Genomic DNA, 115000 nt, shown 5'->3' with positions numbered 1-115000 from the left:
TTGAGTCTGGCTCTGGAAGCCTTGAATGCTTCTCAGAGCAGTCTTGGCGTCATTTTTTTTTTTGGCCCTTTGGTGCCCCTCTCACACCGATTACCATCAAGATCTTGTAGTGGTTGGACACCGGCTTGAATCTGGGCTTGAATAATTACATGACATGCAACACCTATCACATCACAGTAAGTTTCCAGTGGTATTTGAACCAACTCCTGTAGCAAGTCCATCAGCAAGGGAAAAGTCTCTTCTCAGTACAATATCCACTGGTAAGTGTTCCACAACCCCAAAAGTTAACATTTAAGGCTGCTCATTGAACAAAACATTAAATTCTGCATTGGGGTAGGCATGTTGGTCCCCATGTACACATACAATGTCTGCTCTTCTACTGTAGTCCAACCTACTAAATGGAACATGACATCTCTTCACTAGAGACATTAAGCTACCAGTGTCTAAAAGAGCAGTAATCTCTTGGCCATTGATTGTCACAGTCTGATATTTTTGTTGTCCAATATTGTAATTAATGTCAGGAGGCTGATCACTGGTTCGGGGTGCATGCATCAGAGACTGTTGCTTTGCTCATTGGACACACATAAGCTTTGTGGCCTGGCTGCTGGCAAAAACATACAATGTCCTTACCAGACGATCTCTTGATTGGGGCTGGTCTTAGAATGGTATCTTGGGGCTCATAGCTGGTCTCCTCCCGAGCAGGCCTGGGTGCAGTGCTGGATGGACTTGTAGCTGGTCCTCCTCACCGCGCATTGATGTACTGGAGGGCTAGCTGAGTAGCTACTCCTCCATGTGGTGGCTCATGCTCCTTCACCCAGTTCCTCACCTCAAAGGGTAGAACACGGAGTAGCTGCTCTAGGATGGCAGTCTTGCCGATCTCCTCCTTGGTGTGCTGCTCCGGCGGAATCCAACGCCAGTAGAGACCTTTCTGTCAATGGAAGATCTCTGTGGGGGTCTCGTGGGGTGGTGCAGTGGTGGGCCGAAAATGCTGACAGTATGTCTCCATGTCAAACTTGGCTGGCAGGGCTCATTGGACACATAGTTATGGCTCTGTCCTCATCCATCGCTGTGTAGGCCTCCAATGCCTTTCCCAACAGCAGGGGAATGAGCCGACATGCCCACTCATCTTCTGGCCATTGCCAGGTTCTGGCAATGTGTTCAAAACGCAGCAAAATAGTTTCTCATGCCTGCACTCATCTGGAAGGATGGAATTTTGGGCTTCATTCGATACTTCAAGTCTGGGTTTGGCTGCGCTAGTCTGGGGGCCACCAACTCTGTATTACTCTGGATGTTTCTGGGAGCACAGCCCTGTTCTCTGCTTTGGAAGGCGTTTGGTCATCTTATGGCATGACATCCCAATTCTGACACCATATGTTGCAGGGTTCTGTTTCTCGGACATCAGTCCCGATATAAAAACTCATGGTTGTAGACGTGAAGTGAGTGAGAGTACAGAGAGTGATGGAGCCCCCCCCACCACACACACAATACTGCTCATTCGCTCGGAAAAGCGCTAACTCTCTGCAGCCAGCTCTAGAAATAAAAATAATGAGACCTCGATGAGAAGAACGTGATGTGATGTCTGTAAAACACGTTCATCACAGGAAATTTACGCCCAGATTTTAGACTCATACACAAACACACACAGAGACAAAAGAAAAGACCTTAATGACACCGATCTGACCAATTATCACTCTCATTAAAGTCAAACCATACATTATTTGTTGGTTAACCTACAGATCCACCCACTCAGAGTTATTTCACACAGATAATATTCAACCATGTGTGCAATGAGTGTGGTCGAATGCTAACACTCAATGACATTCATTTATTTATTATCTTTTACCACATCTCTGTCACAAGGTCACAGGGGAGCAGGGAAATTTTGAACAAATGCGGAAAGAGTGGGGATGTGGCGTGACACAAGCCCCTGGATGTGTGTGTGTGTGTGTGTGTGTGTGTGTGTGTGTGTGTGTGTGTGTGTGTGTGTATACAGGGTGTCTGAAGATCATGTGGAGCAGAAAATATAAAAATAAAGTCAAAAATAGATATGGAAAAGATAATAGATGGTTGTGGTCAGGTTTTGTGGATTTTAAAGGCTGTTTCGACCCCTCCCCCCATTCATTTAACATATAAATAAATAGATAATAAATAATACAATACTAAATAACTGTAAGATGTGAAAGGTGATGTGGAGGGTGTATTTTTTATATTTAGTTTAATTATTGTGCACAACAAAAAGTCAATTTCCTCAAAGTAGAAACAAGTTTTCTATGAGATACGACACAAAATGGTGCTACTAGTTGGCGCAAAGTGGCACTTACAAGCCAAATGCACGTGGTACAAAAATTATTCATATTCGAATGATGCCTATTAAATATTTAAGTTCTGTGATGTTAATTGGTTTGGAAAACGCTACATGGTCTTTCCAGACGAGCACAGCCTAGTATAGTGGTAATGTAAGCCTGAGTGTTGTGATGTCGGCAGAATGAAACATAATTAATCTGCATTTGTCAAAACAAGCAGTGGTGTTGCTATGTCTTATTCTCTAGTATTTCTGTGCGCGGGTTGCGTGCATGATGCTGTGTTCAAGTCACGTAGGAAATAATTGTATTTCCCGGTTCACAAAGATTTCAAGTTTGGTTGTGTACTGCGGAAAGTGATGAGGGTCATAACAATTTATCCGTTACACTTGTTTTTCTATCGCAAAACTTTTTTTTGGGGAATTACTTTTGTGAATTAATAGCTTAAGTACGGTATTTTTGGTTTGGAGCTTCAACTTCACTTTGTTTCTGTTTGTTTCCTTTGCCAGCACTCACGGACCAATCATCAGGGTGATGTAAACAATATATAAGGGAAGGGAAGGGAAGGGAAATTTAACTTTTAAAGCGGTGTTTCAACCATAACAAACCCTCGCCTCTGAGAGCGTCTCGTCCTGCTGAAACCAAACAGACCGACAGAGTGAGTGAAGTCGAGCTGTGGTGGAAAACTCTTTGCGCCATCCAAGTGGTTCGGCGGTATACTTACGACATACTATACTTATCTCAACTGCCGGGTTGAAAACCACTCATCTCCAAATTCTAAGTTACTTATGTTTAAACGATACTTGAAGGAGGACTGTAGAAGAGACCAATTTGCGGTATTTAAACTGAAAATACCTCAAGTATAAAGTAGGCAGGTAAACACGCAGTCATACATGTAATTAAATAGAGCCAGCCTCCACACACACACACACACACACACACATGCACACACACACACACACACACACACACACACACACACACACACACACACACACACACACACACACACACACACACACACACACACACACACACACACACACACACAATTAGATATCATGTCTATTTTCTATGTCTATCATCCTATCTTCATGTGTGATTGATTTAGATTCATTGTATATTGACAAATGTTTCCATTCTATCTTTTCTATTAGTTCATTTTTAGGCTTATTGCATATTGCAATTTTTTATCTATCTATCTATCTATCTGTCTATCTATCTATCTATCTGTCTATCTATCTCTCTATCTCTCTATCTCTCTATCTATCTATCTATCTATCTATCTCTATCCCTCTATCTATCTATCTATCTATCCATCTATCCATCTATCTATCTATCTATTTAATATCTTTGCACAAACAATCATACAAGTACACAAAAAAATCTGCACGCGCGCACCCACACACACACACACACACACACACACACACACACACACACATGCACAAGACTGCATTGACCTTGCCAAAAGAAAGGTAAAGACAAATAAATTGCTGCTATGCATCCAGAGCAAACTGCATCTCTGGTGCTATAGATGAACCAGTGTGAAAGTCCCAACGTTTTCCTCGGCAGGAACGCAACAGATCGCATCATGGATTAAACACGTGTGTGTCTGTGTGTGTGTGTGTGTGTGTGTGTGTGTGTGTGTGTGTGTGTGTGTGTGTGTGTGTGTGTGTGTGTGTGTGTGTGTGTCAACAAACACGCCACATGTGTGTTGGCGGTGCATCTGACCGGACAGAGGTCAGTCGGTCGGTCGGTCGGTCATGCAAGTTCACGCTCAATCCCATCCCCACAGAAACTCTGTTCTGTGTTTTCCTTCTTCCTTCTTACCCTCCTCCTCTGGGGGCTTCTCTGAACGAAGGGGGAAAGACATTATTTCACACATTTTTTCAGGATGAAGGTGAAGAGGATAATGAGGGTGACATACTTTGGACGGACACACACGAGACAAACGCAGACACGGCAAACGAGCGCCCGAGGGCACGGTTGAACTTACCCTTGTTGTCTGAAAAAATAAAGTAAAAGAAGCAAAAATCGATGTCTGACCATTCATTCCGTATTTCAACATATTTCTTTATTAAAATACCAATTTTGGGGGTGTTGGTTTTCAGGCGTTATCTGCGAGGAGAAGTAGACTGGTTGTTGTGAGGGAACTTACCAGCAGGGGCTGCTGCAGCCTTGTCACCCCCATCTTCTGCAAATTAAACAACAATTATGCAAATTAATGTTAACATCCTCATTATTGCCTACTGTATGCGAAGGCAGCGCCAACAGCAGCCCGGTGTCTGCACAGTTGCTGCCTGCAACATCTTGTGATTCTACTCTTACATAAGAAACACTTCAAGCGGGAGATACGTGTCTATTTTTCCCCCGTATGCACTCTATGTTTAGGCTTGCTCACATGTACTGGCGCGGAACACATTGGATTCATGCTGCAGAGATGATGTTTCACATCATCTTTCTTATTGTACGCCATTAAAGCGCTTTTGCACGAAATTCTAAAATAAACATTTTCATTTCAATTACATAAACACCTGTTCACAAGTAACCACACAGGGGACCAGCATCCAGACAGCCTGGCTTCCCACACCTCTTACCGATTTTCCACAGGGTTTGCCTCTGGCTTAAGAGGGAATATTGGATTTCAGCGAGGGAATAGAGTGTGATTCAAATGATGCACAGTTGAAAGAAACATCGGGGCTGAGATAAATATACAAGTACGTTGTTTTTTTTTGTTGTTTTTTTTTCCCCATTCTCAGAAATTGTGAGAAATAATTGGACCTGAAAAAGAAAAAAAGAAATTCAGAGAGGGGCGGCCGCTAGACAAAAACGCTTTTGGTAGGATAAGTACATCAATGTCCCTGAATCTTAGATCTGGGTTACTTCAGGAGCTCAAGGCTGTCTAATGGAATCCCGGAATAATGAGGAGTTTGCCGTTCTCGAGCCCGCAGCTGCACCAGAATAATCAGACTCACCACCAGTTTTTGGATTGTTTTGGCGGGGTCTGGTGGCCCTTGCGAAGTATGAACAACATTTTTAAACGAGTTTCATCGCCCCGACGTTGCCAGAAGACCAGCGCCAGCTATGGCACGCCGCAGACGGGGGAGGAAGACATATCCTGACAACCGTCCGTCTCTCCCACCGAAACCACCGACAACGAGCAGCGCCTGACATTGCACAACTGCCGTCCCATGAGTCTCCTTAACCGCGGGTCTAATATCAAGGATTGGCCTTGGCACTTGAGGCTTGGCAGGGTCCGCCTGGCATACTGACGGGGGCAGCGTGTCTATTTTAAATAAGGCTCGCTTTTCAGAGAGAAATCTGTTAACACCTCTTTGCACACATGTAACTTCGGTTCTAACCCCGTTTCCCCCCCTCACGCTCGCAGACCAAACTGGACACACCACCCTGTAAATTCCTTTTTTTGGCCCGATACTTGCTGCAGCTTGGTTGGCTTCAGACCGTCAAACCCCCGTGTCGAGGGGAAATTTGGGTCGCTCACCGAATATAGCCGGTGAGTTCCGATTTCTTATAGCTCGGTTCGGCTGGGTTTACATCACCCTCGTGCGTCTCTTGTTGACAGGGCTCTGAGAGAGATTTTCCGGCCGACTTGGCGCGGCATTGAGGAAGGACGTTCCGCAACGGATCGTTATGAAGAAACAATCCCTCCAAGAGAACGGGCGGGGGCATTAAGTAAACGTCACAAAATCACCATGGCAACAGGTTTTTTTTTTTTTTCCTTTTTCCCCTTTCTCAAAACTGTCTTTAAATATGTGTGATAAATAATAAAGGCCTTTAACCAAGATGTTCTAAAATTCAAAAGTGTGTGCTAGAAGACCGGCCCCAGTAGTGTCGAGCTCTCCCAACAGGACTATGTTTTCCTTTGAACTGGGAAGCACAGAAGATTTTGTGTGAAAGGTTCATGTTGATAAATTCTGTTTCAGCTGATTTAAACACCACATTTATGCTTTCACAGACTGAAAACAAAACCTTTGTGTTACTGTCAAATATAATACGGGAAAATAAACAAAAACAAATGCCTTTGTTGAATTATGTGGAAAGGCGGATTGTCAACCGGCCTTGACAATGCTGCCAACAGGAAAAGTGTTTTATTATGATGATACCAAGCAGTTACTACTAGTCGCGAGAAAGGGTGTTGAGCCAAGTCCAACAAAACATCTAGTCTGATTCTATTCCAAATAATTGAAAATTAACCAAAAAAGAAAACAAATGAATAAATAAATACCAAAAAAATAAAATAAAACATGAATGAATGAACAAAGAAATGAACGAACCAGCGAACAAACAACCAAAGAAGCGAACGGTCAAATGAATAAACACTAACGTAACAGCTTGAAGAAGAGGCCTTGAGACGGTAAAATAACAATGATGTGTTTCTGCCGTGGTCACTTGAAGACTTGATAAGGAAACAAAATATCATCCAGTAGATTGAATGCCAACCATTAATCACAAATGATGTTTTGTTTGAGGGAGAAGAAGAAGAAGAAGAAGAAGAAGAAGAAGAAGAAGGAGAAGAAGAAGAATCTTAACTTTGTCACAGAGCACACACACCATTGGAATATTAAGAAATGTTGGGAATAGCTACTGATCAATTCCTTTCAAATCAAATCTATATCATTTGAACCGCTTCATACGTGCCGTAGTTTCCAGCAGGGCTCGCTATGTAACGTGTTTTATTGGGACGTCCACGTGCACACATTTATCAGAATAAGGTGGATAACCAGAATAAGATGATCTTTTAAGGCGTCTACATGGCTCTTCCACGAGTTGAAATAGTCAACAGAAACAGTGGCCTAAGTACCGACGGTGCGACCGGTGCAGCTGTCCGTCCCACCTGTGCTCCGCTGTGCGTCCCTGTGCGTTTCTGTTTTAGATGTGGGCTATTTTATTTGACTCCGTTTCCTATTGAACTAAACAAAAGAAGCGCCGCGCGTGACGGGGGATATCTTGTGCAGATTGCCTCCCCGTCTACTGATGGCAAAATGGGTTTGAGAAGCAGAGAAATGTAAGTCTACATTCTTTGCCTTGCACATTTTAGTGGAAAATTTCCTGAAAATGTCCCCATTTATGTCTGTTCAGTCAGTTAAATATTCCATTGTTAGTCTGGCCAGCCACAGAGCAGAAGCACTTTGTTGAACGCCAAACTGGACATGACCATTGAACATCAGCGCTAATGCTGAAGCTATTTAGCATTAGCTAGCATTAGCTATAAAGCCCAAATTAAAATATATTGATATTGATATGGGCTACAGTGGGCGCAGGCACAATCCGTCAGGATTTTCACCGTTCTCTGCGCTTGGGGATGGTGTTGCTGGAGTATTTTGGCTATGCAGGCCGGGGATTCACTTCTGCCTGTAACTGTAGAACCCAAGAACTGTGGGAGCCATAAAATCTATCACGCTCCCCTTTCCCTTTTCATCCCCGCTTCTGTAATGCAAGTTCTCACTCTCAGCACTTTTTGGTCCCCGCACTCCTTTTGTCCTGCTTTAATCTTGAATCCTTGAACTTTCTTCTGTTGGAAGATCAATGTGTAAATCAAATTCGAAGGCTTTGCTACAAGAAAAAAAATGTATGAGAGAGAGAGAGCGAGAGAGAGCGATAGCGATATGAAGAAGGGCGAGCAAGGGCAGTGAGGGGGCGACGATGGAGGGGAGCCCCCCACAGTAAGGGTCTGAAGATCGGCTTGTTCCACTTTCTGGGGCAGAGGGGATGGGGACACCAGGTTTATCTTTAACAAATACCGCGTGAGATACTTGATGAACGAGGGTTTCGATTTCCTCACCGCTCCCTCTGGCTTCTTGCCTCCTGGCCCCATCAGAGCTATCTTTAAATGAACGCTCATCCTCCTCATTGACATAGACCGTTGCCACTGGACTTGATAGTCGAGCCTCTCAAAAATAGAAAGAAAATGTCCACCTTGTATTAGTTGCTTCTTCACCCTATTATGCAGCCTGGGAACCGGACAAATCTGCAGCTCACGTTTCATTTGCTCTGCAGAGTACGTCTGGCCACCCTCCCATTCAAACAGATTTCCACCCGACCTTGCCAAGGTCGGATCAATCACAACCGTTTATCTAATATGGGGCGAGGTTTGATACGATGACGATGCAGAGGAGCGCTGGTGACGCACCTTACCAAGATGGCTGCCACTGATGTGGAACGGTCCATCGTAGTCGCTATCGCCGTTGAGGCACTTTACCAACATGGCCGCCAATGATGCGTAACGGTCTGTTTTATCTGCTATTTATGTTAAAGCACCTTACCAAGATGGCTGCCACTGACGTGGAATGGTCCGTTGTGGTCGCTATCGCCATTTAGGCACCTTACCAAGATGGCTGCCACTGACGTGGAACAGTCTGTTGAATCCGTTTTCATGGCAGTATTAAACAAACTGAACAGAATATTTTCGATAAAAAGCTTTTGCTGGTAAGAAAGATGTCTTTGCTGTACTTAGGACAGAATTTGGCAAAAATGTAATTTACCAACTCACTCTCTCAGACCTAGATCACACATTTCGTTGCTCTGGTTGTAGGTCTATCTAATACCCTAATTGGTTGTAGGTCTATCCAATGGCATCCAGAGACATTTTGGTGTGCGCCTGTAACGTCCCTTGGAAATGGAAAGTGAAGAGAGATTCCTGACTAATACACATTTGCAAATTGGTCTGGCGATGCCAGGTTATCTGTTATGGCCTACACCAGATATTCTGGCATATAGAGTCTACAGTGTGTACATTTTTCAAGAATAACTACCATTTGTATTTTGCATTTCTTTCATTGTATTTTAATTATTTCATTTATTTTTGTATTTATTTTGTCTGACCCTCTATTGTGTCTTTTAATGCACTGCGATGCACTTTGTAACCTCTGTTTTGATAAGTACTATATAAATAAAGTTATTATTATAATTATTATAGCAATTAGTATCACATTACCTTACTAATCTCCCATTGACATTGTTTTCTCATTTACATTATTTGTAACGTTGACACAGAGAGATCAATCTAAACACACATCTCAACATCGGGGTATAATATATTGACAGAACAACAACCTATAAAGAGCTTGAAATGCACTTTCTTCTGTAATTCATATCAGTGTGCCTGCCAATAAATGCCCCTCCCCCCCTCTTTGCCTGTCTATTTCTCTTCCTTTGAGAGGGTAACCTCTGCGGAATGTTCTTAGTTAATCTCTCTTGACATTTCCATCTCTTCCTTGGCTGCGTACTTCTTTGCAGCCTGTTCGGTTGGCTGAAGGAAACAGATCAGGCCCTGCTCAAACACGTATTTCTCCTCGCAACTTAAACCTTGAAAAAAAAAATTATAATAAAATAAAAAACAATTAAGGCAAAAATAAGGCACATAGTCCGCCTATGTTAGGCGTGACTTGTTTTAAAAAAAAAAAGATCATTTAATACTAATTCATGCTGCTTGGAGAATGCGCCATTAATCAGTTTCTGTCTGAACACGATGTAGGAGGTCCGCCGTGTACATTTTAAGCACTTAGCCATGTCTGCAACTGTAAGCTATGGCAACTGCAGACGTGCAAACTAGCGCTGGAGCCAACTCGCCCCCAAGCCTGATACCACGTGGCGGTAATAGGCTGCCATGGCCCATACGGTGATGATGGTGCTGAGTCGACTTTACACTATAGCTCTCTGGTACTTTCTCACTCTGAGCTATTTATGTTACTGCTGTAAGGCCATGCATGCCCGTAGCCAGGAAGGGGGGTTCGACCCTAACCCTAAATGACAAAAGGTCAATAGAATGATGGTAAATGAGTAATGGATAATGTGCAGCCAACCGGTCATTATCGCAAAATATTTTTTTGCGATAATGACCGCCTGCCATTATCCCGCTTATTATGGAATACTGAATTAAAATGTTTTTATAGCTAGTATGCTGAGTACAGTCAGTGTTTGTAAATAATCGACTGTCTCGACGAATAATCGACTAATTGATTGTCTCCATTGACCAATCAGAATCAAGTGCTCCACGGAGCCCTGTAATAATGTGTCATCATTCTTACTTAATATTCCTCATGCGTCCCTTGCGGAGTAGTTTTAATCGACAAAGTCTCTTGACACGTCTTTGAAATGTGACTTTGGTCCTTGGATCATCTTGGATCAAAAAAGTTACTTTATTTTGTGCATTTTTATTCACGTTTCAAATTTTATATTTAATCACCCAAAGGAATTCTACGAACAGGGCCAATGCACGTGTGTATTTTCAGAAAGGGAAATTAAACTGTGAAAATCAGGTGAGATATGGACCCTTGGTCCAGAAATGGGTAAACAGTTCTTTGGTAATGTGCCAAAGGCCATAAATAATATATCCTGTAGTCACAACGAAATGGTCCGTGAAAAAAGGCCCGCTCCGCCCCCCTTACGCTACCGGCATGCAATGGTTGTACAAGGCACGCTTAAATGACTTGTTCAAGTACACATTACAGTGTTGCGAGTCCTCTTACATTAATAATATTCGCAGGGAATGATAGCAGTAGGATGTAGATTGGAGATTAATATTCAAATGCTCTATTAATAACCAGCACCGAGGATGGGTATCATTGATATTATTGGCACTTGGCTGGCGTCCACGCTGAGGGCAGAGCGTGACTGACGGGGTTTCAGCATTTTATGGCGAGGATGGAGAGGGATGCTGTCAGCAGCACCGGGGTACATTTAAGCCTCTCCTCCTCTCTATCGCTTTATCACATGGCAAGTTAATTTGACAGTACTGATGATGTGACCCATAGACAGAGCGCATAGTAAATTAAATGGCCTCACAGGGAGGACACTCTACATGCGGATTATAGCCGGTGAGCGAAAAAAAAAGCCCTCGGAGGTCAGTTACCCTGTGGTCGTATCATCGCAAAAACAGCAATTACGTCCGTGCACTCGAGGTATCACATCAAGTGCCCTTAATGGCGCCTATTTATTTAAGATTTGACACACAGTTTAATGGCAGAGTAATTTCCTCTTTACAATTTTTGTTTCAGATGTATATGTTTTGCAGGGTTTAAATGACTGTGAGAAGAAGCAGCAAATAAATGCTCTGCCAGATTCTGATTTGGTTTTTTTTTTATGCATTTACTGGGAATTTGAAGAATAATGTCCTTCACTAATCTTAACACCTGGTTCCTAAATAATTTTTCTGAACAATCCTGCTGAAAAGCTTTGCAACAAGCGACGACATTTGGACTATCCGGATGAAAGTTTGGTCTTCCTCCAAAAAAAAAAAATAAAAAATGTTTTTGACTGATTTATTCGATCTTTTTTTATTCGTTTCCTCCCCTGTCCTTCCTTATGCTTTTGGAGTAAGACTGAGTAATGACAAAGAGAAAGTTTGAAGATGTTGAAGATGCTTGCCGCCCGGACGCATCCATCAGTGAAATCGCCCCTTCATTCACTGATTAGCTCCTCAAACTTTTTAAATGAAGCGAATTTAGAGCTAATCTGGTTCTTCGAGGGCCTAAATCATTGGAGAGCTCTTTGTTTTTTTTTCTCCATTTTCTGGTTCAAGTGCTCATGTCAGTCTTGAGCTTCTTGCAGCAAACACAACAATGATGCGGTCACCCAAAGCGATTCCCGATCAAACCCAATTTTTTTACCCGTAGCTCCTCAGAAATAGCATGGCATGAACATTTTGCCTGGTTTGATGGTGGAGATAAGGCCCTTATATTTCCCTGCAGGGCTTTGAAATTATTTTTAGAACATTCTGCTTCATCAACTGATTTGAAAGATAAGAGACAGACAATGGACGAGCGTGATGAACCTCGGCGCTCTGGCCAACCAGGCTTCTTGTCAATCGATCGGTGATTTTGCTGTTTTTTTAGCAATTAAATTGAACATTAATGTACCGCGACCATTAAAGAGCCGTTAAAATCAGTAATCAAAATGATATATACATGACATTTTCTATTCCAGTATTTTGGTAAAAAACTCAACAAAATGTTTGTGTACCCTGCAGGTGTGAAGTGACAATATATAGCATGTTAAAAACCGCCGGCCCTGTAGTCTCTACTAAAGGCTTTTAGTGTTTCACTTTTTCAACTTTTTAGAATATTTTTCTAATGGTTACATACCAAACCATACATACATACCATGTCTGTCTGTACAGTGTATGCCTCGCACGCAGCTCTCGCACAAAGCTTTGAGAAGACTTTTAAGGGCGCATTGGACGGTGTATTGTGGCCGTTCGGAGGCCGCGGTTTCCCAGCATAGTATGTATGGAGGGAGCGGTTTCGGGGACGGACGTATTAGGCATCGCAAGGCCAGGGGAACAGCCACAACGGGAACGCAAGGGCTGGAAAGGAAAGGGCTGGGTACATAATACCGTTTTTTTAGGCAATGATGAAAAGAATTATAGCTTGTGTGCATTCCACTAGTAATGTCTCTCCCACCCATATTCCCTCCCTGTGTTCTCCCCGCTCCTCTTCTCTCTCGTCCACCGAGCGCAAGGATTAAAGATTTACGGACGCGTAGAGGAGAAGAATGGAAAGGATGTGGTAACGGGCCGGCAGACAGGTATATGGATCCCAAACTGAAATTTTATCGGGCTGTCGTGAAAGTCTTTTCCAGAGAAGTGAAGCCTCTTGTAAAGACAAGGCTGACAGCCCCCCCCCCCCCCCCCCCACACACACACACACACACACAAAAACTCCACACAAATGAAAGAAATGGCTGCCTCCTCAGTCAAGATGCTCCGAATCTCCAAGTCTCTCTGGTGTTTCAAAACCAAATACACTGCAGCTCTCCTTTCGCTCCCCTAGGAAGCATAAACCTCCTTTTGCATTGTCCCAGCTCGGACTCCTGCTCCGTCTCAGAGCCATGAAGAGGCTGTTAAAGGCAGGTTTACGTGACCAGATCCTGGCTCGCTTCGGACGTGTTCAAAAAGTCTCACTCCATGATTTATTGGGGCTCGGTAAACTTTTCACACTCTCATCGTATAAACTCTGTTGACGCCGTCAGTTGACTCCGCATCTGTCTGTAATCCATCAGGGGACGAGCGCATACCTGGGGGCACTTGTTGACGGCCGAGGCATGAGGTAATGCTACCCCGGGAGGGCGGCGGCCGGGTGGCGTGGTCATCGGATAAGGGTGCACCTTGTGTGTGGAGGGGGGGGGGGGGGGGGGGTGTTGTTTTTAATGTGTGTGTGTGTGTGTGGGTGCGTGACCTTTTGATAATCAAGTGTTACCTTCTCAAGACATGGAGAAGAGCTTTTCTTAGGCCGGCTCGATCAATTCGCTGCAATTGCTCCGGCCTGTGAGTTTTGGGTGTTATTTGCATAGCGCCAGCACCACACCCCCCCCCCCCCCACACACACACACACACACATACATACCCCCAAAAACTATGTGTGTCAAGGACTTCCTACACATGGTACATGGGCGGATTATAACCGACTCCATTCCGAAGAGTCCTGTGGCTCATTAAACAATACAGATCCACAAATGTTGTCAGAGGGAAGGATCTCTTTTGATATCCTGGTCCAGGACAGGCTAAATGAGCAGACACCCTGTACCCCTGCTGGGAATCCACGCTCTCTCTCTCTCTCTCTCTCTCTCTCTCTCTCTTGCGCGCTCTCTCTCTCTCCCCCGTTGGAGGCACAAGGCCATGGAGTTCTCCCCACACAGCAGTACTATTCTTACGGCTGTTTATTAGGACCCGTGTGTCTTCCAAATCCCTGCAACTCTTTGGGTAGCAGGAGTAGACGGGTCTCGGTGTCCAGACGTAGCAGGTGAGGGAGGGCAGGCGTGGTGGGGTGGGGGCTTGATCACATGAGCCATAACCAGCTGATCGACAGTGCCAGAGGGTCTCCAAAGCTGAGAGGCTGTTACTCAGTTCAAAGGAGGAGTGAGAATTTCAGATTGGTGGAAAAGAAAGTGCGAGGGGAGCGTGGACGGGCCAGCAATGTGGCGCCGGGAATACAATACACATGATGTCAGGACGCTGGAGCGCCACGCTCACATCGGGAAGACGGACAGACATGGGGGAGGGTGTGGTGGTGGGGGTGACACACCGTGAAAGGGGAAAGGGTGTAAGACCGCTAAACACCATTACAGGGAAAGGAACGAAAATAACCTGTGGATGCACTCGGTGCATAAACAGAGACCTTATTACTCAACAAAAGAATGTATGAAACAAATCAAAATGTATTGAGTTGGGCTAAAAACAATGATGATGCTTATTTCACCCCCAAGCTGGCAGTGGACTCCTGACATCCTCACCTTTGCGAAACAGAGAAACACTCCTTAAACAAGAAAGGCTACAAACTGAACCTTTAGCTCTACATTCATTCCTTCCCTTCGGGTATTTAATAAGAGTTTTTTTTACCCAAGAGAAAATCTGTACAAATGACGATAACATTTGCATGCACTGAACTGGGACGACAGAATGGTCTGCTATGGTCCCAGTGTCATCACAGATTCTCTAACCTTGGTCGTCCGGATTGGAGATTTCGGTGAGAGATTTCGGATACGTGTTGACCCGGATCTCAGAGGGCGATTTCTCTCGCTTATTGTTTAATATGTTTTCACGGTGGGTTAGATAGAAATGTTTTTACAGGAGCATCTCTCATTTGCGTTTCCTCCACGTTAATCCCTGAGGGCTCCTGTCCTTACCCTGGGCTCACACTCGAGGGCTGTCGTTCTAATTCTTATCCTGTCATTTTCGACTCGGTCTGACTTCATTCAGCTCAACCAGCTGTTGGCTTTTAGGAATGGATTTCCGAAAGAGAATTGACTTTGTCGTCGAGAGACGAGGGCCTGGATTCTACAGTAAGAAAAAAAAATCACTCCTAGGTTTGGTTTTAGGGAGAGAAGCGATGAGGAGAGAAGAATGGGAGGGAGAGAGAGAGAGAGAGAGAGAGAGAGAGAGAGAGAGAGTGCCTATCAATCCGTCCTCAGATCAGCTGCTCGACAATTACAGGGTGCGGTTGTTCGGACGGAGGCCTTGATCTGGCAGCATTAAGACTTAGCTCCGCTCTGTTCAATAAAAGAGGCCAAGCTGCGCGAGGTTTTTCCCCAAAGCATCTTAGTCCAACAGTGAGCGCTCTGTTATCTTTCTACCAGGCTTATTTTGGTATGAATGGTCTCCTGGGAGCCGGGGCTCTGATCTATTTAGACTAAGGAGAGTAATAAGAAGGATCGTCCTCGGTTCGGTTTACGATAGCGGGCCGGCCTCTTTTCATCCAAACTTTCAACACTTCAATTCACCAGTTGGCAAACGGTGAGGTTATGCATTTCATTATTCCTCAATTACAGGAAACCCATTCATGATGCGTTAAAACGTGGAATCTCTCTAAGTTAAATCACACATTTGCAGCCTCTCTCCCAGCACTCCAGCCACGCGGACGGTTTTCCGGTGGGTCAAATCCAGCCTAAAGTCCCACGGCATTTGGGGTTTGGGTTCCGCAGCGATGGCTGCTGCTGGACCCGCTTACCTGCAGGCTTCTTTGGCTCAGGCATCGTCTGCGTATGTTCCTCTCTCTCTCTCTCTCTCTCTCTCTCTATCTCTCTCGATGCGTCCTCCTCACCACTCGTCTGCGGATCTGACAGCTTTTCCCTCCTTCATCACTATTTTATCAGCCTCCCTTGCCAGTCACTTCTTGCCCCCCCCTCTCCGCCCCACAATACCTCCACCAAGGAGGGGAGGGTGATAGAACAACTGTCACTTGAAACCTAGCGCAGGGGGAGAGAATCCAAAGAGGTTGGAGGAATAAGGAAAGGGTGTGGCACAGATGCCAGAGACATGAAAGAGGTTTTTTTTTATTTTTTGTATTTATTATTGTCGCTACAATAAGTCGAGGCCCCTTGGGGGGAAAGAAAAAAAAATCTGCGCGCTGATTAACTCATTAGAAGCGGAGAACACAGGATTTAACTCCATTAACTGATTCAAGCCGTATTTGGCTTGTTTTGTTATTGTAGCACACTCTCTCTCGCTCTCGTTCTCTCAGAGAGAGAGAGAAAGCATAAAGTAAATAAAAATGGGATAAAAAAATAAAAGTAGTGTCCGCTCCTGTGATTCCAGGCTCTAATAACCTCATTTGTCCCCAGGTGGCATTTAACTGTCAGTATGAGGTGCTTTATGGGCCCACTAACCTCAGCGATGCGATGTGAGGGACAGGGCCAAAGACACAAGGGTGGGGTCGCTGACCTTAAATGTCTGGGAGCGGGACGCCTTCCACACCAACACAAAAACACACACGCACACGCACACACACACACACACCACTACGCTGTAGGCGTAGAAATAGTTACGGAGTTCATGAGTTAATGCATGATTTCACATGTGTCATTAGCTATTGTAGCTCATTATCAGGGAGTAGTAAACGAGTCGTCCAGATTATGGAGTGGAAGAATAGTGAATTTATGGCATGCAATGCACAAAGCTATAAATGTGTTTATCTGCACTGTGAGCTCTGGTCAAGCGGTCATGTAACTGAGTTAAATGTGAGGCTGGCTTTTACACTCGCTTTATACACTAGATCGACTGTAGGTTATATCTACATCTATAAAAATATACATACTGTATCTACATGTATCTATGGATATATACAGTAGATCTATCAATCTATCTATCTATCTATCTATATGTTTATATGTAATATGTATACTGGATCTTATTTTCTGTCAGCTTGGTAGTATTTCATTGGACTGTTGTTGGGTCTGATATTGTCCTGCCCTAAATTCTCATCGTGGTGCGGGAAGCCACGATCTTCGCCCACAACAAAATGGTTCCTGAAACTTAAGCGATATAAATTGCAACTTGGTATTCTGATGTTCAAGGTGAATTCAATGCCCCTGAAGAACAATTCAAAGAGATATTTTCACAGAAAAAAAAATTATCTGCAGTTTGCATCCCAGCTTAATATTGCTCCATTTTTCTTTTTATGTGTTTTTTCTTCCCAAAAGAAGCTCATTAGCACTTTTTCTCCACACAGTAGATCTGGCATTACAGGCTATAACTCAAATCGGTGCATACTGTATAACCCTTTTAGTTAATTATTGATTGCAATTATTAAGCGGCTGGCAAATGCACTATGGATGTTCTACTTGACCCAGTAATCCACAGCAGAGTGTGAGATCAGTCTTTTTGCACTTGCAGGCATCAGGCTGTCAGTGGGTTGGCCACGTTCTAAATAGAGGCACAAAACCAAACGGCCTCTCTGCATCCCGGCAGAGAATCGCTGATGAGAAATTCCCCGTCAAAATTCACAATGTGTCGTCGTTGACTTGGATAATCCTATCATCTCATCTGGGGCAAGAGTGAAAGTCATTGAAGAAAACGGAAAGGAAACGTTACCACAATAAAGTGCCAAATCCAGTGAAATGTGTGTGTGTGTGTGTGTGTGTGTGTGTGTGTGTGTGTGTGTGTGTGTGTGTGTGTGTGTGTGTGTGTGTGTGTGTGTGTGTGTGTGTGTGTGTGTGTTTCTGATAAAAAAAATTCGGAAAACTGTACCACTACTAGTGTGGGAAAACATGTCTTGGGCCTTTAAGCACTGGAGTGGTGGAGGTGGCCTAAGGAATGGCGACAGGAAGCAGAGGTCTAGTTAAACAAAATATCGCAGATTTTATTTCGAAAGGCAGAAGGGTACCAAAAGATACAACTCGATTAACAAAAAGATTATTCTGATGCTCCTTTATTATGGCTAAACATTAGTTGGAATGTGAGAGGCTTGGGCTCACCTGCTAAACGTAGCAAAATCCTAAGTCACCTCACCAGGATGAACCCCAGCTTCTGTACTGCAAGAAACTCACCTCGCTGCAACTGAGCACCTCAAACTCAAAGCTAAATGGGTTGATCAGATGTTTTCTGCATCATAGAACTGAAAAAAAAAAGAGGCGTTTCTATATTGATCAATAAAAGTATCAATAAAAGTTTCTTTCGCAATATATTTACAAAACTCTTAGAATTCTCTGACTCAGTAATCATATTGGGAGGGGACTTCTACACAGTACCGGATCCAAGTTTAGACCGATCTCAAACCAGAAATAATCACAAATCCTGGAGTTTGTCAGATACTATAAAACAATATATGAGTGATCTTGCTCTTGGCGATTGTTGACGATCAAGTAACCCACATTCTAGAGATTACAGATATTATTCACCACCCCACCAAAGTTTCTCTAGAATTGACCTTTTCTCGACCAATAACTCAGTAATGTCCAAAATCACTAATCCTGAAATCCGCCCTATTGTAATTTCTGATCATGGGCCAATTAGTTTCAACCTCATAAATGAAGCCAAATCGGAACCCTCCCGGCAGGTGGCGGTTTAACCACTCACTTTTGACAGATTAAGAATTTAACCATTTATTTTCCAGAGAATTTACTTCCTTCATTGAACTGAATGACTCCCCGGAAATATCACCATCCTTACTCTGGGAAACACCTAAGGCAGTTCTAAGAGGTAGTATTATTTCATTCTCAACTCACAAGAAAAATAAACTCCGACAAAGACTTAAGGAGTTACACTCCCAACAAGCCCACTCATCCACTGAACAAATCCTAAATGAGATCTGGACAATTACATCTCAACTTGATAATATCATCCATTTCAATGACAATGTCAGGTAAATTTCTTGCCCATCAATTGAAACGCAATAGAGAAAAAACACTTATTACAGCCATCAAAGATCCACAGGGTAGTATATCATACTAAATTTCTCAATTACTGAAGGTATCAATAACATATGTAAAGACTTTTATAAAAAGCTAGATCACTCGGATAATCAATCTAATATATCAAACATTCACTCATTCCTTGATGATATTGGTCTCCATAGACTTTCGAAAGAGCAGGCTACCACATTAGATCAACCACTTACTCTAGAAGAACTCAGGAAAGCTCTCTTCTCTATGCCCAACAATAAATCACCTGGATCAAATGGATACCCAGTGGAATTCTATAAACACTTCTGGCCACTTATATCCCCATTATTCATCAGAGTGGTTACAGAGATTAAGTCAACCTTCACCATGCCTCCGCACAAGACTACCACTCTCATTTCGGTTTTGCTCAAACCCAATAAGGACCCAACCCTCACCTTCAGTTATAGACCCATAAGCCTTATTAATTGCGACTTTTAGATTATTAGTAAAACACTAACCAACCGAATTGAAAAAGTAATTCCATTTATAATTCACCCAGACCAAGCATTTGACAGCGTTAACTGGACATATCTCTTTTCAATCCTTAACAAATTTGGCTTTGGAGAGTCATTCATTCAATTGATCAGAATCCTCTACACTTCCCCACCTGCTTCTGTCATCACCAATGGTTACACTTCACAGCGTTTCATTTTACAACACAGCACAAGACAAGGGTGTCCGCTCTCCCTTTTACTATTCGCCATCTTTATTGAACCCCTCTCAGCGGCCATCCGTCAAAACAGTAATATGGTAGGCATAGAAAACAGAAAACTCACAAAATCAGTTTGCATGCAGATGATATCTTGTTGTACGTACGGAACCCAATATGATCCCTACCGCGGGTGTTCAATCTTTTATCTTAATTCTCAGCTATCTCAGACTATTCAATAAATTGGACCTAAACCACGGCCTTACCACTCACTGGAGGGGATTGCAATGCTGCAACCATTGGTTTAATACTCTAGACTCAATAGTCAATACATTTTATTGGAAAAACAAGAAACCGAGAATTAAACTAGCAACACTATAGAAAAACAAAGACTGTGGAGGCCTAGCATCCCTGACTATTGGGTCATGGATGGCGAGACATTAAACAATCTGAATGTCAGGAGTTATCATTATCTGATCTCCCATTCCTTACTGAATCAATAAGGAAACATAATTGCTTAAAAAAAACCATTCATCGCAACCACTCTGTCAGCCTGGTGGAAATTCCTCAAACTCAGTGGTCACACTCTATCTCCAAACAAATTCACGCCAATCTGGCGCAACCCTGATTTTCTGGTTAAAAACAGAACAATAATCTTCAGGTCTTGGAAAAGACAAGGAATTACTCATCTGGAACACATTTTTAAAAACAATTTGAAATGTTGTTTTTTTTAAACATCCAGTGACCCGCACTGAGCACACTCTGCAACCTGGATTGGGACGGGACTTTTGACTTTTTGACCAGACGCCCCACCCGGCTCACGGACGGGTCTGGCGTCTGGTCGGCTGCGGTGGGGCGAGCCTCGCCCTTGCGTGGGTTGTGGGTGGGCATGGCGGTTCGGGCGGGGTGTCTGTCTGTCGGCGCAGGGCCTGGATCTGGGCCTGCGGTCCGTGCCTGGCACCCACGGTCCAGGTTCAGTGCCTGCGGCTGCGTCTTGTGCCTGCACTTGGGGGTGGGTTGTATGTGTGCACCCATTGGGTTCAGGGTCTCCTCGTTCTCCCTGGGACTGGATTATGCTCCTCGGGGCCGGGCAAGGGGGTTGCATTCTCTGGGGGCCCAGGGGTCTTCTGTGGCCGCAGGGCAGGGTGCTCGGGGCTTTCCTGCAGCCGTAGGGTGTCTACGCGGCTACGGAGCTCAGGTGGGGCTTCGGGGCCCTTTCCGCTGCATGGAGGCGCCACAACATAATACCGACCTTATACACCACAACCAAATGGGATAAGTCATGTTCACTCACCGATGGACACTTTACACACACACACACACACACACAGGTGGTCCCATCACACACACCACCACACCTGCTTGGAGTGCACCCCAGCACCCTCCTGGTTGCATTCCTCTCCTTTCCTCCCTCATTTGCTGCCATAACTAGGACAGGAAGAGGCCACGTGACCAATTGTAGTTCTAGTTTTCCTGGACCTAATTAACTGTTTTTTTAATACATGTTGTCATCCAATGTTTATGTTTTCATGTAAATGTTGTTTGTTTCTATGTTTATTTGTCCCACCCGTGGTGATTCTCCACCTCTTGGAGTAGTGATCAGTTGTTTGTAGACCCAAACATGATAAATAGTTCTCCAAAGAGGGGGGTTTGTGGTGGTTCTCTATAACCAAACTGTGCTATTGTCCTCCTACAGGTTTTATTGAGTTATTGCAGCAGTTCTTGATGATTTAAGAATGAATAAAGAGTTGCATTGCAGGTTGAGAACTTGAACTCCACTTGCAGACTAACTCTGTCCTGAATGCAATGGCACAAATACTCTGGGTTGCATGTCCAGCATGCTGACAGCACAGATTAAAAAAGAATATATAAAATAAAAAATAATAATAATAAAATATGGCGAAACATCAACAGCCTCTCGGGCAAGCTGTTTCCCCGCCTCGGCAAACAGAATGAGCTCCCCCTACTGCCCTCCCCGAAATACATGAATTTAACAATAATTTAGGATTAAAGACCTCCCTGGGTCTGTATAATGTGGCCTACTGCCTACTGCCTACTACGTAACCAAGGAACCAAAATGAATGGAAACTGGTCGACTGGAAAGTAAGAAGTTTGTAATGTGGTTTCCAGAATGATTAAGCAATAAAGTGAAGAATAAAAAAATAAATATTTTGGTCATTCTTGGGGAAATGGGGTGTAATAAATGTATAATGACATGACATGTCATATATAAATGACATGTTATATGTATAATGACATACGGGCAATAGGTCTGTAATATTCAATGTTGTTAGTGATTCAAAGCCCTAACAATAGGAGTCATTTGTACAGGGTTTTACGACCCAGGGACACGCTTGTTATACTGTATCTTTAATTGTCCCTGAAGGAGCAATAAATAAGCAGTGGTTATTTAGAGACACCGTCCGTCTTCCATTCTGTCCAGCCTGCTGAGGAGGACGCTCTATTCAAACTAGGTATTGATGGTCACCTATAACCTAGAAGACAAGACAGTACTTCATTCATGCACTGGAATGAGTGCTCCTTTACCCGTCGCCTCATTAGATCCGTTTCCATGTTAAGTTGCTGCATTTGGAGATGTACGCCTTCTGCTCAGTGCAGACTGAGACCAGTGCACTCTCTCATATGGACGGTCGCTGCCAAAGGACAAAGGATCTGCATTTTAATTCATATATGTCTATGATATGATATGATATTATATTATGATGTGATACTGTATGATATCATATGATTTGAGATGAGATTAGATTATGATATCATATCATATGATTTTATGATATATGAAATGAGATTAGATTACATCACATTAAATTATGATATGATATGATATGAGATTAGATTTAATTATGATATGATATGATAGGATATGATATGATATTAGATTAGATTAAATTAGATTACATTAGATTACATTAGATTAGATTAGGATATGATATTATGATATGGTATGATATATGATACGATATGAAATTAGATTTGATTATGATATATTATATAATATTCGATTTGATTATGATATGATATGAACATTTATTAGATTATGATATGATATGTGATTATATTATGATTGTAAGTGTTATTAGAGAAAACCTTTTCTTATTTTGACACTGTGAGTCATTGATCCAGAGGTTTATTGTTTATTGTTAACTATTAGGTTTATTGTATATTGCCATTTATTTTTGATTTGATTATGATATATGATATGATATGAGATTAGTTTACATAATTATATGAGATATAATATGATATGAGATTAGATTTGATTATGATATGGTATGATGTGATATGATATGATATGATATGATATAATATGATATGAGATTAGATTAGATTAGATTAGATTTGATTATGATATGATATGAGATATGATCTGATCTGATCTGATCTGATCTGATATGATATGATATGATATGATATGATATGATATGATATGATATGATATTAGATTAGATTTGATTTGATTATGATATGATATGAGATATGATTTGATCTGATATGATCTGATATGATGTGATATAATATGATATGATATGATATGATATTAGATTAGATTAGATTAGATTAGATTAAGTTATGATATGATAAGATATTAGATTATGATATAATATGAACTGATATTAGATGATAGGATGATATGATATGATATGTGATTAGATTGTGAGAGTTATGTACAGTTTTTATTTTATATAAGGAGGCAAACTTGAACCTTTTTCTATTTTCGCAGTGTGAATTGTTGATCCAGAGGTTTATTGTTAACCATTAGGTTTATTGTATATTGCAATTTTATTTTGTTTGTTTATTTGGTTATATTTAGGTTTATTTTATTGTCGATTGTCATTTTTTAGGTTCATGGTGTATTGCTATTTTTTCTATTTTTTGTTAATATTTAGGTTTGTCGCATGTTGCCAATTCTTGTCTATTTTTATTCTTATGAATTTATAAGTATTGCCTATTGTTTTGATGTGAACTGCTGTAACACCGACATGTCCCACTACGAATTGAAATGCATGTAAACATAAACGTTACATAAAACACACACACACACACACACACACACACACACACACATAATGAATTCACAGTAACCATATGTATTTGAGAGAGCGACGTGTTTCGAAAACCTGACTCGCAGGTGTAAACACACGCTGAACTCAGCATCAAAACATAGCACGCTGTTGTTTTTAGCCTTTTTTGATTTATTTGACAATCACTCTCCACTGTGGAGAGGACACTGACAGCATATTCGCTCACCTCAAAAGTCCCGTCCCTGCTTCATATAAATATACATGCTTGAGATTTGTCCAAAATAGTAAGGTGACACCATTGTTTAGGACGGCGACAAAGAGTAATGGGCTGTCTGAGCCACGGGGAATAGCTACTGTACAGGCCTACATAGTTTCAAAGGCGTGACCTGGGGGAGGTGTGGTCACCATATGCTCCACAGGAAAGATAAAGGACACTTTATGACCATGAGCATGTTAATGATGATAAAAAAAAAAAAAACAAGGAAAAAAAAAACAAAAAACACCCAAATCTAATTTCCAACAAAAATATTTCAACAAACAAAAGAGCTCTCACAAGCCCGATGTCATTTGCTCTATAAATGTATAAATCACTCGTACTATGCGGCTGTTTTTTGTTTTTTTTTCTTGACCATCTGGTGGCCGTGTTCTTTGTTACTGGGGGGCTGACAGGGGCTAATTGAATCTAAACAAACAACTTATTACTTTATTAGGCGCACTGAGACCAAACAGAACAACCTGGGGTCAAAGAGACCCCCCCCCCCCCCCCAAGGGAAATTGAAGGGGATACTGTAAAAAATAAAATAAAATAAAATACATTAAGATAAATAAAAATAAAAACAACCTACAATACTTTCACGACATACACTTAATTTTCTCCCTCAGAGATAAAATAGGTCTTGTGCTCGACAAAATGGGTAACAATCAGCTTCACGTTTGATAAACAGGAAGCCAAGGTAAACTGTTCAATGACCAACGGTTTGCCATACTCATCGATTTGTCTAAAACCTCTTATTTGATAACCCAAAATTAAAAGACGCCTTAATCGATAAACGTGTCCGACAACGTAAGCGTTCCCATCGTTAAAGACTCACGACTGAAGAAATGAGGATGAAGAAAATATAAGAAATATGCAACAATAGGTCCGGGACAGTCGATGGATATAGGAAAATACATTTAGGGAAATAAATATTACACAAGCCAAAGCCAGGAGGGGCGGGACTCTGCTGCAATAGCCTTTTAAATCAGTGAATTATGAAGAACTACAGTATATTTCTCGAGATGTGTGTGTGTGTGTGTGTGTGTGTGTGTGTGTGTGTGTGTGTGTGTGTGTGTGTGTGTGTGACTCAGGTTGAGCGGCCTCAGAGCGTCCTCTACTGGAGAACCCGCCATCAAAGACGCCCTGGTGCCCATCAAGTGCGCGGAAATGAACGTCACACATCCGGTCTATCCATTTCGTTTTCAAAATAAAAGCAATCTATTTGGTTTCCTTTCCGACAGCGACGCAACGAGCGTGTGTTGTGTATGTTTTCCGTTTTTATTTATTTGTATTTACCCCCTATTTTCTATTTTGTATCTGTTGCATTTATCTTTCGTTATTTCGATTTTTAATTTGTCTTTTTTTTTTTAAATATTCCTGCACTTTTGGGAAAACTTTTGTAAGTGCTCTATATATAACATTGATTTGATTTGATTATGTAACGTGTGTGTGTGTGTGTGTGTGTGTGTGTGTGTGTTTGCATGCACCAGCAAACCGTCCTTTAGACACTGTTCTCAAAAAAAAAACCCGGTGAAAATCAGGTTTAAAAATATAGAGAGAATAATATTCAGCCATAGCGAATGTATACGATGCAAACGACTTGCATTTCCAAGTGCGATTCAAGCCTCGCTACGAAGCGCTGCCGTCGCTCGTATGGTCCTCGAAATAAAAAAATAAATAAAAAACTTTAATTGTGATATACCGGAAGTGATACTTCCAAACAGGAAGCGCTACACTTACAGGCGGCGCTCGCTTCCTGCGTCTCTAAAGATGTCGCTGGCTGCTTGGGCTCCTGTGCCATCAAACATGAGGGGGATAAACATTTCAATATTTCTCTGTGTTACACTAGTGTTATGTACGCGTCTTGCATGCTGCAACAACGGCAGGCGGGTATGCAATGGCATTAACGTTCTATTACCGTTTAAGTAAACGGTAGCTGCACTTTGCGTTAGCTCACATGCTAATAACTGGCCAATGGCTAACTGTCATTTCCATTTGCAGGTCGGAGACGTAATGGACGCTGAGTTCAGTGGCTTCTCTGTGCCTCTGGAGCACTCGTTTGAAGTGGGTGAGTACATGTTGTGCTTATAGTTGAATATAGACATAGTCTGTTGGCAAGTCTTATTAGCCTAGCTAATCTGTATTTAGTAGGTAGGTAATTGCTGTTGCAGCACACATGACCAGGCAATTATAATGAAATAATAACAATTCATAAGGTTTCCGTGAGCAACACTGATCGTATAAGCAGCTGGTGCAGTCAATAGACTAACTTGTCAAAGTGATATTAACCCTGTTTAGTGCAAGTCACTTGGAACTATAGCAAGTGTCCAGTGTTTAACCTTATCTGAAACCCTAGGCTTCAATGGTTGACCAAAGGAATGACCGACCCTTAAATACGCAGCCTTCCGTTTGTTTCCGGCACTGATGTCTGTCTGTTTTCTTAGATGATGTGGCCAAGTTTCGTGTTCGTGGAGCTCTGATCCTGAAAGCGGGAAGGGAGCCCGGTGTGTCACTGTCTCAGACCCAGCTGTCCGAGGAAGACAGGGCGAAACTCAAGGTGAGACACGATATTTGGGGACTTGTCAAAGACTCTGGCAACTAGCAGGTGCAAAGGATCACAAAACTCAGGGTTCGGATTGTATTTCGGATCAGCAAAAAAAAAAAAAAGGGAGACAAATCCAGTATTGTTTTTCATTTATTCTGTACACATTCTGTAACACTTAAAGCAAGGAACTTTTGTCCATGGTCTTAAACGAAAACAACATTCAAGACGTAAAATATTCAATACTCAGTTGTTAAATTAAACTGCATCATGGGGCACGCATGATACCTTCTTCCTTTAAACATGGTAGTGAGTGAAAAAATATGATTAGATCCGCGCCCAGAAACTGAATTTAATTCCAGTAACTAACAAGTATCATGTTCAATTTCTCACGTTTATAACAATCTAAATTTCATGGAAATCAGTTCAGAATTAGGTGAGTTAACAGACAATTTTGTAGTTTGAAGTCTGCATCTGTCAATACACATTTTCTTTTTTTACTAGCAGATCTTGACTGCTCCAATATGGCCGACGAGCAGACTCTAGGGCTGCAGGAACTAAATTTGAATAGATTTCGAATATTAAAAAAAAAAAATCACTATTTGAATGCTGAAATTGCCATTCGATTGTGTGTTTATTTTTATGAATAAATATTTGATTTTAAATGTTTTGGCTAACATTAGCTAATCAATTCACATGTGATGAGCAATAAAGTTTAATAAAAGTTCATCCAGTTTGTTGCACAGTGAAAGCACATTAGAGGGAAATATTCCTGGTGTGCAAAGTCCGCGTCCTTCAAGGTTGTTTGTGTTGTAAAGTGCGCCGTACTTCTTTGACTATTTGGGTTTGAGTAGCACTTTGCAAGGACAGGTGCATTTTTCACAGGACCCCGCTTTGTGGAAGTCCCAATGAAAACGATCGGGGACCAAACTGGACCAACTTCCAGCCCGCCTCCGCCCAGTCCATCGGTGCATTTACAATACGATTTGGTGATTGAAGAATGTGATTAACTCAAATGGCTTTTATAGTATACCCAATATCTTTTGTTATATATATGTAATATTTTTTCTGATTTTTTTTGACAAGTTGACTAGTCAACTAGTCAGGGAAATCCCTATTCTGAATGTGTGGAAACAACCAGCAAGGGGACTGAACATTTTGTTAAATTGATCAGCTTCGTGAAAGCGTCATGAAAGCAGCATGACGCGAGGCTCCTAAACCCCTCGTGTTTTTTTTAGGACTCGGCTCTATTTTTCAGAATGAAAGCTTTAACTGGAGCGTAGATTCCCATAGAGGTCCATTCAAAAGATGTATTTAGTGAAAATATTTAACCAATATTTTACCAAGCCTGGTATGCGTCAACCACAGACACAGGGCTTAAAGTTCCCCAGCACTGTGCCTAATTTCCGGCGTATGGCCATTTTCGATTCACAAACTATTCTCGGGGGGGAAAAAAAAACAAAAAAAAAAACCCTCACACCCCTGGGGTGTTGTTTGGGATGCAGTTTATCCAATTATGTTCAGTGAAGCAAAGCAGTATTTCACCTATCAACAGTATGAGAGAAACGCAATTATTTTTTTATCCAGTGAACAGTGAGCTTCTTTCTATCGCTGTAGTGCTGATGTGGTGTTAGCATGCTACCAGCAGCACGGCTCAAAAATAGCAACGCAGCTTCTGAAACCTAGCGAAGATACGGCCTCGGTTTAGAAATGAGTTAAGAACAAATGGCGCTGGGCATGGATAGAGGAACTTGGTGGAGATGGGACGCCGTTTAGCACAATTAAGGGAGCTGGGCGCTTGTTTGTTCATGGCGTCCTCGAGGAGGCTACTGTACAGCACCTGTAGAAAGAAAGTGCTCATTCGTCATCAATTTGATCCCAGTCACAAAGCTGCTGCCCGCGCACTCCTGACAGGCGACCACGTTACTGAGTGACAGTTACCGCTGCCACTTCGGCATCGATGACCGACAGTGATTGCGATACGTGTGTGCAAGTTCATTGCATTGCGTTTGACCGCCCCCGTAAAGTCTCAAGAATGCTGTTTACGCAAACGTGTAGACTGAGTGAAGACTGACCCGGATTAGGTTGACGGATCGTCAAATTACGCAGCGATTTCGTGTCGCTGACGTGACGCTGACAATGTTGCTTCTGGTGTGTGTGGCCCAGGGGTAAAACTGTTCTCGTTGACTAACATTTGGTCAACCATTTGGGGGCAGCCCTAATTTTGTTATACGTTACCTCATCTCGACAACATGTTGACACATCTGCAGGGGATGCTCATTTAGATTTATTTTGCTGACCGTTAGCCAACCTTCGTTAACCGATCATGAACCGTTATCCGACAATATTCAAATATAAGGGGCATTGTCCCCCGTAGGACTTTACAAATAAGGTGAATCATAATTATATTTCACATTATTATATTATATATGATAATATATTATCATCCAATTCCACAGCTGGAGAGCCGTTCCCCCAAATAAAACAAATAAAAACAGTGTGTTTTGACTGTTTTTAGTTGTTTTATTTGGAGGGACGGGGCACAGAGGAACTTGTGTCCTTCCTTCATAGGCCTGTTTTTCTTTCCTTTTTACTTCCTTTTTTGACTGTTTAACTCATTGTTTTAATCGGTTAAAGTTCCTGTTGTCGATGAAATGGTTAATTATTTACATCCCGAACATCTCCTAGTCACTCACTTAAATAGCGTACGCATCTATGCCCTCTTAATAATTCTGGCAAATTACCTTAGGCGCAAGGCTTTCAGAAAGGGCTGAGCTGATAAAATTCTCTCCCACAAATTTGAGAAAAGGGCGTCCTTCCCTCTATTTATCTCTCATTAGACAAGCTTGTTTTATTTATTTATTTGAGAAATTTACTACATTGTGGTTTCGGATTAAAAAAAAATCTCTTCCTCATTGTGTTCCGTGTTGGGTGGTATAGCGCTGCTGCTCAGTTGTCTATTGCCATAATAAAAATCAAAACATTAACCAACAGATTGGAAATACTTATGAAGATATGATTGACTCAGAGCACTGACTCCAAGAAATGAAATGTAGAGTGTTTTTGTAGCTTTGGTGCCCCACTGCTTGATTCTTTATTCTGTTTCCATTTAGGTATTTTAGGATCATCGTAGCATTGCCTAATCTTTTTCATTTTAATAAAAATGGTCCACCAGTGCAAACTCAAATTTAAAATCCACCTTGTAATTTGAGGTTCCTCTAGTCCACTATTCTTGCAGCTTTTTTTAGAGCCCCTGGAGATTTTATGAAATATAAATCCAAAATACTGCCAAGCGAGGGAGGTGCTTCTCCTTTTCAAACCCATTTGTGTCTTGGCTGGTTTGTGTGTACTCATTGTGTAGTTGGGTTTGATGTAAACAAAGTCATTTCACACCCAAATTGAGAAGTTACAGGGTGAGGGTAAAAAGGGATAATATATAGGTCAGTGGAATATTCCCCTGTGGTAATTATAAATTTTCTTCCATTTATTTATCTACAAGCATTTGATATGGCTATAGGTTTGGACTTGGAACTAGGAACTAGGTGCCTGATTCCTGATTTCTCTCCACTCCTGTCTGACTGAGAATTAAATCATCAGCCTGATGCCTTTGATCAGTGAATTCTCTTCCCTACGTGGGCTGTGAAAATACCTCCTTCCCACGCCAGTCATCTATAATGGTGCGGGCAATCGCACAGTTCCCCCTCGTTTCACACTCTGTATCATAGCATGAAGTCCAACGCCCCGTGGGTACGACATGAAAGAGAAACAAGCGTTTTTGATCCGGCCTGTTTGAGTTCTCTGCCAGGAGGTCTTGGAATTCTCTGCTTAGTTTGACGACATTGAATATTATGGGGAATAAGATTTATTTTCATGCTTCTATCTCAGAAACCCTTTCATCTCCATGATGTCAGCTTGCTTCTTTTGTAAGCCTTACTGGAGGGATTCAACAAATGCTGTTAATTTGTGTTGTTAACAGTTAGCCATTTGCCCCCCCCCCCCCCATTTTGTTTGTTTGTAGCTTTTTTTCCACTGCACCAAAATTCTTTCCAAGGCTTTCTTAAAGAGTATTCAAGAGTAAGCATTAACAAGCTCATTGAGACCAAAGGCGTCAGCGGACACTTCAATAAATAGTGCATAAAGTCGGCCTTCTCTCTAAAGATGTATCTGTGAATCTACATTTAGCAAACGTTAATGATTTGCTTTCCTACAGCTAACTCCATTGAACATGGTAAAGTAAAGTAAACTTGAAAGCAAACAACAGAGATTCAAAGATATTATTGTAATGGGGTTTTTTTTATTATTATTATTATTATTCCACTTGGGGTGGAACAAAATTTGGGGTAAAACCGGGTCTCAGATTGAGCATTCCTTCACTAATAGGATTTGTCAAATGAACGCAATGTCATCGTCTAGAGAATTTTCCTTCGCTCTTTGACTCTTCTGCTGTGAACACGTGAACCTCCGCAGGAAGTGGCGGCGGTGGACGGGCTGTACAGGATCCGGGTGCCCCGTGTCTCCCTGCAGGCCGACAGGCAAACGGAGCGGCAGGTGGAGGGATACCTTACCGCATTTGTCAGAGCGGTATGTCATTTTGTTCATTTTATTATGTAACGCCAGTGCCTTCTGTGAAAGTCTTCCATTGATGAAATCATCACTTTTCATCATTCAATCATCACTGCCTCATTGCAACACATCTCATTAAGCAAAAAAGAAACACTAAGGAATCAATTTAAGGTTCCCCTGAGCGCAAATCTTTTGTATGCAAACACCTAAGGTCATACTTTGGTTTTTTAAGTTAATCAATGTATCCTCAACTCTGTAAGAATTACCTTAGGTTCTGTTATGCATTGCAGCAAAGCTCCTGACTTCAATTTTACCCAGGAAAATTTCAGGGAAAGGATTTATTAATTAGGAAGAAAGCACAATGGTTGTTGTTGTTTTCATACAACCAGGCTTTGTCCCGTGTGTCCTAGTGTGCCATGGTGGAGTCCCACCTCAGTGATGTCATCAGCCTCCACACGGACGTCTCCGGCTACCTCATCGGCGTCTCCATAGTGACGCTGCCCGGGGCGTGCAGGGGCAACGAGGTGGAAGATGAGGTCGACCTCGAGGCTTTTAACACCACCCTGAGTATCATGGCGCCTGTCAATGCACCGGGGTCAGTCCCAGATGATGTCCCGAAGCAGAGTCATCTGTCAACACCGTTTTTATTCAACTTTTGTCAGCAGCATTACTGTTCGTCCCATTCGTAGGACAAAGCTTCGTTCATTGCACATTTGTGACACTCGTTGTGTTAATGATTGTTTTCCACTAAACACCGTCTTTTCTTCCAGACCTGAGACGGCTCTGTTTATTGAACGCATGGAACGGGAAATTACAGTGACAGGAAAGAATCCACAAGAGCAGAAATCTTTCTTTGCTAAATATGTAAGTGCTTACAAAGAACACTGTTGATCTTTGCCTAGAGTGATTCTCGTGTCCCCCCCCCCCCTTTGTTTTTTTCCCCCTTTCTAGATGCTAGCTTATGATCGTATGAGGGGCACAGGAAAATGCTGTTATTGTTGTTCTTTTGTTGTGTTTGTTGAGCTCCTGCTTTATAACGCTTCTGCGACATTCTGTGACAGCCTACCCCACTTTCCACAAAGTACTTCCTCAGGCCGCAAATGAAGTGTTTTCCTTTAACTGCCAATAATTGTTTGATTCAATGGAGCCCTTTAACAATCACAATAACAAAGCCATCCACTGGAGATAGTTTCACACATTATTCATTCAAATACAGTCACAAAAGCGCAACCCATTTTGAGATATGCTGCATGTCCTCATGTGGGTCAAAATAGTTTCTGTCTATTCTTCATGAGAATTAGTGTTTCGAGGTTCATTCCACCGTGTGTTTTTGGGTCGTAAAGACATGGTTACTATTTAACACTGAATTGTAAGTAAACGGTTCTTCCCTGAGCTGTTCTCTACAAGCTTTTTAATATCAAGGGCCCTCAATTTAAAATGGAGTAAGCCAAAATCCCTATTTAATATGATTTTTTGCCTTTAGGACTGCGACTACATCTGAGATATGTGTTGTTATATATGATTTAATCCATACCCCTTTATACTATAGTTAGGGAGATAAAAATGTAAGTATTGTCAAAACTCATTATTGCACATTCTGTAATCGTGCTTACGTCCTGTAAATTAAATAATGGTGAAGTTAAACTATTAATCATAATGCTGGGGCCCTACTGGAACCTCTTGAAGGACCTCTGGGACGGTTAGAACCACTGCCCCAGCCCAGACTAGAGACAAAAAAAAAAAACAGGCGAAGAACAAAGAACTTTCAAATGGAAGTAAAACCACCAGCAAGCAAAAAACCTTGTGTGTTGCCTTGTTGTAATATTCCTCGGGAGCACCAGGCCTCATGCCCCATCACTAGTCTGCGCTCTCTGATCCTCTGCCTTGTGTTGTATGACTTGTGCTCAGTGACTCTGTGCTGCATCCAGTGATCTGTGTTGTCTCGGTGCTGTGTTCCAGTGGTATTTGATTCTGGGAGGTGCAATCTTCCTCATGGTCACCAGCTCGGCACAGCCCCCAGCGGGGGGAGACAGAGAGCAGAGCTGATTTCCCACCCAAGTACTGTTCTGACTTTTGGCTCGTTCTCCATCTCACTCCGGGCTGCGTGTCTGTCCTCAGCAAGTTATGTGTTTAACCCCTAAGCAGAGTTAACTAACCCAAATTCACCCCCTCGCTCTTATTTGTGGTCATCCAGGGTCAATGCTAAAGGCATTTCAGAGGTGTTGCTGATTTTAAATTTGACGTGAAACCAAATAGTTCAATTAAATGAATATACTCTTGCAATCTCTGAAAATCTGTTTTTTTGGCATTTGACCTTAAGATATTTCCCCGCTCTCACTATTCAACAGTCTTTTAACCACCTCGATTACCTTTTCTCTTCTGCTGCCGTCGTTCTGAAAATGAGTTGGACGTAATCCGGGGATAGGAGAGGGGTCGTTGCTACTGGGAATCTGGAATGGTTGGAGAGAGGGTGAAGCAGGCCGTTAATGTGCTGTCCTCAGATGATTCACAAACAAGAAAACAAAGATGTTGTCGTATTCATTTGGTAATCGCTCACAGCCCCGATCTCCCCTCTGCTTGTCTCTCCAGTGGATGTATATAGTGCCTCTTGTTCTCTTTCTGATGATGTCGGGCGCCCAGGATCAGTCTGGGGGAGGAGCCAGCGGCGGAGGAGCCAATGGAGGAGGTCGATGATTAACAACTCTTCTTTTTTTTTTTTCTTTTTTTTTTTTTCCACGGCAACAGTTGCCGTTTACGGCATAAGAATTATCAACAGTTTGCAACTGCTGTACATAATGCTATTTAAAGATGATCTAATACAAGAACAACAAAACAGCTGAGCCATTAATTGTTTGTGTCAAGGCATTTTTAATACAAATGGTAAATAAAGTATTACTACCATATCTATTCTTTTTTTTCTTCTTTTTCCTGCGAGGAATGAGGGCGAGGCAACGTAACCTGTTTCACCTTTTTGGAGACAATACGGACTCATTCAGGCAGAAATATTAAGAGCTCTGGCATACTCAGGTCAAGGTCAAGCCTGTCATGCAGCCTATTGCAAATTGATGAGTACTAATTGGAATAAAGATACTCATTTTGCCTTTTAAAATTACATTTCCCCTGCGAATACATTTTTAGGAACGAGAGCTCTATGCCGGAACAAAATGAAGCGGGGCAATAAACAACCAAAGGCATGACTTTATAAAGCAGAGATTCCTGCTAAGGCTAAAACAAGTGCAAAGGATAACGTCGGTATATATTTTTTAAACCATCTGCCTCTCAGGCCACAGATAAGGATTTTCGTTATTATTTAAGTGTAACATTAGATACGTCTAATCTTTTGTTATTGGATTTATTTTATAAAATAGCTAAGAAGTGAGCATGTGATTGTATCACTTGTAAAGAAATGATAAATGCACAGCCTTTTCAAATGATTTTGAATATAACACAGTATATCAGCCTTCACGCTGCAGATATACAGTTACAGTGCTGGAGTGTATGAGGCGTGAATGGAAGAGGGTGAGACAGGCAGGCTGTGTTGTGGATTAATGCTCAGATCTCAGATTCAACATGCTAATTATGAGAGTGTCTGGGTGTGAAGTATATAACCCCGCTGTAATATTATACTCATGAAGTGATCTTTGTCAGCCAGTTGTCACCTAGATCTGATGTTTTAATCCTTTTCGTCGCTTCATCATTCATTTCCATGTTGAAAGAACTAAACAAATCCCAAGTATCCCTCTTGTCCTTTCTAGCATCCACGGCTGACACACATGGCTCACAGGCCTTCTGTGTCTCCTGTCTGTGAGTGGGATTTCGTCCACTCTAACCCCGCAGGTATTAGTGTGTACTTTGATATGGACCCGCCGCGCTTTGCCGTTGTCCTGTCCGTTCTGCGTATTTATAAGCATGAATCTGGGACGGAGATCCCGGGTCCAAGGCAGTACAGCTCCGTAAACAAACCACCACAGATGCCCCCCCGTGTCAACATTGCCGCTCTCCCCCCGGGGGTCTGTTTTTAGTCCAGTAGTGAGGAATATCTTCTTATTTTCAGAGGCTCCGCTTCTCGAGCTTCAACACTCAAGCGGCCTTCGACCCCCCGCCATCAACAGTTTCCCGTTTCTCAGAATCTCCCGGCAGCGACACAAACAACACCGCCGTTCCGCTCCGAGACCGCCCCTCCCTCCCCGCCGTCCTCTTTCAGCCGCCCCCCCGGCCCGTGTGCTTCCCATCTGGCTCGAGAAAGGCGAGGGATGAACTGATCAGAACAGCTGAGGGCAGGACGATTGATTGCCGAGTGAGAGAGAGAGAGAGAGAGAGGCGAGCAACGTAGCCATTTGTAAAGGGATCCTCCGCCATGCCATGCGGGCAGTGGAGGCATGTTTGTCATGCGTACTGTCAACGATGCGCAGGATGCCCCACGTGCTGTGGGTCTTCACCCCCGGGCCTCGCCCCGTTTCTTCCCCAAAAAACGCCACACACCCAAAAAACGAGCACACAAATCCGGTGATGTAGCTTTGTTTTTTTTCTGCTTTTTTCTGCTTTCACAAGAGCGGTGATTCACGGGAGCTTGCGTTGTTTTGGGAGGTATGTGGCCCTACCAGGAAAAATTAAAAAAAGGTATCGGAATGGAATCCCATGTGTTTTGCTGCCACAGTGAAAAGCGGTAACATAAGAACACGTGACGCTGCCGCTGAGTGCGCGAGTCGTGAAAATGCAGAATGGGCAATATTATCATAAAAACTCGGCACAAAATGGTGCGTTTCACCTCAGTTATTATCTCATATACGATTGGTAAGCCTAATTTACGGGGCCCTAGCAGCTGAATATTCCCTCATTGTTGAGCTCTAGCCTCGCTCCTACATACCACGGCGTGATTTATACCACCAAGGGAATTATGAGTATCACTAAATGATAGCAGGTGAAACAGCAGAGCACTTGTACGGCTTATTACCACGGCGGCAGTGAGAACCATAGAGTGAATAAATGGTGAATGATGTAATAAAATAAAAATGTATAGGAGACCGGGGGGGGGGGGGGGGGGGTTGAAGAGGCAAAGATGAAACGGACGACCATCCGCATGTCGGCGGGCGAGCATAAATCTATGGGCTCACTGTCGCTCGCAGACCAAAACTGTCACCGTGACACCGTGACACCCAAGAGAGCAGCCCCGGCTGTGATTTAGGGGTGGTTATGAGGTTTGTGTTGCACTTAAACTGTGGGGGCCAGTTGACTTTGGCCCGTTGTTTTTAGCACTGTAAATCCCCAATCATCTGCGGTTTGTGGAAGACACTCAATCATGGCACATAACAAGGCAAAACCCCTGCGCCCCGTCCCCTCCCACTGACAGATGCTAAATGTCAGAACGGGATCGGAGCTATTTCCCAGTGCGGTGATGATCTCATTAGGTGGGAAATGATAATCTTATGTAGTATTAAACTATACTGTTTCCTTTTTAGCAAATATAGGTCTTTGAGCACCCTTTGGCAAATGTACAAACAGGCCACTGTTGGGACAAAGACACCGAGAAAACCGAAGGGAAGCGGAGCGGCCCGGCTTGTTAACCAGTCGGTGACGAGGCCCCCAAAAAGCGAGTCGGGTAAACGATAATTGAGATAGTCTTTCCCGGCCCCTAAGAACCATCCCGTCGGTCCTCGGGAGATTACGGCCCTTACAGTTATTGTATCCCCTGTGTCTAATCGCAGTATCCATGTCACTGTGGCGTTGCTAAGCAAGCATGTAATGAAGCTCTGTAATAGGCTATTAGATGACTGAGCCCATCAGGAGTGAAGGACGCTGCACGGCGATAGGGGCCATAATGCCCCTTCCCTCCCTCCTCACACCCAAAGGTCACGCCACAACACTATTTAAGCCTTTCCACCGGCCGCATTAAGCTGCAGGCGATGAAAAATGTGTGCGTGCCACACACTGGACGTCTCTGGGATGGAGTCCGGCGCAAAGCAGGCTGTTGTACTTCATTAAAATTCTTCCTCTCATAGCGTGCGCCGCCCCGCCCAAAACGCGGGGGGGGGGGCCCAGAGAAACACTGTTTGGTGACAGGAAGCGATTTGCAACGGGTGGCGTCGATTGAAATATGCGCCAACGAAAGGACAACCTCCTCTGTTTTCAAAGAGGGCGAACTAATAGAACTTCTGATCTAAGAAGCGCATCGGGGCGCGGGCCGAGAACGGCGCCGAATTTCAGCGCGCATTCAAACGGAATGTCCGTGTCACCTGAAAGCGGAAATCCATAAGGCCGTCTGAGTTTTTCGATTCCATTCGTTTCGCCCGTTTTGTTTTCTTTTCCTCACGTCAGCGTTGTTCACGTCCAGGTCGACGTTTTCTACTTTTATCAAATTCATTGAGTGCGTTCTTACCGGGAAAGGCGGACCCCGCCACCAACAATTGAAACAGCACATACAGGAGCACATACGCAACATAACTTCATTGAATGCCGGTTTCTCATCAAGTGTATTACAAATATCAGATCAAATATGTGATTTTATATTTTTTTTACAAATGTTAATAATCGAAATAATCTGAAGGATGACCACTTTAAAGCAAGGAAAAGCACTCAATTTAGAGGTGACGGCAGTTTGCCATCGTGATATGAAGGCAATCTCATCACATTTCATAAGATTTGACAGATTTTACGTGCAAGTGTTTGTAACGTCCTAATTTCTTGCCTCTTGTTATTGTTCTAACTCATGTCACTTATACTGCATATAACAAGTCCCAAGAATTGTAGTCATGTTGGTGTAAACACTGTAGATCGATCGATTCAAGATTCAAGAGGTTTATTCGTCACATACGTATACATACTTTCATACATATATGCAGCGAAATGTCAATGCAACGCACGATCTGAGTAACATAAGAGCTTCTAGGTCCAGGGTGTGCACCATGTGCCCTAGGGGCCACGTTGAAACGGTTTTAGATCTGATGATTTCAGAAAAATGATGTTCAAATCTAGTTGTTCTCCGTCTGTGTGACCCCCCTGTGTTTCCACTGCAGGTGCAAAAAAAAAAAAAAAACTTGCTTACAATTTGTTGCATGTTGTGTCAGGACCGCCTCGGTGTTTTTGAAAGGGTTGCCTGGTCACCGCATGTATTAATTGCGTGCGCACACCCGGGTAATAAATTATTAGGCCCACATGAAATAGGCCTTCAGTCAAATATGGCCCACACATAAAATTAAGTATGACTGGCTCACAGTCAAGCGCAAGCACACACACACACTCTTACCCAATTAATAGTTATGGCAGCGGGTTCTGGCGGCAATCTGGATTCTGTGACATGGTAACTGGACTATTTTAAAAGCAGACTGCCGCTGGTTAAACTACCGTACCAAAACAAGCATCAAATGGCCAGCGTGAGTTTGTTTTTAGTCAGATCATTAGTAGTCTCCACTTCTTCAAGTTCTTCAATCGGCCTCTGGGGCGGAATCGTAAGGCGGCGTGAATCAAAAGGGCCCGCGTTTCGAAGGGGAAACAACGATTGAACGTGTGCCCACGATGAGAATGCCCACACTGCACTTTCTAGAATGATTTAAGTGGTAAGTGGTACGGGCTTGACATCTGACCCCGCTTGGCCGCGGTCATTTGGCCGCCGCTCACTCGTACATTAATGATTAATTTGTTTGTGTTCGTCCGGGCGAACGTGCAAGCGGCGGTGGGCTGGGGCGTGCGTCACCTGCACACATGCCCGGCCCACGTGTATGGAGATGAGTTTGCATACCTGAGATATTTTGGGGTTTTGCTTGTCTCCGTCCATCCGATCCCTTGGACACCACCTGTTTAACCTGTTGCCCCCGAGCAGGCACTACACGACCACCAGAGCGCCGACCACCCGACTTAAGAACCGCTCCTTGCCCTGGGCCATAAGCACACTAAACCCCAACGAGCACTGAATGACCCCTCACCTGCAATATGATGAGTGTCTTTCTAGGGCAAACCTACTGGAACTAGTACAATAATTACATATACTGTAGTGTGATAATTATTCATATGAGTGCAAAAAAATACATTTTTTCTCGTGCAATAAGTGTATTCATATTAGTGCAATAATTGCATTTATCCTACCGCCACAAGTACACTTATTCAAGTGCAAAATGATATTGTATTTATTTAGTCTACTTGTTATTTTACAACCTGTGTTGTTGGCTGTGGTTGTTTTGTTTTTCTTTCTGTGTCTTGCAGCAGTGATTAAGGGTAGTGCTCCTAATTTTGTGGTATTCTATACACTGACAATAAAGGCTTTCTATTCTATTCTATTGTATTATGTTCTATTCTATGCTATTCATGGAAAGGATCACCAAAGTCCCAAGAGTTTCAGGTGTCATTTCCATCCCTTCGCTAACCATCCCATCCAACCAAAACCTGCTAACATTCCCTCCTCCCGAATCCGGGCCCCTTGCGGTCTGCCCCCCTCACCCCTCCCCATCCCTTTCGAAGGAAATAAGAGTGTTCTTCCAGAGGCACGAGCAGTATCCCGAGCGAAGACCTGAGCGTTCATTGCCTAACGGTGGTGCGAGCCCAAACGGAGTCATGCCTGCACCTAGGAAAGCAGGTAAGAGACTCTCTGCAAACCTGAATATATTCTGAGCAAGACTGTCCGACCTGCACTGTGTGTCATGTGAGGCAAAGCAATAACCGTATACTATAATAACCGTATTATACTGAGTGTCTATTATAATACCGACTCTGGCAATTACCTTTGTGATTTTTGAGTGTTTTTATTCTTTGGAAGGCATATTATAAGTAATTGAGTTTCATGCTCAAAGGACATTTCCAACAGGCTTGGCGTGTATATTATATGGCATTGAGATGCTGAATAATTTATGGGGTAAAATACAGGACGCCTTAGACAGCAGACGGACAATGATTCTAAACTGAACCAATGGTCCCACCCATTTGAACTGCAAATCCCATCGAGTGTATTTTTCCTGCCATCGATGAGAGCTAAAATGCCGTTTAAGGAGTTATTTATAATGCGTTTGACGCGCCAGTCATTCGAAAGCTCTTCCTCACGCATCATGCGCCCCCCCGGCTGCTGTGTTTCACATGTCTACTGTTTGAACTTGCTCCCTTGTGGGTAAAAGCCTGTTTGATATTTCTTTTTTAAAAGACTTCCTCGACAATATATCCGGTGAACATTTACTTTTATTCCACTCCGACATGTCGAAGCTTGGAACTTGCCCTCACTGCCCCCCCCCGCCGCGTCTTGTAATGCCTCTGGATAATTCCGATAGCTGCGCCTCATATGGTTCCGTAAAAGCCCCCGCTGTCTGTGCCAGACCCTCCGCCCTCACTTATCCCTCCTCTGGCATCCATACTAATGAACTGTGAAATGTTGCGCAAGTAATTTGAGTCCCGAAATGCAAATGCCCATCTCGGTTTTATTTATGGCTTTTTGATTCCGCGTTTTTGTAACATTATGCTGCACGCTCAGCCTCTGGCCTATGGGGCCGCTCCTCCGGGACATCAATTAGCACCACTTTCTCAAAGCTGTCAAAGATGATTAGATCACCGCGGCAAAAGACTGGCTAATTTATTCTAAAATTAACTAAGGGCGTTTCCACAAAACAACAGCTGAATGTATTTGCCACGGGAATTTTTACATTTCTCTGACATCTAACGGGCGGATTCCGCCTCACAATCCAGTCACATTCAGTGATTTTCAACGGGGGGGTGGGGGCTTCCTCGCCCGTCCGCCGAAAAACCTCGGAACTTCCTCGGAACGGCCTCGCGTCGCGGGGCGCGCGCACCCTCCTGACCCCGGCAGATGCTTCCCTCCCCCCCCTGTCCCCGACCGGTCGTGACACTCGGTGGGACGCCGGGAGGAAGAGTCCCCTGACATCTCCGCCCGTTTCTCTTCCTACCTCTCCCCGTCTCACTATCACCGGAGCTTCTGATCTTGCTGTCTCAGTGGGATGTGTTGAACCCGATCCGCACGGAAAGATCACACACGCCATGGGCGGTGAAGACGGTTGGGGTTGACGTGGGGGGCGATGGGGGCCAGTTGTCCACAGAATGTAGAATCCACGGTGGTCGGTTTCCAACATGGGAGATGCAAGGCAGAATGCGTTTGACAATGTTATATGGTTGTACGGATTTCACTACTTTATATGGTTCTTCTCCCTTTGTTAATAACAGATGTTATCGCATGGATCGCGTTTCAGGGACCCCCTGTCTGAAAACGTGCCCGGTCACTCCTTGGTTTTTCGGACCGCGGCGTCAACATTTTAACGCTCGCGCTGTGGTGTTCGGGCCATCAACCCTGTGGAGTGTCTGTTTATCCCTGCGCTGATCTCCGCGGGGCTTGGCTGGTGATCCGGCTGAGTGCTTACGGTCTGGATCTGGAAGGGCTTAACTTCAGAGGAGAATCCCCCGGAGCTGTCACATTCACGCTGAGCGCAACCCCCTTCACCCCACGACCCCCCCCCCCCCCGTGGCTCGCTCCAAGGTTACTCGAGGCGTTTGCGTCCTCACGCTCTTCCTTATATCGGAGCCGTTCTGATCCCGCTTTAATTCCCCCTTTTGACGCCCTGATGATCCCCGCCAACGCCGCCAGCGCCGTAGCATAAGTCTTGTAGTAAACTGTCATCGAATTTGTTTTCCTCTCTATTTACTATAGGACTATAGGACCTTCACTTTAGCGCCTCTCTTTTTTTCCTCGCCAAAAATGTCCTCCATCTGGATACACGCAACACGCTACACACATACTTGGTGTTGATTCCGCACATTGTGCTCCGTTGAGCGCGCTCTTGAGCCCCTTTGGACTCCTGGAAAGTATCCAAACCTCGAATCTCCTTTGTAATTGGATCCTGAGCCTGAGTAGTCTTCAATTAGCAGTCCCTTGTGCCCTGTCAATTAACTGATTTTGTCCTGTTGCTCGCCTCGTGTTGGCCTGCACGGCGAGAAAATATATTTGGGTTTTTAATTACGTCAAATTGTACGGTAATTTGGTGATTGAAGGTACAAGCCTGAATATCCCCCGCTCCCCCTCCTTTCAGAGAACGCCAAAGGGTTGAGAGTTGGCTCTGCGAACCGCTGGGAGCCCCACTACCTTCTCCCATCGCGTTTGCCCCGCTTAGAATAGAATCCTTGTTAAAACTCTACCATAAAAGCGCAAAGACCCCCCCCCCCCCCCGACGGGTTTTTGATCTCCTCGCCAACTCAGACAGTGGCAGATGCTGTTATTTAAAGCCCTATTTTTTTTGTTCCCTCCGATCGTCATTGTCCTGGAAATGTCGGCGGGAGGTTATAATTCCCTGTGCTTTAGGCAGGTGTCCAGGGCTGGGCTATCTCCTGTAAGGTAGCCAGGTTTTGGAGAGCCGATGCCCCCCTCTCTCTCTCTCTCTCTCTCTCTCTACAGCTGCATCATTGAGATTGATGGGGCTGTCAGCCAGAAAAAAAAAGTAATTTATATGTGTCAGTGGTTGCCACATATCTCTTATTTGGCGTGCTCCGCAGCGGCATTTGGTTGATCCTTCACAGCTTCCATCCTTACGATCTCCGAGGTCTATCATGTGTCATGCTTACAGGATATTTTCAATGCGACAAGGTTGATTGGCAGGAGGTTCGAAGAGGTTCTGACACAATTAGAAAAATTGAATGTGGCGTATCATGTAAAGCTGTATATACTGTACATTGCAGGACTGACAGCTTAGGTTTTCCATTGAAGGGAGTTAATAAAGGGTTAAAACCCACACCTACAGAGAATATGCAAATATCTCTCAACCCGACTATTATCGTCACATCCATTTCCCAATAGGAAAGAGAGGATTAGAGCCTTACATTGAATGAGAACCATTGAGGCCTTCGGTACGATATTGGTATAAACAACCACGTGCAATCACATAATGCTCTGATAGGAGAGCAGCAGGGTTTTGATTTAAATAGACGGGAGAAAAATGCGAAGGTGTAACCGGAGCGGGGGCGGCCCATGTAAGGAGCCCGATGACAGCCTGAACTATGGCGAGGCCGGACAGCATTAGATGACGCTTTTCGCTGAATGTCAGAAGACAAACAGATGAACCAGACGAAATATATATTCTTGTACTGGAGCCCTTCTGTCTGTGCCCGTTGATGCATGTGCTTAATGGAGGTGAGATCAGGCCCTTCTGTAACCTTAGGCCGGGCTGGCATGGGTAAACTACATGAATCAATGCTGAGAGACCTCATGTCATGCACATAATCCTCTGTGATCAGTGTTTCATGCGACATAGCAGAGTAAGATTTATAACAAGACCACTGAAAGAGAAGCATGACAGAGAGAGGAGAGGCTTCTAAAAAGGTATTAAGAGTGTGTCAAAGGGTTTGACTTGAGGATGTTGTTTCGAAACAAAGTGTTGTTTTGGGCCTCCGGTACCTCTGTCCCACAACTCAAACCGAGAGATTCAGGGCCAAACATTAAATGGCATATGTTGACAATACAGTTGTTATCTTTGCTATCTTGTCCTATCTCCCTGCAACACAAGACTAATGAAAACTGATGCAGAATCCCGTGAAATAACATTATTTTCCATTATTTTTTCCCTATAGGACAAAAAAAGAATGGTAACCCAGAAGGTAAGGACCATGATCACGAGCATTTTTTTTTGGTATTCAGTGTAAAATCAAGACCAAAAAAGAATCAAGGTTCCATACTGTATGTTACCTTTGACAAGTGGTGAGTATTTGAATAGCCACTTAAAATGGATAAACATCACCATTTTCATCACCGCTCCATTCCCTTCTCCCATAGTGGAGCTTCCTTCCTATGATCCCAATATACCCGAACCAACAACCAGAGCTGACTTCATGAAACGTAAGGCTCCGTGTTTATTTTATTCTCATTTTATAGCAGCATTTATAATGAAGACCTTTGTGTAAAACCTTTACGTTTTCCAATCATTACCAAGTCATCTCAACAAAATGCCTTTTTGCAAGACCCCCTCTGCTCCTGCCTTCTTTGTCACCCGTTCTCTTTTGCGGGGGCTCTCTCCGCACTCCTACTGCCCCAGTCCCTTTTCAGTGTTCTACCTCCTAAGTGTACTCTCTTCATCTCTCTTGTGTGCCTGCTATAAATAGACTGGTTGCCCCTGTCGTTGGATGACAAAACGGCCCAAAAAATGCTTTGGATCTCAGAGGGTGGGAGCAAGGTTGCCCGTACATCCGACGCAGTGTGCCCGTATCCCAACAGGCCCGAGAGATACGACCACTCACCACAGGTAGGTCCGGCCTCGAGGTTAGGCTCTGTGTAACCTCAGCCCAAAAAACACAACACCTAACGTGACCATTGTCAAAATCCTACGCGTCCCTCTCTGCTCTCCTGTGTGCAGGTTCTCTGTAAGGAGGGGCTGCTGGGCTATCGCGGGTATTGGGAGGTGGACTTCGATGGATGGGTGGTGGTCGGTGTGGTCTTGGAGAGCTCTGGACGCAAGGCCCAGGACGGGCCCTGCGGCCTTGGGGAGAACGCCAGCTCCTGGGGCGCTGGCTGGGCCGGCTCTTGCTACCACATTTGGCACAACGGGGAGAACGTGGAGGCCCAGCTCCCCCTGACGTCCACCATGGGCATTTACGTAGACCAGCCCGCCGGCATCATCAAGTTCCTCCTGGTCGAGGGCGAGGGCGACAAGGAGGTGCGGCTGATTCACAAGTTCAAAACCAGCTTCAAGGAAAAAGCGCTCCCCGGGTTCTGGGTCGGCACCAATTCGTTCTGCCTCCTCCGGAAAAAAGATCAGTAACATAGAGATAGGCGGGGATGTAGGGGTCAGAACACAGGGCGGAACAGAATGAGGATCAACAGAATGTCAATTTCAGAGAGGGGTCGGGTGTGGGATGTGAAGATTTCTGATGTTTGGGGAACAAGTAGTGGAGTTATTGAAGCAGAACTGAACAGGAAAGGACGACTGCACCCCAACAAGTTTGCAGATGTTAGTTTTAGTTTCTCTCGTGCATGGGGAAACCTTATCCATTTCTGCAATGAGACAATATCCATTTTGATTTGTAATTTTTCGAAATTGATATTGTATTCCTATTTATGCACTGTAATTCAGATAGTGGGCAAGCTTTTGTTGTTCCATACATGAGTTCTGTACATGGTAGAATGCTTGTTTGAATTTAAAGCCTATTTAATTTTATATTTGCCTTTGTTTGTAGGAGTCAATAAATAAAGCCATTGACCAAAGACACTGTTCTCTTTGTGAGTGTTGTCTTAAAACAGAGCTGGAAGGCCTATCCAACTGATAGATATGCCATTATTTCTAGCTCATTACAGGTAAAAGTATTAATTGAATAACTTAAGTAAAAGAAAAGTATGAGTTTGATTAATGCACATGTGATCGTTTCCTCCGGTTACAGCATCGCAAAAATAAAGGAAGATAAGATCAACAAAATAAAAGTATTATCAAGTGCTTGGTTGTGTGGTGTGACAAAAAAATGTTTCAAGGACAATTTTTAAGGTGTGTCTTGGTAATAGTAATAGTGATCAGATGTTGTGAAACTACTTTTGGCAGAGCAGATTAGGTCACATTGTGAATTCAGAAAATACTTATAAGACACGTGTAATCAAAACATAGTTTTAATTAATGACCTTTCACCTTTGGCCGTAAGTCATAACTAGAAATATGATGGTGCTCTCAAGTTACCCCAGCTGCTCAAGATCTTTTAACTCGATTGTAGAGCATGTACTGCCCTCTGCAGGTTGATGCGCCACCTAAAGTCCTCACGTTGAGCTGCCGCAACAAAATAAATGAACAGTCCACCTTTCGTGTTGCTCCTTTATTTGAAACCAAACTTAAATGAACCTTAAAAACATTGGAACATTTGAAACATTGGCGGTGAACACAATTCTGTTCCAGTCGAACCACCTCGCTCAGTCATGTCCGCACTCACCCGGCAACATAATTGGAGCATTATTATCATTCTGTCCTCCACACCTCATGTAAAAGTCAAATTACAATCATTCTATCAGTCAGTAATTCATTGGCATGAAAAAAAAAAAAGAGAAATAGGCATGTTCTGAGGCACCCTTGTCCTCCGCTCGGGGGTCGTTTGAAAGCTATAAGCCTCCCCCAAGCCATTCTCACTGCCTTGAGGCAACGCCATACGGTGTCAACCAGAGGGCCGTGTCAGTCAGGCTGCCGCATACTACGTTTTTAGTGTCTGGAGCTGTCGCTGCTGCCTCACTGACGGCACATGATGAGGTCCAGTCCTAGTGTAGTGTTTTCATAGTGTGTGGCATGGTGATGGGGAAAGGGACGTTAGTGTCTGGGAACAGCTTTGCCTGTTAGTTGGCTGGTTCCTCGTAGCATGGTGTCACTTCTTTTGGTTAGTGATAAATAAAAACAGGTCCTTTGAATAATTGCCCTGAAGGCCGCTTGATAGTTCTGCGTCGACAGCCGCGGCTCACGCACACCTCTCCAGAAATGTAACCACAGACCGGGGCGACGCAAGGCCGCAAGAGCTGTGATTGGTCTGCTTTCCCCCCCGCGACAACCAGAAACTCAAGCACCGGCGTAGAGACCCACAGCGTACCTACGGCAGCTATTCGAGACAGAACTATAAAGGAGCCTTAATACTTAAGTCACATACTTTAGATCTGCTGGTTAATCTCTCTCTCTCTCTCTCTCTCTCTCTCTCTCTCTCTCTCTCTCTCTCTCTCTCTCTCTCTCTCTCTCTCTCTCTCTCTCTCTCTCTCTCTCTCTCTCTCTCTCTCTCTCTCTCTCTCTCTCTCTCTCTCTCTCTCTCTCTCTCTCAGTGTTTCAGGGAAAAGTCCCCCGTGTTGAGGCGAGGGCGAGGCAGGGCCCCGAACATCTCTGTGCCGTCAGTGGCTCCGGGGGCCAGCAGTGCCTTCATACTGGCAGCGATGTGCTCCAGGTCGGCACAGCCCACCTGCAAGAAGGGGGAGGGGGGGTTAACACAAACGAATTGCTCACAAGTGTCAGTGTTGCCAGAAAATCAGGGATCGCTTCTGATACCAAGTGCTTTGTGTCACAATCACACCCTTATCACAAAGAAGTAACATCTCGCCAAAATCCTAGAAGAAATAGGTTTCCTCAATGAATGAAACTAAAGTCCCTCCTGTGAGGACACACTGGCAGAGTACCCGTAAGCCATCTGATATCCCAATATTTAGTTTAAGAAATCCATACGGTAGGTTCACCACAAACAGACATCTACACAAATACATACAAGTGCATGTGTCACCGAATGCTAGACCCAACAAAGAACACGTCCACTAACCCGTTCTCCGCTGGCACCGTGTCCTTGGGCACCTCGGTTGCCTCGGTAACCCCACACGGGCACAGACACGGGCAGGGAGCGGGCCATCGCCATAGCATTGGCGTGGCGGGACGAATATGGAGTCTGGCCCACGGCCATGCTGCGTGAGGGCGGGGGGGCATCCTCGCTGAGGGAGCCTAGGTGGAGAAAGTCGCAAATAAGATCCTAAATCCCGCCGATGCCGACCCGCACATCCCGTGTCTTTAACCGAACGCGATCGATCGATGGCACCGGAGCGTGGAATCCTACCGTCGGTGCTCTCCTCCTCCCCGTCGGACTCGAAGAAAGGCTCGCAGTCACGGGACAGAGAGTCCTCATCCATTGAGAACACGCCTGAGAGAGAAAATGGATTCACACCCGACGGGTTATTACACGACGCGCATGGTATCGCGTCATTTCAGGTGTCACTTCTCACGTGTGTTGTTCAAGTTCAAGTTCAAGTTCAAGTTCAAGAGATTATTTGTCGCAACAAAACCTAGTTTAGAGACCCCGACAGACACGTCTGGGATTCCTCCCGGTGAAAGATCCTGTGACGTGTGACCCTCTGTCGCCGATGCCAGTTACGTAGTGAGAAACCACGACGACTTCAAGATTTACGATCACCGAACAGAAAGTCGTGTAGGTGAACGGCACAGCAATCCGACGACTGTGAAAGTTGTGTAGCGCGCCCAAGGCTGCTGTTTAAATTTTTTTTTTTTTTTTTTTTAAAGCTCATCTTTTATAATACTTGTAACGATCGTTTGCTAATAGCAAAGTAACAAATGACCTCAGGGCCAGTGAATTTAGAGTTCTAGACCAATTTACCTCATTGTCAGCCACAACATAAACATACGGATTGAAGTGAGCAGATTCAGGAGCTTAAGTGCATTAGGCCTCACCGGCACTTTCGTTGAGATTTGGTCTCCTCTGATCCAAGTCCTCCTCCTCCTCCTCCTCCTCCTCCTCCTCGTCTTCGAGGTCCACAACACCGGACTGCTGTCTCACTCTTTCAGCCCCCTCAAGGGCCATCCTCTCCATGTCTCCGTTGCCGTTTTGCCCAGCGGGCTGGCCAATGACGGCCCCCGGACTGTAGATTGAGGGATAGCTTTGCGAGTACAGTCTGGTGTTGGGGCTGACTCCACCTGTGCCGCCGTCCACGGTAAGACTCTGCCGTGATGACAAACAAGATTGGCGACATTTGAAAAATTCTAACTTCATTTTGGGTCATCGCGGCGCAAACTCGCGGGTCGCTCACCCCCTTGTGTCCGCTGCCGGTGGGCCTTTCCGTGGGTATGTCAACCCCCGGCCTCGTCCCTCCGACCCCCCCGGCGGGGCGTGTGTGCCGCTGGGCTGTGAGCATGGTGGTGGAGTGAAGTACCGCAATGTCTTCCATATAGCGCCGCGCAGATTCAGCCAGAGCCCCTTGACCCCAGACATTATAGGAGAAATCAAACTTCCTAGGAAAGCCACCGCCACTCTCCCTTTTCCTCATGCCCTCTCCCTCCACGGGCGATGGACGAAACTTCTTACAGGCTGTCAGTACGGCCAGGTCGCAGCCAGTTTTTTGGCAATATGTTTCGGCAGCAGAAAGTAGAGCCAACCAGCTCTCTTTGTGGTTGTCTGGGATCTCAATGTCAGAAGACTGGGTGATGGAGGCCATGGTGATTACTAGCGCTGTCAAGTGCTTTAGCGAATCGGTTGACTTGGATAGGACTAGAGACTATTTCTGGATTTTAAGGATAATCCTGGTAGTGAAGTGGTGTCTCTATGATTTTTGCTTTAGATTTTAACTTTTTACAATTCGACGGTAGATAAAGTGTTTGGAGATAAAGCTGTATGGCAGTAGGGCTGCTCTGTCCTGCTGGTTTAAGCCTGTTTTTGCATGGAAAAAGCTTAATTGTATATCTATATCGCATTTAAAGAGGCACTAGGTGAGTGTATGATATGGTATATAGGCTGTGTCTTGGTGCTGAGTCAGGGGAGAGATGGAGAGATATTCCGAGTTGCTGGTGATACCTGTTAGTTAAAAACAAACAAACAAACAAAAAAAACCAATACAAGTGTTAATGTCATAAAAGAAAAAAATTGCTCATATAAAAAGACAAGCGATAGGGTAACACTTTAGTCCCTGGGGGGAATTCAGGTGTTACAGCAGCTAAACAATGCAAGTCATCAAAGAGATAAAAAAAAAAATGAAAGACATTTACGCATTACATGTAAAGCATATACAGCATCGCAGCAGTGTGTAGCATTAATGACGCATTTGCACGTTGACAAAAATGAAACAAAGAGTAGTACTGGATATAAGCTGCTATAGGGCATGTGTCTAGCTGTATTGTGTATCTAGCTATAGTCAGGTGAATTAACATCACAGTAATACTGCACCACAGAAAATGTGGCATGCATAGACAGACAGACAGACAGACAGACAGACAGACAGACAGATCTCCGGAGGGAAATTGCAGTGTTCCAGCGGCTCATATACAAACAATAGGCAATAATAAAGTAATAAAAATTGTATAATAATTATGATAACAATAATAATAAAAATGATGATAATAATAATAATAAATAATAATAATAATAATTATAATTATAATAATGATAATAATAATAATTATAATAATAATAATAATAATGATGATGGCGATGATGATGATAATAATAACAATAATAATAATAATAATAATAATAATAGGCAATGACCCTTTTATTATGCAATAAATCTATACATTTACAAAAATAAATAGAAAAAAAATGCAATATTCATTAAAGCTAAAAATAAAAAATAAACCCCAATAATTGCAATAGCAAAAAATGGAATAAGAGTAACAGTAGTGCGAACAACGGCGAACGACGAACTAATGATCACAGCTGACTGGATCCTCGACGTGTATTAATTGCAACGGCCAGGCTGATCAACCAGTCAGTCAATCAACCAGACAGTCAGACAGTCAAACAGTCAGTCAGTCATTGTCGATTGGTCGTGTCTGGTTCCCCCGCCGCAGTCTGAACGCTCCGCCCGCTGCTAGCCATAACAACTGGCTGCTAAATCCCCGCTGTTCACCTCCATTTTCTGCTCCGGGAGGAGCCGAAGCGTCCGAGCGCGGACGGACCAGAAGTTCACTCACGCGTTCCGCCCGCTCCCCGGGGGCTCCCGGCTGCTGCTCGTCCGCGGAACTTCGCTCCCTTCCTGCGCCTTTGTCCGCCGTCTCCCTCGGTCTCCCTCGGTCTCCCTCGGTCTCCCTCCCCGGGACTCGCGGACGCGGCCTGTTGACACTGACGCTCGGAGCGGACGCGCCAGGTGCACGTGACCGTCCTCGGGCTCGCGCTCGCGCCCGTCGCGGCTCTCGTGCGCGTGCGCGGGATCCGGGCCCTCGGCAGCGCTGACATGCGCCGTCTGGGCTCTTAAAGTGGTAATCCCCAACATCCTGTCACCTTATTTTGATACTTGTGGTTTTTTTTTTTTTTTTTTTGTTTTTGTTTTTAAGAGCCATTTCCATGTTTTCGCATTATGCGCATGCGCCTCTATATGCCGTGGCCACTGTTTTGTGGCGGGGTCCGCCGTTCCCCAGCAACGGGGCATCGGTCGGGCACACGCGCCGCGCCAGCGGGGCCGACTGTGGCCAGTCAACAGGAATTCCCAGTCGGTCTTCGCAAACCTCCGACTTCCTTTCTGTTCGGACTTTCAACGCGGCCGTTTTTTGGCATTTGTTGCGTAGCAAACCGCTGTCCACTCATATTTCAGCCTTTTATCTGAAACGGAAGTTTTTAAAACAGTACGTTGACAGTTTTGTGTGAACATAGAATGGAGACAAATGAGAGCGGTACAAAGCGTATAAAAATATCAGAAAATGCCCCTTCTTCAATCAGACTTCCAGGATCGAGAGTCTATAATAAGCTTTTATATATATAATATTCTACGACTTGTTGAATTTTTTTTTACAAAATTCCACCAGCCGCATCACATACAGAGATACACACACACACATCACATTGATAATCAGTCTTCCTTTTCAAATCACAATGGGTATTTTATCGTACTAAAGCTATGCAAGCAATTCAAATGCATTGTTATATTGTGATTTCAAATTACACATCTTTCAACTTCAAATAGCAACAACTGTCTCTATAACGGAATTTCATAAACAATTACTACAAGAGAATAATACATTTGGTTTCTTTAGACAGTTAACAACAAAAAAAAAAAAAAAAAAGCAATCACAAGATGCAGATCCGTCCAATCTTGTCCTCAGTAATAATAGCATCCGAAGACGGCCGCCACGCAGAACAGGCTGTCCTATTGGGGAGAGACAGGGGGGGGTTTCATAAAATCAAACCGTTGCTTTCGGGTAAAACTCATAATGACGTGACCGAAGGCCCCGGGAAGAAGAGAACTTACATTCACGAACATTTCTTCCACACAACCATCGGTGTCCGCATCCCAAAAACACCTTGAAGCCATCCTGGTGAAATAGAGGAGCGAGTTGTATTTAAAACGCTTGCTGCCAAGTTTTCAATGGAAGATCACAGAAATAGGACGAGTCTGACGGGTGCATCTCGACTTCCAAGCCGCTGCTGAAATGCGGCGTGGCGGGGGGGGGGGGCGCGATAAATGACGGAACGGCGTCTTCCAGCGTGATGTGTTGGGAGCTTGAAGCGGGCGGCAGCTGGTTTCTCTGCGTTCACCCGCCCGACGACCGGCATGCGCAGCTAAAGAAAACACCCAGAGAAAACAGTCGTCCTGCGCCATCGGGGGGGGGGCCGACGGGGGCGGAGCCGCCGGATCGGTGTCAAGCGAGCGCTGGGGAGACAAGGAGAGGCGGAGCTCTCGTCCAAAGGCAGATTCTTGCAAAAATTAAAACAAGGAGAACGTATAGCAGAGATCAACTTTATGCAAATAGGCAGCGAGGTGGAGTAGCCATGACCAATCAGGGGGTGGATGTGTATTTCTGATGATCTGACTTAAAAAAAAAGAAAAAGGTTGTTCCTATCAACTGAAGTCCCTTTTGATCATGAACTGGATGAAAAGCCACCAGGCAGGAACAGTTAGTTCTGGGGCCGTAATGACGCAGCCATGGATGCACGGTACACGGGTTCATGGTTCATGGTACAGCCACAGTATTTACAAATGTGCCCTCCAGAATTGTTTGGCCTTTGGCTTCTGTCTATTTGAATCTCACTGCTGTGCATTTTCCTGCAGCTAGAGTAGAACTTTACACAGCCAGGTCCTCAGTGAATGATTTCCGTTTCTGTAGCTATGGTGTCAAGGGCAATCACTCTGGATGGGTACATCTCCCATCTGGTGTTTAAACTGTGTAAATGTGTACATTTTGATATTGCGTGCCATTTGTCAGCTCTATGGTGTACCGTAAAATTCTGTTCTAAAATATATTGTTAAATCCATATTTAGTTACAGTTCAGTCATATTTTACTTATATTGGGTGTTCAGTATTATTTTTTTTTATCTTTTAAGTATAGTATAGTATAAGCATAGTTTATTTATACAGCACGTATCTAGAACTCTTTGACATTTTTTCAAAGTATCTGTCACCCGGTGGTCAGTGGATGCGTGGGCACACATCACAGAGCTCCTCCAATGACTGAACAACCAACGCACTTGAATTGTGTAAGAGGCATAAAAGTTCAGTTGAGTGAGCCAAGAAATCTCAGTATTTCCATCAGTGTGTCGCTCCACTTCGCTTCTGAGCAAGTCGGTCAAAGGCCAGCAAAGTAGGATTGTTTAATGTTTAAATAAATGGCACAATGTCACGCTACACACATCTGTGCAGCGGCCTCTCCAAGGTTTTCCTCGTTGAGTTCTGATGATAGGGAATCCAAACCACCATCCAACGGACATTTTTTTTTTAATTCCTAGGCGTAACATCTTTGTTATTTGTTCTTTGCCAATGCAATCTGACCACTTACTTGACTCCCTGACCTCGCTGTTCTCCAATGACCACTTGTGCAACAAACTTATATCTTTCAAACCCCACATCTGTTGACAAAGAAAACAAACTAGGTTACAATTTGACGGTGTAAACAATGGATGGTGTCATAAGTCTGTATGTTTGCACATACATATAACGTGTGTGTGTGTGTGTGTATATATATATATATAAATAAAACACACACACACACACACAAACACACACATACAGATGCGTGGACAAATTTGGTGGTACCCTTACAGCTCATTGAAACAATGCTTCATTCCTTCTGAAAAGTGATGAAAAGCAATTTTCTCATGTATTCCTGCATGCCTTTGGTATGTCATAAAGTGAAGCAAAGAAACTGGGAAAAGAGATAAATTTTTGTTTAAGAAATCAATTATTTTCTAAAATGGCCTGGACAGATTTGCTGGTACCCCTTTGCGTCGTCGAATGCTGCCCACTGCTCCTGGCTGCCCCCCCGGAGGAAGGACAAGTCAGGATTGGTCAAATGCAGAGGCCACATTTCACCGGCCACCATCCATGTGCATGTGCATGTGTGTATGCATGTGTTGGCGTGTAGTGTGGCGTGTCTTGTGATCAGTAAAAGATTCTTGTTCTTCGAATTCTTCAAATTAAAATGGAGAAAAGTAGTCACTGTGCTGTTTGGTATCATTGTGTGAACCACACTGAACATGGACCAGAGAAAGCAAAGGAGAGAGTTGTCTGAGGAGATCAGAAAGATGATTATAGACAAGCATGTTAAAGGTAAAGGCTATAAGACCATCTCCAAGCACCTTGATGTTTCTGTGACTACAGTTGCAAATATTATGAAGAAGTTTAAGGTCCATGGGACTGAAGCCAACACTGAAGCCAACCTGCCTGAACGCGGCCACAAGGGGAAAATCGACCCCAGATTGAACAGAAGGATTCAGGAGGTTTATTCGTCACATAGATATACATACTTTCATACATATATGCAGTGAAATGTCAATGCTTGTGTGATTACACACAATATGTCCTAGACTTGAACACAGTAGCTACCTAAGAATTTCTACTTGACCAACTAACTGATTCCTTAAACGTAATGCAGTGAGTCGAATACTATAAATAAAAAAATATATATATAGAATAAAATAAAATAAGAACTCAAGGGTAATGCAGGGTGGGGGTACAGAATAGATAAAGGGAATAGACTTATGTATATGGGATAGGCTATTTATGTATATACAGATATGTGCATTAAAGGGGCATGTGGATAAAGTGAGGTAGTGTTTATGAGATACAGCACTCTATACAACAGTACGGCGCAGCAATACGTTAACACCGAACAACCCAGAACAGTGACACAGTATGAGGTACAGTACGCTACATACAGTACAGTAAGGTAGTGGAGCCTATGTGTGTGGCTCAGTGAGGACCCCTGGTGAGGTCAGCATTGACAGTTCTTATGGCTTTAGGGAAAAAACTGTCTCAGTCTCTCTGGTCTCGCTGTGTGGCTGCGGAGGCGCTTGCCCGACTGCAGCAGCTGGAACAGTCCGTTGTTGGGGTGGTGAGGATCCTTCATGATCCTGCAGGCTCTGCTACTACACCTCCTGGTGTATAATTCCTGCAGGGAGGGGAGGGTAGTTCCAGTGTTACGTTCAGCTGAACGCACCACCCTCTGCAGGGCCTGACTGTCCTGAGCAGTACAGTTCCCAAACCAGGCAGTGATGTTGCCTGTCAGGATGCTCTCCACTGCTCCACAGTAGAAGGACTTCAGGATCCTCACAGAGACCCAGAATTTCCTCAGGTGCCTGAGGTGGTAAAGACGCTGCCTCGCCTTTCTCACCAGAGTGTCTGTTTGTAAAGTCCTTAAATGTTAAATCCTCTGTGATGTGGACTCCCAGGGACTTGAAGCTGCTCACCCTGTCGACAGAAGTCCCATTAATCACCAAGGGCGCGTGCGTCCTCGGTTGTAATCCACACCTAAAGTCCACAATCAGCTCCTTAGTTTTGCTGACGTTCAGGTGGAGGTTGTAGTCGTGGCACCGGAGTGACAGGTCAGTCACCTCCTCACATTAGGCCTTCTCATCGCCGTCGGTGATCAGGCCCACGACAACGGTGTCGTCAGCAAACTTGATGATGGTGTTGGAGCTGGACCTGGCCACACAGTCGTGTGTGTACAGAGAGTACAGTAGGGGGCTGAGGACGCAGCCCTGCGTGGATCCTGTGTTCAGGGTGAGGGAGCTGGACATGTGCCTCCCCACCCTAACCACCTGGGGCCGGGCTGAGAGGAAGTCCAGGATCCAGGCACACAGCGGAGTATTCAGTCCAAGCTCCTTCAGCTTGACAGCCAGTCTGGAGGGGACTATGGTATTGAAAACTGAACTATAATCGATGACCAGCAATCTCACATCGGCCCCCTTCCGGCCATCCAGGTGCGTGAGCGTGGTGTGCAGTACCTGGGAGACCGCGTAATCTGTGGATCTGTTCCGCTGGTACGCAAACTGCAACGGGTCCAAGGTGCGGGGGAGGGAAGCGCAGATATAATCCTTAATCAGCCTCTCGAAACACTTCATGACCACCGAGTTGAGAGCCAACGGACGGTAGTCATTCAGGCAGGCTGGAGAGGCGATCTTTGGGACAGGAATGACGGTGGACCTCTTGAAGCAGGATAGTGCCAATGGTAAAAAAAAGAGCCAAGGACAACTTCCAAAGAGGTACAAGCTGAAATTTAAGGTCAAGGTACATCAGTGTGTGATCGCACCTTTCGTCGATTTTTGAGTGACAGTGCGCTCCATGGAAGAAGACCCATGAGGACACCGCTTTTGAGAGAAAAACATAAAAAAGCCAGACTGGAATTGCAACAAAATATTAGGTTAAGGGTCCAATCATTTTTGTTTAGGCCATTTTCATTTGTTTTATGTAAAGTATTCTGTTGAATCAAAAATCAAAGTTTGATTTCTATTAAATCTGGAATACGCAATGATGGATGCCAATTACTTTTGGGTGTTTCAAGTTATTCCAGAGAAAATTGTGGGTTCTTCTTTTTTTCATCGACTGGTGCCAACAAATCTGTCCAGGCCATTTTAGAATATAATTGATCTCTTGAGCAATAATTTATCTCTTTTCACAGTTTCTTTGCTTTACTCTATGACATACCAAAGACATGCAGGTATACATGAGAAAATTGCTTTTAATTTCATAATTTTTCAGGGGGAATGAAGCATTGTTTCAATGAGCTGTAAGGGTACCAACACATACGTCTGTATACACACACACACACACACACACAGTGTGTGTTAGAGGTGTAACAATAGATCAAAATCTCATTGAACAGTAAACACAATTGTCTGCATAATGTGTTTCCATTCTAATTTTGTCTTTATTTTGTATTAGGATTGTATGGAAGCCTGAGGTGTGTGTGTGTGTGTGTGTGTGTGTGTGTGTGTGTGTGTGTGTGTGTGTGTGTGTGTGCGTGCAGTGCACGGTTAGCAGAAAGAAGCGGAGAGGGGCGCTTACCCTTTAACTTGTCCTTAATGTTCTCTGCCAGTGAGCGCGACAGGCCCGGGACCTGCTCCGGGTCATATCGCTGCTCGGACAACCGCTCCTGCAGGATTTCCCGGACACACTCCCTCACAGCAGCTGCTTTGAACCTTTGATGGGGCGACGTTAACAGCAACAACTTCTCACTGACACGGTCGTGTTTCAGTTGTTATGGATGAACACAAGTTTTTACGTCTAAATGGCAACCATGACACTACATACACGTGTGCGGGGAAAAGAAAAAAACAAACGTTACCTAAATGGTGAAAAAGCAAATATGTTGCCAGGTAATTTATCCCGCTGTAATACGAACCGTATTTTGCAAGTAGCGTGAGTTGATCTGATCACTTTAACAGACTCACTTGTGCTGATAGCTTGGCCGTAGAAGGTATGTATTACCAGCCGCCTCCCGCTCCTCCATGTTTGTTGTGATAGTAACCGTGGCGACCCCCCCCCCCATAGTTTCCGGTTTCAAAATAAGAGCGTTTAAGACCATTTCAAAGGAAGGGTTTTGCGGCAAAAAATGACCTTTACTTCTGAGGTTTAGAGACTGACATGCGGATCTTAAAGACGACATAATAGGCTATTTGATGACGCAAGCGTGCAATTTAATAACTGGACAACTCGCGCAGTTTGTGCCTTGTTTCAAACTGGGGAAAGTTCCCCACGCGTTCCTTCAGCGGGGGGGGGGGGGGGGGGGGACGCGTGACGAGACGAACTGTGCTCCGATTGGCTCGTGGCTCGGTCACGTGACTTCCGCGTCCCGGCAGGGGCGGTGCCTCGGGCTGGGCAGGAGGATGCGTGACGTCACTAATGTTTTGGAAAAACGAAGCCGAGGCGCCGTCGACGAGAGAATGGAGCCCAAGGTAGAACGGCCCGAACGTCGGACATTTTCCTATTTTTTTCCCCCCCCGTTCCTTATTCGTGTCGATGCGCGTGGATGACTCTCCCGAGCGACGGTTCTCGTGGTTCGCCATGTCAGCTGCCCAAAGTCATTCTGTTTGTTGCGGTCGCTGGGCTAGCCTATCCCACCGTGCGCGACCGATCGCCAAAGCTCCTCGTAACTTGGCGCAAGGTGCCAAATAATATTTAGAAAGAGTCATGCGCACGTTTTTGGACGGTGATCCGCCGTAGCGCCGGTGTCAGCGACACGCTAACGCGGCGACCACGTCCTCGTTGTACTGAGTAACGCACATCCAACTGAGGATGATGAGGCGCATCGTTATACGCAGTTGTTAACAACTGGATCGGAGCTAAATATAGGTCAGGGCACAGTCTAGTTGACGGGAATAAAAACCAGTCCATAGAATAGTTAAAATAATAATAATAATAATAGTACATATACTATTTATTTTTGAATTTGAATCAGGAAATACATGGAATACTCATCTACAGAAATATACTTTATCAAACACTTTAAGCCGTATTAAAGGCTCTGTTATACAATTGCACCGGGTAAGTTCATTTAATAACAATAAGTTATATGCTTTGTGTTAACCATGAATATCAAAATGGTACTTGAACTTTTACTGCACTAGAGTCATTCTGTGGCGGGGTATTTGTACTTTTCGATCACAGGCGTGACTCGCCTCCATGTGACTATTTAAAGAGTATGTTATTCACAATAGCCAGAGCGAATACTACAGCCGATACTCACATGAACCCACATATTTAAATACACTTGCGCCGCTTGTTTCCCTCTCTAGAATCTTGACCAACTGGAAGTGAAACTGTTGTTATTACAACACAGGCAGGCACTGTTATGGGAATGCTCTCTTTTTAAATGTGTGTGTATGTATATATATATATATATATATATATATATATATATATATATATATATATATATATATATAAAATTTTATTTTTTTTCCCCTCAGCTGATATTTGAGAAGGAGGGGGTTTACCTTCACACCAACGCCAAGAGAAGCAACCAAGATACAAGCATACCTGGCTTCATCCGTATTGTGGAACGGGTAAGAATCTGTGTGGGTCTGGCTTCTGGAATGGAAATCTGTCAGGTGTAGACCTAATTTGTTTTGCTATTTGTTTTTGTTATTCAGGATGGGGAGCCAGCATTAGAGTGGAGTCCACTAGAGGATGAGGGCCGAAGCGCCCCTGCTGTCTTCTACACCAGAAAGGTCAGTGAAACTGGGCATACATTTGACCCTCATGGGATGGAGTTCTTCACTGAATTATCCACAATTCTTCTCTCCACACATCAGGATGGAGAAGGAGGGGAAGAGGATACCAACTTTGACCCTGGGTATGAGCCAGACTGGGCTGTTATCAGCACAGTAAAGAGAGACCGAGACCATGTTCCAGCCAGAAACACAGGTACAGTTTGTTTCAGCAGCAAGAAGGACAGTGGCTCATTCAAATATAATCAAGTCCAACCCATAACTTTGGCCCAGTCTAATATATGTCCTTTCACCCCACTACGTGCCATTGTGCAACCTCAGACCTTCTGATCATTATAAAGTCCGAGATTAAGACTCAGCGTGAACTTTGACCCTAATCCCCTCAAACTGGTGTCATCTTTAAAAGACAATGTCCATTATGATGTAATTTCCTTGTGGGTCTTTTCAGCCTCCATTCTGTCTTGATAAATTCTAGTGTGTTATTTAAAAACTGATAGTGATTAACTTAATTGTTTTTTTTTTAAATCACATGTCATTGACCATTTTGTGATTTGGAGTTACATTAAGATGGGCTGTATGAGTGTTTTTATCTCTTTTTTCCAACCACATATCATATTTTCTGTTGCCAGGTGAGTGGTCCTTCTCCCTGCCGCTCTCAGAGCTCTATTCCCTGAGGAGGGCCAGGTTCTCCCTGGGCAGAAACTTCCTGGTACTGACCAGTCGCGGGGGACACCCATTGCCTGCTCTGCACTTCCACAGAGGGGGAACCAGGGAGCTGCTGAGGGCTCTGCAGCGCTATATCATTCTGGCCCCGTAAGTGTGATCCACCAACCCGGCAACCAATTAGTTCCATTCTCATGAGGCGAGATTCTGCATCAGAATTAGAATGCTTATTCCACCAGGTGCATTTACATTTAAGACAATACTGCATGTCATGGTGTGATTGTTGGTGCATATCTACAGACTATTATCTTTCAAAAATCTTGAGAGTCTGAGAAAAAACTTAAAATATAGAATTTATATAAAATTTAATAAAAAGTAAAGTAAAAGCTAAGACAAGATTAAGATTGGAAATATAAACAAATATTAATGCACCACAATATGCATGTGATATGGACATATAAATCTTAAGTTTATTTCCGATGTGAAATTGTGCTGTATAGTTCTTGGCTAGATATCAAACTACCAAAATTAAAGTTCTTCAGAGTAATTTCTTTACTTTATAAGCGCCAGTTTTCTCGCAGTACCGCTCAGGGCCAGCAGAGGCCGCAGTTGGAGAAATTACATGGCCTGCATGCATGCAGCACAACAAGTTCAAGTTCAAGAGATTATTTGTCACATACATATACATACGGTCATACATGCAGTGAAATGTCATGACACCCGGTGATAACGCACAATAAGCTCTATAAGCTCTAAAAATACCAAAACTACAAAAATGTGCGTAATCGACACGAGGTGCTCGCGCAGGCGGCCGCAGGGGGCGGCGCCACAACTGCGATCCTGGGTTCTATCATAGAATAAATTGTCTGTGTTGTATTAAACATACATTTAAATCCTCCTAAATGAAACGTTCCTTCACTTACCTCCAATACTTACCTAGAAGTCCAGTCAGTCAGTGTGTAAACCAGTCCGTCTTGTTATGGAAAGTATTACTTGTTAAGACAAGAGGCCCTGTTACGAAATCAAGATATGTTTTGCTCTGCCTGTGCTTTGTTGTTATGTTTAGGTCTCCGGTCGACGGCCGCCTCTTCCTCTCTTATCCTCACGACTCGGGTGCCCTCTCCCAGTCCTTTGATGAGCTGCAGCTGCTTGACGACGGAGGCTCAGATCTTGTCTCCGTATGAACTTTATTATAAGCAGGCGAGAAGTTATTCATGCATTTCCATGTATTATACAGTGTAACACGACCCACTGTCTACTTCGATAGAGATTCATCCAGGACCCCTATGCCACAACCTTTGGCGGCTTTTCCAAGGTCACCAACTTCTTTCGCGGGGCCCTTCGACCTCCAGAGTCCCCTCTCCACCCTCGCAACCCGCAGGATCCGAACGGGGCCCCATCAGCCGAGGAAGAACCCGGCTTCGAACTCATCACCTGTGTAAGGGGAAGAAAAACAGTTATAAGAGGTGACTGTAGTGATCATTGGATTCACAAATTATTTGTCAACGTCTGTGTCTTCCTGGTTTTTTTTTTTTTAAGGGGGCGGAGCTTGGCCCCAAACCAAAGGTAACCAGAGGACGACCTCTACACAAGTGGGAGGAGTTCCTGGACCCCGAGGGCCGCGTGCAGAACCCAGAGCGGATCAAGGAGCTGGTGTTCAGAGGGGTAGGACTCAAGATGCCGCCTCACTTCAGTTGCGTGAAAGACCTTCTCACCGTATCACCTCTGACCCGACGACGCCAAATTTTTGATTTCTCAGGGTATCGTCCCATCCCTGAGGAAAGAGGTGTGGAAGTTTCTCCTCGGCTTTTATCCGTGGAACAGCACTGCCAAAGAGAGGGAGGACATCCTGAGGTTCAAAACGTTAGTTTCGTCATTGATTTTTTTTCTTCTTCTTCTTCTTCGTCGTCGTCTTTTTAGGTTTTATTGAACTGTCCTTAAAACGGAATCCATTTTAACACTTCCGTCCACACAGAGACGAGTACTTCAGGATGAAGGTGCAGTGGAAGTCGGTCACTGAGGAGCAGGAGATGAGGAACTCCCTCCTCCGGGGATACAGGAGCCTGATAGGTGAGCCGCGCCGTCCGTCAAACTCTCGTGTCTCGTGTTCCGCCGTCGCCGAAACTGACGGAGGTGGCGATTTTGTTGAGCAGAGCGGGACGTGAGCAGGACGGACAGACACAACACCTTCTATTCTGGAAACGACAACCCGGGACTGACTCTGCTCCACGACGTGCTGATGACGTACTGCATGTACAACTTTGACCTCGGTACGTCTCAATGTTGCGGTGTTCGAGATTCAGATGTCACGACTTTATATACTGTATAAATACGACTGTGTTTCTGACGTCTTTGCCTCTCCCCTCTTTGATACACAGGTTATGTCCAAGGGATGAGTGATCTCCTGGCCCCCGTCCTGTTTGTGACCCAGAATGAGGTGGAGTCGTTCTGGTGTTTGACCGGCTTCATGGAGCTGGTGGTTCGTTATTATTATTATTATTATTGTTATTATTGTAATTATTATTATTATTATTACACCTTTTTACCATAAGATATCAAAATGCCACAAAGATACTTTGTTTAAAAGTGCCCCGTTGTAGCTCAGGTCGAGGTTCATATTAGATCTACTGTCCGAATAAAACCACCCTCCATCACCTACCGACTCCAAAAACTGATCACTCTGATCATCTCAAAACACTTTTAGACTCTCAAAGCCTTTAATTCGGCCTTGAAGGCGGTTCAGCCGTTGTTTGTTTCCCACCTCTTCCTCCTTTGCAGCACCAGAACTTCGAGGAGTCCCAGGAGGCCATGAAGCAGCAGCTGCTGCAGCTCAGCATCCTGCTCAAGGCTCTGGACCCGGAGCTCTGCGACTACCTGGGTGAGTCGGCCGCGGAGCTGGGTGTCCACGCCTGGACCCCCCGTGAACTTCTGAACACTTTGTGCTGAAGTCTCCCTTCTCTCCGTGCGCTCAGATTCTCAGGACAGCGGCTCGCTTTGCTTTTGCTTTCGCTGGCTGCTCATCTGGTTCAAGAGGGAGTTCTCCTTCGAGGACATCCTCACCCTGTGGGAGGTGTGTGTGTATGCACTATACATTATGTGTGTATGATTGGTGTTTAGGGAAGTAAGTCAGGCTTGCTCTTCTGTATCATTAATTGATGATGGTTTTGGTGGGTGGCGGGGCATTCGTGGATTTATTCTTGTGAGGTAAAGTTATCATCAATGAGTTTAGGTAGTTGTGAGTAACATTTTCATCTTCAGGTTCTTTGGACACGCCGACCCTGTGAGAACTTCCATCTGTTGCTAGCCTGCTCCATCCTGGAGTCCCAGAGAGGAGAGCTGATCGGCTCCGATCATGATTTTAACACCATTCTCAAGGTGTGTGTGTGTGTGTGTGTGTGTGTGTGTGTGTGTGTGTGTGTGTCTTGTCTTTCCTTTTGAGAAAGACTTTGAACTGCGGCTCCAGCACCTGCTCATTAAGCGTTTGCCTTGAATTCATTATTACAGCACATCAATGAGCTGACGATGAAGCTGGACCTGCAGACTGTGCTTTGTGGAGCGGAAGCCATTTATCTACAGCTGGCTCAGTGCAAGGTAGGGCGCAGTCTTTTAGAGACTTGATTCTGTGGGTAAAAAGGCAGAGGAAACTCTTTTTTTGTTTTGTTTTTAGGTTGGCAGCTAACCTCTTACTGCAGAGGGTAGGGTTGTAACGCAAAGCCATTATCCGTTCAATTTCGGACGACTTTCTTGAATGTAATTTCTACATTTTGTCAGGTCATTTATTATTTGCATTATTTAACTGTTAACAAACTATAACAAAAAAAACCCATTGCAGATCCAATTTGTTCTGATTGTTGTTTTCTCTAAATCTGTTCATTTCCAAATAAAATTTGTAATCTGTCTCATCCCTAGTAGAGTAGAGATATGTTTAGCAGCGTACGCACAGTGAACCAGATGTATGCCATGCATTCAGCAAACTGTGATACGAAAGCTTACACTGACAGATTTGGGTTGTTGTCCTCCATCTTTTTGTTTCTTAACTTCCTCCCTCCCTCTCTGTCGCTCCACCCGCAGGAGCTTCCTGTCAAGGTGCAGGAGGTGCTGGGCCTGTACGATCCCTCCAGCTCTGAGGAGGAGAGCCCTGACTCAGAGACGCACGAGAGGCTGCGTCTCCTCGGCCGCTCGCAGCCACGAGAGGCCACGGCTGCGTCTGCCGGCGGCTCGGGCAGCACGCCCACGGTCCCTGCAAACCCTTGAGCAAGAAGAATGAAAGAAAACAATATATTTATATATGAAGGAATTCTATAAAATGAAATCTAAAGGAAACTTGATTTTATGCACTAAGCAGTGTGGTATGAGCTGTGTCATTAACATCTGTGGAAGACAGGGGGCGTCGTTGGGGGAGAGAAGTGGGCTCAACTTCATGTCCGTGGTTTGTTGACGAAGATGTTGGAACATTATACTTTGCTTTTTGGTTTTATTCTTGTGTGACATATCCTTTCCGCTTTGGTCCGCCATAAAGGTTATAACTGTAACTTGTTATGTTTATTGTGTTGACATGTATTTCCGTCCCTGTTAAAGGACCATACCGGTGTCAAATGGAGTTTTATACATTTACTAGTTTTTACACACATTTCACATTACCCCTGACTAGTTTCCTGACGATAGCTCATATTTATTGATCTTTAATATTCTATCTATTTTCTTTTTTTACTATTATTATTCTAACAATACAGTCCTTTACATTGATGCTGCGATTTCCCTCCGGGGATCAATAAAGTATCTATCTTTAAAATTATATCTGATCTTGCTAATAACACATATTTTGGTCACTGTTATTTAATTTGACTGTTTTATATTTTATATGTCGTTAATTCCAATCAAAAGGGAGGAAACTGCATTAACAATTACTAAATACAAAAAAACGTGAGTCATCAGGAAAACGGCCAGGGACTGTGTGTGAGTGTGTGTGTTGACTAGGGCCAAAAGTCCATTCGACACCTGTATGGTCCTTTCGGGGGGGGGGAGTTGTCACCCTTTTCTTTCCCTTTTATATCATGCTGCTATGTTACCAATTATGTTATTACCGTCTTCCTTTTTGGTGTGTCACCATTCAAGGCTCCATCCACATTATTTCTCTTAACGTCTGTTTGAATTGTCCCGGCCCCTGTGACGCACTCACTCAAAAAAGGATAAGCAGAAGGAGAAATCCACCCAGTGACAGCGTGTTGTTGCTACAGTACAATGCCATTCCAGCCCTATGCAAAATTGTGCATGCCTTATAGATTTTCCATGCCATGTGACAATGTTTTTAGGTTTCTCATCAGCACCACAGTATGTTTACACCTGTGGTTATTATTATTACAGAATAAACGCTTGAATCCTAACGGGCGCGATGGCTTAATCTCTGTTACTTTGAGGTCACGCACTCTTCACCTTTAGCAGCCCTTTCTAATCTCAAACTTTCCCCGTCAGCACAAACAAAACCCGAACCCATCTGCAAACAAACAGACACAGGGAGAGAGGGAGGCTTCCGGATTTGATAAAGAAGAAAAGCGACCAGAATGTAACAAATGGTTAACCCCCCCAAGCGACTGATAAGTGTTGACCTCTGGGAGATGACCACACCTGAAGAAGAGGCAAAGCTCTTTGGGGGGCCCCGTCTGAACACCAGATGAGCGTACTCATGCCTAACAGGCGGAAAAAACAATCATAGGATGGAACGTGCTCCACAATTTATGCAACGACTTGAATTGTGAACCGGTTAAACTTTCCCCCTCCGCCTCCCCTTCCCCGCGCTGGCCAGCAGGTGTCTGTGTGAGGTGAAAAGGACAAGAGAGAAATGGGGCCTCCGCCCACCCCCCTCCGCCACTGTCCCGGGAAATGATGTGGAAAATGAGGGGCGGGGATCCACACCCCCTTTTCTCAGGACCTGCTGGACTCTTCTTTAGACTGTCCCTCCCTCTGTCACCCATCCCTTGTTGTTTGAATACAGCTGCGACGTATGAATTTAGGAGCCCCGCTTAAACAGGCCGGCGATGTGCCACTCGCCCCCTTCCCCTTCCCCTCCTCACCCTGCCCCCCACCGCCCGTCCTGACCCGACCTCACTTGACTGGCAGACACAAAATCACTTAGTGCCACATTTAAAGTCAATCTGCTTTTCAGCGCCGCTCAAAGCCCATTTTCATGGGTGAGGGCCCTGTTGACGGCTTTTAACTCCATTTTCTCTCGCTAATCCTGCAATGATCCAAGTGTGTGTGAGGATTATGGTCACTTGTCTCTTATGGAAAGCTTTTTATCTGTCCCAGAGTAGGTGTTAATTCAACCTCAGCTCTGGCTCCAATGGCAAAACGGAGGCTTGGACACGTTGATAGAAACGGAGGCTGAGACTCTCCAAATTGCACATATGTAGGGCTATTGGCTTATGTTGCACTTCACCAATTCCCAAGGGGAGGTTACAATATTTATGTTTCCATGTATGTACTTCACATGTTGCATGTATATTTACCAACTTGCAATTTTGTCATGTTTTCTTAAATTCTTTGTTTAACTAACCCTAACCTTTTTCAATGAAAGGAAAAGGCACTCAATTTCTGTAGATTTCCCAATAAATATCAAGGCCCTGGTGTCGTTGGTGTTTGCGAAAGTAAGTAATGTTCCCCAAAATAGACACATAACAGCATGCAGAACTGAAAATATATTTTTCCCCAAACTACCTTGATATAATCAATAGCATACTTACAGTACAATAAATCGAAGGTAAAAAGTTTAAAAAATACAACAAATCAAATCAAAATATAGAAATTTAATAAGTTAGATTTTTTTTTTTTAATAAATTTGACTTCTTTTTTGACTCATCATCCTGTCCAGGTTTGTTAGTTGGCAATTTTATCTGATGAATATTATTGGAGCTATTGACACTTTGCACAAATCGCTTTAGAAATGGTGACGGTTGTCTTGGTGCCCATGAATACTACTCTAAAGGTGAGGCATATTCCAATTTAGAATATATTAGAACATTATCACCCAGTGAAACCTTAAAGCGCCTAACGCCACCTGTAACTACTGTGTCAAATACAATCTGTATTCCCCGCTGGTACATATAACCCTATTGTGACCATCGGAGGAGTCCCTGAGGAGTGTGTGAAAGCGTGTCTACCCTCATGTATGTGTGTGTGTGTGTGTGTGTGTGTGTGTGTGTGTGTGCGTGTGTGCGTGTGTGTGTGTGTGTGTGTGTAAGAGACAGCAGGCAGAAGGCCAGCCGATGTTGTCTGACACTGATTTGTAAAGGGAGGCAATACAGCTCATTGACCTGCCTGGCTCCACTGTCTGTTGCACATACCTCGCCCAGCCCTCCCCAGTGGCTGCCCTCTTCTTTAAACAGCCCCGGCAGATTGCCGCAGGCATGGGGGGCGGGGGGGAGAGACACAGGTTGCTTTGACAATGAGATTCTTCAGAGAATAGGAAGGCGAGAAAGCTCTGTCAAACACTTGATCGATGCATTTTATATATATATATATATACAGAGAGAGAGAGAGAGAGAGAGAGAGAGAGAGAGAGAGAGATTTATTCCTGAATCCTTAACGGTTCCACGATTTTATTTTTGCAAGATTTAAAAAAACAGCAACAACAAAAATAGTAAAACAAAGCACCTTTAAGAAAAAAATCTAACTCCACATTTTTTACATCATGAGGGTAGAAAATTTGTCAAAAAGCAAAGTTTTCTCATCCATATCTAAGCTTTTACTTGTCTTTTTCAGTTTTATCTTTTTGAAAATTGTATTTTATTTCACTTATTTAATAATTTTTCTGTTATTTTCAGGTCTTATCCGTTGTTAATCATTATATTGAGTATATATTGGCCTCTATCAATCTATCCATTTCTGTGTATGTATATATATATATATTATTATTTTTATTTAATAAATAATTGTGTTTGTGTCTTCCAAACATTTCATCTTCTTCATCTGGCATCGAGGGAAAGATGCTGTTTTATTCCCCAAATATCTTCTTTAGTTTTCACATTGTAAACAAACACCCTCGTGCTTTTGTCGTCCCATTCCCATTGTCAGAGTGTGGTGATGACCTTTTTCTCTCATGTCTTGTACCTCTCGCCCCCCTTCTCCTTTTCACTGTCGAGGACAAGCTGTTGCCCCGTCCCTCCGGGCCACTCCCTCTCTTGTCTGCATCTCTCCTCCGCCCCTCCCTCCCTATCCTTCCCTCTTTCTCATTCTCCCCACCTGTTGATGCAATTGTTGTGCGGTGCGCATTGTTTGCCTTCTTATTTTGTCACTCGCCATGCGGCCACCCCTTCCCCACAGTGCCACTCCCCCCGCCTCTCTCTCGCTCTCTCCCCAGGGCCGGGTATAAAACACCACCCAAAAAAGTGTGCGTGTGAGATTCAGATTTGGAAGGGCACGGCAGGAGGGCACAGCAAGCAAAGCACAGTGGCACCAAGTCACACAAGGAGGAAAAGCGGACATCACCCTCGCTTTTATCAGTCGAGAGAAGAACACGGACCGTGGTGTTTCTTTCGCTCTGGACCAAGAAGACCTCGAGTCTAGACCTTCTCAGGAGACCTGTGTCCTTTGCGTGGAGGCATGTCTGTGTCCCTCTGGTGTGAAGAGGTGGAGAGTGACCAGGGCCAGGACAGGGCCCTGGTCACAGAGAGCCAGAGCCAGGGCCAGGGCCAGAGTCAGAGTCAGAGTCAGAGCCAGAGCCAGAGCCAGGGCCAGAGCGGCAGTGGCTCACCTCAGCTGCGGGCCTCCTGGGACCCCACGGTGTCCGGGCGGAGGGTGGTCCAGAGGCTGCTCCACGTGGAGGAGAGGTATATGCCCTCCGCCCTCTACATCGCCCTCATCCAGCGGGACCCGGAGCGCCGGGAGGAGCTGGCCAAATGGGCCCTGGAGGTACAGAAACTCGTAATTCACCCGATAATCAGCCTGTTATGTTAGATGGCGTGCAGTAGATATACAACAGCCGAGATACTGATCTCTCCCCTTCCTCCTGCAGGTGTGTTGTGAGTGTCGCTGTGACGAGGCCGTGTTCCCCCTGTCAGTCTCTCTGATGGACAGGTTCCTGTCTGCGTCCCTGTCTCTGCCCGTCTCCCCCTACTGCCTGGCCGCCGCCTGCATCCTCATTGCCTCCAAACTGTCAGAGTGCGAGAATGTCACCGCTGACACCCTGTGCGCCGCAGCCGAATACAGCTTCCTGGCCTCCAATCTGCGGGTGGGTCGCTCAGGGAAATGTGGGGAATTGCGTCTAGAATGTATCGCTATATCAACCTAAACTACTTTATTTATACTGTGCGTGGCTAATTTCTTGACCCGTCCCCATCAGGAAATGGAGCGCGTCATCCTCGGCACTCTCCGATGGGACACCGCGGCAGTGACCCCTCAGGACTTCCTCCCACACCTCCTGGCCTCAGTGGAGGAGAGGAGGGACGGAGACATGGAGTTGGACATCACAGAGACGTTCTCCACCGTGCGTCGGCACGGCGACACGCTGGCCGCCATGTGCGTTTGTGACTCCCGTTTCCTCGGCGCCCCTCCGTCCCTGGTTGCCGCCGCATCGCTGAACTCTGCTCTCCGAGGCCTGGGCAACAAAAGTCCCAGTCAGCTGCTCTTCATGAGTGAAGTGCTCGCAGAGCTGTGCCAGACAGACCTGGTAAGTTCGAAAAAAATATTTCCATTGTCCAAGTCCATTGTATAAAGTTACTCCAACAAAATGTGTTATCGCTATCGTAAGGTTTTTGCTGAAAGTGCTTTGACCAGCCACATACGAGGTGATTAGCAGTGCTTCAATCGAGTTTAATGAGTTGAATTCTTCTTTGTGGTGGAATTACTCTAATATACTGCAAAGATCCAGGCAAAAGCAAAATAGAAACATTTTCAGCCACCAAATAGCAGCAGGTGTTGGTTCCTTTCTGGGATGCCTCTGTAATAATCTGTTGCTGACTGGACGGGGAGACATCCACATCATTGTAGGTCATCATGGCCAATTTTTCTCTCCGTGTCTTTCTTCCATCACAGACGGTTCTCCAGTGCTACAGTGAAATGATAGAATACACTCTCAGACAGCGCCTGAGGACTGGAGTCCAGAAAGCCCCCGTGGAGAAGGACGACGAGGTGGAGGACCAGCGAGCAGGGACTCCTACTGATATGAGAGAGATTGATTTCTAAAGTGTTACTAAATGTGTGAATCAATCAAAATCTTTCATGCCGATCAGTCAAACTGATTTGAATAGTTAATGACCCTAAGAATTTTTACACTTTTTTTGTATTTTGAAATGACCTTATTAAGCTATTGTTAATTTATTATTTTTAATTATTTATATATTTACTTTTTACAATTATGCGTTGTCTGTGCCATACTGTATTGTAATCTATTTCGTTGAACTTCTGCCATTATAATTCTGAGTGTTGTGTTCATGTTTAATATTTATATCATTTATTTATTATCACGGCTGTTTGATTAATTTATTAAGTTAATTTATTTGAATCCATCAGGACTTTGTGGTGCAATGCACCGGATGAAATGTACAAAAAATATATATTTTTCGAGAGCAAATAAAAACACTTTTATAGAATTTATACGTTTGTAAGTTTATTTATGTATGTATGTGTGTGTGTATGTATGTATGTATGTATGTATGTGTGTATGTGTGTGTGTATGTATGTATGTATGTATGTATGTATGTGTATGTGTGTATGTATGTTTGTATGTATGTATGTATGTATGTATGAATTTATTTATTTGTCTATGTATGTATGTATGTATGTATGTATGTATGAATTTATGTATGTATGTATGTATGTATGTATGTATGTATGAATTTATGTATGTATGTATGTATGAATTTATTTATTTATCTATGTATGTATGTATGTATGTATGTATGTATGTATGTATGTATGTATGAATTTATGTATGTATGTATGTATGTATGTATGTATGTATGTATGTATGTATGTATGTGTGTATGTATGTATGTGTGTATGTATGTATGTATGTATGTATGTATGTGTGTATGTATGTATGTATGTATGTATGTATGTGTGTATGTATGTATGTATGTATGTATGTATGTATGTATGTATGTATGTATGAATTTATTTATTTATCTATGTATGTATGTATGTATGTATGTATGTATGTATTAATTTATGTATGTATGTATGTATGTATGTATGTATGTATGTATGTATGTATGTATGTATGTGTGTATGTATGTATGTGTGTATGTATGTATGTATGTATGTATGTATGTGTGTATGTATGTATGTATGTATGTATGTATGTATGTATGTATGTATGTATGTATGAATTTATTTATTTATCTATGTATGTATGTATGTATGTATGTATGTATGTATGTATGTATGTATGTATTAATTTATGTATGTATGTATGTATGTATGTATGTATGTATGTATGTGTGTATGTATGTATGTGTGTATGTATGTATGTATGTATGTATGTGTGTATGTATGTATGTATGTATGTATGTATGTATGTATGTATGTGTGTATGTATGTATGTGTGTATGTATGTATGTATGTATGTGTGTATGTATGTATGTATGTGTGTATGTATGTATTTATTGATTAATTTATTTCGTTGTTATTTTTATTATTATTATTATTATTATTATTATTTTTGAGTATCATTTTGATTTAATTTGTTTAAAATCTCACTTTTGTAGTTCTCCGTCTCTCAAGCGCCATCCTTCGCAAGCGCCCCATGGTTGTCGCATACCTGTGACGCCATCATTAGCCGCCGCCGACGTTGTGGATTAGGAAATAAACTGGCTGTTCTCGTGCTGGATGTTGACAATACCAACGGTAGGAGACGATTCGGATGTTGACACAACCTTCCGCTTCACAGCATTATACTTGAACTCTTAAAGTCTGCGGAACATCACGGTGGAATGAATATAGCGAGGGGAATTGCTGGACAGCCAGGTACAACCAGGTAGCGCCGGTCAACAGCCACATTTAACGGGTAATAATGATCCGTGAAGCATTAGATGACCTGCGGCTGATATAAAAGTAGTCACGTAACGCGGCGTGGTTTCACTTCGGATCCTGTATAGATGATCACAGCACTAATTGTGTCCGTTGTTCTGGCTTGTCTTCATCAGCAGCATCCTTGCAGTATTATCCGACACGTCAAATGTCTCATTTCAATTAGTCATTGAACCTGATAAACTGCTGTTGGTCCGCCTCACTGAACCGTCACGCCGAATAGGCCCTAGAGGGGTTTGTTAGTGTGACGGGGTAAATACCAACAATATCATGACGCGAGGCCAGTGGTTCTCAACCTGTGGTCTGGGGTCCACCAGGTCCGACAGGAGGTTCCAGAGGGTTCCCAGCAAAATGATTAATAGCAAATGTTCACCATTATTTCATTTACAAGACGTTAGCAACACAAGGAATGTACAGTGGGGAATGTTGTGATCATAGTTTCACTGGTATTTTAATAACTAACGGTTTAGACAAGGTGTGGAGGTTTGGACTAAATGCTTATCCAATACAAAATCGTATCACATTCAGTGTGCTTGAGCGTCGTCTCTCTACCATTTAAGACCTTTTTCTTCTTTTGCATCAAAAATGCCTTTGTGCAAAGCACTGATTCGTACATTCAGGGTTGTTGCTGCTTTGCGATGCAGGAGGATGAATCCTCGTTGGCTGCTGCTCCTCTTGTTCTCCGCTGGGGTCTGGTCAGTGCCCATTGACCGCAAAGGAAGCCCCAGTGAAGCTCAGCCTGTTGAAGAGGAAAAACAAGAGGAGAATTTGGTAATGATCTTTAAAAGGATTGTATAGTTTGACATTTTAACTGTGCTTGTGATTGTTTTTATTTTTTATTTTTTTTTTTATGTATGTCATTTGTTCTCAATATTTTTTGTGAGCGATCTTTCTGCCGAAACAAAAGTTCTTGCAACATTACATTTTTGGGTGGCAGACAATGACAGCCAGTATAAAATAAATAAATAAATAGATAGATAGATAGATAGATAGATAGATAGATAGATAGATAGATAGATAATGCATATGAAAGGAAGTATTGATCTCAATGGCATATCTTGATATGTCTAATATCCTCTAATAATATGCCTCACATTCACCCATTCACACACGCATTCATACATTGACGGTGGCGGCAGCCGTGCAAGGCACACACCTGCTCATCGAGAGCAGTTAGGGGGTTCCGTGTCTTCCAAACACTGGACGACCTGCTCTACCTCCTGAGCCACTGCCCCCTATCAACTATACTTCATTGCATTATTCCCCATTTAGTACCAGAAATGGAAACACAATGGTACCCACCTTTTACCCCCAAATGTCACCTGTTTGTTCAAGGACACCGGGCTGTACTATGACCGCTATCTCAGAGAGGTGATAGAGGTCTTGGAGACAGATCCTCACTTCAGAGAGAAACTCCAGACTGCGAACACCGAGGACATCAAGGTGAGTCACTCCATCGCTGTGCTTTTAATTTGTAGCACATGCCTTTCTCTTACCTGTTTTTGTTTTTGTTGTGTTTTTTTTTCTTTTCTTGTAAGAGATAACCTGCAGATGTTAAATGAAACACTTCTTCTCAAAGCGCTTATATTGTGGGATCGATTTTTACTCATTAATTTGATCCCCTGCTCCGTCAGAGTGGGCGTCTCAGTAAAGAGCTGGACCTGGTGGGTCACCATGTCAGAACCCGTCTAGATGAGCTGAAGAGGCAGGAGATGTCCCGCCTCAGGATGCTGCTTAAGGCCAAACTAGACAGCACCAACACACAGAGTGAGTGGGCAAACATTCGGTCCCTCCATCTGTCCGTTTGTTTGCCTATGATGTCGTTTAATAACCCCTTTTTCCTGCCTCTGTCTTCGCCTCTGCAGGCCTGCAAATTGACCACGCCTCCCTACTGAAGCAGTTTGAACATCTGGATCCACACAACCAGAATACCTTCGAAGCCAAAGACCTGGAGCTTCTCATCTCGACGGTAGAGCCTGCTTCACAAGATTATATTTATCCTCATTCACATCATTTCTCTGCGGGCTATTCCCGACTCAGAATGTTGTCAGTCTTATGGGATTCGGCTGTTCAGTGCAATATTCGACTAGGGGGGCTGAGAGGGGGCGAGCAGGGTGCATTTTGCGCACCTGTCTCCCTCTCCAATGGTAGTGACCATGCCTGCACTAGCAATGTGCGCGCCAGCAGTGCGCACGCCAGCGATGGGTTCTGTGCAATCGCCGTGCCAAAACAGTGTGTTTTCATTTTCGATGTAGATTATATTTTCTTTCAGTCCCCTTATGGAACAAAACAAGCACGTATGGAACGGAACGGAACAAAACCGCGCGTAATTGGGACACTTTCTCCGTGGCTCTCTCCACCTGATCACCCCCTCTCCTTGCGTAATGTGCAGAAAATAATCTTAGAGTCTACGAGCCGTGCCCTGTCCCCACTGTTTTTAGTTGTTGTTTTTTTTTTATTTGGAGGAAAGGAACACATATAAAAGTATAATTATGATTCCCTTTATTTATAATTCCCCATTGAAATGTTATTCTTGTGCATTTTGTAAGCTTCTATCTGTTTTATCCTGTTATTGCAATGCACACTGACTGGAAAAAACCCCCCAAAAAACACTGCTCGACTTGAAGAATCTCAGTCGACTGCAGGGTTTCTGACTGATGATTCGACTCGTCGACGTTTCCTGGGGGCGAGCCCTAATTCCTCTCTCCTTCCAGGCCACCAAGGACCTGGAGAACTACGATGCGGAGAGGCACGAGGAGTTCAAGCGCTACGAGATGCTGAAGGAGCACGAGCGGCGGGAGTACCTGAAAGGCCTGGACCAGGAGAAGAGGGAGAAAGAGGAGAAACGAATGCAGGAGCTGAAGGAGAAACACCGGCAGCACCCCAAAGTCAACTCCCCCGTGAGCGAGGCGCAGCACGCCAAACCTTTCCAGAGCGGCGGCCGGCGGAGGCTTGAGATTAATAACGTCTCCCGCCCCTCTCTCCCCCCTCTCCTCCCTGTGTGCTCTTTGACGTCCAGGGGAGTGTAGCTCAGCTCCGTGAAGTGTGGGAAGAGACGGATGGGCTGGATCCACATGAGTTCAACCCCAAAACCTTCTTCAAACTGCACGGTGAGCATCGCTCCTGGTCTTTGAACGCACCTTTTTTATATACAGTATATGAAATTAGTGAATCCAGTGGACATGTCAGCATGTTTCCTGTTCCCCACGCCGCCTTAGACACCAACGGAGATGGAGTTTTGGATGAGCAGGAACTTGAGGCTCTCTTTACCAAGGAGGTGAGAGGCTTTGTTTATGCCGCTGTCACAGAAATATCCTTATTGTCCGATTTTTCACTTAAATTCCTTAAAGATTTGAGGTGTAGCCGTGTGGCAGCGGGTTGGAGTTTGAGTGGTGCGTTCTGTTTCTTTCAGCTGGAGAAGGTGTACAACCCAAAGAACGAGGAGGACGACATGATGGAAATGGAGGAGGAGAGGCTGAGAATGAGGGAGCACGTCATGAAGAATGTAAAAGGAAAAAAAAAAAAAAATTAAAGGCTTTTCATTTGATCAATCTGCCTTTTCTTTTGTTTCCTTTTCCTCAGCCCCCACTCATCGGTACATGTATAACTTTGTTTCCGTCTCTCCATCCCAAGGTGGATGCCAACAAAGACCGTCTGGTCACAATGGAGGAGTTCCTGAAGTCCACGGAGAAGAAGGAGTTTAATAATCAGAGCGAGTGGGAGGTAAGGACTCGTGGTTTGAATACGGGGTGTTTAAAGTGAAATAAAAATATACTCCACCAAAACACCCGGTCCTCGGCCTCCACCCAGACCCTGGACGACACCAAGCCCGTATACACGGAGGAAGAGCTCCAGCGTTTCGAGGTGGAGCTCCGAGATAAAGAGGAGGAGCTCAAGCGCCGGGCGGAGTCTCTGCGGCAGGAACAGGAGCTGCTGCAGGAGCGAGGCAAAGCCCTGGAGGCCCAGCGCAGAGAATACCAGCAGGTAGCGAACATTTCGAGTGCGTTTTGAGTTGAGATAAATGGAAGTTGAGACGCTGACCCGAGTACGTCTCGTGTTTCATTCTTAGGCGGTGCTGGAGATGTCTCAGCGACAGAACGAACAGGCTGCTGAGAAGCAGCCCCCTCCAGGTCCTCACGGAGAACTGCAGTTCCAGCAAGAGCAATTTGAAGATCAAGGTAAATAAGTATGAGATATTGAAAAAAAGAAACAGCCTTTGGTCGTATGGATTGATGCTGTTCGGGAAGGTGTTTATTTTTTGTGCTTGCAGACATTAATAAATACGGCTCCTGTCTTTCAGAGGTGAAAACCCCGGTAGAACAACCTGCTGAAGGCCAGAACCACCTGCCCGCAGAGCCTCCACAGAATCTGCCTTCCCACAACTAATGCTGCACACACTTTGTTCGCCTTAACACACACACACACACACACATGCATGCATACACACACACATACATGCATGCATACATAAACACACACACACACTCAAATAACAGACAAACATTTGATTTGCACTGATAGATCCCCACATGGGTTCTGCAGACTGTTTTGTGAATTATATGTATGAGTTTCAGCATATTTGCCATTTTTATGATAGAATATCTCAGTGTTATTTTCTTTGGTTTTGTGGTTTGTGTTTGAATAAAGCTGTAAAACACTGATAGTGCATTTATCTATGTGTGTGCTTGTATATGTGTTTGGCTTCATTATTCTGTATATGTAAATTCTAAGACCCCATTCTGTCAACCGGAGAGCTTCCCGTCAGTTGATCAACCGATTCCTTCATTGACCGTCACACTGATGTATTTTATTTTTGCGTGTTTTTTTTTTTCCGCCTTTCACCTCATTTCAACGCGCCGTCGCAGCATCGTGGTTTGTTTTTGGCTTTAGTAAGGTGGTGTAACCCGGGGACCCGTGGGCGTTGGGTCATTGTGTTCCCCTGTACACGGCTCCCATGGGACGGCCTGAAAGCGCCGGTTGTCTCCAGCGCTCTGCCCCGGTTGGCACGCATACAGTGCATTCCTCTCAGAATTCCACTTGGCCGCTGACCTCCGATGACCCCGGACGGCCCCGCCCCTCCTTGTGGCCACGCAGCTGCCTGCTGCCAGTTGCTCTGCCAAAATCACCAAGGGCTGCTTTAATTAGACATTTGGATCATGGTGCTTCAAATAGATCGTCATGTGAACTCTAGGATTCACACATGGTAGATGTTTTTAAATGTCTACATTTGAGTGTTTTTTTTTTTTTTTGTCAGATAACAGCCATTCAAGTCCACGTACTTTGGTGGAGTCGAGTCCATATTTGAGTGATTATTTATTCTACCTGGTTTTTTTTGTGTCTTTTTCAAAGATGACATGTCGGAATTGACATTCATATTGTATCACTTCATCCACCAGATCAGTTGTTGGAAATGCCAAATCCTCCATACAAATAAAGTGACAACCATCACTGGTACCCACGCAAATATGCATTTCTTTTGTCCACTTGGCATTGTTTATCATCGCACTGCATGGCAATAAGACATTAGAGGGACTCACAAAAAAAAAGAGCTGTAAGGATAACTGAGGCTCTTGGCACAGTGCCAGTGTCAGCATCAATGATGATGATGATGATGATGATGCATCGCTCGTTCTATATATTTTCACGTCAAATGCATGAAATCGAACGAAAGGTCAGCAAGTGATCTGATTACAACTAAAAGGGCCTCTCATTGGGGAAGGCGCAGACAGGTCTGGAAACTACCGGGAAGGCATCGGGCCCGCTCCCTGTATCACACGTTGTCTGCCGGGTGAGCCGGCGCGGCCGTGGCGTCCCTCGCCGAGAAATAAACAGTTCCATTTTGAAAACGGCGCCTCCCTTTGGAGATCACGCCGAGCTTTCACCAAACTGCCAAAGCAGCGTGCGGGCGTGGCGTCGCGGCCTGCGTGGCTCCTTCTCTTCTCTTCTCTTCTCTTCTCTCGCAGGTGCGGGCAGCTTTGACGTCCAGCCCCCTCCGCAGCCACCGAGCCGCTGATCCCTCTTCCGCGCGTCCCTCGCTCACCTGTCACGGCGACGTAACCGGGACGCGTTCGGATCGCTACGGCGGGCCCGCGGCATTACGTCACCCTCTTCCGGGACAGCTTTTCCCGCTGGCCAATCAGGCGTCGGCCGCCTCCGTGGCCGGCGACGCTGATTGGTCGCTCTTCCCGGCCGCTCTGACCGTCCACTCGCGGCTGGTTGCGTTGAATAGATGGACGCTCCAGTGCAGCCCCAGCATTTCATTTTAAATAACGTCGCATGTTCTTTGTTGTGCCACAGTCGGAGTCCATCGCCGAGTTGGCTGGATAATTGCCTTTGGAATATCAGCAATCAATATTTGCAGCCGTCAAACATAAGATTGGAGTTATTTTGATATGCTGGTATTTTGATATGCTGGTATTTATATATATGTATATATATACAGACACATATGTGTGTGTGTGTGTGTGTGCGTGTGTGTGTTGTTTTATTTCGTTATAAAAAGGTAGCATAAAACCTTAACCTCTGATCGGCCGCTAGAGGGCGACTGCCTCGCAATAATTAAGAAATAATTAGTCGCAAAAATCGCCTTATTATAATTATAATAATCCTAATCATTATTATGATTATTATTTGTATTATTCGAATTATACATATATGAAAAAAAAAAAAAAAGCACGTCTGAAGGGTTAACACCAGAGCGGCTGCTTGGCATCGAGGGGTGTAGGGGGGGCGATGAGAAGCTATGAACATGTGAGGTGCAGCGCCGTGGTGTCCCTCTAAGACCCAGCGGCGGCTCCTTCCCCGGGAGGAGAAGCGGCGGCGCGGTGCGAGGCAGAGCGCGGCGAGGTGTCGCTCGATCGCGCCCATCGCTCCGGCTTGTGCGTGTGAGCGAGAGGGGGGGGGGGGAGACGGAGAGAGAGAGAGAGGGAGAGAGAGAGATAGTGGGAGAGCGAGGGAGGGCGGGAGGGCGGGAGGGAGGAGAGGGGAAGGGGAAGGGGAAGGGGAGGCTGGCAACCGGGTTTTCACGGCGACAGCCCGCAGCCTCCATCGGTCAGATATCTCCGATGGAGTGATTGAGGATGAAACGCCTTTTTTTCTTCTCCCTCCGCCATGGAAAGGGTAAGGTGCGCCGCATCGGGTCCAGATCCCGCTGTTGTGTGTTGTGAAATGTGCGTCTCAGACCTTCCAGCTGTTTGTGGGGAGGGGGGGGGGGGCGCTCCGTGCTAAGTGGGGGGGGAAGGGAGGGAGGGAGGGAGGGGGGGTGGCGGCGGTTTATTTCTAAGGCGCCTTAGAAATAAAGCGCCGCTCCGTTCATTTGAGAGATGCTGTCATTTGATCCGAAAAAAAAAAAACCCCGTTGCGTTTGCTTCAATCGTCGGGCCTTCATAATTGCCGGATGATTGGCACGTCCCACAATGATGTGACAGCGGTATAGGCAACCATGGAGGCTACGTGCATCAAATTGCCTGTGTTTCCTCTTCCTATTTAGGCCAATTTTTCCCTGAGGTGTACCGGTGTATTTATTCAGCCCGATCACCGCCAACACATTTGACATCGTATTTCACCGAACATTTGGTCACGCCGACACGGAGGCAGGAAAGACTTTTCTATCGGAAAGCATGATCACAATTCATGATGACACCCTTTTTCACATGAACGTAAGAAACAGCGCCGCGTCCATACCTATAGGCCGTTTAATTGTACATTTGGTGGTGGAACAAGGTTGCATGTTGATAATAGGATTTCCACTATTATTGACTAATTTCCTCCATTTCCCATTCATTATTAGCATTATAACGTAATACATTGGGCCATGCACCGCTGGATGAAAGGCTATAAATGTGCTCCAGTACCGTACTATCTACTCTTACTACTACAGTGTTAATATTTAAATTGTGTGGGTTGTTGACCAAAAAGAACCCTCAGAGTGTTGATAGGACGGGCTAATCTAGCTGTAGAAATAACAAATCATGTTGAATTTGTTCTCCCCTTCCTGCACAGAAACTGTCCATCACTTCATTCTATTGTATTAGTCTCTATTTGTCTCTCTTTACCTGGCCCACCCTACTCACCCCTCACACACACACACACACACACACATACAAACACACACACACACGCGTGTACGCACGCATGTAAGCACGCGGGTGCACGCACACATGCACGCACGCACGCACGCACGCACGCACGCACGCACACACACACACCAAGCTTCGTTTCTGATGACATACAGTTAAACATTTGCCCAAACACATATCTCTTCTAATCTATTTTTTTTTCCCAGGTGCGTCTCTCATCTGTTTAAAGACCGGGGTCGTTGGCCCCGCCCCCCCCACTTCACCTGCTCTCCCCTCCATCACCTTTCCCCCCAGAACCCACTGACACCCAGTAACCCTGCACTCCACTCCAATCTTTCCCTCGCCCCTCCGTCCCACCCCACACAAACAACACAACGACTCAAACGTCCACATACACAACATTTGGCTGAATGCTCTACTGGCCTTCCAGCGTTGGAGTCGTGCTGGGGGAGATTCGACACCAGGAAACGTGACAGACTGGTCAGCCGTTACCGCCAGTCAGTTGTCCGGTGGCGACACAAGGGATATCCCTCCAGAAGCTGAAACCCAAGTGTCCTACACACCTCAAGGCCTTCACGACGGACGGCCTCCATCTCCTCCAAGTAAACACCTGACACACCTCACAACATTCCTGCCTCTGCTCCGGCCTCAAGATGATGTGCGAGGTGATGCCCACCATCTCGGAGGACGGGCGCGGCGGCGGCGGGTCGTCCTCCCCGGCGGGCGGCACGGGGCTGATGGGAGGCGTCCCCGGCGGCTACGGGAGCCGGGAGCCCCGGGGCAGCAGCGATGAGGGGGGCAGCACCGGCAACCTGGAGTCGCTGATGGTGAACATGCTGACAGAGCGCGAGAGGCTCCTGGAGAGCCTGCGGGAGACCCAGGACAGCCTCGGGACGGCCCACCTGCGCCTCCGGGAGCTGGGCCACGAGAAGGAGTCACTGCAGAGGCAGCTCTCAATCGCCCTTCCACAGGTACGATGACGACACAGCTTTACTGCCGCTCACCAGAGCTGTCACAGGTATTACGTAACCACCAATTGTTTGAGCTGGCCGCGGTCCGTTTGCAATCCACAGTCATCAGTTTCTCCCTCAAGACAATGTGTGAAACTCATTATGTAGAATTGTGGTTATTAAACCGTATAAACTTAAAGGGAAAAATGGCAATTCAACTGTGGATCCTATTTCTTTATATGAAAGTTAATTCAAGTCAAGTGAAATGTCCTCATTGTGACAACGCTACTTCTGCGCGAGCACCTTGTGTCGTTTACGCACATTTTGGTATTTTTTTGTATTTTTAGAGTTTATAGAGCTTATTGTGCGTAATCACCGGGTGTCATGACATTTCACTGCATATATGTATGACCGTATGTATATGTATGTGACAAATAATCCCTTGAACTTGAACTTGAACTAGTTTGTGTGTGTGTGTGTGTGTGTGTGTGTGTGTGTGTGTGTGTGTGTCAGTGTGCGCGTGTGCATGTGTGTGTGCGCATGTGTTCCTGTGTGTCTATGTTGTGAGCGCATGCGTAATGTTGTATATACACATCTGTATCTGTTTAGATCCACGCACGTGGAACAACTTGGCAACAGTTTATACGTCAGCTTAAATAGGTTATTCTGGGTATTCAGCGATACAGAGATTTGATAAAGGTCAAGAGGAAAATCTGTGTGTGTGTGTGTGTGTGTGTGTGTGTGTGTGCCTCTGCTTCTGCAACTGCAAATGCGCTGGGCCAGAGGTAGGTAATTGCATAATATTCCGAGTTGATGTGCAATACATTTGAAATGATGTGCTCAGTCTTCAGCCTGAGGATATTGCGTTGTCTGAAACACAGAGGACAATGTCTGCAGGTGAAAAATACAACACCATCTCAGGCCTCAGAGTGAAATTTCACGTCGGTACGGAACAAATACATTTGAATTTGAACAAAGTCGAAGTTGGGAATGGTTTTTGGCCATCACTAGTGAGAGATTGTGATGGTGGTTTGGATGGTTTTATGAGGTGAGGAGGTACATAGATGCAGGACAGATGTGGAGTCTCTGGCCCTGGACGTGTCCTGATGCTGAGCCACGTCTCTACTGGAGGCATGTGGATACAATCTTCTTATACAACGCTAATAACGTTGCCCACCCAACCTAGAACCAACCTCCCTTTGTGACCCCTTCTCAAGGTTCCTTCCTCCTTCCTGCCAGGGCGAGTAGATGCCGTAGGTTTCGTGCGAAGCCCTTTGAGACAGCCTGGGATTAAGCGCTATAAAAATTAAATATAATTAGCTTGACTTGACTTGCGTTATATAAACACTTGCTGAAACTTGTGAAACCTGACAATAAGTTTGTAATACAAAAACCTAGATCCAATATGAGATTGTCATAAAGGTATAGATACCAGTGTATTACCATTTTCTATCTATATTGTTATTATTGTTATTATCCTTATTCTTGTTAGCATCATCATTATAATAATAATAATAATAATAATAATAATTATTATTATTATTATTATTGTTGTTGTTGTTGCTGTTATTATTATTATCATCATCATCATCATCATCATCATCATCATCATCGTCATCATCATCATCATCATTATTATTATTATTATTATTATTATTATTATTATTATTATTATTATCTCATTTCCATCATGGTAGCTACCTATTTTTTCTCACTCGTTACACATGAAAAAATAACAGATGCAATAGTACTGCACAATTAGAAAATGACTGGGCCCTACAGAGCCATATTCTCCTTCCTGACAGGAGGATCAATAACGCACACAAATTTGCAGACACACACACACACACACAGACACACACACACACACACACTCATTCACTCACTCACTCACTCACTCACTCACTCACTCACTCACTCACTCACTCATCTGGCCCTTTGCGAGCGCCCAGGAACACATGAAGTAGTGGGATACATTTTACAGTAGCAGAGTTCATCGAGTGCGTCTGGTGAGTTTGCAGACGTTGCCAAGAATGAGGAGAGAAGAGAGAAAAGGGGGGGTAGTGCTGTAGAAAAAGAAAAAATCTTTGATACCACACACACACACACGCACGCACGCACACACACACACTAATGACTGGAATCCACTCGCAATTTTCTCCGTCCTAATAAAGTGAACAGAACGGAGAAGGAGCGAGAGGTATAAATGCTGCTGCTGCGGTGGTGACGGCACCTGAAAGGGATGAAGGGATGAAGGGAGGAGGGAGGGGAGGGGAGGGGGGATGGAGAGAACTTGAAGGCTTAGCGTACAGTGTCGGTGCTTCATAAACCTTTTTTCCACACAAATCAATCACGGCGTCGTGAAATCCTTTGGGCCCGGCGCAGCCCATCTCCACGTGGGAATTTTAGTTCTCTCTGTCTCTCTCTCTCTCTCTCTTGCTCGCTCTCTTTCTCCCAGTCTTTACCTTATAGTATCTCTCTTTGATATCTCATAACTATGTTTCTGTAGTGGGTATGATGTATTTCTTCTCCCGGTGCATACACTGTTACAGGGTACATAGTAACAGGGCACAGATCTCCGTGAACGTACGGTCGAGTTTAGATAACAGCGTTCCTGACGTCACACCCTTTATGAGCCAATTAGCATACGCATATGTAATCACACACATCATCCGGCGTGCACGTGTTCGAGACTGCTCGCGTTTTATTTGATCACAGAGCCCGGTAACGCGGATGTAAAGGAACGCGCTCTACGGCAGCACGGCCACGTTTCGGTTTGAACGACGCACGGCAGCCAAAAGGTGTCCGGCGCAGAGTTACGAGGCTCGATAGCCGCGCTCAGCCCAATGTTTTATAACGTCATGATCTCTCTGTCTTGAGCCTTAGATCACAACTACCCCAATTGGTAATCTCGCAAATTATACATAATCGCGCTCGTTTGTAGGAGAATCAAAACAACTCCCCTGAGATCGACCCCGATTCCTCTGTTCTCCTGCTTGTTTAACCTCCAGGCTGTTGTCTTAATGGCAAGTCAAACGCAAGCGATCAGTCATAATTATTACATGATAAACGCCATGTCCAGTGCGTGCAGTAAGCCTCAGAGGTCTCTCGCTGCTGGATACACAGTAAACTCCGCCTATGCAGTGGAAGTTAAGAGAAATGTGGGTGCTGTGCGTGCACAGCTTTGTGTGTGTGCCTGTGGGAGGCACAGTCGCACGCCGGGGACGGCTGTATTCTCGTCTTGGGTGCCGACTGTGTGGATCTGGCGTCTTCACGTGTTTGATTGCCGGGGATGCTCAGTTTTCCTCCCACCTGCAAAGACGCCCGGGTTGCACTCACTTGAGACCCTAAATTGACGTCCCGTTGCAGTTGTCTCCTTTACACCCGTAATGAGCTGCGATAGGCTCCAACACCCCTCGAAACTGAACAGGAATAAATGGGTCAAGAAAATTAATGAATTGGCGTTTGTGTTTGTCCGTCCGGTGCCTGACTACCTGTGTATCAATGTACCGAAACGTCATTTGATTGTTATAAACGTTCGCCAATCACACCATATCTTGCTGAGCCATTCAACTGTATTTAATGTGCTGTGTGTTTTCATCATGACCTCGTTGCGTCAGCGTGGAGTAAATAACAGCGCCCCCTTATGACCCTACAGGAGTTTGCAGTGCTAACCAAAGAGCTGAACGTCTGCCGGGAGCAGCTGCTGGAGAGAGAGGAGGAGATAGCCGAGCTGAAGGCCGAGCGGAATAACACACGAGTCAGTACATCTCCAGCTCCCTTTCACATTGGTGTCGGCTTCAGCTCACCGTGCCTTAATGTTGTCACTGGAAAATACTAAAGGCGGAGATTCTCGACAAACGTCATGATCTTTGCAATGTGGACGTTCGCCATTTCCACTTCGCGATAATCACTGAGTCGTCCTTGTTTCCCGTTGCCCGTGGTCCAGCTGCTCCTGGAGCACCTGGAGTGTCTGGTGTCCCGCCACGAGCGCAGTCTGAGGATGACGGTGGTGAAGAGGCAGGCTCAGTCCCCCGCGGGGGTCTCCAGCGAGGTGGAGGTCCTCAAGGCCCTCAAGTCCCTGTTTGAGCACCACAAGGCCTTGGACGAGAAGGTGCGCGAAAGGCTGCGCGTGGCCTTGGAGCGGGTTTCCACCCTGGAGGAAGAGCTCCAGACTTCCTCCCAGGAGGTGAGCACAGGGTTCCCTCTCACGCCGTCCACCTGACACGCACTGATAAATCTCCCCTACAACTCTCTGATGACTGTCCCGACCATGTTGATTTAGGTGCTGTCTTTAAGGGACCAAATCAAAAGACGTCAACAAGGGCTAGACAATGGCAAGGAGGTAACGGAGCATGAAGTCTTAAAATATGGTTCTCAGAAATAGCCAAGCTTGTGCATTTGGGACAATTTATCGCGTCACGCAAAGGCAGATGCTGGTCTTTCATGATGCACAATTTGGACTTGATGGAGTTTTCCGTTGAATTTCCACACAGCGGCTCCCCAACGGACCTTCCTCCCTGTCGGATGATGGCGATGTCGACAGACAGAGAGAGGGCGAGATCGAGCGGCAGAGATCAGAATTGGGCCAGCTGAAAGAAAGACTGGCCCTCATGTGCAGACAGGTATGTGATGTGTGGACCAAAATTAGGTCAACAAGTAAACAGAAGTCCTCAAGCATGAGATACAGGGGACAGCGATGGGATGTTTGTGTGTGTGTGTGTGTGTGTGTGTGTGTGTGTGCGTGTGTGCGTGCGTGTGTGTACAGTATGTGTGTGTGTGTGTTGGTCTGACCTTAATTCCCGCCTTCTGGTTCCCCAGGTTGGCGAGATCGAGGAACAGCTCACCTCGGCCCGGAGGGAGCTGACCAGGTCAGAGGAGGCTAACCAGAAACTGCAGAGGGACGTGAAAGAGGTGAAGCCAGACGGCGCTGCGTCCATAGAATCTATAAACTGCCTCTGTGTGTGTGTGTGTGTGTGTGTGTGTGTGTGTGCGTGTGCGTGTGTGTGTGTGTGTGCGTGCGTGCCTGCGCGTGTACGTGCGTGCGTGCATGTCAGAGTCTGTCTTGCCATGCTCAAAAAATATATAACAGTTTGCTATGGCAACAAAGCCATTTGTCTGCTTGGCAGTGGGAACTGCTACAGTACTCTCGAGAGTCTCTGCTTGCCCTGTCGCCATGGTGACAGCACCATCAGTAACACTGCAGGCAGTTTGTATGGCAAGGAACTGGTTATATCACTCTGTTTGGTCTCAGCAAACTCAAAGGCCTGTGGAGCATTTGTCAACCCCTCCCACCCCTCCATTCTTGATTCTAGAACTTGTGCAATAGCATAAGTGGGCTCTTCTGGAAGCTGTCAACAACAGCTCTCAACCAGTCATTATCATTCTTCAGCTAATAGCTGTTCAAACCATCTGACCTCCCTTTTATTATCACCCACTTGCCGCCCCTCCCCATAACCCCTGTTTCTTTCCCATGTCTTCCTCTGATGTTAAACCCCACTTTTTCCCAATGTTTGTTTTTTTTTCTCTTCCTTTGGATCCCGTCAGGCTCTGTGTCAGAGGGAAGACATGGAGGAGAGAATCACCACGCTAGAGCGCAGGTGAGCCTCTTTCAAAAACCCTCAGATATCTTTCTCGTGTCCGGCCCTTTGGACGGAAGATGCTGCTTTCGCCGCCTGCTGACGGCGCCGCTCTCACGGTTCCCGCCCTGCAGGTACCTCAGCGCCCAGAGGGAGGCGACATCTCTCCACGACATAAAAGACAAGCTGGAGAACGAGCTGGCGAGCAAAGACTCTCTCTACAGACAGGTGGGTGAAGTCTCTTTCATCCCCGTGTGACTCTGCCGTGGAGTGGCGGCTTGGATGGCGCTGCGCGTTGGCAGACGGCGTGCTCCGCTCCTCATCTCGGGGGCCCCTGGCTACCTTTTCTCAGCCTGCCACTCTGGTGTGATCCCCGTTTCCTCCTTCTCGCCTGCCGCAGAGCGAGGAGAAGAACCGGCAGCTCCAGGAGCGCCTGGACGACGCCAAGCAGAAGCTGCAGCAGACCCTGCAGAGAGCCGAGACCCTGCCCGAAATAGAGGCCCAGCTCGCCCAGAGAGTGGCAGCCTTGAACAAGGTGTGTGTGGGTTTGTGTGTGTGTGTCTGTGTGTGTGTGTGTGTGTGTGTGTGTGTGTGTGAGTGTGGATCAGTGTGTGTGGATCAGTGTGTGCGTGTATGTATTAACGCATTAATAAAAGAATAAAGGCGACACGTCAGACATCTTCATTACGCCCTGCCAAGCATCCACAAGCGGAGGCTAGTCAAAGCCACAGAATCAGCATGGCCCCCTGGATCCTTGGATGCTCCCCAAGTCAAGTACAGTGCATGCCACACAAATTCTTCTTGATTAACTGCTTTACAGTAAGCATAAATCAGAGGGCTGCCAACTGTTAAACATGTTCCTCAGCGGCTTCACAATAAAAGGGCCACATTGCTTCACCCTGCGTGTTCAGGCAAGAGGCTTTCATGCATCTGGAGGATGGACTAAATGTCGCCCTACCGGGAAAGACTGTTGTGTACAGACAGGTTACTAATTGTTTCACCTAACAAGCCTCCTATTTTGATCGTGTGTCTATTTCCACGCTGTGCCCTAACCCACGCCTTCCCACCCCTCCGCTCGCCCAGGCGGAGGAACGCCATGGCAACTTTGAAGAGCGTCTGCGGCAGATGGATGCACAACTGGAGGAGAAGAACCAGGAGCTACAGAGAGTGAGTCACGCAGGCTTCTCTCCTCTTTTCTCCTCTTCACGCCTCCCACTCCTTTATACCGTTCCTTTGTCGCTCCTTGCGCTGCACAATGAGGCGCTAATTTTCTAAAACCCTCGATGAGGCCCCGGCGCACTGAGATAGACATCTTTTTCTCTCCCCTCAGTCGAGCAGAATGCACGTTGATAACTCTCCGCCCACCAGCCCCTTCCTCTCTCTCTCTCTCTCTCTCTCTCTCTCTCTCATTTCCTTCCCCTGAAATATTTTCCCCCATGACCCCCAAGGCGAGGCAGAGGGAGCGGATGAACGACGAACACAACAAGCGTCTCTCCGACACGGTGGACAAGCTCCTGTCCGAGTCCAACGAGAGGCTGCAGCTCCACCTGAAGGAGAGGATGGCCGCCCTGGAAGAGAAGGTGGCCACGCTAAGACCACCCGAGCGCCCACGCCTGCTCTTTACTTTGACAAGAATCCCATTGACTTACATGAAAATTTTCCATACAATAATAATCCTCAATAAAACACACGTTGATGTATTGATGTTTTGGAGCTAGCACGTGACATTTTCTATCTTGACCACCTCCAGAACGCCCTCTCCGAGGAATTGTCTAACATGAAGAAACTCCAGGACGATCTCTTGGCGAACAAGGTGGCTACGCCCGTCTCCCCCTTACGGGCTGAAAGTCTTAGTTGAAGTATGAACACACATGTTAGTTAGCATTATTTTGTTTCACTGTGTTTTCGTCTCTTTCCCGCCCTCAGGACCAATTAATAGCAGAGCTGGAGAGGATACAACTGGAGTTGGACCAATTGAGAGCCAGACCTGGAGGATCCTATTCCAGGTTCGTCCCCATTGAGTAGATCTGCAATCGTGAAAAATAGAGCCAGGGTTTTGCTCTAGTAGACTATTTAAAGTCTTTTGGAGATCAATTACTGACTCTCCCTCCCCTGCCCCCTCCATCCCAGTCGCTCTCTGCCAGGTAGCGCTCTGGAGCTGAGATATTCCCATGGAGGCGGGTCCCTCCCAGTAGGCTCCACCACGCATCTGGATCACTACGGCAACGCCTCCAGCGGGGGCGTGGTCAGGCGGAGTCACCGCGCCCGCTGGAGCTCGGCCCGGGAAGATTCGACCAAGGTTAAAAAGGCCGTCCTTTCAAAGGCCACGGTGCCGAGAATTAAAAATAAAGGTACGGTAAATGACGTGTTCCCTCTGGACACACAGTACTCAGACTGGGAGAGCGGGGCGCTGCTGGCAACCGGGTTCGACACGGGCGTGGAGGTGGCCTGCTCGGACGAGGAGGAGGACCGGGAGACGCTGTTCGGCTCCGAGCTGCTGTCGCCCAGCGGACAGACCGATGTCCAGACGCTGGCCATCATGCTGCAGGAACAGCTGGAGGCCATCAACAAGGAGATCAAGTAAGAGGACAACCGGGACGGAGAAGACTGCGTCTCCATATAGAGTGCGTTGGGATAGGGTAGGGATGGAGACGAGACTGAAGAAAGCAGACCCCCGAGGGTCCTGCTGTTATTGTAATAATTGTGAATTTGAAAAGGAAAGGATGAAATTAAAGGACCGTTCAACAAGGATGAAACACAAATAGCAAAACGTCAGGATAATCACCATAAAATCATCATCGGATTAAAAGTAAAGCTTTAAGAATCCGATTTTCAAGTCCAGCCGTCCAGTCCAGCCTGACGGCCATAACAGAAGAAGGGTGGGGAGTCACTAAGTATCACAACATTAAGTATCTCACCTTCATTTTCTCACCTGCTTTAGCCGATAAAACCAGTACTCACGCCTCTCCCTTCTGTCTTCCCCCCTCTCTCGCCCTTCCTTCCCCCTCCACCCTGACAAACCACAAACCCAAACCCAGGCTGATCCAGGAGGAGAAGGAGAACACGGAGCTGCGGGCGGAGGAGATCGAGAGCCGGGTCAGCGTGGCCCTGGACGACCCCCACATGCCTCCGTCCTCCCTGGGGAGGGACAGCGCCGGGCGGGGCTACATCCCCTCCTCCATCACCTCCTCCACCCTGGCCTCCCCCTCTCCCCCCAGCTCCGGCCACTCCACCCCCCGCCTGCCTCACTCTCCCGCCCGGGAGACGGACAGACAGGTGCAGCCCCGCGGCGTGCTCTCTTCATGTCGCGCCCCCCCCCCCCCCCCCCCCCCCCCCCCCACGGTGGCTTTTGGAAACGCACGCCCGTACGTTTGTTCATGTACACGCCCTCTGAAGGTTTTTCGATCTTTTGTTCGTTTAGAATAGCAAAGACGACGAACGCGCCCTGGCCCTGCTGGATGCCACACCTCCTCCCACCCCTCGTGCGCTGCGGCTGGACAGGATGACCCTCACCCATCCGGGGGCCTTGCTCGACGACCCCCGCGAATTTCGCAGGTGAGTATATCCTGGATTGGATTTCGTTTTAGACGTGTATTGTTACAAGTTTTATTTTGTGACTCTATTAAAGTGACATGAAATAAAAAAAGACAATTCAATTCAATAAAAACGTATTAATTTTACATTTCAATTAAATCAAATTATTTATCGCAACTATATGGATGAAAGTGAACTCGCCGACTTAAGTTTCCTGATTGCGACGGCCCTGCTCACAAGGATGTTTTTCCGGGTTCTTCCAGTCTCTCGGCAGATGGCAGCAGTTCCAACAGCAGTCAGGATTCCCTCCACAAGTCCAGTAAAAAGAAAAGCATCAAGTCCTCCATCGGTCGGCTTTTTGGAAAGAAGGAGAAAGGGAGGATGGGCCAGCCGGGTCGGGAGGGATCTGCTTCTCTTGGTAAAAGCAATAACAGAGATGAATATGTTTTTCTCTTACGTCTGTTTTTCAGATCTCTAAATTCATCATTCTTGAGATAACATTTAAATGATCGCCAAGAGGGAAATCCAAGCGTTACAGCGTTAAAACGAATCAAAATATACAAATATAAATGGAATGTAGATATAATATAAACAGCTAAAATAGATACAGTACAGATAGAAAATGCACAATAAATTATGGACAAATAAACAAGAAAACCATAATAAATGCTGCAGTGGTTGTAAATACTTCGCTAATGACCTGCAGTGTAATTTAGAGAATACTGTATTAAATGCTTCATAAAGGCACCATGTGGTTCTCATGATACCCCGGTCTCCCTCAGCCTCCACACCATCTGAGGACCTGGCCTCTGGTGACCCGATGGGTCTGAACAAGACCGGGACGCTGGGCCCGGCCGACAAAGACCGACGCAGCAAAAAGAAGTGCGTACCAGACAGTCTTTTACTCCCTGCTGAGTTTCTCTTTAGCGCTGGCATTAGCGCGTCCACAGCGTCTCGCTGGAAGATCTCCAAAGCAGGACGGCTGTTAATTCTTTGGCTCTTTTCCAGGCACGAGCTCCTGGAGGAGGCCTGCCGCCAGGGCCTCCCCTTTGCGTCCTGGGACGGCCCCACCGTGGTGTCCTGGTTGGAGGTATCGTACATTTGCCTCCTGGAGAAAAAGATACTACATGGTTTATGCTTTCCGTTCTTTTTTGAAACTCATTCTTCGTTTACTCTTGTCATTTCTCCTCCTCCTCCAGCTGTGGGTGGGCATGCCGGCCTGGTACGTCGCCGCCTGCCGCGCCAATGTGAAGAGCGGGGCCATCATGGCCAACCTGTCGGACACGGAGATCCAGCGCGAGATCGGCATTAGCAACCCCCTGCACCGCCTTAAGCTGCGGCTGGCCATCCAGGAGATGGTGTCCCTCACCAGCCCCTCTGCCCCGGCCAGCACTCGCTCGGTGAGGGACCCCCCCTATCCCCAAAAACACCACCCCTACAGTACTGTACCCCCTCCTTTAGCCACCAAAGACTACTATTTCACCATGAGCCCATTTACCACAGGAACCACTTCAGGAACCAGGAACCTAGTTTGCGGTACTTAGGAAGGGTCTGAAAATTGGTTGTAATTGGGTAATTCCTGGTTCCAGTACCTCGGTGTAAAAGCCTCTGTAGCGGCTTCACCTGTGCCTCCACAGAGGAGGCTCCTCGAGGAGTTTCGAGGAGCCTCTTTTTTGCTCTGAGAAAACTGCGATCCGGAATCCCTCCCACCGACCGCAAGCGCCATTTTCTCCTCGCGTGACATTTTGACTGTGTTCTTTGTTCCTCAGTCGACTAGTAACGTGTGGATGACCCATGCGGAGATGGAGTCGCTGAACGCCGCCACCAAGCCCCCGGTGAGCGGCTCAATCCTCTCAGTTTGACCGGATGGCACCCGTCCGTCGTTCTCTCACTGTGTCACACAGTTTCTGTTTGATAATCGATGGATGTTTAGGGGACTGCCTGGTCTGAATCATGTTTATAAGTCTCTTCCCCTCCTCCTATTCTCTCTCTCTGTCTCTCTCTCTCTCTCTCTCTCTCTCTCTCTCTCTCTCTCTCTCTCTCTCTCTCTCTCTTCCTCCACTTTCTGTATTCATGGGCCCAGGCCATAGTGTTGAGCATCTTCTTCTTTCCTCTCCTCCAGTTGCTGTGTCAGTGTGAACTGCTTCCAACTAATTACCCGTTCACTAACACACTGTTCCTCCCTTTGTCCCCCTTTTCCTGCCGCTGCTCTCCCACTTCTCCCCTCCCCTCCCTCCCTCCACCCTGCTTCTCCTCCGTTCGCCCATCGACTCGGCTCCTCTGACCCCGCTCTTCACTGCCGCTGCCCCCTCTCTCTCACCCCCTGCTTTCACATCGCTCTCTGTTGCTCTGTCTATCTCTCTATCTCTCCCCCCCATTCTCTCTCGCTCTCTCTCTCTCTCTCTCTCTCTCTCGCTCTCTCTCTCTCGCTCTCTGTCTACCTATTCCTTCTCTCCCCGCACACAAGGAGCTGAAAGAGTTCAGCTGGGATCAGGTAAGGTTCATCCGCATTTTTTTAATTTAAACCCTAAACCCACAAACAATGCCTCCGGCGAAAAAACGTCAAGCTTGCCGCCGCGTCGCTCGCTTGAGCTGACGGTTAAACCGAAGCCGGCGGCCAACATCGCTTTTCATCACCCTTTCCTCCTCAGATCCTGGCCTACGGCGATATGAATCACGAGTGGGTCGGCAACGACTGGCTGCCCAGCCTGGGCCTGCCTCAGTACCGCAGCTACTTCATGGAGTCCCTGGTGGACGCCCGCATGCTGGACCACCTGACCAAGAAGGAGCTGAGGGGACAGCTCAAAATGGTGGACAGCTTCCACAGGTAGGGCCGGGCGTCACCCCCACCCGTACTGCCGCCCACCCCCACCCCCACCCTCATCACCCCACTCTGGACCCGTTCCTCTTGTTCCTCTTGACACGACTCTCTCACACTCTCTCCGCACGACCCATTTCCCTCATCACACTCATCACTCACTTCTGTTGACTGTCGGGCTATTACACGCCTGGTTTGGGAACTGTTAAGGGTGTTAAAAGAGGCTTTGACAGAGCGCCGGAGTTGTGACACAGGTGTGTGTGTCTCCAGGGTCTCTTTTTGAAGAGTCCGGGGTGGAAGTGAAAGTGGAAATTATGTCCTCAATTAACCCGCTGGAACCCTCACTTTTCTGGGCTCTTTGACCTCTCCCAGGGTCAGTTTGCATTACGGCATCATGTGCCTGAAGCGCTTAAACTACGATCGCAAGGAGCTGGAGAGGAGGAGAGAGGATAGCGCCCATCAGAACAAAGGTGAGCTAGTTTTCCCTGCCGTTAGTTTGTTGCCCCTCACATTATAGCCTCACTGTTTACTGACTGGTACCTGTGATGAATAATCTGAATAATCAACAAAAAAATATGTACTTTACATACAGAACCTAATTCATTCTGGTTAAATATTTGAATTGCTATTATTATTATTATTATTATTATTAATATTATTATTATTATAATAGCAGTAGTAGTAGTGTTAGTATTATTAATATTACTGTTGTTATTAGTATTTTTATTAGTTATTATTAGGCAATGCGAGTTTATTTCTAAAGCACATTTCAAAAGGGTCATCTGAAATGCTTCACAGCAGACTTAAAAGACATAAAACTAAATAATAAAAGTCTAGAGGTGAGTCGCCAAATAGTTAAAAGAGGCATAATAAATATTAAAATAATGTTTTTATTTTAAATGTATTAATATTTATTATGTATCAATGTAACATATTATTGATGCAATTATGAATAAATCTTATATTTAAAATATTAAATCAATTTTATATGAAATTAATGATATAGATAATCAATAATGGAATGATCATTATTGTTTTTTAGTTTTTCAACCATTACTATTCTTCTAATTATTACATCAAATTTGGTAAAATATATATATTTTTAATAATAAAACATTTGGAAGCACATTTTTTCATAAACTTCTAGTGGAATCTGATGCTAAATGTTCTGTTTGGTGGCAGAGCGAGAAAGACCAAACTTCTTTTCTGCCTCACGTGTAACATGGCTTACATGGTATACTTGTGGATGGATCACAACACCAGTGTTGGCAATATTCACATGTTTAGCAAAGAAATTTCAATCTATCTGACTCATCCTGGGGATACGCACGTTGTACCTTTTAGATACTTTTATCTTGAGTCATTCCAACGCAAAGGAATTTCCCCAATGAGAAAAAACTCTTAATTATTGGCTTGTTTGACAGATGGAGGAATTTCTTTTGACCAGCCATTCCTCATAGCATTCAATCAGTTAACACATACCGCAGCACAGAAACACATACCGCAGCACAGGCGGGGCAGGACGAGACTGGACGATGTTTTTTTTTTTTATAAATATATATTAAAAAAACACTCAAAATTGCAGTGTGCACAACCAAAGCCCTCGTAGGTCACGTACGTTTCAGCCTCAATTAATACGCTTAAAATGCTTTAAAAAGATAAGGAAGCTTTAATTTCCGTGTAGACGGTTCCCGCCGCACACAGGGGTTCAGGGAGGGAGACGGAGACCGAGTGACTGGAGTTTTATTATAAAAACACTCAAACAAAAAGGCTCGCCGGCCAAAACGTGAACATAAAGTATTGAATAATTGAGTCCGTTTTGGGTTGCGATCTGCTCCGCAGGGTCTCCTGCACCGCGCATCCTCACTGCAAGACAAACGACACATAAAAAAACTCTCCCAGCCAACTCCAGACCAACAGCGGCAACGGGCTGATCAGCCGGTTGGTCAACCTGCTAAAAATAGGCGATTGACACCTTTCCCATTGCCTGGAGAAATGCCGTTTGATTCTGGGGCGTCACGTTCTACGTCACGACTGCGCCGTAAAAAGGGCGTGTCATCATAAAACTGTAAAACTTGAAAAAAAAGAATGGGATCGTTCATGATCCCCACACTCACAACATGTCACGGTCGCCCAGGCGGAAAGAAAGTCAGTAACTTACGACTTTGGATTCTAAATGGGATATGAAATGATGGAATGATACAGGGATATTCCTGTCTATTTCTGCGCCAGCGTCTGTCATTTCAACACGCGTCACATCCGCGCGGGTAAAGGGGCCAAAACGTGCGGGCCGACCCAGGTGTCCTGTTCACATCAGAGCCGATTGGAGGTGGAGCCGATTAAAACCGGGTTCTATCGCCGGGTCCTTTGACAAGGGACTGAGACCCTTTTTTCCTTTCCCACTGGTGAGAAATGCCGATTGTTAGCGGGTGTTTCTTTTCAGAATGTCGGGAGCGAAAGTACTTTGGGAGCCAAAGTTTAGTTGACTGTTGTCGGAAATGCGGTCGGGTATTTAACATGTCCTTATTTAAATTGCTGCAATCTGTCTCAATGGGATTTGCCCCGGAGCAATACAACGTAGTTTATTACAAAAACCTGATCCGACATGCCAAACAACCAAATCAGACATCTCGCCGCATTGTTTTGGCGAATGCCTTGAAGTACTTTTCCACTTCTGTGCCACCCTATCTCCTCCTCCCCCCCCCCTCTCCTCTCTCTCTTCCTCTCCTCCTCTCGGCCCAGATGTGATGGTGTGGTCCAACGAGCGCGTGATGTGCTGGGTGCAGACCATCGGCCTGAAGGAGTACGCTGACAACCTCAGCGAGAGCGGCGTGCACGGCGCCCTGCTCGCCCTGGATGACACCTTCGACTACACCGACCTGGCCTTGCTGCTTCAGATCCCCAACCAGAACACGCAGGTCTCCTGTCCGTCTGTCCGTCTGGCCGTCTGGCCGTCGCAAATGTCACAAGGACACGAAACTGTGTCTTTGTGACGCAAGACTTGGGAACGGTTTGTTCGTAGCGGATAAATCTTTCAAATGGATCGGGAGTCACTCCGGAAAAACATGGGCGACCAAGTGAACCGTGACTTATAAACTGAAAATAATTACCGAGGACCGAAATAAAGTCCCAGGCGCAAGAAAGTTAACGTATTTGGCATAGTTCCTGTTGAGTGTGACGGATTTTACACTTCACGTTCTCCTAAAAGGATCGTGAGAACGGAGCGATAAGATAACACTTTGTTTCGGGGAAATTCACAACTCTGCTTCTGGTTCTCCCTCGCTCATCGCGCTTTTTCACCAACCGATTCCGATGGGCGACGAGTCGAAAAACTGAACAACTCTCTACAGGGTTTCATCGAACATCAGTCGTCAATAATCAAATCTCCAAAAAAAAAAAAAAGAGTCAAAATTGTACATCATTAGTAATAGTTCTCACGTTCGGTGAGCGACGTGAGCTTGTTCTGATCCATGTATCTGAGTCAATTACAGATCAGAATGAGAATCAGAATAGTCTTTATTGCCAAGTTTACAGGAACAAGGAATTTTGTCTTTGTGTTCGGTGCGTACATGAAACATAAATGTAAAACAATAAGTAAAATATAAGTAAAATATATCAGAAAATAGAAAATAATGCTGTTTTTTTTTATATATTTTTTATTTTTTTTAATAAAGCTGTATAGTTTGTGCAGGGAATACTAGCATACTACTATATTATACCAGCGTACTAGCAAATACTAGCATTCAAACAGATACAGGCAGTGTTCACTCTAATCTTGAACCCCTCCTCCTCCTCTCCGATCAGGCCAGACAGCTCCTGGAGCAGGAGTACAACTCCCTCATCTCCATGGGAACCGAGAGGAGACCCGATGAGGTCAGTGCCGCCGTGAGCGATGTCTCTGTAGTGTTAAATGGCTGCATTGAGGACCTCGGCCGTGGATAACCCCAAAGCTTTGGTGGCCCCCGCTTAGGACGGAGCAAAGACGTTCACCCGCTCGCCCTCCTGGAGGAAGATGTTTCGGGAGAAGGACCTGCGAGGCGTGACCTCCGACTCCGCCGAGACCCTGCCTGCCAACTTCCGTGCCTCCGCCATCGCCACGCCCTCCGTGACCCTGAGGAAGGTTCAGAGCGACGGTGAGTACGACCCCCCTCCGCCCCGGGGCGACCTCGCCCATCCCGTCCCCCCCTCCTTGGCCTCACGGCCGTTCGTCCCGAACTGTCGGGACGATGTCTCGTCATCCGCCGGTTGACGAAGCCCGACGGCGGATCGGAACGAGTTTCGTTCGCGTGCGAAGCGATCCCGGCGCCGTCTGTGGCGGCGGCGGCGGCGGCGGCGGCGGCGGCGGGCACATCCGACCGCCTTCTCGATCTCATTTTTTTTTTTTTTCCAGCCGGGGAAGAGGGATAAATGTCTTAAACGGCAACACATTTGTGCGAACGCAAAGCCGGCCTCGCAAAGCGCCGTCCGCTGCCGGGATGTTTTTTTTCGCCCCTCGAGTTTTCGCCGAGGAATTTTGTGTTTCCCGTCGCAACGGAAACAAGACGGTAACGAGGAACAGACGCCTTTTAAGTACAGAGGAAGACCATTATCCCCTCGACTCCGCTTCTTAATGGGAATGCCGGTGGAAGGTCAGTGTTATTTAGACCGTTTTGGTAATGACTCTGTCTGTGCCTCTCTCCCTCTCCCTCTCTCTCTCTCTCTCTCTCTCTCTCTCTCTCTCTCCCCTCTCACCACGCAGCCAACTCCGGCGCTCGGGGTGAATCTGCCTCCGTACGGACGTACTCCTGTTGAGAGGCCGAGGTGAGAGCTACCGGCGTTGATTTAACTGCGTCTAATGTAACACAGTCCCATGGGGTGCGGAGGGAAAAAAACAAAACGTTCCGCCAAAACTGCAAAGATGGCTCGCACATGTGCTCACAAAATGTTTGTTTTTTTTTGGTTTTGTTGTTTTTGTTTGTGTTTGTTAGTTGTGTGGGGGGCAGTGGGGGGATTGCTTTTTGCGCTGGCGATTTCAGTAGTTTCAATGAGGTCTTCGGCGGCAGGGTTTGGTTTGGTTCAACGGGGATTTGGGCCAGGGTTGGATTGAGGCCACCGGGGGGGGGGGGGGGGGGGGGGGGGCAATGATGACGTGTTGAGTAACGTTGCTTCTCTCCTCAGGGCGCTGACTGACAGGGCACCCGAGGACCACCGCGCCCGTCCCGGTAGAGAAGACGTGGACAGACACCGCCGTTGAATTGAATGGGGGAGAAAAAAAAAAAATCGATTCGGTCCGACCGCTCTGCAATAACACAAGTAGAGGTTGACGCTCTGTAGGAGCAAAAGGAGGCATGACATGACATGAAGAATGTATGAATGTGTGATCAGAAAAGAGAAGTTCCCTGCTCGTTTATATATATATATATATATATATAGATATATATATATACGTATATATACACATATATATATACATACCCATATCTTTGTCTCCCTCTCTTCCTGTTGTTCTGTCTTCGGTCGCCCCCGATGTGCCACCGCAGTTCAGAGGGAGTCGGGCCGAAGAGGCGACGGGTGTCTGGTGTCAGCCATTGTGGCTCTACTGTTGGCTTCTATGGTGCTGTCAGGGGTTTCCCTTGTCGCCCCCCCCCCCCCGCGCAGTTGATGTGGTCAAACACCCCCCCCCCCTCACATTCAGGCCACCAATTCAGCTCCGGCCACATCAGAGGGACCCTCCCTGCAGTTTGTCTTTTGGCACCTTGAAAGCCGAGAGGCCTCCGGTCGGGTAATCTCTTTTGAAGGGACCCTATTGTGGCGATCAAAGGTGATGGCGCAGAGGTGAACGGGACACAGATCGGGGTGGGGAGAGGGGCGGCGGCGGGCGGGAGTTCTTTGGGTCATTGTGTTCATTGTCTGTGATGTCATTCAGTAGTTAGAATCCATAAAATCAGGTTTAATTATGGTGGGGAAGGGGACCCCGCATTCAGCGCTCCCGGGCCCCGCTTTCCCTCTGATGTGGTCGTGTAGCTTGTGACCTGCAATCATCAGCTCAGGTTCCTGGGGCTCTGCCGGTGACCGGGAGCGGTGGCGGAGAGGTAGAACAGAAGCTGCGGGGGCGGGGGGGCGGGGGCAGCGGAGTCAGACATTGTACTGCGCACACAAGCCGTAACCGAAAACAAGAGCTCTACAGGCGACACCAGAGAGAGAGAGAGAGAGAGAGAGAGAGAGAGAGAGAGAGAGGTTGAGAGACTGGAGTCCGGATGATGAAGATGACCGGTAAAAAAAAAAAAGAAAACAAAAAAACTTTAGCCTCTGTGTTTACGATGCATGTCAAACAAACAAGATGACAATGAATTAAAACATTTTGGTGGTTGAGATGATATGAGGTCATTAAAAAAAAAAAAGTATATCTGTATAATAAACCTACGAGGGAGGGGGTGCGCGGGGGGTGGGGGGGTCAATTTATAAAATGTGTGTATTTTTTTCTGTTGTATTTTTTATTTTTTACGATAACTATATTTATTTTCTTTATGTATGTATTGGATAAATGTATGTACGAGTTCTGTTTCTTCTTAATTCTCTGACTTAATTTGAACTAGTTTTCAAAGTAAATATGAGATGTTGAAAATGGTCATTCAAATACGCTAATGTATGTGTACATTTTGACAACAAATTGTGCAATGATTTAACAGATTTCCATGATTAAAGTGATAGTACTACAAATTGAAAATGTCATCTAAAAAAAATAAACAGTGATGATGATGATGATGATGATGATGATGATGATGAAAGTAATGATAGTGATGTTCAAAGAAAAAATAAAATGAAATTATCCGGGTGGATCTGCTGACCATACCAAAAGTTGTGCTCCACTCCCGCCCCTTCCCCTTGTGTTTCCTGTGTAAAAATTCACAATTTAACGCAACGTAAATTTGAAATGACACTTTCTGAGGTTCACGGTTGAGGCCAAAGTGATCCATTCGAAGGAAATAGTTAGTGAATAGTTAGTTAATAGGATGTTTTCAAGCTTTAGTTAAGATATCATTTGAATCCAATTTAGAATCAACCATTCATTGAGTCGTAAAGGTCAAAAAAGGTCTGAGCTGCTTGTTTGAAACGCAAAAATGTTCAGAACGGAAAGCCGCTACTCCTGCAAATAGGAAATTCAAAATATCAATGGATTTTATTTACACCGTATTTCTCAGCAGCCATTTCATTGATTCACACTTGACGTTGTTTTTGTTTTTGGGGTTTAATGCAGTGAAAATCTTACCAATACAACTTATAAGACATTTCTTTCAGGGAACATTGAAACCATTCTATAAAAAACATGACATTCACTACATTATCATTGATAATCCTTAAGATGGGGTTGGATGTAACTTTCCTAAACAGTTGCAATGTGGGATTTAAATCTAGATTCATAGGATGGATGAACATTGGTGAAATCACTTTCCCTTCGCCACTGATGTGTGATCCCCGTGACGTCTCTGCTAATCCAGTAACACAGTCCCTCGGTAGGGGGCGCTCCCCCCTCTGACTAACAAGTAGAGCGGGCCAGTAGCTGGAATACTCATCAGCTGTGTACTGCAGTGACCTAACACTCCATGAGACCTTGTTCTATAAATACACAGATATACATAGCTTTTTTTCACATAAAGGTTTACTGTTCTCATATTGTACAAATATAAAGTAATATATTAATATCAGAGGCATATACATGCTTGCATACTAAATCAAAAATAACTTACAATATATCAAGATATTAAAACAGTAGATAAAACAATATAAAAAACATTATCTTTATATATGATAATTTTCCCTAATATCTACTAATGAGGTTTCCTTGTTTTCTTGTTCCTGTTTAGTCATTTGGGTCTATGAAGGCAGAGAGGGGAAAAATGTGGATTCAACCTAGGAACGAAAATTCCGTCGTTCTGGAAAGAAAGGGCGCTTGGTACAGTGAGTGAAAAAGATGTCACAGTAACGCTGCTCTGCTTCTGCATATTGTCTTTCTCTTTTTCTTTTTCCTCATACCTTTGCCGCCCACCGCCTGTTGACCCTGGACAGCAGCACGCAGACGCAGGATGAGTCGATCCTGATCCACCTCCAGCCGATCCGTTCGTTGGTGTCCTTGGTGAGGGCGCGGACGAAGGACTGCTTGGCCTTGCACTCGCTCCGCCACTGCTTCTTGTCTACGCCCAGGCAGCCACCGCCGGCCAGGCCGGGCCCCCCCTGATCCGCCGCCGCGTCCCTCTGCTGCTTGGGCTGCCGGCAGTGCGTCTCGTAGAAGTACTGATTGAGCCGCCCCGTCTGGGTCTGGATGTGCGACAGCACGGTCACGGTGTGGCCGTGCTGGTCGGTGGCGGTCTTCTTGTCCCTCACCCACGCGCTCTCCGACTCGCACACCGACAACTCTCCTCGCCGGGCGTCGGACAGGTGCGAGCGCTTGCTCCTCCTGCTGCCACGGGCGGCCGGCGAGCTCCTGTCGATGGCCCTGTCACCGTGGCCCTCAGTGTGGCCGTCGGCGTCCAGCGGATCGTCGACTTCCTGCTCCTCCTCCCTGAACTCGTCCTCTGGCGGCAGCGCATCGCTCTCCAGCATGAGCAGAAGAGGGGGGTGCTCCGGCGGCAGCGCCGAGGGAGCGAAGAGGACCCGCGGGTGTGCGTCCAGGAACAGCTCGTCCCATTCCTGTATGCCATCCATCCCCACTCCGGCCTCCGTCTGGAGGATCTCCTCCAATCGCTCCCCAACACCTCCTCCGGCCCCCCGCCCCTCTACTGTGGCGAGACCGACACTCCTCCCCGTCTCCGGTTTCTCCCACGGGAGGGTTGGTCCCAATTCCCTCTGGCCACCGCCAACACCACTACGGGGCTCCAACGCTGTGTTGTCATTTCTCTCATGAACTTTGTCCTTTGCGTCTCTGAAATTGGTGCGACCTTGCGTGCTGATGCTGCCGTCAGGTTTGTAGTCCTGCATGGTGGAATTATCCAGGGAAACATTGTTATAGTTATCGCAATCGGAGGTCCTGAGTTCTCCTACTGCCGTAGGCGCTTCGGAGCTGACGTCTCTTGCGCTATCGCTGTCCGAGAGAGGTGCCGAGGGTCCTACGCGCTTGTTTTGTGTCGTCAGGTAGTCTCCTGCGCCGGGCGCCGAGTTTGTCTTGGAGTCATGTTCCGAGGGAGGCTGAGCAGGGGGGTCGGGGCTCGTGACCGCGTCTAGCGTCGCTTCAACGATTCTGGACACAGGGCTGTGAGGAAAGGGGAGGGCCGAGGCAATCACCATGGCAACCAGGGGAAGCCAGTGCATCACTCCCAAGACGTATCAACTGATGGAGGGAGAGAAAGGGAGACGGGGGTTAGGAAGGAAAAGTAAATACATAGAAGGATAGGGTTAGGGCAAAGAGAGCGAAAGAGAGCATTATGTGTGAGGCAAGCTGTGGCAACCATGGTTTAACTGGCAGCTCAATTAAAGTGTAAAATAAGACATTTTATAGGCATCATGCAGCTTTATGACCCCAGTGTTTTGACTACCGGGGCTATGGCTTTAAGGTCTTGGCACAACTCTCGGAAAAATAGGAAACGAGTCCGCAACAAGATTGCTCGCTGTATTCCATCTGGGAAGACAGGAGTGCAACTATGAACACATTGTAGATTCTGGTGTCTCAAGGATCGACCTTCAAATGGACAGTGACAACCTGGAGTGCACCTCATTTATAAATCCTACAGCCAAAAAGCAGGGGAGAATAAATGTGCAACAGTGGCTGGAGGAGGGATGTTTCTGTTACATCTTTCAGGGGCACAACAAATTCCATCTTGGCGCCCTTGGAAGCTTTCTCTGGCAAATATTTTATAGGACTGTTTTATTTGTGGGAATACTGAAATGGTCTCTATGGTGCATTGTCTTCTGCCAGTAATCCATTGCACACTAGAGGGAACATTTGAGAGCCAAACTTTATTAATTAACCAATTAATCTACCTGGCGGGGGCCCGTTATCCACTCCCCGTTCAAAAGCCAAACAAATGCGTGACACGATGCCGACTTTTCTCTTATGCCCGATCAGATAAAACAATTGAATACAAAACTAACAAAAATAAAGAACTGGCCCTATAGGCGGTGCCAGAGAGGTCAGATGATTGATTAAATAGATGATCATCAGTTTACAACAAAAACATTACCAGCAACAAGGATGGAATTAACATTTTTGAGTGCATTGACTAGTTTAAATTTTGTATATAATAATAAAGTCTCATTCATTCATCTTTAAATTATATGGTATGGGTTCAATGAAGGTCACATTCAAAGAGAAGGCGCGGAATGGTCTAGGTAGCTGCGTGGTTCCCAGTAGAGATGTGTAATTTCATCTGGTGGCTATGGGACTCTTAATTTCAATGTTATAGCTTTCTCTGGGAAATATTTTATAGGACCGTTTTATTTGTGGGAATACTGAAATGGTTTGTATGGTGCACTGTCTTCTGCCAGGAATCCATTGCACACAAGAGGACACTTGAGAGCCAAACTTTATTATTTAACCAATTAATCTACCTGGCAGGGGCTGGTGATCCACTCCCCATTCAAAGATAAAAAATAATGATGAAGACATGAAATATCACTGCATTGACCCCCAACCCCATTAATAAAATTCCATCTGTATCTGGTTCCTGGGGAAAGGTAAGACTAGTGTCACCAGCAGAGGGCCAATGACACAATTCAATAAGCTGGACTGAATAGGGTGGTGACAGCACAAATTGTACATTCATTGTATTTTCATTTTATTGTGAGCTTGACAGTCAAATAACGACTATAACGACTCAACCAAACAACCAAGCGGTTTTTCAAAGACAATCCCTTTTTCTAATTTCTGCGGGACAGGCGTGTTACAAGGTAACTAGAAGATACTACATGTTGTACAAAACAAATGCAACGCATCTTAACGCGTGGTTGATTTACAGACTTTACAGAGTCACCATTCGATTCTGTCATTGCAGATTAAGAGTTTCAATTGTGTCGCCAAATAGTCTCAGAACCCACACAGAATAGTATCCAGTAGCAGAAAACCGTCCTCCGTGAGCAGAAAACCATCCTCCATGAGCAGAAAACCATCCTCGGCGAGCAGAAAACCCTCCTCCATGAGCAGAAAATCCTCTTCCTTGAGCAGAAAACCATCCTCTGTGAGCGGCACATGCGCTCGCTCATCAAGCTTACTTTTGAGACTTTTGAGGCGGGGAAGGAATCGACAGTGGGTGATGACTCCGCTCCTTTGATCGGTCACTTTGAATGCTATAGAACACATCACAAGTAGTAGTTAAAATGCACAATGAATGCACATGTCCACAGTAAATTTTATTAGATGTTTTTTTTTGTTCTGTTTGTTTTAAAAAAATATTAAGGCAAGAAAAAAAATCTATCAAAACAAAAGACAAAAGAAAAGCAAGGAACCTACACCCTACATGTAAAATCCCTAGGTTTCTAATCCCTTTCTAACCCCCTTAAATGTGTCTATACATTGACTGTGTTTGCATTTGAAACGTGAATAATATTTTATACTCAATCGCTTACCAGATACAGCATTGTGATATTTGGAGGAGTGGATGCTTTCTCCAGAAAAGTAACTTACTGCTACTATTCAAAGTGACCAATCAAAGGAGCAGAGACATTACCCACGGTCTATTCTGTCCCGCCTCCAACTTTTCAAAAGTCAACTTGATGAGTGCCCGCAAATGCGGCCCCGTGCCCGCATTTGTGCAGGCGGAGCAGAAATGCGCTCACGGAGGATTGTTTTCTGCTTGTGGAGGATGTTTGTTTTGCAGGTGGAGGATGGTTTTCAGCTGGTGGAGGATGGTTTTCAGCTGGTGGAGGATGGTTTTCTGCTGATGGAGGACGGTTTTCTGCTGGTGGAGGATGGTTTTCTTCTCGCGGAGGATGGTTTTCTGCTTGTGGAGGATGTTTTTCCGCTCACAGAGGATGGTTTTCCGCTCACGGAGGATGTTTTTCCGCTCACGGAGGATGTTTTTCCGCTCACAGAGGATGGTTTTCCGCTCACGGAGGATGTTTTTCCGCTCACGGAGGATGTTTTACCGCTCACAGAGGATGGTTTTCCGCTCACAGAGGATGGTTTTCTGCTCATGGAGGATGTTTTTTGTGCTCCTGGAGGATGGTTTTCTCCTCGTGTAAACTGTTCTGTGCGCTCGCAAGTTCTGGGACTAATTTGCGCTATAATGAATAATTTCCGAGATCCGTGGAGCAATACAAAGCCTTAACGACAAAAAGAAATTCAGATAATGCGTCACGACATTAAACGCCCGCTGGTGTCCTGGAGATCCAGAGCATATTGATGTGAAATGGCAGATGAAAAATAGTTCACTGAGTGGCTCTCCACTTTGATCCACCAGTGTGGAGTTGTGCACAGCACGGCATAGAAATATGCACGTATGAGTGTGATAAGGTAACAGTGGCCCGAGGCGGACGTAAGCGTCAGCTTTGTTTGTAATTTGTTTGGAGGAAGGAGGGAGGGCTTTTGGAAAGAGTTAAAATAGATGGAATGTTCAGAATGTCAGTGAAGCAGTTTAACTGGGGAGACTCTTTCATCGTGTCCTTAGGCATGAAACGGGGCAGAAGAGAAACAGAAGTCTTAAGCTTTTGTGTGTCTGTGCGTGCGTGTGTGTGTGTGTGTGTGTGAGAGTGAGAGTGTTAAAACGGTGACAAGACATGCAGTAAACATGGACACCCTGGGTACATTTCAACCGCCGAAGGAGCAGCGTGGTGTGGGTGACACATTGCCAATGCATGCACCTCTGGCACAGACTCTGCGTCCATGTCACTACTCGACAACAACACACATCGACACTTCCTGCTTCCTGCGACTAAAGCCAAGCGTGCATGTTTCGAATAACAGAAAGCTGCCGACCAAGTAGGACCAGGGAAATACTTCAATAAATGCATGGTAATAAAATACACCGAGGCACTGAAAATGCTTTTCCCTCCTCTTTGCATACCTACATCTCCACTGCTGCTCTGCTGCTAAAGGTGAAGAGTCAAGAGTCAAGAGGTTTATTTGTCACATACATATACATACGTGAAGGTTGAATGGTTGCAAGTTCATGGCTGCACAGAGTCTGGTTGTGTTTGCTTTGGCAAATGTAGAGCATCCGAACTATATCATTAGTCACTTAACAAAAAAAATGCAAGAAGAAATGCAGAAAAGGAAACCACCACCAGGTATGATCTGGTAACACTAGGTGGTACTGTAAAATCAATAGGTTATAATAACACGGTAGACAATTGAAGAAATCAAAATGAAAGATAAATATGAAGTCTGCTATCATTTGTTCCAGTCCAATGCAGTTCAATGTGATGAACCTTAGATTCCCTCTTTGAGTTTGGAGTTTGGAAATATAAACAGATGATGTGATACGGATAACAATTCTGTGCAAATTCACCCGGCCCCACAGCCAGGTTTACTTACACGGGACCCCATAGACAAGTACGTGGAAAACTGCGCCACAACAGTCAATTACAGATGGCTGCACAGCGTGCGATTTAGGCAACGCTCTTCTCAAGACACGACACCAAAGGGGAATGTTCTGGTAGAGAGGCAACAGGGTGATGTGAAGACAGAACTTATCAATGGAAGCAGTTTAAACCACCTTAAGTTGTGGTGTGTGTGACGGCGGCTTCATGTATGTCTTGAATCACATTTCAAAGTCAGCAAGAATGGGGGCGGAAGATGACTCATCGGCTGACAATCGGGCAACTCACACAGGAATGGAACAGAAAACGAGTTGGATGATAAGCATACCTGAGGCCGGGCCAGCCCGGCCCATAAGCGAACTAAGTACCTGCTTCGGGCCCCTGTGGCCACCAGAGGGCCCCCAAGAGCGCTTGAAAAGAGGAAAGTCGTCACTTGATGACATCATCTCTCTGCTGCGCAAGTTTATGGAACAGAATTTATTTTTACCCAGCAACAACTTATTTTACCACAAGGAAAGTTTATTGTACCACAAAAAAGGCACTTTGCCTATGTAGCCGCTGATGAGCCGCACACTGATGCAATGAAAGGACTGGAAGTATCCTTTTTTAATGCTGTGGTAGACTGTTGCATCCAGTCCTTGGAGGACCGCTTAAGGCTGGGGGAAGTTAGAAACAACTTCAGAGTGCTTCTCAACTTGAGCCAGCGTGATGCACCGACAGGGAGGGACCAGTGTAAGATTATTGGAGACAAACTCACCTGTGGAGAAGAGGCTGATGTTGATGGGAGTGCACTGGCCATGGGCGTAACTTTTGGGGTGGACGCAGGGGAAACGTCCCTCTCAACATTTAGAACACGCGCATTTTCCCCCCAATAAAAACACGAAAGAAGCTTTCCTTTACATAAGTAAAGGTATTTCCACTATCAAGTTGATGTAGACAAGCCACAAATTGGTGCATAGGAATTCCCTTAGAATGCGGGAAATGTGTCACACCACTGGCACTGGAGCTTTCCAGAACTCCCCTAAGCAAACATGACCACGTTTGAGCTTCTCACTTACCTCTCTCAAAATAAGATCTGTGAGTTGTACCCAAATCTCTGGGTAGCTCTCCGAATAGCCTGCACTCTCCCTGTGACTGTTGCATCTGCAGAGCGGAGCTTTTCTAAGCTTAAACTGATCAGGAACCACTGGGGATCTTCAATGGCACAAGAAAGACTGAGAGAACTTGCACTAATTAGTATCTACGTCTAAGTTGGCTGTCAGATCTCTTCGTGATGTCATAAATGACTGCCGCCAGAAAAGACAGGAAACACAGATTCTAAGGAGAATGTGCAATATTGAGGTAATTTGTCAGAGGAGGAAATGTATGTTTCTGAATTAAGTTCTCTATTTTGGAATCTTTCTAATTTTTTTTCTGAATTTTTTGCACATCTATACATCATTTTCAAAAATAATAATGAAGCTTTATATTTTATTCTTGAACCATTATTGTTATCTTGGACAGGTTCCTATGTTCACTTTTTTTGTCATTATTTAAGTATTTATTTAATTGATTTAATATTGTCTGTTTTGTACATTTGCATTTTTTTTTTACATAAGAAGGACAATTTACTGAGAGTGTACTGTTTATCTAAGTTATGTGATTATAATTGTAGTTGATTGTTGTTTCACTTTTGCACGTTGCAATTTTTTATAAACCAAGAGCAATTAAATGTATTTACAGTAAATGGATTGTCTGCTGGTTTACTTTGTTACTTTTCAGTACACCAGGTTCAGTATGCCGCTTAGCACTCTTTGAATATTTAACTGAACAACAGAAGATTAAAAACCATAGAAGGGTAAAAACATGCCTGGCTGACATTGGTATGATGTAAGCAACAATTAATATAGTTGATAATGGGTGTGTTTGATGTACAGTAGGTGCGAGAATGAACTATTCACAATAGTCAATAGAATGGGCAATGGTGAGGGGTCCCCAAAAAAATTCTGCTTCGGGTCCCATAAAGGCTTGGGCCAGCTCTGCCTGAGGCTGCAAGAGCTGCATTAGGACACAAGCTCAGAATTGCATATGCCGCTGGGCAAAGGTCACTTTCACCACAGTCTTGAAAATACATCAGGGCAGGAAAGGGTGTGTGAAGAAGGGCAACTGGGATCTCACATCGATAGCTACTTTCTGAGAAGCAGGTCGAGTGAGTTCACTAAAGTTCAGCAGCTAGGCAAAAAACAAAGACTGCAGGACATCAACAACTCTGTTGCAGTGGAGGAAGAGCCAGGCACAGGTGAGCAACCCCAACCCAGCCCATTGCGATCTGCAGTGGAAAGAAGATCCAGGGGCGAAAGCTGTTGATCAGGTGGCCAAAGTCCTGCAAAAAGGCAATCTAGGAGGAGGTCAACGCTGACCTCTCCAAAATCTTAGAGACACTCAGAAGCACCGCCATGAAGAAGTTGGAGAGAATGGGGGAATTCATCTACAGCTAACGGAACCGTTAGCTAAGTCCAGGAGGCAGAAAGAGATAGTCTAGTCAGAGAGAGGAGGCATCTGAAGAAGCAATGGACAAAAGCCAGAGATGAGGAGAAGGAAGACATAAACCTGTTGCAAGCAGGCATCCAGAGCAGTCTTGCAACACTGGGGAGAGCTGACAACCTGGTAAAGAAGCGCAGAAAGAAGGAGCGGACAAGAACAAGCTTCTCCAAAGATCCCTTCAAATTCGTGAAGGGTCTCTGGACAAAGGAGAAGAGTGGAAGTCTCTCAGTGTCCAAGGCAGGCCTGGAAAAACAAGTCCTGCACAGACAACGGACGCCACAAAGAGGTCACCCTCCCACCTCCCCATTCGCCCACTCTCCCACCTCCCCACTCTCTTTTCAACTGCATATTAAGAACATTACCATAACTACATTTTTTCATCTTTGCAATATTGCTAAGATACGGCCCATTCTGAGTGATGCGGAGACCATAGTCCATGCATTTGTAAAATCCCGTTCAGATCATTGTAATGTGTTGCTCTATGGCCTTATAATGTCTTGTATCCTCCAGTAATCCTTGTAATGTCTGTAGCCTCCAGTTTGCACAAAACTCTGCGACAAGAATCTTGGCTAGGACTACAAAGATTGACCATATTACCGCTATAACTGGCCACCTTGCACTGGCTCCCGATTTACCTCACCTGTGACTTTAAGGTTCTGCTATTTAGTTATAAAATACTACACAGCCTTGCACCTTCCTTCCATACCTTATCTTACTGACCTAGTGGTACCTCATGGACCATTGTGAGCCTTACGCTCATGACATGATGTTTTTTTGCGATTCAGAGAGTTGAAAAGAAGTCTCTGGGCTCCAGACCATTCGCACTCCGAGCCCCAGTATTCTGGAAGGCCCTACCTGCGGAAATCAGAGCTGGTACTTCTGTAGAAATGTTTAAATCAAGACTTGAGGCTAATTTTTACAGCCTTGCATTTAATTAACCTCACCGGTCCTGTTAACTTGCCTCTCACCCTGCCTTCACCCCTTAGCACTGGTACATGACAGGGTTCTTCCAAATATCTGTGAGAAGCAGACCAAGCTCCCTCTCCATCTCTACCAGGTGGTAAAAGGGCAGAGGGGTAGTGGAGGGAGCCAAGACAGGCGGGGGAGTGGCATGCCGCAGTCTTGGCCACCGCTCTCTGTACTTCACTTCTGTATGCTCCGAAGGAAGAAAACCGCTGTGGTCATGGAGCCAGGGGGAGACCATTCGTGACCCTTTCTAGATGTGGAGGATACTACTCCGACCAACCTGGAAGGAAGAAATCCGCTGTGGTCATGGAGCCAGGGGGAGACCATTCGTGACCCTTTCCAGATGTGGAGGATACTACTCCGACCAACCTGGATCGGATCTCATGAGGACCACTTCCCTGGAGGCGTCTACATCCAGCGCTCTGCACCAGCAAATAGACTCATAATGTATACCTTTAACATACAATAACCTATGATTTGTCATTTTTATATTATTAATGTCGGTATCCACTGCAGCCTGGTCATCCTGGAAGGGGATTCCTTTTTCTGTGGCCCATTCTCAAGGTTTCTTCATTGTTTCCCCAAATGGTTTTCTGGGAGTTTTTCCTTGCCCGAATGGGGTTCAGACTAGGGGATGCTGTTGATTTCTATGTGAAATGTTGGTTTGTGAAGCCCTTTGAGAATGTATTGTGATTAAAGGCTATATAAATAAACTTGACTTGACTTAACTTGACCTGACATGCCACCAACCTATCCACTCGAACACCAACTAGATATCAGCCCACCTGGATGGAGTGAAGTGGAGAAAACTGTGCATAGAGCAAGGGCCTCATCAGCTCCAGGTCCCAAAGGAGTTCCATACAGGCTCTACAAAAGTGCACCAGATGTCCTGCGATTCCTCTGGAGGCTCATGAAGGTGGTATGGCACAAGCAGCAGATACCAACATCCTGGTGGAGAGCCCGAGGTACCCTGATCCCAAAGGAAAATGACTCATCAGAAATCGGCCAATACCACCAGATAAGCCTCCTAAAAGTCAAGGGCAAAATCTCCATTAGCATGGTGGCTCACAGGCTTTCGGGATACCTGCAAAGAAATCATCTTACTGACACATCAATCTAGGAGGCAGGGATCTCAGGCTTCTCCGGTTAAAACCATCTGGCATCATATCAAAGTCACCAAGAAGCGCATAGATCTGGCCTTAGGCTGCAACCTGTCAGAGTATAAATGGACGACCTCACAACACTCACCACGACCGAGGCTTGTACTGTATGGCTGTTGAGAAAGCCTCAACAGAACATCGAGCTGGCTCAGATGAAGAACAAGCCGAGTCCAGAAGCCTCTCCATCGCCAAGAGGAAGCTGTCAGACCAACGCCTTTACATTGGCGCTCAGATGATTTCAACAGTCTCAGAGAAGCCCGTAAAGAGCCTTGGTCAGTGGTACAATGCATCCCTCAAAGGCACAGAGCAAGTAGATCAGCTCAGGAAAATTGCTGGCAGTGGCTCGGAGAGCATCGACAGGACCACACTCCTTGGCAAGTTGAAGCTCTGGCGTATGCAATTTGGGCTCCTTCCACACCTCAAGTTGCCACTTACCCCATATGAACTCCAATCTCGGTTGAAAAGGTGGAAAAGCTGCAGAGACTGATCAGCTCATATGCAAGGAAGTGGTTTGGTCCTCCCAGGAGCCTCAGCAGCAGTGTATCTAGATCGTATTGACAATTTCCAGCCCGACCACAGTCTAAAAGTCGCGCAATCCACCAAAAATCTGCCAAATGCTATTTAACCGTTTACAGGGTGGGGTGAATGACAAAGTGCCCCCCACACGCACAGTGCCTCTTGTCTTTCGTTCATTATGGAAAAAAATGAAAATACAATCCATCTAAAATAAAAACACAGTTTTGTTTTTTTGTTTTTTTTGAGGAACGGGACACGGGGACATGATCGCTCACTCACTCTTGTAAAAGAAGAAAAGTTGCTAATTTTTACACAAACCAGCCCAAATGTTATGTTCCGGGCCAATGCTATTTTTTCCGGCCTGATGTGATCAAAAGTAGCCCAATTAGGCAGAAAACCACCCAATCTGGCAACACTGTTCACCAGCAAAGGACTTTAACTCAAAAGAGTCCTAGAGCCACCCATTTCCAGTCTCTTAGAGGAGTACAAGTGTTCCAGATGCTAGCAGAGTTAGCATCATCCAACAGTTGTATCCCAAGCTGCCCCCAACCTTGCTACTGGGAGGAAATGACCCCATCAGAAGCAACCGAGCAGGCAAAGGTGGCGCTCAAGCACAGGGACATTGTGGCCCGAGTGCAGCAAGGGAGGAGTGATTTTCACCTTGGGACCGGAACACCAGCCTGGAACAAGGCTACTCTGTTTCAGAGATGCAGGCTCGTGGTACGTCAGCAGGTTGAGGGAGCAAGATGCGCAAACGCCATCGCTCAGGCAAGGCAAGGGCAAAGGATGAAATGGGAGGGAGTGAAGAAGAGAAAGATCTCCTGATGATAGCTACGGGAAATGGAGACATTTAGAGCAAGCTTCACCATCAAGGCTGCCTTTGATGTCCTGCCACCTCCTAAGAATCTCAGCCAGTGGTACGCAGATCCCACATGCTCCCTCTGCCCGACTCCAGCAACACGAGAACACATCCTGGTGGGCTGCAAGACCAGCCTCCCTCAAGGCCAATACACCTGGCTGCACAACCAGGCATTACAATGTCATGCAGTAGTGCTGGAAGGTGAGCATAGATGCCCTTTTCCCTCCTTCATCCCACTGGCCGGCAACAGCATTTCTCCGTGATGGTGAGGATCAAGCCAGACTTGCGACATCAAGACCCCACACTGGGAAGCTAGGTTGGAAGATTGGAAGATGGTGGCAAACTTAGGCCAGAGGCTTTGCTTCCCAGCTGAGATTGCGTCAACCCACCTCAGACCAGGCCTTGTGCTGTGGTCGGCCTCTCTCCATCTCGTTTACATCATTGGGCTCACAGTGCCCTGGGAGGATGCAGTGGAGGAGGCCTACGAGCGCAAGAAGCTTAGGTACCATGTACCTTGCAGCCTGTAGGACCTTAGGGTTTGTAGCCACATCTATGTCAAGGCTAAGCTTGGAGATGGGAGTGCGAGGGGAGGCCCACCGGCAAGCAATCAAATACCTCTTGAGAACTGCTGAAAAGGGTAGTCAATGGCTCTGGATGAAGAGAAAGGACCCCACCTGGGCCCTCAGGTAAGTATATGGCATCTAGGGGATGAGGCCGGGAGGCCGGGCTTCACTGCTGAATCCTCTGGAGGTGTCGTGGGCCTATCAGTGAAACATTAAGGAAAGAGGTTGCCCACTTGATAACCCAGAAGATGCCATCATTCAATTGACCATCCCGCAGAGTCTAGGCAGCATGTCTCACGTGTACAATTAAGAGATATGTACATCTAGTCCGACATAACAGACGAATCTGCCAAAGCCACAGTGGTACGAACGTGTAGTGTCATCCAACTATTGCATTTTAAATGTTATTTCGATAAAAATATATATTTTAGGTTTGAAATTTGTAAGTTGTTTCCTATTTAATTGTTTATTTTTTATTTACATTTTTCTGTAAATTTTTAGGTTTATTGTAATTTTTTTCTTGTTACTTTATTATAATTTCCAATTATTTTGATGTGTGCTGTGAAATAAGACAATCCAGTCAGTTTTTTGTGAGCTGCCTATTTCATAAAACATGTGATTAAACAAGCCGTTCTGATTTGCGACCCCTTCCTATGTCACATGGGGCCTCAGTAGAATTAAAACCATCCTCCATCTGAGTAACTCCATCCACGGCTGGAGAAATTCCAAGTGTCACTGGGAACTGCTCTGTTGGCTTCACACACCAGCACCAATCTTTTAAAAGAAAGAGGAATTAATACCAACTGTCAATGACAAAACTGCAGACGGAAATATAAGTATTTAAAAAATAATTCTGCTGTGTGTTTCTTTCAGAACAAAATGTATGCGTTAGATAGACTGTAGGTTGTGGCAAACAAAACCATTAAAAACAGTGTGCTTTTATTGTAGATTTTTTTTATTTGATATTATTTTATTTTACTTTATTTTATGAAATGTACTACTTGGATTAAACAAAACAAGCCCAGTGTGGTATCCTCCACAAGCTTGAAGCACGGTCAAGAGTGGCAACAAAAGTTGGAACAGTATTAAAATAGGCCCTGTAGATCTAATATGAGTGAAAATTAAGCAACTGGATTGCTTATTTCTCAGCTCAAATTTGTTCTGGATTTGGTGAACTGCTAAAGGGAAATAAGTGAAGTCTATCCATCTATCTAAATAAACTGGTCAATCAAAGCACATTATAATGTTTTACAAAACTGGGCTGACATCTAACGGATAGAATCTATGCACCGAGAAACACCAAGCTTTTGAGGAATTCACAAACTGAAGTCTCACTTAACGTGCTGAGCTTAACATGATAGAATAAATCCTGGAGTTCACACAGGATAATTTAAGACGCGTCGACACACACGTGTTTAGACCGTATCACTGGCTTCACTGTGGTGCGACGGTGGCAGCACTTCCCTTCACCACCACACTTCATTTACCACAATGACACGCATCATTTACACTCCCCGCCGAGCCAGACATGGAACCCGGTGCTCCGGCACCACCTGGACAAGGCCCTAACGCTAAAGAAAAACCTGCTGCAACCATAAAAACAAAGAAATAGAAAAAACGTTTTTCAACAAAAGACAAAAACGAATTTTCTTTGTAGCAAATTACACTTTGACATTAATAACACTTGACATTCTGAACTTCTGTTGATCCCTTATATCCAAGTTCTCTGAGAAAGGGGCACACACACACACACACACACAAACACACACAAGCACACACGCACGGACGCACACACACACACGTACACGCACTGCCTCTAAACAAACATAACGGCTAGAATCTCCTCAATAAATCAACCAAAAAAAACGGAAAGAATTTCCAAACCAAAAAATGTAGACTAAACTAGATCCTAGCTCCACTAATCCACTATTCTGGATCGCAACCACGGCAAAGGAACCGAGAAAAACCTTTGAGATTAAGTACGTTTCAGAGTGAACTTGGCACACTGAGCGGCTGAAATACAATGTTGGACTCTATTGTCGTGAGCTAGGGGATGCTTAGCCTGAACAGACAGAGAGGAGAAAGAAAAGCCAAATTGGGTGGGTGGGTGTTGGGACTCAGGACAGGAAACAAATGCCACAAGGCAGCAGTTCCACACCTGGACATGGCTACAGCACCATTAGTCTGTTAACAAGTCCCAAGTCCCCTTATGTCAGGCTAAATGCTCGAGATTGTCCGTCCGACAAAGGCGAGGCAATGCATTTTGTTTAGGGGTGCGGTGGCTCTGCAGCAACTTTGTGGACACCGGGGCAGAGAATACTGATATCTGGGGTGAAGGTGTTCTCTTAATCTTTCTAAAAACCCGGAGCTCAGACTAGTGGCGACGATGCAGGATCGGCCTAAAGTGACTGTAGGAAAAAGAAAAAAAAAAAATGGGACAACAGTGA

At 45.4% G+C, this 115000-nt stretch overlaps 10 protein-coding genes across 14 annotated transcripts in view; 6 read left to right on the top strand and 4 right to left on the bottom strand.

Moving 5' to 3' along the window:
• mybpc2a (myosin binding protein Ca) overlaps positions 1 to 4191 on the bottom strand; it is a 31543-nt gene extending 27352 nt beyond the window's left edge. For all 3 annotated transcript variants that reach the window (XM_080009848.1, XM_080009849.1, XM_080009850.1), the window contains exon 1: positions 4134 to 4191. In XM_080009848.1, coding sequence (XP_079865974.1) covers positions 4134 to 4188 — 55 coding nt within the window. In that variant the 5' untranslated portion in view covers positions 4189 to 4191. The remainder of the gene's footprint in view (positions 1 to 4133) is intronic.
• Positions 4192 to 25667: 21476 nt separating this feature from the next.
• Positions 25668 to 33933, top strand: emc10 (ER membrane protein complex subunit 10). Of its 2 annotated transcripts, XM_080009051.1 has the most exons (8): positions 25668 to 25815; positions 25927 to 25993; positions 26370 to 26482; positions 30935 to 31048; positions 31441 to 31625; positions 31801 to 31894; positions 32990 to 33088; positions 33620 to 33933. In XM_080009051.1, the coding sequence occupies exons 1-7, from the start codon at positions 25696 to 25698 to the stop codon at positions 33074 to 33076; spliced, it is 780 nt and encodes a 259-aa protein (XP_079865177.1). In that variant the 5' UTR covers positions 25668 to 25695; the 3' UTR covers positions 33077 to 33088; positions 33620 to 33933. The 2 variants fall into 2 exon arrangements, with proteins under 2 accessions (XP_079865177.1, XP_079865176.1); XM_080009050.1 differs by lacking the exon at positions 32990 to 33088.
• A 5628-nt stretch (positions 33934 to 39561) lies between these two features.
• LOC307237450 (tripartite motif-containing protein 16) lies at positions 39562 to 44757 on the top strand (the record flags this gene model as incomplete). Its single annotated transcript, XM_080010162.1, has 5 exons — positions 39562 to 39596; positions 43574 to 43600; positions 43776 to 43838; positions 44102 to 44241; positions 44353 to 44757. Exons 1-5 carry the CDS (start codon positions 39575 to 39577, stop codon positions 44755 to 44757), a joined length of 657 nt encoding a protein of 218 aa, XP_079866288.1. The 5' UTR covers positions 39562 to 39574.
• A 1021-nt stretch (positions 44758 to 45778) lies between these two features.
• akt1s1 (AKT1 substrate 1 (proline-rich)) lies at positions 45779 to 90482 on the bottom strand. Of its 2 annotated transcripts, XM_080009256.1 has the most exons (7): positions 90470 to 90482; positions 50407 to 50521; positions 48531 to 49291; positions 48175 to 48442; positions 47546 to 47629; positions 47258 to 47433; positions 45779 to 46906 (listed from the first exon to the last, which is right to left on the bottom strand). In XM_080009256.1, exons 3-7 carry the CDS (start codon positions 48933 to 48935, stop codon positions 46769 to 46771), a joined length of 1071 nt encoding a protein of 356 aa, XP_079865382.1. In that variant the 5' UTR covers positions 48936 to 49291; positions 50407 to 50521; positions 90470 to 90482; the 3' UTR covers positions 45779 to 46768. The 2 variants fall into 2 exon arrangements, with proteins under 2 accessions (XP_079865382.1, XP_079865381.1); XM_080009255.1 differs by lacking the exon at positions 90470 to 90482 and having other exon boundaries at positions 50407 to 50574.
• On the bottom strand, positions 50995 to 57188 carry LOC307236713 (dynein light chain Tctex-type protein 2B-like). Its single transcript, XM_080009207.1, has 5 exons — positions 57096 to 57188; positions 56710 to 56843; positions 53204 to 53273; positions 51678 to 51741; positions 50995 to 51575 (listed from the first exon to the last, which is right to left on the bottom strand). The coding sequence occupies exons 1-5, from the start codon at positions 57152 to 57154 to the stop codon at positions 51528 to 51530; spliced, it is 375 nt and encodes a 124-aa protein (XP_079865333.1). The 5' UTR covers positions 57155 to 57188; the 3' UTR covers positions 50995 to 51527.
• On the top strand, positions 57528 to 64925 carry tbc1d17 (TBC1 domain family, member 17). The gene is made up of 17 exons (XM_080009206.1): positions 57528 to 57599; positions 58614 to 58709; positions 58797 to 58874; positions 58959 to 59070; positions 59504 to 59687; positions 60604 to 60715; positions 60805 to 60975; positions 61077 to 61202; positions 61297 to 61400; positions 61513 to 61607; positions 61691 to 61807; positions 61916 to 62016; positions 62316 to 62415; positions 62510 to 62607; positions 62796 to 62912; positions 63042 to 63128; positions 63609 to 64925. The coding sequence occupies exons 1-17, from the start codon at positions 57531 to 57533 to the stop codon at positions 63789 to 63791; spliced, it is 1950 nt and encodes a 649-aa protein (XP_079865332.1). The 5' UTR covers positions 57528 to 57530; the 3' UTR covers positions 63792 to 64925.
• ccndx (cyclin Dx) lies at positions 68136 to 69716 on the top strand (the record flags this gene model as incomplete). Its single annotated transcript, XM_080010001.1, has 4 exons — positions 68136 to 68444; positions 68548 to 68763; positions 68875 to 69201; positions 69567 to 69716. 4 exons carry the CDS (start codon positions 68136 to 68138, stop codon positions 69714 to 69716), a joined length of 1002 nt encoding a protein of 333 aa, XP_079866127.1.
• Positions 71305 to 76222, top strand: nucb1 (nucleobindin 1). Its single transcript, XM_080009641.1, has 13 exons — positions 71305 to 71378; positions 72206 to 72332; positions 72897 to 73004; positions 73196 to 73328; positions 73427 to 73530; positions 74276 to 74461; positions 74581 to 74671; positions 74780 to 74838; positions 74974 to 75066; positions 75195 to 75284; positions 75372 to 75545; positions 75631 to 75739; positions 75862 to 76222. The coding sequence occupies exons 2-13, from the start codon at positions 72210 to 72212 to the stop codon at positions 75945 to 75947; spliced, it is 1356 nt and encodes a 451-aa protein (XP_079865767.1). The 5' UTR covers positions 71305 to 71378; positions 72206 to 72209; the 3' UTR covers positions 75948 to 76222.
• Positions 80293 to 97339, top strand: ppfia3 (PTPRF interacting protein alpha 3; the record flags this gene model as incomplete). The annotated part of the gene is made up of 29 exons (XM_080009243.1): positions 80293 to 80610; positions 84248 to 84349; positions 84539 to 84778; positions 84875 to 84934; positions 85086 to 85214; positions 85411 to 85503; positions 86137 to 86189; positions 86303 to 86396; positions 86569 to 86703; positions 87252 to 87335; positions 87617 to 87748; positions 87919 to 87981; positions 88095 to 88174; positions 88299 to 88467; positions 88555 to 88748; positions 89207 to 89444; positions 89590 to 89723; positions 89966 to 90120; positions 90485 to 90584; positions 90711 to 90792; positions 90902 to 91102; positions 91472 to 91537; positions 92170 to 92196; positions 92354 to 92529; positions 92893 to 92990; positions 95263 to 95438; positions 96325 to 96393; positions 96491 to 96653; positions 97259 to 97339. The coding sequence occupies 29 exons, from the start codon at positions 80293 to 80295 to the stop codon at positions 97309 to 97311; spliced, it is 3684 nt and encodes a 1227-aa protein (XP_079865369.1). The 3' UTR covers positions 97312 to 97339.
• A 1201-nt stretch (positions 97340 to 98540) lies between these two features.
• On the bottom strand, positions 98541 to 101805 carry ntf4 (neurotrophin 4; the record flags this gene model as incomplete). Its single annotated transcript, XM_080010000.1, has 3 exons — positions 98541 to 98646; positions 99353 to 99393; positions 100534 to 101805. 3 exons carry the CDS (start codon positions 101803 to 101805, stop codon positions 98541 to 98543), a joined length of 1419 nt encoding a protein of 472 aa, XP_079866126.1.
• Positions 101806 to 115000: the final 13195 nt, after the last annotated feature.

This window comes from Zeus faber, assembly GCF_960531495.2.
Source record: "Zeus faber genome assembly, chromosome: 11".
NCBI lineage: Eukaryota > Metazoa > Chordata > Actinopteri > Zeiformes > Zeidae > Zeus > Zeus faber.
The sequence above is the reverse complement of the archived record's forward strand: the minus strand, read 5'-3'. Positions and strand labels throughout refer to the sequence as shown.

Excerpts from the sequence above, each read along its gene's own strand:
- emc10 (XM_080009050.1), top strand. The coding sequence starts at position 25,696 with ATGTCGCTGGCTGCTTGGGCTCCTGTGCCATCAAACATGAGGGGGATA. Across the intron at positions 25,816-25,926 it reads GCTGCAACAACGGCAGGCGG|GTCGGAGACGTAATGGACGC; the intron begins GTATGCAATGGC and ends TTCCATTTGCAG. Across the intron at positions 31,049-31,440 it reads TTACCGCATTTGTCAGAGCG|TGTGCCATGGTGGAGTCCCA; the intron begins GTATGTCATTTT and ends CGTGTGTCCTAG.
- akt1s1 (XM_080009256.1), bottom strand. The coding sequence starts at position 48,935 with ATGGCCTCCATCACCCAGTCTTCTGACATTGAGATCCCAGACAACCAC. Across the intron at positions 47,434-47,545 it reads GGAGGAGGAGAGCACCGACG|GCTCCCTCAGCGAGGATGCC; the intron begins GTAGGATTCCAC and ends TTCTCCACCTAG. Across the intron at positions 46,907-47,257 it reads ACGGTGCCAGCGGAGAACGG|GTGGGCTGTGCCGACCTGGA; the intron begins GTTAGTGGACGT and ends CCCTTCTTGCAG.
- tbc1d17 (XM_080009206.1), top strand. The coding sequence starts at position 57,531 with ATGCGTGACGTCACTAATGTTTTGGAAAAACGAAGCCGAGGCGCCGTC. Across the intron at positions 61,203-61,296 it reads AGGAGCTGGTGTTCAGAGGG|GGTATCGTCCCATCCCTGAG; the intron begins GTAGGACTCAAG and ends TTGATTTCTCAG. Across the intron at positions 62,608-62,795 it reads ACATCCTCACCCTGTGGGAG|GTTCTTTGGACACGCCGACC; the intron begins GTGTGTGTGTAT and ends TTTCATCTTCAG.
- LOC307236713 (XM_080009207.1), bottom strand. The coding sequence starts at position 57,154 with ATGGAGGAGCGGGAGGCGGCTGGTAATACATACCTTCTACGGCCAAGC. Across the intron at positions 56,844-57,095 it reads CGGCCAAGCTATCAGCACAA|GTTCAAAGCAGCTGCTGTGA; the intron begins GTGAGTCTGTTA and ends GCCCCATCAAAG. Across the intron at positions 51,742-53,203 it reads CAGCGAGGTCAGGGAGTCAA|GATGGCTTCAAGGTGTTTTT; the intron begins GTAAGTGGTCAG and ends CTATTTCACCAG.
- nucb1 (XM_080009641.1), top strand. The coding sequence starts at position 72,210 with ATGAATCCTCGTTGGCTGCTGCTCCTCTTGTTCTCCGCTGGGGTCTGG. Across the intron at positions 73,531-74,275 it reads TGGAGCTTCTCATCTCGACG|GCCACCAAGGACCTGGAGAA; the intron begins GTAGAGCCTGCT and ends CTCTCCTTCCAG. Across the intron at positions 74,672-74,779 it reads AACCTTCTTCAAACTGCACG|ACACCAACGGAGATGGAGTT; the intron begins GTGAGCATCGCT and ends ACGCCGCCTTAG.